Genomic DNA, 144,179 nt, shown 5'->3' on the forward strand with positions numbered 1-144,179 from the left:
ATATAATACTTTACCAGTCTCTCGTGGATACACTACGAGCATCTGACTAAATGTCTCAATATTTGTTTTCAGGGATAACGAAGATTAAAACTTGACTAATCTCTATATTTTATTCTATTCTATGGACAAAAACCTGATCCAGCAAATGTCAGAAAAAGACCACCATACAATTGCAGATACATTAGAACTCCTACTGTAGCATGGTTAATGGTCATGGGGAAGTCAGAAAACTATTTCTTGACCATCATTTTTAGACACGGGCTCAAATCACACTATTTGTGTGAAAGCGCACAACCTGCTAAATGTAAATTCTGCCAGCCAGGGGCTTTTTACAATAAAGGCTACTCTCTTGCATGTTGTTATGCAATGAATGATGATGAGTATTTAAATAACAGGAGAAGGGATCCTCTAAGCTTCATCCCCTAACCTACATCTCGCAAAACCTACAAGGTTGGCAACATATCATAACATTATTATAACATTAACATATTTAAAGTACTATATTGTGTAATATACCGTGCGTTTCCTCAACTTACACACGATACAACATAATGAAAAAACAAAAACAGTTTGAAATATCACATTTACAAGTAAGTATTCAGACCCTTTACACAGTACTTTGTTGAAGCACCTTTGGCAGCAATTGCAGCCTCAAGTCTTCTTGGGTATGACGCTACAAGCTTGGCACACCTGTCATTGGAGAGTTTCTCCCATTCTTCTCTGCAGATTGTCTCAAGCTCTGTCAGGTTGGATGGGGAGCGTCGCTGTACAGGTATTTTCAGGTCTCTCTAGAGATGTTCGATTGGGTTCAAGTCTGGGCTCTGGCTGGGCCACTCAAGGACATTCAGAGACTTCCTGCACTGTCTTGGCTGTGTTCTTAGGGTCGTTGTCCTGTTGGAAGGTGAACCGTCGCCCCCGTCTGAGGTCCAGAGCGCTCTGGAGCAGGTTTTCATCAAAGATTTCTCTGTATTTTGCTCCGTTAATCTTTCCCTTGATCCTGACTAGTCTCCCATCACTGCCACTGAAAAACATACCCACAACATGATGCTGCTACCACCATGCTTCACCGTAGGGATGGTGCCATGTTTCTTCCAGACCTGACACTTAGCATTCAGGCCAAACAGTTCAATCTTGGCTTCATCAGAGCAGAGAATCTTGTTTCTCATGGTCTGAGAGCCCTTTAGGTGCTTTTTGGAAAAATCCAACCAGGCTGTCATGTGCATTTTACTGAAGAGTGGCTTCCGTCTGGCCACTCTACCATAAAGGCCTGATTGGTGGAGTGCTGCAGAGATGGTGGTCCTTCTCGAAGGTTCTCCCACCTCCACAGAGGAACTCTGGAGCTCTATCAGAGTGACCATCGGGTTCTTGGTCACCTCCCTGACCATTTTCTACATTGTAGAATAATAGTGAAGACATCAAAACGATTAAATAACACATATGGAATCATGTAGTAACCAAACAAAGTGTTGAACAAATCTAAAAATATATATTTTATATTTGAGATTCTTTAAAGTAGCCAACTTTTGCCTTGATGACAGCTTGCACACTCATGGCATTCTCTCAACCAGCTTCATGAGGTAGTCAGTCACCTGGAATGCATTTCAATTAACAGGTGTACCTTGATATAAGTTCATTTGTGGAATTTATTTCCTTCTTAATGCATTTGAGCCAATCAGTTGTGAGGTAGGGGTGGTATACAGAAGATTGCCCTATATGGTAAAAGACCAAGTCCATATTATGGTAAGAACAGGTCAAATAAGCGAAGAGAAATGACAGTCCATCATTACTATAACACATGAAGGTCAGTCAATCCAGAAAATGTCAAGAACTTTGAAAGTTTCTTCAAGTGCAGTCGCAAAAACCATCAAGCGCTATGATGAAACTGGCTCTCATGAGGACCGCCACAGGAAAGGAAGACCCAGAGTTACCTCTGCTGCAGTTTCCAGCCTCAGAAATTGCAGCCCAAATAAATGCTTCACAGAGTTTAAGTAAATCACAGAGGAGACTGTGTAAATCAGGCCTTCATGGTTGAATTTCTGCAAAGAAACCACTACTAAAGGGCACCAATAAGAAGAAGAGACTTGCTTGGGCCAAGAAACATGAACAATGGACATTAGACTGGTGGAAATGTGTTCTTTGGTCTGGAGTCCAAATTGGAAATGTTTGGTTCCAACCGTCGTGTCTTTGTGAGACACGGCGTGGGTGAAGGGATGATCTCTGCATGTGTATTTCCCACCGTAAAGCATGGAGGAGATGGTGTGCTTTGCTGGTGACACTGTCTGTGATTTATTTAGAATTCAAAGTACTCTTAACCAACATGGCTACTGCAGCATTCTGCAGCGATACGCCATCCCATCTAGTTTTGGCTTAGTGGTACTATCACTTAACTAGCGTTCAAGATGCCGTAGCAGTCTGACGTGTGTTTGTCTTGTCCCATGTAAATAGGTGGTTTCATCGTTTTTTTCCGTATATATTTTAATCCCACTTTCCACCTACGATCTAAATATACTTTCCTGCAGCCTGCCTCACTGGTACAGATCTGCTATATACATTATAACTTGAACCTCCACCAGAGACTAGCCAACTAACTAGCTACTTGCTAGTAGTCACTGTTAGCCATGGCTAGCGGTCTTCACCTTTAGCTCAGACACCAGCCCGCTATAGCTCGGTCAATACCTGCCAGTCTGCATAGCGCGATATCAACCCAGAGCATATCGGACTGATTTTCTCCACCACATCATCGGATACCTGTCGCAAGCTCTGGGCCATTACACCGGATCATCGCAGTTAGCTAGCTGCAACCGAGTGGCTACCGCTGGCTAATGTCCCTGTCCCTGTCCCAAAGCAAGCACCAGTTAGCCTTGAGCTAGCCTCGAGCTAGGCCCATATCCCGGCTAGCCGAAGAGGTATACCCGCTAATTTGTGGGCTACAATAACTCTTTTGCCAATTGGCCTAGGCCCTTTATTGCCGACACGGAGCCCCGCCGATCCATCATGACTGGTCTGCCGACGTAATCATCCGATGTGATTTCAAAAGGCTTTTCAGTTGCGATGTCGCCGAAGACCCATCTGCTAGCCCCGGCCCACTAGCTTTCTGAATGCCGTGCCCCCCACTTGCCTAGCATAGTAGCGACTACTGAACGGCTCCCGGACTCACCTATTGCTGCTCATTGGACCCTATGATCACTCGGCTACACGTACCTCTCTCTAATGTCAATATGCCTTGTCTTCTGCTGTTTCGGTTAATTATTGTTTTAGTTCACAGTAGAGCCCCTAGTCCAGCTCAATATGCCTTCGATAGCTCTTTTGGCACAGACCCCGCACATAGAGATCTCACCTGGCTTAGCTGGTGTCTCCAGAGATGCAAGCTCTCTCATCGTCACTCAATGCCTAGGTTTACCCCCACTGTATTCACATCCTACCATACCCTTGTCTGTACATTATGCCCTGAATCTATTCTACCACGCCCAGAAATCTTCCCCTTTAATTATCTGTTCCCAACACACTAGACAACCAGTTCTTACAGCCTTTAGCAGTACCCTTATCATACTCCTCCTCTCTTCCTCTGGTGATGTAGAGGTTAACTCAGGCCCTGTAGTCCCCAGCATCACACCTATTCCCCAGGCACTCTCATTTGTTGAACTCTGTAACCGTAAAAGCCTTGGTTTCATGCATGTTAACATCAGAAGCCTCCTCCCTAAGTTTGCTTTATTCACTGCTTTAGCACACTCCACCAATCCTGATGTTCTAGCCGTGTCTGAATCCTGAAATTTCCATCCCCAACTACAACATTTTTTGTCAAGATAGAACTGCCGAAGGGTGCGGAGCTGCAATCTACTGCAGTGCTATCATACTATCTAGGTCTGTGCCAAAACAGGTCGAGCTTTTTGCCTCTTCGTGTGGTGACGTCGATAGACCAGTCGTGGAGTTAGTAGGGTTTCAAGTAGCTCTAGGTAGTTAGCAGGCCTAGCAGGTTAGCAGAATGGGCCGTCAGTGGGCGTCGCGCCTGAGGGGCCTGTTGAAATCCTCGGGTAGATTATGTAGGTATTCCAGTCGGTAGAAGATTGGTGGGGTTCCGTGCCCTGTACCGGCAGTAGAAGGATATTGTAGCTCCTAGCTCCGGGACGGAAGTAGGAGTAGTCAACCCGGGTTGCTGTTGGCTAGCTGTGATGATCCAGATGAAAAGGTTCAGAGTTTGTGGTAGGAATTCGGGGATATGGAGTGAAAAATAGGTCCGGTATGCTCTGGTTTGAAACACATTGTACGACCGCTAGCAGTGGTTAGCTGATTCAGTTGAGGTACTGCAGTTCGGAGGTAAATAGAAATACTTTAGGAAAAAAAAACAGACGCCATCTTGGATACCAGTGGAAATCTGTCCTTTGGTATGATGAGTCCAAATTTGAGATTTTTGGTTCCTACCGCCGTGTCTTTGTGAGACGCAGAGTAGGTGAACGGAATATCTCCGCATGCGTGGTACCCACCGTGAATTAGGAGGAGGATGTGATGGTGTGGAGGTGCTTTGCTGGTGACACTGTTTGTGATTTATTTAGAATTCAAGGCACACTTAACCAGGATGTCTACCACAGCATTCTGCAGCGATATGCCATCCCATCTGGTTTGCGCTTAGTGGGACTAGCATTTGTTTTTCAACAGGACAATGACACACCTACAGGCTGTGTAAGGGGTGCATCAGATGACGAGGCCACCACAATCACCCGATCTCAACCCAATTGAGATGGTTTGGTATGAGTTGGACCGCAGAGTGAAGGAAAAGCAGCCAGCAAGTTCTCAGCATATGTGGGAAATCCTTCAAGACTGTTGGAAAAGCATTCCAGGTGAAGCTGGTTGAGAGAATGCCAAGAATGTGCAAAGCTGTCATCAACACTTTTGGTTACTATATGTTTCCATGTGTTATTTCATAGTTTTGATGTCTTCACTATTATTCTACAATGTAGAAAATAGTAAAAATCCTTGAGTAGGTGTGTCCAAACTTGACTGTATGTAAATAACGTATTTGTTTCTTATTTTTTATATATTGTGAGGCTACTGACAAAAAGTGAGAACTATTCTTCTGTGACAATATGTCTAAGGTAATCAGTGTGATATTCCATACTTCCATAAGTGTTTGTATCGCACATTAGAAAGCTTTGCACTGCATATTGGCAAATACCATGGTGTGAGCAGCAGTCAAAAACCTTTGATATTATAGCATTTTGTCAATTTCAGCTGCATAGTGTAATTCCAAGGCCTAGCTAATGTCTGTATTATGAACCTCTTAAATGTATTTCACAGATGTCAAGAGGGTGTTCTCTCTTCTCCATGGCAACTCCAACAAGCACCAATGACTTTCTATTGTTCAAATGCAGCTACCTGTCAGATATGTGGGAAGTGCATTCACAGGGCTGCCAGGCAAGCAGAACATCTGGATGGGACACTGCCACCGGACTCAATCATGTTTGGATAAATTGGAAGCCAAGTGCAAGGAAGCTGGGATACACTGCGGGGAGTGTGGTAAATGGAAAACCCATCATAATCCTAGGTCAGGAGCAGGATGCTTATTGTGGAACTTTCAAAAAAAGGGAAGGCATTACTTTCCTAAAGTAATGTTCTCCAATGAATTTAATACAAATGATTTTAAGGCAAGTCCCCAGTCTTTCTAACTGGGTTCAGGAACAGAGGGGATGCAACATGATTGAGAACGGTGTGATTGCTTTTTTAAGTTGGCACCCTGGTAAAGATAAAAAACGTTCTTTGGGAGGGCAAACACACTCAATTTATACACACACACATATATACATATACATACATATATACATATACATATATATATATATATATATATATACATATACATATACATATACATATATATATATATATATATATATACACAAATATACATATATACATATACACATATATACATATATATACATACATATACATATATATACATATACATACACATACATATATAATTGATTTACACGTTGGTCTGTATGAGCTCTGTGATTACCTGGGTTGTCTTCCTACAATATGCAGACACTTAAGATAAAATGGAAACCTAACCATGTTTGCTTAAAATAATTTTGAGTCCAGACATATAAAAACATCTGTAAATGGTAACCTTATCCTGACCATTGAGACATTACAGGAGCGCCAACAGATAGGGTTGCATTAGAGCCATCCAGTGATTGGTGGACAAGGTACACACCAAAGGTCACCTAAAAAACAAAATCACAACACATTTACAGCATACTCACAGAATGGCCAAAACGGTAGTGAGAACAACAAACAACAAGCCTAAAAATGTATCCAAAATGGGGTCCTTCTGGGATAAGGGATACTGTATATCGAATACTCTGCTGTGTGTTTTCCTTGTCAGTTAATGCTCGTTTGTTTTATGTACTCTACCTACCTCTAGTCTAAGGTCAATGACACGGACCGTTGCAAATGCAGTCGACCCAGTAGTAAGTCAGATAACGTGTCATGGGATAGGGACTATCTCAAAACTCAACACACCAACCCTGGAACATATTGTCACACTTTGAAATTAAACGCAACCTCCCCCCACTGACCTTCCCCTTGCGATAGGCAGAGAGAGACAGAAGAGGCTCTTTGGTCTTGGCTCCTGTGTTCTGATCAACCCCAATAATCTGGCATCTGCCACACCGACCTGCCACCTTCACGTCATATCACAAAGAGTTGATGCAGTTAAAGATTTTTGTTGCCATTTCAGTAATACGTGTCACCATATATGAAAGCCAATCTGCTTCCTCACCTGGAAATGGGTGTTTCCAATAATCAAGTGTGACCAATCATCTTCCTCAAATGGCTCCAATCCAGAGATGACTAAATTGGCACGAAACCGACTAACAAGCTCATGGATGTCAAGAGGCTGATGGTCAGAGGACTCCTGTCTGTCCCATAGTTGTTAGATAAACCACAAGGAACAAGAAAAAAGGCTGGCTCACATTAATCAATAACAAAAGGTTTACCTATGATGATCTTTGTACATGTAATTCACTAGGCCTACATACTGTATAATTTAGTATGTCACAAATTTTAAAATGGGCTCCACCAGGAATGTGTGAGGCCCGTAGGCAATATAACATGTTATACTATACCTGCTGGTGATGTGTCTCTGAAGCAAATCAACACTGGCATGGTTGATCATTAAGTACTGGGCTTCATTCACCAAGGAGAGGGCAGTGGACAAGACCCCTGGGGCAATGACAAAAAAGTCTAAATCATTATGAATTAAAGAGACCAAAGAAATCCCATTGGGGTAAAGCAAATTCCAACATTCATGCATACAAAATAGATTTTTGCAGACAATAGGAATTACTGAAGAAACCATTATGATGGACACCCTAGTATGGTATCTGAACTTAAGTTTACCAAGGACATCTCCATTTCACCTTTTTCATGGCCCTTTTTCATGTTGCGAATGAAATCAGGACTTTGCCTTATCAGACGACAAGGCTGTCCAAGGAATTCTGAGAGCCATGATGCAGCTTCATCGCCACAATCTACTGTTTGCACCCTTGGGAAGGAGAGAATACAATAACAACCACTACAACATTTCTGAATCAAGGTGATGGTCAAATACAGTGCCTTGCAAAAGCATTCATCCCCCTTGGCGTTTTTCCTGAAGTCAAAGTGGCAGACTTCTGGTAGACCAATGACTATGAAAAAAAATGGATCATAATAAATACTGTATGTCATTCCCGACACTGATCATACATGTCTTTCAAGCCTAGTATATAGATTTTCTACAAAGACATAGCTAGTTTAATTATTATTAATTATAATATATATATTTTTTTAACTCACCTGTCACCACACAACTTGCTTTGACACACCCCATGACTCTGGTGTGGCTCATTGTGGTTTTCCAAAGGGACAGAAATTGTGTCCATTCCTGAAAGATAAGAGGAACTCCTTTAGAAGAGTTTATTTTTATTTTTATGTATGACTGAAATGTATGTGAGCGGTGCTGCTGAATAAAGACTCCTGGATTGTCACACAAAAAAAAGACTATATATTTATAATGTCTGACCTGAGGCCTGCAGGAGCAGTGTGTTCGAGGGCAGGTAGATCTGCGGATGAATGAGGCATAAGCGTGGTTCTCTCTTTTGGTTCAGACACACTCCATTACCATTCACCACCATCCAGCCCCGGTCATGGAGCAGTCCCAGAGGGCACACTGGCCAGTCAGTCACCTGCATAACCACACATCACAATTAACAACACAGAAGAAGTAAGAAGTCAATTGACACAGTATACTGATAGGCAAACACGCATTGCAATTGTGTTTAGTTGATGAAATAGTCATTCTTTCCACAAATATCCAACAACAGGTAGACTTTATTCCAAACATAACATGGGTATTGGAGAACGATCATAATTTGCATTGTAGATTTAAATGAGAGCAAAACAATACTGAAAGAGAAATGTGCACAAACCTCAAACGCTGCACAGGATTTGATTGGATATATGTAGATATTAGTCAGATACTGGGCCTTCCCTTGGCTCTTTGCTTCCTTGGTGATGGCCTTGCCTCCACATTCGTTCACAACTGGATCTGTAGAGGCATGCTCTCTATTGTCTATGTGTTTAGGTTCCCCATTGGTAAGCACAGTAAGCAGACACTGACTGGAACCTCGAGAAGAGGTGTTCGATTTCAGTCTTTCTAGTTTCACTTGGTCCACTTCGACTGGTTTCTCCACAAAGCAGTCCACGATGAAGTTCAAGAAGTTTTGGCAGTCCCGGAAGGTTGACATGTAGCCGAAGGATACGCGTACAGATCCTGTTGGACGACCATTAACCAGGTCTACGTCGTCTCCACAGACATGACCCGCCTTGAAGAAAACAGGAGAGGACAACAGTATATTAGGATCAATAATTATCTACATTGTCTTTTATCGTCTTTTGCACAAACACATGCGCAATGCCACCTCAAATTCACTACGCACCTGTAGGTTGCTCTTCACGTCTTGATTGGTGGTGCCAAGGAAGAGCTGACAGGCACCGGTGTTGCAGAAGCAACCTGTCCGCACATGGATATTGAAAAGACTAGCCAGTTTGTCCACCTGAGAAGAGGAAAAGGAAAATGGTTAGAAATGTTTATCAATCAGCAGAAATATGAGACTTTTTTTTATTGCATTCATAATACCCAGGCTATGTTCATTATGAATCGACTTAAAAGTCCTCTTTAACATATATTTGGATGTGCGAAAATACTAAATGCAAACACTGTAGGGTGCAGTGCATCAAATAGGCTCATTTGAGTGAACCTGAGAGTATCCAACTATTTGTCCGTGACAGTCCGTCAAATTGAAGTTGAGGATGGCTCCCTGCGTGCTCGGGTTCTCAAACTCGCTGTCGGAGTATATCTGAGCAACTGGTTGTCCGTTGCCATGGCAAAGGCTAGACAGCAACATGTAAGTATAGCGTGCTAAACCAAATGTATGCAGCTGGACCTTGTCCATGCCTCCTGAAGGCGAAAACAAGGAAACAAGGTTACAATACAATAGTTTAAAAAGGTTTTATTGACTCAATTCAATCTCTGTAGAATATTGGTCCATTCCTTACTGATGTTCAAAAGATTTGTCATATTGATGTAATGAACAACCACTCGACCAATGGAATTATTTTTGAATGCATAGGTCTTACTTTGACACTTAGTGTAATGGCAGATGATACTGATGCAATATATGAGCAACTTCGCTTTGTTCCATCCGTGCCTTTAAATTATTCATATGTACATACCTGTGAGTGTGTGTAGAGCGTCAAAACTATGATTTAGAGCAATGATGTCCAGGAAAGAGACGGTGCCATCTTCAAACCTTAAAATCAGACGACAAACAAGGTTTATCACCAAAAAAATGTATCAAACAATACAATATTATCCTCTCTAAGCCAGGCTCATTCAACTTCATAAAGAATGCGTGTGCATTCACATCCATAATGTAATTTCAAGGCTCATGGAACAGTTTACCGGTTAGCCATATTTGGCGTTGGCACGTAATAGTTCTCCCCCGCTAGGTAGGCCGCTGCTGTCCCCCCACCAAAGTATGCTTTTCTTAGGAGGGCAGCTGTGTCATTCCGGACCAGAAGAGCCCCTAAACCTGTGGGGAAGCCAAACATCTTATAGAAGGAGAAGGGAACAAAGTCCGCTGGGTGCTCCTGCAAATCCAGCGGAGAGCAGCTAGCAAAAGAGGCAGCATCCAACACGACAAACCACCGGCCCTGGCTGTCACACGCTGGGTAGAGCTTCCTCGCCTGGATGCCCCTCACGTAACCCAGGGAGTACTTTCTGCCAGAGAAATTGCTCTGTGCTGGATAACAGAAGAGGTGTGGTGTCTGGCAACTGCTGCATTCACTCTGGGCTACATCTCTGGCTCTGGCCTCTATCTCCTCGGGGGAGACAGGTAGAGAAACCACTCCCAGTGCTGAAGTAACTCCTCTGATGCCGACCACCGAGGTATGGTTATCAGTCAGATAGCAGAACTGACTGGCTGGCTCCGTAGCAGTGGGAGGCCTCCAGGGAAAGCTCTCAGCGACTAATTTGAGAGCTGCCGTACAGCCAGAGGTGAAAATCACAGAGTATTTGTCAGGAGTGGTGTTAAAATGCTGCAATATCCTGCAAGAAAATAAATTTCTGTTCAGGACATATCCTCAATAGCAGGGCACAAATAAGGGTTCACACAGTCACATTCATTCGGGTGGAATAATGATGAGAACTTCTTTCTGCGAAAGGAGAGGCTTTAGCTACCTGTATCTGACATGCTCTACTGTGTCATGCGTCAGTCTGCTGCTGGGGTTATGGCTGTGAGGGTTGCCTAAAGACAAAAATATTAAAATAATATTAAAATCAGGATACAGGAGTATTCATATATACAGCTGAAGTTAGAAGTTTACATACACCTTAGCCAAATACATTTAAACTCAGTTTTTCACAATTCCTGACATTTAATCATAGTAAAAATCCCCTGTCTTAGGTCAGTTAGGATCACCACTTTATTTTAAGAATGTGAAATCTCAGAATAATAGTAGAGAGAATTATTTATTTCAGCTTTTATTTCTTTCATCACATTCCCAGTGGGTCAGAAGTTTACATGCACTCAATTAGTAGTTTAACTTTAATGTTTTGGATAGCCTTCCACAAGCTTCCCACAATAAGTTGGGTTAATTTTGGCCCATTCCTCCTGACAGAGCTGGTGTAACTGAGGCAGGTTTGTAGGCCTCCTTGCTCACACAAGCTTTTTCAGTTCTGCCCAAAAATCTTCTATTGGATTGAGGTCAGGGCTTTGTGATGATCACTCCAATACCTTGACTTTGTTGTCCTTAAGCCATTTAGCCACAACTTTGGACGTATGCTTGGGGTCATTGTACATTTAGAAGACCCATTTGCGACCCAAGTTTTAACTTCCTGACTGATGTCTTGAGATGTTGCTTCAATATATCCACAGAATTTTCCGTCCTCATGACGCCATCTATTTTGTGAAGTGCACCAGTCCCTCCTGCAGCAAAGCACCACCACAACATGATGCTGCCACAGCCGTACTTCACGGTTGGGATAGTGTTCTTCGGCATGCTAACCTACACCTTTATCCTCCAAATATAACGATGGTCATTAATGCCAAACAGTTATATTTGTTTCATCAGACCAGATGTGTCCCCATGTGCAGTTGCAAACCGTAGTCTGGCTTTTTTATGGCAGTTTTGGAGCAGTGGCTTCTTCCTTGCTGAGCGGCCTTTCAGGTTATGTCGAAATAGGACTCCCTTTACTGTTGATATAGATACTTTTGTACCTGTTTCCTAAAGCATCTTCACAAGGTCCTTTGCTGTTGTTCTGGGATTGATTTGCACTTTTCGCACCAAAGTACGTTCAACTCTAGGAGACAGAACGTGTCTCCTTCCTGAACGGTATGACGGCTGCGTGGTCCCATGGTGTTTATACTTGCGTACTATTGTTTGTACAGATGTCTGTGGTACCTTCAGGCGTTTGGAAATTGCTCCCAATGAACAATCAAACTTGTGCAAAAACAATTGTGAAATAATCTGTCTGTAAACAAATGTTGGAAAAATGACTTGTGTCATGCGCAAAGTAGATGTCCTAACCGACTATAGTTTGTTAACAAATACATTTGTGGAGTGGTTGAAAAACAAGTTTTAATGACTCCAACCTAAGTGTATGTAAACTTCCAACTTTAACTGTGTGTGTGTGTGTGTATATAGATATAAATAAACAAACAAACAGAAAACACAAAGGCAAGTACGATGGAATACCAGCCTTTGAAAGGAGGTCAATAGAGGACCCGGCAGCCTATTTAATTGATGTGGCGCAACAACAGTCTCAGAGTAGGTTCACGTGCAAAAATAGGAGGCATTTATTTACAGTGCAGGAAGTGCTGAAGAAGACTGGATACAAAGTTGAGTATTTAAAAAGTGTATTAGGAAAAATAGTTGACAAAAATACTTTAAAAAATAAATATATTAAACACAGGGCAAAACGCCCATAAACTCACACATCTGAGTTTGGAAGAGGTAAAGAGCGTAGGGCCTAGCGGTTAAGAGCGTAGGACCAGTAATTGACAGGTCGCTGGTTTGAATCTCTGAGATGACGAGGTGAAGAATCTGTCGATGTGCCCTTGTGCAAGGCACGTAACCATAATTGCTCCTGCAAGTTGCTATGGATAACAGCATCTGCTAAATGACTCAAATGTTACCTCAACAAACAGCTCTCCATGAACACAGAGAACAGGGATCCTAAAAGGACCTGCCCTAAACCTGGCATACAACTTTAAACAGGTCAATTCTCAATAGACAGTGTTAATTATATGCTTGAATGGTAATACAATTGACATGCAATGGCCAATACTTAACTCGTTAATGAAAACAAGGGCATCGTTTACATAAACAGTCCAAAAATGATTGTAGCAATTACAGATTGCCCCTTTAATAGAATTATGTCTTCTTTTTTACACTTTTAACAAATCAGCACATTATATCAGTTGAACCTAATTATATTTGGTATGTGAGGAAAGACTCACCATATACATTCCTGGAGATATCCTGATAGAATTCTCTCACCAGTGACTCAGGGTATAGCGTTGTTCCAGCATGGTCCAGGTATGTAATACCTGTCAAAAAAGTTGGTTTTGAAATTTGAGAAATCTTAGGAATGAGTTTCTTTGTGGCTAATCACTTATGTGCATCGAATAACAACACTTGCACCACTTAGTGGTAAGTAGACGTATTGCCATAAGCACACAACAACAAAAACAGTAGTCCTGTGTTACAATGTGTCGCACCGGTTTGCGTTGAATCAGCATAAGTTGATTTGCTAACTTTAAAACACGCTTGGCGCTGTGATTGAAGCCCCAGGCAAAAGTACTGTACCTTTAGTCCTTGAGAACTCCCGTTCTATTACGTCTTTGAAGTCACTTTTATAACCGTAATGACTCCAAACTTCCTCGAAGCTCTCAAACGTGCACAGTTGATTAAAATTCAACGACTCCTTCTCCGTGGCCTCTTGCAGTGGCATTTTCGCGTCTACCTACCTAAAATGTGACTTTGAAGTTCGGTCTACAACGTAACTTGCACATGACAGTAGTGGTAGCTAAGAGACAAACACTTACTCATTGACAAAGTTCTAAGTCCACACTGCATCTCTGACGGACAGTAACAGTCATTTGTATCTTAACGAGTTACCTCGCGTTCAACAGATCTAGCTAGATAAGGGGACTGAGATCTAGGTCTATGACAGAGATAGCAGGAAATGGAATAAAACTTCAACTACAGTACGTATGGAAGTGGACTGAGACTGTCAATAGGGGGCAATAAGTGAGCAAAACACATTACTGGCTAATGAAAATGAAATACTGTTGCTGTTATCAATGATTTACCTAAGAATAGTAAAGTGGTCTTTACTGGTTCTAAAAGCTGACCTATCAGCTTGCTGCCAGCTCTTAGCAAACTGTTGGAAAATAAATGTGTTTGACCAAATACAATGCTATTTCTCTGTGAACAAATTAACAACAGACTTTCAGCATGCTTATAGAGAAGGGCACTCAACATGTACTGCACTGACACAAATGTCAGATGAGAAGATTGTGGGAGCTGTACTGTTAGATTTCAGTGCAGCCTTTGATATTATTGACCATGTTTTTGAAAAAAAGTTATGTGTTATGGCCTTTCAACCTCTGCCATGTCATGGATTCAGAGCTATCAATCAAATACAACACGGAGTGTTTTCTTTAATGGAAGCTTCTCTGATGTTAAACATGTGAATTATGGTGTATCACAGGACAGCTCTCTTGGCCCTCTACTCTTTTCTATTTTTACCAATGACCTGCCACTGGCATTAAGCGAATCCTGTGTGTCCATGCCAATGATTCAACCCTATATGTGTCAGACACCACAGCTAGTGAAATCACTGCAACACTAAGCAAAGAGTTGCAGTCAGTTTTAGAATGGGCGGCCAGTAATAAACTGGTCCTGAACATCTCTAAAACTAAGAGCATTATATTTTGTACAAATCATTCCCTAAGTTCTGGACCTCAGCTGAATCTGGTGGTGAATGGTCTGGCTGTTGAGCAAGTTGAGGAGACTAAATTACTTGGTGTTACCTTAAATTGTAAACTGTCATGATTAAAACACCACACTCCACAAAGCAGATCCTGCAGGCTCTAGTTTTAGCTTATCTTGATTGTTGGCCAGTCATATGGTCAAGTGCTGCAAAGAAGGACCTACTTAAGCTGCAGCTGGCCCAGAACAGAGCGGCACGTTTTGCTCTTTATTGTAATCACGGGGCTAATATCAATATGCATGCCAGTCTCTCTTGGCTAAGTGTTCAGGAAACACTGACTGCATTGCTTCTTGTTTCAATAACAAACATTAATATTGTTTGTACAGTGAACTTAAACACAAATACCCCACCAGGCATACCACCAGGGGTCTTTTCACAGTCCCCAGGTCCAGAACAAATTCAAGGAAACATACTCTATTATACAGAGCCATGATTGCATGGAACTCCCTTCAATCCCATATAGCGCAAGTGAACAGCAAACCTGATAAAATAAACAATTAATAAAGAAATACCTCACGGCACAACGCCTCTTCCCCATGTGACCTACTTTTTTTTGTGTTTATACTGACGTACACTACCGGTCAAAAGTTTTAGAACACCTACTAATTCCAGGGTTTTTATTTATTTGTACTATTTTCTACATTGTAGATTAATAGTGAAGACATAACTATGAAATAACACATATGGAATCATGTAGTAACCAGAAAAGTGTTAAACAAATCTAAATATATTTTATATTTGAGATTCTTCAAATAGCCACCCTTTATCTTGATGACATCTTTGCACACTATTGGCATTCTCTCAACCAGTATTACCTGGAATGCTTTTCCAACAGTCTTGAAGGAGTTCCCACATATGCTGAGCACTTGTTGGCTGCTTTTCATTCACTCTGCGGTCAGACTCATCCCAAACCATCTCAATTGGGTTGAGGTCAGGAGATTGTGGAGGCCAGGTCATCTGATGCAGCACTCCATCACTCTCATTCTTGGTCAAATAGCCCTTGCACAGCCTAGATATGTGTTTGGTCATTGTCCTGTTGAAAAACCAGATGGGATGGCGTATCGCTGCAGAATGCTGTGGTAGCCATGTTGGTTAAGTGTGCCTTGAATTCTAAATAAATCACATACAGTGTCACCAGCAAAGCAGCCCCACACCATAACACCTCCTCCTCCATGCTTTACATGCAGAGATCATCCCTTCACACACACCGCGTCTTACAAAGACACAGCGGTTGGAGCAAAACATCTCAAATTTGGACTCCAGATTATTGGTGTCCCTTAGTAGTGGTTTCTTTGCAGCAATTCGACCATGAAGGCCTGATTCACACAGTCTCCTCTGAACAGTTGATGTTGAGATGTGTATGTTACTTGAACTCTGTGAAGCATTTATTTGGGCTTCAATTTCCGAGGCTGGTAACTCTAATGAACGTATCCTCTGCAGCAGAGGTAACTCAGGGTCTTCCATTCCTGTGGCAGTCCTCATGAGAGCCAGTTTCATCATAGCACTTGATGGTTTTTGCGACTGCACTTGAAGAAACTTTCAAAGGTCTTGAAATGTTCCGTATTGACTGACCTTTATGTCTTAAAGTAATGATGGACATTTCTCTTTGTTCTTGCCATAATATGGACTTGGTCTTTTACCAAATAGGGCTATCTTTGATATACCCCCCTACCTTGTCACAACACAACTATTTGGCTCAAACGCATTAATAAGGAAAGAAATTCCACAAATTAACTTTTAAGAAGGCACACCTGCTAATTGAAATGCATTCCAGGTGACTACCTCATGAAGCTGGTTGAGAGAATGTCATGAGTGTGCAAAGCTGTCATCAAGGCAAAGGGTAGCTATTGGAAGAATCTCAAATATAAAATATATTTAGATTTGTTTAACACTTTTCTGGTTACTATATTATACCATATGTGCTACGTAATAGTTTTGATGTCGTCACTATTATTCTACAATGTAAATTGTAAAAAATAAAGAAAAACTCTTGAATGAGTAGGTGTTCTAAAACTGTTAGTGGTAGTGTATGTGTATGTGTTCTAAAACTGTTAGTGGTAGTGTATGTGTAACTGATAGATGCAAACACACACGTACACTACATGCTAATGTTTTTAAATGGATGTATATTGTCTTGTCTTTGGTAATGTCTTTTTTGTTATTTGTTATTTTATTAGGATCCCCATTAGCTGTTGCAAAAGCATCAGCTACTCTTCCTGGGGTCCACACGAAACATGAAACATGACATAATACAGAACATCAACAGACAAGAACAGCTCAAGGACAGAACTACATACAGTACATTTGAGCCCAATAAGTCTGAGCCCAGTAAGACTAGCTGTTGCCATTGACGTCGGCTAATGGGGATCATAATAAAATACAAGGAGTGAATTTAAATGCAAGTCAAGAATGTGCATAAACATAATAGAATATAATAGGCAATTTGCAATTCTATTTCTTGAAAGCTCCATAAATAAAACATGTTTGGCTATTTTGAACAGTCAGTGGTCTTTCACTAGGCAATGCCATCAAAATAGGTCATAACTGGATAAACGTGAAGAAGCTTGGTGCTTATATCTGCAAGATTAAATTGTTTTTTTTGTTGGAAGGGTCAGAGGTGAGGGTCTTGAAGATGCAGGCTTTATTCTGTTTTGTCATACATTCATAACATCACAACTATTTATGGGTCAATATGTCTTCACCATGCTGCCTCTGTAGCAGCTCCTTAGCACCTCCTTGCCTTCAGTTTCATTCACATATGATTACTAAAGAACGGACACACACACGCATGCACACGCACGCACACACACACACACACACACACACACACACACACACACACACACACACACACACACACACACACATTCATGTTGTCATGTCTATACACAGAAATGCAATATTGTTAATTGTCACTCATGTTACTCATGCTTGAAAGCAGTTTTTTTTTAATCACCTGGGTGCAATTTTCACATTTTTACACTAAGCAAAACAATCTGTAACACTTTGCTATAGGTGTCCTTATGCATGCATTCATAAAGCTTTTATAACAGCTATATAACACATTATAACATTTGTCATAAGCTATCATAAGCAGTTTTAAATAGTTGAGTCACTGGATATAATGGGTGTTAAATCTTTATCCTGTTGTTATATGCACTAAAGCCAACTGTTAATAGCAACTGCTGTTATACAGTCTGCATGACAACTGATGTCATATGTTATTAGGTGCTACATAAGTCTACATAACAGATGTTATGTAATTTACCAACCTCTGTGTCACCTTATTACATGGAATGGAATGATGGGCATCATAACCATGTCATATGCCCTTATAGAGTGTGCACAGACACCTTAAGTAAAGTGACATAAATTTGAGGTGTTATAAAACAGTTATGAATGTGCTTATACCACAGGATGAGTTGAGAGTATCACAAAACTGTACCATTCAAAGGAACTCCAAGAATTATGGGCAAATTGGAACGCAGATGTACTTACAATGTTTTTTTTATTTAAAAAAGGACAAATAATACCGACAACTTGCCAAAAATAACACAAAAATGTTGAAACGAAACGGAAGCAAATAGAATTGTACAAAAAAATCAACGTTGCCGGGGCACAACAGGATTTGTGACAGCTGTGAAAAAAGGTAAGATGTGCAGGCTACAATAACAATGACAGTTTATTTAAAAAAGGGTAGGTATAACAGACTAGATACGCCTGCTACGTTAGGTTACTGACTAGGTAACTAGGAACAGTGTCTGAGAGCCCTGCTCTACACAGTCCAAACAATGTTTGGTGTTTTGTTAGATAGTATTGCCACTAGCTAGCCATTCACACCCGTAGTGGCACGACATGAGCACGAGCTGCCCCACTGTGCCCCCAACTATACATAGCTAGGATGCCGGATTCTACAGAGCGTGGCTAGCTACTATCCAAAATAAACAACAACAAAATCTAACGTTAGTGGTAGAAGATGCTGCGCAGAAAGCCCATCCGTCTGGAGCTGAAGTTGGATGACACGGAGGAGTTTGAGAGTGTCAAGAAAGAGCTTGAGAGTCGGAAGAAACAGCGAGATGAGGTGGATGTTGTTGGCGTGGCGATGTCGAGTGACATGGTGGGAGCCGGTAGTGGAACAGGGGATGGGAAGACACGGGAACAGATGATCAATGAGAGAATAGGCTACAAGCCCCATCCTAAACCCAACACCTTGCCATCACTCTTGGGAAACCTGCAATGTTGGGTTCCTAATGGACACATTACAGACAGCTAAAATGGTTGGCACCTCCTGCATTGGTGTGTGGTTGGCACCGTGACTGTGCTCTTGACATGGTCAGGGGTATTTGTTTACCTGAGAAGTATATCTCTACAAAGAAATGTGTACTTTGAGGATCATATTGCATTCATAAGTCTAAAGTAATGTTGCTGCATTTACCTGAAAAGTTATGACTTGCGATGCAAAGTGTGGCCTTTTGTACAATGTAATGTTTGATGGCAGGGGTCGTGTACAATGGTTTCCCTCCTTTATTACAAACATCCAGACTTGGTAGCATCTGTGGAAAGATGGATTAACTGAATGGACTTTAACTAAATCAGTCATTACTTACAATGGTATGATTGTACTTTTATTTGCCTTCAAGGCCACATTATGTCAAGGACAGGAGACTGCAACAGAATCAAACAAATACTGTTCTTGAATGATAAAAAAAAACAAAAAAACAATGCATAGCTAGCAAGCAAGAGATAGTGGTGCTAGCTAACTTAGATAATTGTCGCCCAACTTCGGACACCCCCAAACTTCGGATGCCCTCTAGCGATTGGAGGGCTAAATCACCTCGAGCTCCAAATTGAATGTGTTTGGAAAATAACAATAATGTATATCTGCAGACTGTGGTTACTACATGCCGCACCCACTAGATGCTGCGCCCACTATGCACCACTTACTACATGCCGCGCCCACAGCCATTGAGGCAGCTAGCGCTGTCTCTGGCCAACACTCCAGCACAGTAGGTGGCGGTAATGCACCAACGGTGGATGCCAACCGCTGAAAAACCCCACCACGAAGAAGGAGGCTGCTAGTTAGCTAGGGGACAAGGTACACAGTGTCCTTCGCCCTCACCTGAAAGCACCTGGCTGTGAATGATTACCACTGCTACACCTGACTATCAGCGGAGCCTTTTCTGGCAGCGAAACAGTTAATTCAGCCTCATTTACTGCCTTTCAAAAAAACATAGCTGATATGGCTGACTTGCTTAAACAAATTTTGTTTTTACTGACAATTGAGATGTACACACTATGGCATACGGTGATGACGAGCGGATAAAAGACCATCCTTAATTTCGATTAAGACATTATTGAGCGAACTAAGATGATGTAGTCAATATAACTATTTGTTCAGCACTTTTGAAATGTACAGCACCAGAATTCAGAACAAGGGCCGTTCTTACAGTATTCTCCCTGTACACAAAGTCAGAACTGCAGGATAAATAAAGGGGGCATATAAGCAGCTCTTACAATATTTGATGATTACATTTCTTTAAAACAGGCTATAGGCTACATGTGCACCAGCAAGTCAGAATCAGGTGGAAAGGGGCCAAATTATTAGGGTGAGGCACATTGGTTACTAACAACTTACTAGACAACATACACTTGATATGTATTTATTAGCTACAGTATACATATCACCATAGCATATTACATAATTTTTGCAGAAGCACACAAGACATTTTTGGACTCACCTTGTTGTGCTGTGCTCACTTGAACAGGAAGTTGGCGCGGCGATCCTTGTCATCCAACTTTGTCATCAAAGTCTGCCATTCTTTGGATTTATGGTGCTTTCAAGACAACTGGGAACTCTCAGGTTGAATCATGACGCAAGTGATCTTATGGTCGGAGCTCTAGAAAGAGCCCCGAGTTCCCGACTTGGAATTCAGAGTTGGATGACTGTTCAAAACGTATTTTCCCAGTCGGAGCTAGTTTTTTCCCGGGTTCCCAGTTGTCTTGAACTCACTGATGTCTGAGATTTCCCAGTTCCAAGTTTCCAGTTGTTTTGAACCTGGCAGAAGTCATGCTGGTTTGACAGCATGGCCAATGTATTAAACCTTTTCTGGCCCATGTTGTTGAATGTTTATCCTTTTAAGCATGGAAAAGAGACCCTTAAACCCAGACTTGGACCACATACCTACTCCACTGAATTGCAGTTAGCTACTGATTCATTCCAAACTACTCATTGTTGAATTTGCAATTTCCAACTTCTGTAATTTTTATGTCCAATGGCCAATGAGCACTCGGGCTCCCAAGTGGCACAATGGTCTAAGGCACTACCCTTGGGGCGGCAGTAGCCTAGTGGTTAGAGCGTTGGACTAGTAACCGAAAGTTTGCAAGTTCAAATCCCTGAGCTGACAAGGTACAAATCTATCGTTCTGCCCCTGAACAAGGCCGTTAACCCACTGTTCCTAGGCCGTCATTGAAAATAAGAATTTGGTCTTAACTGACTTGCCTAGTTAAATAAAAGTTAAATAAACTGGTTAGAATCCAGAGTGTGTCACATCCAGCCGTGATTAGGAGTCCCATAGGGCGGCACACAATTGGCCCAGCATCATCTGGGTTTGGCTGGGGTAGGCCATCATTGTAAATGAGAATTTGTTCGGAACTGACTTGCCTAGATAAATAAAGGTTAAATTAAACAAAAAATTATGTAGCATGTAATAACACACAACATAAGTTGTCAAGCAGACTGTGTTATAGCAGTTATTAATAACAGTTGGCATTATAACATATGGGCAGAGTGTGGGGTGCATGGGGACAGTCAGATGGGCTGAAGCCATGAGCTGGAGGTGATCGATATCGCTTATGTGAGGGGGAGAGCTAGACTATGCGGCGCCAGCCAGGCATAAACAACAACACACACGCTGGAAATTAGTCCCACTGCGCCCACATCTGGTGGATTCTATAACACTAGAGACTGCTTGTTCCCTCGACTGCTGCTATCAGCCAATCGTCCAGATAGGTCAACACCCTAAACCCCTGAGCCACCACCACCACCAAAAACTATCGCCTCGTAATGGACCTCAGAAACTTCCTGACTGAGGTACACATCCTTTAGTTCAATGGTGGTGAACCAATCGCCGGGATGCACGGACTGCAACTGACGCTGGTTTGTGAGCATTTTGAACGGGCGAACTCTGAGATGCTTGCTGAAGACACAAGTCTAGAACGGGCGTAAAATTCCGACCCCTTTCCGGAAACAGGAAATACCATCTGTACCAGCCGCCCTGTATCCAACATAGAAACCACTCGGATTGCCCATGTCTGGAGATGGGAGGATATTCCCTCCCTCAGAATGGGCATGAGGCCTCGTGAACAGTCAATGTGATGATGCTGCAGGAGCGTGGGGGACACGCAACACATTTTAGCAAGTACCAGAGGAAGAGGCAAATCGAGACGGATAACTGGGCTCAAAATCTGTCTTCTCCAGCAGGTGGCGTTTTTAATTCATTTTTTTCGCTCACCAAGCGAGGAGTTTTTGTTTGTAGTGTGGGTCAATGAGGGAGTGCTGAACTGTAACAAAAAATTGAATGGCTAATTTGCGCCATGTGGATTATTTGATCGATTAGAAGTTTGGTAATGATTATATTGTCACGAGTGAAATGATATAAGTATGATATAACCATTTCTCCAAGATGGTGTAGCAGTAAGACGTTTGCTTGTTCCGTGTAAATATTCCGTTTTTTTGTATACATTTCAATATATTTCAATCTCTTTTTTTCCATTTTCAAATTAAATATGCCTTCCTGCAACCCGCCTCACCCAAAGTGGTACGGATCTGCTATTTTTTTTTACCTTATAACTGGAACTTCCATCAGAAGCTAGCCATCAGCAGCTAGCAAGCTAATCAGGTACTAGCTATTTAGTCATTGTTAGCCACTGCTAGCTGTCTTTACCTTTAGGTCAGACACTAGCCGCTTTAGCCCGGATAATACCTGCCAGTCTGCACAGTGCTATATCAGCCCTGAGCATATCGGACTGCTTTTTTCCCACTACATCACCAGATTCCTGCTGCAAGCCCCAGACCATTACACAGGATTCATCGCAGCTAGCTAGCTGCTACCGAGTGACTATTATGGCTAACGCCTTGTCCAGAAGCAAGCACCAGTTAGCCTCGAGCTAGCCTCGAGCTAGGCCCATCTCCCGGCTAGCAAACGAAGTACACCAACTACAATACCTCTCTTGCCAATTGGCTTGGACCCTTTGTGAACACGGAGCCCCGCCGATCCATCACAACTGGTCTGCTGGTTTGCTGACGTAATTCGGCCGATGTGCTCTCAACCGGCCTCTGCGTTGTGGATGTCGGTGAAGACCCTTCTGCTAGCCCCGGCCCGCTAGCTTCCTGAACGCAGTGTCTCCCGCACGCGTAGTAACGACGACCAAACTGCTCCCTGTTTCATCTATTACTGCTCATTGGACCCTATGATCACTCGGCTACACAGCTGATGCCTGCTGGAGTGTTCATTAACACGGTACTTAATTTTGTTTATCTGTCGGCCCCAGCCTCGAACTCAGGCCCTGTGTGTAGCTAACTGACCCTCTCTGCCCATTCATCGCCATTTACCATTTGTTGTTGTCTTAGCTGTTTACCGTTGTTGTCTTAGCTCTCCCAATCAACACCTGTGATTGCTTTATGCCTCTCTCTAATTTCAATATGCCTTGTATACTGTTGTTTAGGGTAGCTCTCATTGTTTTATTTTACTGCGGAGCCTCTAGTCCAGCTCAACATGCCTCAGATAGCTCCTTTGCACCACCCCCCACACATGCGGAGACCGCACCTAGCTTAACTGGCACCTCCAGAGATATAACCGCTCTCATCGTCACTCAATGCCTAGGTTTATCTCCACAGTACTAATACCCTACCATACCCTTGTCTGTACCACCTACCACTCCCAGAAATCTGCTCCTTTTTTCTCTGTTCCCAACGCACTAGAAGACCCGTTCTTTTAGCCTTTAGCCGTACCCTCATCCTACTCCTCCTCTGTTCCTCTGGTGATGTAGAAGTTAACCCAGGTCCTGTGTGTCCCCAGGCGCTCCCATTTGTTGACTTCTGTAACCGTAAAAGCCTTGGGTTCATGCGTGTTAACATCAGAAGCCTCCTCCCTAAGTTTGCTGTATTCACAGCTTTAGCACACTCTGCCAACCATGATGTCCTTGCCGTGTCTGAATTCTGGCTTAGGAAGGCCACCAAAAATTCAGAAATTTCAATTACAATTACAACATTTTCGTTAAGATAGAACTGCTAAAGGGGGCGGAGTTGCAATCTACTGCAGAGAAAGCCTGCAGAGTTCTGTCATACTATCCAGGTCTATGCCCAAACAGTTTGAGCTTCTACTTTTAAAAATCCATCTCTCCAGAAATAAGTCCCTCACTGTTGCCGCTTGCTATAGACACCCCTCAGCTCTCAGCCTTGCCCTGGACACTATATGTGATTGCCCCCATCTATCGTCAGAGTTCGTACTGTTAGGTGACCTAAACTGGAATATGCTTAACACCCGGGTTGTCCTACAATCTAAACTAGATGCCCTCAATCTCACACAAATTACCAAGGAACCTACCAGGTACAACCCCAAATCCGTAAACATGGGCACCCTCATAGATATTCCTGACCAACTTGCCCTCTAAATACACCTCTGCTGTTTTAAACCAGGATCTCATCGATCACCTCCTCATTGCCTGCATCCGTTATGGGTCCGCGGTCAAACGACCACTTGTCATCACTGTCAAACGCCCCCTAAAATACTTCTACCAGCAGGCCTTTCTAATCAACCTGGGCCGGGTATCCTGGGAGGATATTGACCTCATCCCGTCAGTAGAGGATGCCTGGTTGTTCTTTAAAAGTGCTTTCCTCACCATCTTAAATAAGCATGCCCCTTTCAAGAAATGTAGAGCTAAAAACAGATATAGCCCTTGGTTCACTCCAGACTTGACTGCCCTTGACCAGCACAAAAACATCCTGTGGTGTACTGCACTAGCTTCGAATAGTCCCCGCCATATACAACTTTTCAGGGAAGTCAGGAACCAATATACACAGTCAGTCAGGAAAGTAAAAGCTAGCTTTTTCAAACAGAAATGTTCATCCTGCAGCAATAATTCCCACAGTTTTGGGACTGTAAAGTCCATGGAGAATAAGAGCACCTCCTCCCAGCTGCCCACTGCACTGAGGCTAGGAAACACTGTCACCACCAATAAATCCACGATAATCGAGAACAACTGGCCATGCTTTCCACTTGGCTACCCCAGCCCCGGCCAACAGCTCTGCAAACCCCGCAGCAACTGGCCCAAGCCCCCACCCCACTTCTCCTTCACCCAAATCCAGACAGCTGATGTTCTGATAGAGCTGCAAAATCTGGATCCCTACAAATCAGCTGGACTAGACAATCTGGACCCTCTCTTCCTAAAAATATCTGCCATTGTTGCAATCCCTATCTCTAATCTGTGCAATCCCTATCTCTGTTTCTTATTGTCTGAGATCCCTAAAGATTGGAAAGCGGCCGCGGTCATCCCACTCTTCAAAGAGGGAGACGCTCTAGACCCAAACTGTTACAGTCCTATATCCTGCCCTGCCCTGCCCTGCCCATCCTTTCTAAAGTCTTCGAAAGCCAAGTGAACAAACAGATCACCCACCATATTGAATCCCACCATACCTTCTCCGCTATGCAATCCGGTTTCCGAGCTGGTCAAGGGTGTACCTTAGCCACGCTGCAGCCATCTTCATCGACCTGGCCAAGGCTTTCGACTCTTTCAATCACAGTATTCTTATCAGCAGACTCAACAGCCTTGGTTTCTCAAATGACTGCCTCGTCTGGTTCACTAACTACTTCTCAGATAGAGTTCAGTGTGTCAAATCGGAGGGCCTGTTGTCCGAACATCTGGCAGTCTCTATGTGAACAACTACAAATACCCAGGTGTCTGGCTAGACTGCAAACTCTCCTTCCAGACTCACATCTTCAATCCAAAATTAAATCTAGAATTGGATTCCTATTTCTCAAAAAAAACTCCATCAATCCCGCTGCCAAACATACCCTTGTAAAACTGACTATCCTGCTGATCTTTGACTTTGGCGATGTAATTTACAAAATAGCCTCCAACACTATTTAGCAAATTGGATGCAGTTTATCACAGTGCCATCCGTTTTGTCACCAAAGCCACATATACTACCCACCACTGCGACCTGTATGCTCTCATTGGCTGGTTCTCGCTACATATTCGTTGCCAAACCCACTGGCTCCAGGTCTTCTATAAGTCTTTACTAGGTAAAGTTCCGCCTTACCTCAGCTCACTGGTCACCTTAACAACACCCACCCGTAGCAATGCAGTTTGCACTGTGATGCACTGTCTTAGGCTGCTGCGCCACTCGGGAGGCCACATCCAAAGTTTTTAATGGTTATCAATTGCCTTGCACAAAGTATAAAAATAGTAAAATACTACTTAAACAGGACTCTTAAAGAATTTAATTTAAATGTAAATGTTATTTTTTGATCACAAAAACATTGAGAAAATATGGAAAAATAAATAAATAATGAAATGTTAATTATTTAAAGAGGGCCTGATATATGCCAGAGAGTAGCCTCAAGTTATACATTTGGGCCAGATACCTCACACTGGAATTGTCCCGAGCTCAATCCCTGCATCCTAGCCATACGTAATACTGCCGAAGGTGGCCCAGACTCAGACCACATGAAGTCTGCCGAGTCTGACTCTCAGCCGAGTTCCCCGACTGTCAGATCCACTGTGCTAGCTGGGACTTTTCATGTGGGAGACGCAACCCTTTTGACACCCGTGAACACTGTGGAACTTTGGGTTGACACAATTGTGTTTATGTGCCAAAGTTCAGCGACGTACCTCGATTGGCAGTTCCCCTTGGGGGTACTTCTGTCACAACAGGCTCGTTTTACACAAGTGTGTGTGTGTGTGTGTGGGGGGGGGGGGGGGGGGGGGGGGTCCCCTTGTGGACAGAGAGCAAATCGGCCAACTTATTACTCACCCTTGGAAGATGGCTTAGTTTGGAAAAGCTTCCAAACTAAGTTGTGCGTCCGTGAGACGGTATAGCCTGGGTGAACCCCAGCCCCTCATGGACACAGAGGCCTCTGGCAAAGGCTGACATAGCACCCCTTTTGGCCGTAACCACTGATGTCCCAGTAATGTTTTTGTGGAGTGGCTCACCGGTCACTCGGCCCTCGCTCCAGGTGTTAACCGAGCCAAGTACCCGGAGGCTTCTTCCTTATTGGAGGTGCCCGCAAGCCCCACTTCCTCCACCTTCTGGAATTGGCAATAGGAATGTGGTTACCATAATGCCGAGGGAAAGCTAGTAAGCTTCATTAGACGGAAATTATGCATGCTAGAATAACCAAGCAACTCAACGCTAGCTAGCCATGTACAGTATACTAAACATAAGAGCTACCCAAGCAATTCCACCATTAGGATTCTGGAATAGCTAGCAGTAGCTAGCTTGCAGCGCTTGTTAGCTAGCCTGATTTCGAAAGTCCACGTAGGATCGGATCACCGAGGAGGGACTCGAACTCTTCTGGGAAGAGAGGAAATTGGTGCTTAACCAAGGCAGACACAGGCTGCGGGGAATACCCACAGAACCTGGTTCCCCTTTCTCTTTGAGTACAGAACCTGGTTCCCCTTTCTCTTTGAGTAATCTCCCGTAACCGACGACAGAGCACACAGGAGTTGGGGTGACATTCGACCCAAACCAACGACCAAATCCAGCTTCGTGTCCTGCAACTCAGACCCAGCCGTGGAATGGGTGATTGATTCGGTGCAGTGAACAAGTGACTTTGTGAATTTGTTTGTTGTACTCCGTCAATTGAAAATGGAATTAGAGTTTTGAAACATTTGCCATTTTGATGATCTGTTTTGAGTTTTGGGTACTGTAACACTTTACTGTAGGTGTCCTTATGCATGCATTTATAAAGCCTTTATAACGGCTACATAACACATAGCAAATAGTTTTAAATAGTTATGACTCACGGCATGAGATTATAATGGATGTTAAGAATTACTGTTCATCCTGCCCTTACCAAAACGTCTGACAGGAATCCTGCAGGAATTCAACCTTTTTTGAAGAAATAGTGTAGGTGTCCTGCAGGTGTATTATTGACAAAATCCTGCAAGAGTATGATTTTTCCTGCAGAAATTTTGAAAATCCTGCACAAACATGACAATTCCTGCAGGAATCCTGCAAGACCTAAATATGCAGGATTTTGATATTCCTGCAGGACATAACAATTTCTGTGGAACCAGGAAATTCCTACAGGACTAGGTAAATCCCAGCATGAATCCTGCAGAACCGAATCATGCAGGATTTTGAAATTCCTGCAGGATATGGCAATTCCTGTAGGACCAGTTTCAGGATGAATCGTCCAGGGTTTTGATATTCCTAGGGCCATATCAGATAGTCAAACTGCTAGAGGAGATAAAGTGTGTGGGAGGGGGTGCACATTATTTTGTATATAGCTAACTAGTTTTTGATTCCAAAAAATCTTTTAAACTCTTGTTCACAATTTACAATAAGAATACAAATGGTAATGTGACATCTTGGTCACCATAGCAACAGTTGAGGAAATGGCTGCCAGGCAGTTTAGCTAGCTAGATCATTACACATTTTTTTTTACAGGTAAGAAGTCAGAAAAACATACATAACATTACAACAAATGTTTATATGAACATGATAAGGGGTAGCATAGTAATTGTTTTATGTGTTGTGTTTTCAGAATATTAGTTATGAGTACGTTAGCTAGCTTAGCTAGCATGTTCTCTACCACTGTACTGGCTGCTAGCTAACTAGCTTTGAAATAAACTTTTGCTTCCATGGAAGTGACAAATAAGGTTTAATATCCCTCTTGCTCTGTTTCTTTGGCACTGTTGTCACAAGTTAGGCTATACTTTTGAAGTGTTTTCAAACAGATGGTGATAGATTATATTTTTTTAATGACTAGGCTATTTAAAAAAATTATATCACTTCACATGTATTTTCTCTGAAGAAACATAAAATAACATTAGAGTGAAATAATAAAACCACTACACATGAATTAAGTTTCAAAATGTAGGTCAGGGGTTACAAATGTTCAAACCTATGATAGAGTTCTAAGAATGTTTTTTTGTTATTGATTAATTCTAGAGATTTGATAAATATTGGATTTCAAGTCAAATGTATTGCATTTGGGGACAGATTTCAAATATTTGTTTTTGTGTATAAAATTTATCAGAGAATTGTAACGGTCTTCTAGGTGTGAAGGAGAGTCGGACCAAAATGCGGCGTGTAGATTGCGATCCATGTTTATTGTGACTATAGCAACATGAATCCAAATACAAACAGTGCAAAATAATAAACGTAATGAAAACCGAAACAGCCTAAACTGGTGCAAACTAACACTAAGGACAATCACCCACCAACACACAGTGAAACCCAGGCTACCTAAATATGGTTCCCAATCAGAGACAATGACTAACACCTGCCTCTGATTGAGAACCATATCAGGCCGGACATAGAAATAGACAAACAAGACATCCAACATAGAATGCCCACCCAGTTCACGTCCTGACCAACACTAAAACAAGGAAAACACACACGAACGATGGTCAGAACGTGACAGTACCCCCCCTCCAAGGTGCGGACTCCGGACGCACAACTTAAACCTATGGGGGAGGGTGTGGGTGGGCATCTGTCCGCGGTGGCGGCTCTGGCGCTGGACGTGGACCCCACTCCATAACAGTTTTAGTCCACCTCCTTAGCGTCCCTAGATAGGTGACCCTTCTTAATGACAGCTCGGGACAGAGGGTCAGCTCGAGACAGAGGGGCAGCTCGGGACAGAAGTAGCTCGGGACTGATGGGTAGCACAGCACTGAGAGGAAGCTCAGGCAGGTAGTTAGATCCGGCAGATCCTGGCCGGCTGGCGGTTCTGGCAGATCCTGGCCGACTGGCAGATCTGGAAGAGTCTGGCCGACTGGCAGATCTGGAAGAGTCTGGCCGACTGGCAGATCTGGAAGAGTCTGGCCGACTGGCAGATCTGGAAGAGTCTGGTCGACTGGCAGATCTGGAAGAGTCTGGTCGACTGGCAGATCTGGAAGAGTCTGGTCGACTGGCAGATCTGGAAGAGTCTGGTCGACTGGCAGATCTGGAAGAGTCTGGTCGACTGGCAGATCTGGAAGAGTCTGGTCGACTGGCAGATCTGGAAGAGTCTGGTCGACTGGCAGATCTGGAAGAGTCTGGTCGACTGGCAGATCTGGCTGCTCCATGCTGACTGGCGGCCCTGGCTGCTCCATGCTGACTGGCGGCCCTGGCTGCTCCATGCTGACTGGCGGCCCTGGCTGCTCCATGCTGACTGGCGGCCCTGGCTGCTCCATGCTGACTGGCGGCCCTGGCTGCTCCATGCTAACTGGCAGCTCTGGCGGCTCCTTGCAGACTAGCAGCTCTGGCGGCTCCTTGCAGACTAGCAGCTTTGGCGGCATCCTGCAGACAGGCAGCTCTGGCGGCATCCTGCAGACTGGTAGCTCCTTGCAGACTGGCAGCTCTGGCGGCCCCTGGTTGACTGGCGGCGCTGGCGCTGGGCTGACTGACGGCACTGGCGGCCCCTGGCTGACTGGCGGCACTGGCGGCCCCTGGCTGACTGGCGGCACTGGCGGCCCCTGGCTGACTGGCGGCACTGGCGGCCCCTGGCTGACTGGCGGCCCCTGGCTGACTGGCGGCCCCTGGCTGACTGGCGGCCCCTGGCTGACTGGCGGCCCCTGGCTGACTGGCGGCACTGGCGGCCCCTGGCAGACGGGCGGCACTGGCGGCTCCTGGCAGACGGGCGGCGCTGGGCAGACGGGCGGCGCTGGCGGCGCTGGGCAGACGGGCGGCACTGGCGGCGCTGGGCAGACGGGCGGCACTGGCGGCGCTGGGCAGACGGGCGGCACTGGCGGCGCTGGGCAGACGGGCGGCGCTGGCGGCGCTGGGCAGACGGGCGGCGCTGGCGGCGCTGGGCAGACGGGCGGCACTGGCGGCTCCTGGCAGACGGGCGGCGCTGGGCAGACGGGCGGCGCTGGCGGCGCTGGGCAGACGGGCGGCACTGGCGGCGCTGGGCAGACGGGCGGCACTGGCGGCGCTGGGCAGACGGGCGGCACTGGCGGCGCTGGGCAGACGGGCGGCGCTGGCGGCGCTGGGCAGACGGGCGGCGCTGGCGGCGCTGGGCAGACGGGCGGCGCTGGCGGCGCTGGGCAGACGGGCGGCGCTGGCGGCTCCTGGCAGACGGGCGGCGCTGGGCAGACGGGCGGCGCTGGCGGCGCTGGGCAGACGGGCGGCACTGGCGGCGCTGGGCAGACGGGCGGCACTGGCGGCGCTGGGCAGACGGGCGGCACTGGCGGCGCTGGGCAGACGGGCGGCGCTGGCGGCGCTGGGCAGACGGGCGGCGCTGGCGGCGCTGGGCAGACGGGCGGCGCTGGCGGCGCTGGGCAGACGGGCGGCGCTGGCGGCGCTGGGCAGACGGGCGGCACTGGCGGCGTTGGGCAGACGGGAAGCTCCGATGGCGCCGGGCAGACGGGAAGCTCCGATGGCGCCGGGCAGACGGGAAGCTCCGGCAGAGGCTCCGGGCAGACGGGAAGCTCCGGCAGAGGCGCCGGACAGGCGGGAGGCTCCGGCAGAGGCGCCGGACAGGCGGGAGGCTCCGGCAGAGGCGCCGGACAGGCGGGAGGCTCCGGCAGAGGCGCCGGACAGGCGGGAGGCTCCGGCAGAGGCGCCGGACAGGCGGGAGGCTCCGGCAGAGGCGCCGGACAGGCGGGAGGCTCCGGCAGAGGCGCCGGACAGGCGGGAGGCTCCGGCAGAGGCGCCGGACAGGCGGGAGGCTCCGGCAGAGGCGCCGGACAGGCGGGAGGCTCCGGCAGAGGCGCCGGACAGGCGGGAGGCTCCGGCAGAGGCGCCGGACAGGCGGGAGGCTCCGGCAGAGGCGCCGGACAGGCGGGAGGCTCCGGCAGAGGCGCCGGACAGGCGGGAGGCTCCGGCAGAGGCGCCGGACAGGCGGGAGGCTCCGGCAGAGGCGCCGGACAGGCGGGAGGCTCCGGCAGAGGCGCCGGACAGGCGGGAGGCTCCGGCAGAGGCGCCGGACAGGCGGGAGGCTCCGGCAGAGGCGCCGGACAGGCGGGAGGCTCCGGCAGAGGCGCCGGACAGACGGGAGGCTCCGGCAGCGCTGGAGAGGAGGAAGGCTCTGGTAGCGCCGGAGAGGCGGGAGACTCCGGCAGCGCTGGAGAGGAGGAAGGCTCTGGACGGATGGGCCGGAGAGACAGCCTGGTACGGGGAGCTGCCACCGGAGGGCTGGGGTGTGGAGGTGGTGACGGATAGACCGGGCCGTGCAGGCGCACTGGAGCTCTTGAGCACCGAGCCTGCCCAACCTTACCCGGTTGAATGGTCCCGGTCGCCCTGCCAGTGCGGCGAGGTGGAATAGCCCGCACTGGGCTATGCAGGCGAACCGGGGACACCGTGCGCAAGGCTGGTGCCATGTAAGCCGGCCCAAGGAGACGCACTGGAGACCAGATGCGTAGAGCCGGCTTCATGGCACTTGGCTCGATGCCCACTCTAGCCCGGCCGATACGCGGAGCTGGAATGTACCGCACCGGGCTGTGCACCCGCACTGGGGACACCGTGCGCTCCACAGCATAACACGGTGCCTGCCCGGTCTCTCTAGCCCACCGGTAACCACAGGAAGTTGGCTCAGGTCTCCTACCTGGCGTAGCCATACTCCCTGTTAGCCCCCCCCCAAGAAATTTTTGGGGCTGACTCCCGGGCTTCCATCCACGACGCCGCGCTGCCTCCTCATACCAGCGCCTCTCCGCTTTCGCCGCCTCCCGTTCTTCCTTGGGGCGGCGATACTCTCCTGGCTGAGCCCAAGGTCCTTTACCGTCTAATTCGTCCTCCCATGTCCATACCTCCTCGCGCTGCTCCTGCTGCTGCTTTTTCCTTTGCCCATTACCACACCGCTTGGTCCTGTTGTGGTGGGTGATTCTGTAACGGTCTTCTAGGTGTGAAGGAGAGTCGGACCAAAATGCGGCGTGTAGATTGCGATCCATGTTTATTGTGACTATAGCAACATGAATCCAAATACAAACAGTGCAAAATAATAAACGTAATGAAAACCGAAACAGCCTAAACTGGTGCAAACTAACACTAAGGACAATCACCCACCAACACACAGTGAAACCCAGGCTACCTAAATATGGTTCCCAATCAGAGACAATGACTAACACCTGCCTCTGATTGAGAACCATATCAGGCCGGACATAGAAATAGACAAACAAGACATCCAACATAGAATGCCCACCCAGTTCACGTCCTGACCAACACTAAAACAAGGAAAACACACACGAACGATGGTCAGAACGTGACAAGAATTAAGAAATGAATGACTAATTCAGTAGTTTTGTTTTCATTTGAGTAATAACATATTACATCTTTCATTGTAAATACATGGGTCTTATTAATAAAATAGAAAATGTAGATACTTAACTCGCTCCAAAATAACTTCACAGAGTCACACTCACAAAAAAATGTGTATAATAGTTTCCCCTTCTTTATCACAGAAAATGCATATCAATCAATCAATCAAATGTATTCATAAAGCCCTTTTTACATCAGCCGATGTCACAAAGTGCTGTACAGAAACCCAGCCTAAAACCCCAAACAGCGAGCAATGCAGATGTAGAAGTACGGTGGCTAGGAAAAACTCCCTAGGAAGGCCGGAAGCTAGGAAGAAACCTAGAGAGGAACCAGGATGTGAGGGGTGGCCAGTCCTCTTCTGGCTGTGCAGGGTGGAGATTATAACAGAACATGGCCAAGATGTTCAAAAGTTCATAGATGACCAGCAGAATCAGATAATAACAATCACAGTGGTTGTAGAGGGTGCAACAAGTCAGCACTTCAGGAGTAAATGTCAGTTGCTTTTTCATAGCCGATCATTCCGAGTTAGAGACATTAGGTGCGGTAGAGAGAGAATCCAAAACAGCAGGTCCAGGACAATGTCCTCTAAGTCCATAAATTTAGACAACAAGTTATTGCAAGGGTATATTTTGTGCAAGATTTAAAAGTGAATTTATTTGACTTTATTTGATATACAAAATTTGCGAGGGAGCAACCAAACTTTCTTCCATTCAATTTCAGTAATGTATGCATTCCAGCAGAATTTCCCTCTAGGAGAGATCTTGTTCTTGGAGTTAAAGAGTTATCTTAAGAATGTATTATTACATTTCTTATCCAGCAGGGGAAAACCTTCTAACATAAGTTGTGCATCTATATTGACATGTTGTCCAAAACACAAATGAGCTTTAATTAATTGATTAAGTCCTGAAGGTATTGCTTTGCATATAGAATGACATTCTTTATAATGTATTGGGAAGTTATATGTTTGTAAGAACTTTCTATAAGAGAGTATATTTCCTTCTTTATCAAATAAATCAAGCACAAATATCATATTTTTAATCAAACTACTCAGGGAAGAACAAATACTTGTTTTTAACAACAATGTATGTGTGCCTTGTGTGGAGAGAAGTTGTGGACATAACATAGTTTCCAGGCTAAAAAGGCTTGTTCATGAAATTTTGACAGTTTGATGGGTAATTTTGCTGGAGAATAGTTGCACTTCCACAAAAATTGAAGATCACACAATTTCATAAAAATATGACAGGGAATTAAGTATCGTATAGATTCAGAGCTAAGCATACATATTTTGTATCCAGTTTACTTTAAAGGCATTGGTGATATCAATGACATCTAGTACTTCAAGCTCACCATCAGCTCTTTGGTTTGATATTACAGACTTCTTAAGTTTGTGATGTTTATTTTTCCATATAAAGTCAAGGAAAGTTTTGTTGATATCCTTGCTGGTTTGATCAGCTACATATGGGGATAGAGCAGTGTAGACAAAATGTGACTTGTGCTTTGGACAATAAAACCCTTCCAATAATAGAGAGGTCACACTGGAGCCAGTTATTAAAGCTGGATTTTGTTTTCTTTAATCACTGAGAGAAATTGAGATGTTGACGGACAATATGTTTTTTTTTGCCATGTGCACCCCTAGATATTTCACATGATCTTTCACTGGAATATTCTCAACAGATTGGTAATTTGAGTTATATATGGACAATATTTAGCATTTATTTAAGTTAAGTTCCAGACCAGAAGCAGATTAGTGATTTGATCATATTAAGTGCAATAGCAACTTGATCATGGTCTTTTAGAAACAGAGCTATATCGTCTCATAATTGAGATATTTTTTTTAATGTATTTTCTACACATTTAAATACCTTTTAATTCAAGGTTGTTTAAAATGCTAATAGATAGTATTTCTACAACTTAAAGGAAAAGGTTAGCTGAAATAGGGCAACCCTGGCGTACACTACGGTGAATGTGAAATATTTTTAGATGTGTTACGATTAATCATAATAGAACTATTAATATCTTTCTAAGAAATATTGATAACAGAGACGAAGGTAGTCCCGAAACCAAAAGTGTACAACGAATGTATTAGGAATTTGTGTTTAATTGTATCAAATGCTTTACAAAAGTCGAGGACTAAAATAATAGCCTCTAAGTCAACTGAATCAGCGTAATCAATCAAGTCTAAAACTAACCTAATGTTACAGCTGATTTAGCAACCTTCCGTGAAACCAGTTTGGGTTTCAGTAATAAGGTGGTTTAGGCCCATTTTAAATCTATTAGCATAAGCTAAAGCAGAGTCTACATCACTTTCTGAGTCAAAATGCATGCCGAGATCTACCGCTCGGATTTCATGACTTACATCATGTATGCCTATGCAACATTAACCAATTAAAAACAGTACTGTAGCAATGAGGTTTGTGCAGTAAGCTATAGGCCATTATCTCCGCATGCTGGCTTTGCTTTAATTTACCTGCCAATGCATTGTTGTTCAGGACATTTAAAAATATATATATTTCAAAATTTGAGGTAGGCTATATAATCACACCGGTAATAGATCCATTGTTGTATTACTTGTGAGGCACAGCTGAGTGAGCATACATTTAAATAATTTTAATTTTATTTTACTGGGTTGATGGTGCCTGCATCTGATGGTCAGTCTCAGTGGAGGGAGAGAGCAGCAGACTGAGGGTCCGTCTCTCAACATCCCTCCGCTCTCCCTTTCCTCCACTGACACTGACCAAAAAGGGACTTCCCAGCTGATGTCGAAACTCGTTACTCCTATGAACAGAGAAAGTGAAATTTCCCTTGATATTAAAAAAGACCCAAGCCGCTAATAATAACAACAACGCCTATAGATACACTTTCCTTTCCATTCATTACTGCTGCACTTCTTGTTGTAGCACTGAGTGAAAATAGGAAGAACGCGCATTTTATGGCTTATAAAAGTGTTGAATACAAACTGTTGACAGTGCTGAGTAAGAACTTAAACAGCAGTTCTTTGCTGTATTCGTTGAGCCTCTCTGTAGTCATGGTTTTAAACGTTTTGAAATCTCACAGTATCAATTTTTCTCGTAGCTTTCTTCTATGACTGCTCCGTTACTGCAGACTCGGTCATCTGAGCAATCTGATTGGCCAGCGGTAGCATAATGCACTTGATTTCCTCTCCAGACCTACCGGGAAGGCAGAGTTTGTACCTTCAGACACATGACATGGCAACAGTTTGCCTACCCGGCGCGCAGGGCAGCTGAATTGGCTGCACCTACCAACAACAGCCCGAGACTAATACAAAAAAATAGGAACACAAGGCTTTATCGTTGTTGTTTTTTTACATAAATGTTTGGCGATTGGCTAGAAATGCCTTGGAGATCGACAAGTCGATCGCGATCGAGCGGTTGGTGACCACTGTGCTAAAGTTATCAATGTATAATCTGTATTTAATAATGTAATATGTTTCCAATTATTTATAAAAAGGGGATCTTTATCAGGTTTTGGTATTAAGGAAATCACACATTGTTTCATGGTAGCAATCATCTCACCCTTAAATAGGCATTCTTGGAACATGATGAATACTGGTCCCTCTAAATGTTCCCAAAAGTGTAAATACAATTCCACAGAAAGCCTATCTGTTCCAGGTGATTTGCCCTTCTTCATAGATTTAATCACATCTCTAATCTCTACGATAGAAAACTCACCTTCACATATCGACTTGAACTCATCAGAAATAATTGGAACATGACCATGGACATGTTTCATAAAGATTTCTACACATTTTCATAGAAAGAATACACAAAGCTAGAGATGATCTTAGGGTCTTTACACTGGGTATTGTCATTATTTAAGGCAGAAAGAGATTTTCACTTATAGTTTCTTTTTTTAAGAGCAAAAACAATTGCTTGTGTTTTTCTCACCCTCCTCAACCCAAGAAATAAAACATATTACGAACATAAAGTAAATGTCTCAAAAGAATATAACATGTTTTAGTTCCAAAGTGAAGAACATCAAGGAGATTCACATTCAAAAGCTTGTTCAGTACACTTCACTCAACTCATTGTGGTCTAAATTGTAGACAATGAATAGTTGAACATGGTGTTTGCTGGGCAGGAATAAAACTTGCACACAGTGCAGTACCCTGGGGCAGAAATCACCCACGTCTGTATTTTAGAATGAGTGTCATATGTTACAATGAGCTGACAATTCTGCATGATAGAGAATAACATGTGTGGATCTACTTCTAACATAGTGATGTTGCACACTGCTGAATAAACTCCATACTAAACTCCTGGGATAATGTGATTTTCCTGGTGGATGGGAGGTTTACATCTGTCTGGGTGATGGGGTGGGATGTGCTTCAACCTGAGGTGAACAGAGCAGAAACATGAAGCCAAGGGAGGAGAAATTAACCTCCCTGCTCAAATTTCAGTGCTGAGACCCACAACTACCTTTGTTAATGTGCAATGGTTTTGTAAACAGTTTTGTAAACAGTTTTTCATATTCATAGGCTTGATTAAGTTTATTTGATCATTTCATTATTTAAAATATTTTCTTTGTATGCAATGGTGAAACAAGACTGGAGGGTGTCACGTATACTCCCCCCTCTGGCCTCTAGGTCACTAGACTGCTGATTATTACGCACACCTGTCACCATCGTCACGTGCACCAGCGCTTATTGACACTCACCTGGATTCCATCACCTCCTTGATTGCCTGCTCTATTTATGTCACTCCCTTTGGTTCCTTCCCCAGGTGTTATTGTTTCATGTCGGTGTGCTGTTCATGTTTGTTTACTAAATGTATTCACTCCCTGAACTTGCTTCCCGACTCTCAGCCTACATCGTTACAGAGGGGAAGTGACAAGAAGAAAGTTAGGTAAACAGACACTGCATGATTGTATTTACTAATCATGTAAAAATGCACAAATAACTTGGCATCCCTAAACAGCTGATAACCAGGATGAGATCACCTGCTAGCTAGCCATTGTGTCCGACGAGCTAACGTAGCTTGGCCTAACATTTACATTTCAAAATTCATATGAAAGTAATTTGTTGAACATTTTAACATAATTTGCTGAATAAATAAACATATTTGCATTTTACTAAGTTATTCCTTATTCCACTGGAACATTTCCTGCAAAGCAGGGACTAGGGTTGCCAACTGTCCCGTATTAGCCGGGATGTCCATTAAATTGGGCTAAATTGGTTTGTCCCATACGGGACCTCCCTTGTCCCATATATTCATCCAATCACAGTATAGCATAAACGTGCCAATTCCTGCAAAGTTATATCTGTTATTGGTCGGTCGTTTTGGCATATCAAGGAAATATGGATAAACATGCAAAAAAGACTGCAGCTACAACAAACAATGTGAAGCAAAAAAGACGTGGCTTAAGCCCGTCAGTGGTGACTCGACGAAAGCTTTCTGTACTTTATGCATCGGGAATTCTCAATTGGCCATGAAGAGAGGGAGAATGCCCTAACTCAGCATGCATCCACAGAAATGCACAAGGCCACGCTAGCTAAAGTTGCTTGCAATATCGATGCATTCTTCGTGACGTCTACTGCGGAAACTGACAAAATTGGAAAACACCTCTCCGTTTACCAGTTATTGAGCAGTGCCAACAATCGCATTCTGAAAGCTAATTGCCCAGCTCACATAGCTAGCTCATAATGCCTGCAAGCAAGCCTGCGATCAGCTGTCAGTGGATATTGAAACAATTATTTTACAGATCTACGGCCACTTATCAGTATCTGCTTTCCAAAGAGAGGGACTGCGTGCATTTTTTTGCCTTTGTTGACATTGACTGGCGTGAAATTCTGCGACATGTTTGCACACGATGGCGCTCTCTTCATCCAGCTGTGGATTGTCTCCTGCAAAGTTGGCCAGCTCTTACATCATACTTCAGGTCCCTTGGGGAGACCTGTCCTGTGACACTGAAGAGTATTTTTGAGTATGAAGAAAAAACGGAAGCTGCTGAGATTTATCTGTGCTTTTCCCACAAAGTGGGTGTGTTTTTGACCAACTCGTAAAAAAGCTGGAGGAAACAACGCTCTGCATCACAGATGTTTACGAGGAAGTCCAAAAGTTCAAAATTAAGATGCTTCAGCTGAAACAGGAGAAGAAAAAAAATCTGATACCAGACCAAGCAGCTGATGGACAAACAATTGTCAGCAGAAAGGTCCAAGCAGCAACAGGATTTGAAGTTCTATGACACTGTCATTACATTCATTGACAAGTGGTTTGATTTCTCACCTCTATGAGGAGCTCTCCTTGCTCTCCTGGAGCAGGTGGTGGTTGCCCTCAAAATGACAGAGACGGTCAGTATGGACCAATTCTATGAAGAGTTTTGTGCTAGCCGGGAGGAAATACAGAAAGTCAGACAGGATACCACAAAATCCACCAGTGAGAAGTGGATGGCAGTTTTCCAAAACCTAGGGAAAGCCAACTTGATAAACATGTTCAGGATTGTCTCATTTGTCCTCAGTGTGCCAGGCTCAAATGCCTTTGTAGAGAGGATTTTCTGTCTGATGACCATTAACACCTCTCTAGGGCATGTGGGACGCTAGTGTCCCATCTGGCCAACATCCAGTGAGATTGCAGAGCGCCAAATTCAAATACAGAAATACTCATTGTAAAAATTCAGAAAACAAAACTTATTTTACATAGGTTTAAAGATTAACTTCTTGTGAATCCAACCACGGTGTCAGATTTAAAAATGCTTTACCGCGAAAGCATACCTTACGATTATTTGAGAAAATAGCCCAGTTGACAAATTATTACAAACAGTAACCAGCCAAGCAGAAGCGTTACAAACTCAGAAAGAGAGAGAAAATTATCCCATACCTTTGATGATCTTCATATGGTTGCACTCAGAAGACATTCGTTTACTTAATAAATGTTCCTTTTGTTCGATAAAGTCTCTTTATATCCAAAAACCTCACGCGTTTTCTTCAGTAATCCACAAGCTCAAACGCAGTCAAAACAGGTAGACAAAAAATCCAAATTGTATCCGTAAAGTTCATAGAAACATGTCAAACGATGTTTATATTCAATCCTCAGGGTGTTTTTTTGCCTAAATGTTCTATAATATTTTAACCGGACAATAATGTTGTCAATATAAAATGTAAACAAGAAATGCACTCTCTCGGGATTGCGCATGAAAAAACTATGTGACACGTCAGGGTCCACTCATTCAGACTGGTCTTACTCCCTCATTTATGAGAATACAAGCCTGAAACAATTTATAAAGACTGTTGACATCTAGTGGAAGGTATAGGAACTGCAAATTGAGTCCTAAGTCAATGGATACTGTAATGGCATTGAATAGAAAACTACAAACCCCCCCCAAAAATACTTCCTGAATGGATTTGTCTCAGGTTTTCGCCTGCCAAATTAGTTCTGTTCTACTCACAGACACTATTTTAACAGGTTTGGAAACTTTAGAGTGTTTTCTATCCAAATCTACCAGTTATATGCATATCATATCTTCTGGGCCCGAGTAGCAGGCGGTTTAATTTGGGCATGCTTTTCATCCAAAATTCCGAATGCTGCCCCCTACCCTAGAGAGGTATTAAATGGTCAGAGTCAAGAAACAGATGTAGCAGAGAGCTGATCAAAAAAGAACATCAAATATCTGTGAACTGTGACTTGTCATGTAATGACTTCTCCCTGGCTATGCAAGATGAGAAAGGACTGCTTGAATCAGTCAATAGCAGCAAAAAATAAGTAGACTTGGTGAGTGACTCATGCCCCTTTTTTCCTCTTTTGCATTTGGAAAGTTTTTTTTTGTTGCTGTAAAGGTCCAAATTGTGATTTCTTTGATAATTTATTTTAAGGTTTATTCACAAGTTTACATAATGATACAGTTTTAGTAAAGCTATAAACTAAATGGAATATACAAATGTTTTGCCTTTCCAATTGAATAAGAGTATGAATATACACTGTGTATTCATTCACACAACACCATACCCATACCGCCGTGGCACCGTGCACTGGCACGTGACCTTTTGTCCCTTATATGGTAGTGAGAAAGTTGGCAACCCTACTTCAGTCTGCCATTAATTCAGCAGTTGGGGGAATATTCGTTGTGTTGCAAGGGGTTATGGGATAGCGTCCCTGGCGAAGGGAACGGAAATGTATGGTCATATGCAGGCTTTATTTTCCAGACCTCCCAAGTATGCTTATAGAACTTCCGGCAAACCTTGTACATACTTGCCATTTCGCATTCTTAGGTTTGCAATCGCAGTTGAAAAATGACAGTTGACTTTAGTACTAGCTATACGCTCTAGATAGAACAACTATGCAATGTGGAACAGAGACAATGTTTATGAAGTATCACATTATTTTCAATGAAATATATTAAGTCAATTGAATATACAAATAGTTTGATTTAAATAGGAATGGATCATTTTAACATGACTTTCTCTTTCTTTCTTTTTGCTTGAACAGTTTCACCACCACCATGTGAGTTCTCTTCTTTTCGCTTACAACTTATAATACAGAGAGCACAGAAAACACACACACACACACACACACACACACACACACACACACACACACACACACACACCTAGTATTTCACTGTAATTCTTTACCTTGTATTTCTAACAGTTTAGCAGAAGGCCACCACAGAACATTAGAGTTGCTACGTGCATAAGAAAATAGTACATTTACGAAGTCATCTGTTTCCAATTGTCTAATTTGGAGATAAATTAGTCCAGTAGTCTACTAGATAAAGGTGTGTAGGTTGTGTTTTACAATATATCATGTACACTATTTTGTTGCTGTTTTTCATGTAACACACAAGATGTTCTGCAGTTATATTCTGAACTCTGCCTCATCTCTCTCCTGTTCTTCCCAGTTAAGACAGAGCCGGTAAACAGTGAGACTGCAGGCAAAAGTAACAACACACACAGTTTAAGCCTCTCATTTCTCCCTTAAAAAACATAGCTAAACACACATGGATACTCACAATGTTGTTGGTGTACCAGCCACATTAAAACTAACTACCACCAAGTTTACCATTGCAGTCATCTGTTTCCCTTCACACTAATACACATAAGCTGTTCATGTGATGTCACCATTACTCTCACTCTTGTTACAAAATATGCTTTTACCATATTTATTCCAAATAATATTTTATGCAGTGCGGGTGAAATGGACAATCAAACACATCAGCTGTTGGCTTCATTGGATAATATAATTGCCATGCAATCTTATCTTGTGCAATCTGTCCATTCTGTTGAAAGAATGATTGTCCGACATGAAATTCTCTGAAGGATGAGAAAGGAATCCAGCAGGTTTTCCGACAGGAAAATTACCCTGGAAACCTTGTAGAATTACCTGCAGGATTTTGGGTCCCTTTTGGTGTAGGACAATTCCTGCATGTCAGACAATCATTCTTCAGGAAACAAACCTGCAGGATTTATTTGAGAAATTTCTGCAGGACTCCTGCAGGATTGTTTTCCTGAAAGACTACCTGCATGATTCCTACAGGATCCTAAAGGATTCTTGCATGAATTTTCCTATAGGAAAGTGGCCCTGAAAATCCTGTGGGATATCCTGCAGGACTTCCTATTCCTGCAGGATATATATTCTGGAGGATTCCTGTAGGATTGTTTTCCTGAAATACTACCTGCATGATTCCTAAAGGATCCTGCAGGATTCTTGCAGGAATTGTCCTACAGGAAGTCGCCCTGAAAACAGTTTGGGATATCCTGCAGGACTTCCTATTTTTGTGCAGGAATGCTGTGACTTTTTGGTAAGGGATCATGCATCCTGTGATTGGTCAGATGCTCCTAACTAGCCCATCGCTGGCCAGTTCGGTCCGTTGCATACTCTCTCAAGTGTATAAGTATTAGCCAGGCCTGATCTGTGTTTTTTCCAGTGTCAGAGCGTGGGTGGACATACAGTACATAAAGGAAAATATTCAGACCCTTTGACTTTTTCCACATTTTGTTTCGTTACAGCTTCATTCTAAAATTTATTAAATATTTTTTCCCCTCAATCTATACACAATACCCAATAATGACAAAGCAAAAACAGATTGCAAATATATAAATAAAAAAAATAAAAAACAGATCACATTTACATAAGAATTTAGACCCTTTACTAAGTACTTTGTTGAAGCACCTTTGACAGAGATTACAGCCTCATGTCTTCGTAGATATGGCGCTACACATATCTGGGGAGTTTCTCCCATTCTTTTCTGCAGATCCTCAAGCTCTGTCAGGTTGGATGGGGAGTGTCTTTGCACAGCTATTTTCAGGTCTCTCCAGAGATGTTCGGTTGGGTTCCAGTCCAAGCTCTGGCTGGGCAACTCGAGGACATTCAGAGACTTGTCCCGAAGACACTCTTGCGTTGTTTTGGGGTCTTTGTCCTGTTGGAAGGCGAACCTTCGCACCAGTCTGAGGTCCTGAGCGGTCTGGAGCAGGTGTCCATCAAGGATCTCTCTGTACTTTGTTCTGTTCATCTTTGCCTCACAACTGACTTGTCTCCCCGTCCTTGCTACTGAAAAACATCCCCACACCATGATGCTGCCACCACCATGCTTCACTGTAGGGATGGTGCCAGGTTTCCTCCAGATGTGACGCTTGGCATTCAGGCCAAAGAGTTCAATCTTGGTTTCATCAGACCAGTTTCTCATTTTACTGAGGAGTGGCTTCCGTCTGGCCAATATCATAAAGGCCTGATTCTTTGGGACCTTCTCTGCTGCAAAATTATTTTGGTACCCTTTCCCAGATCTGTGCCTCGATACAATCCCTTCGACCTCAGGGCTTGGTTTTTGCTCTGAAATGCACTGTCAATTGTTGGACCTTATATAGACAGGTGTGTGCCTTTCCTAATCATGTCCAATTCATTTTACCACAGGTGGACTCCAAGTTGTAGAAACATCTCAAGAATGATCAATGGAAACAGGATGCACCAGAGCTCAATTTTGAGTCTCATGGCAAAGGGTCTGAATACTTATGTAAATAGGGTATTTTTTAGACATTTGCTAGCATTTCGAAAAACCTGTTTCACTTTGTAATTGTGGTATTGTGTGTAGATTGCTGAGAAATAAATACTTTTTTATCCATTTTAGAATAAGTCTGTAAGGTAACAAAATGTGGAAAAAGTCAAGGGGTCTGAATACTATATGTACAACAGCAAGCAATATTTGTACCACAATGCAGTTGTGAACATCCTAGGCATTCTATATTATACTACAACATCAGTCTAACTGAATATGGATGTTGTGTTGTTTGAATGCTCCAGGCAGGTTCCAGAATGTTCTTCAGCTGGTGAACCTCTTGTGTTGGGGAAAGGCGATGTTGGCAGGGATGTTGGGTTTGAGGGGTTGTGACTCTGGCTCCTTGTAGACAACCGTTTTGGTCCTTTCTGCACTGCACAGCCAGGTGGACATGCCTCACGTACATCAGTCTTCATGTCTTTCCAGGGGACTTGCAGCACACTCATCCAAAGTACTATATCCACCAACCCCCCTCATGCTAATAGATCAACACACACACTACCCACTCTCAAAAGACACCAGTCAGTCACCCACACCATCCCCTCTTTACTAATACCTACTTTTCTTCAATTGGAACAATCTTCTAAGCCTCCATAATACAGAGGGGACTACAGTAGAAGTTACACACCAATAAGACACGGACCATGTTCAAATAAAATACATTTTTATTGGTCACATACAAGGTCTTCAGCAGATGTTATTGCGGGTCTAGCGAAATGCTTGCGTTTCTAGCTCCGACAGTGCAGTAATATCTAACAAGTAATATCTAACAATTTCACAACATATACCCACTACACACAAATCCAGAGGAATGGAATTAAGAATATATAAATATATGGATGAGCAATGTCAGAGCGGCATAGACTAAGATACAGTAGAATAGTATAGAATACAGTGTATACATATGAGATGAGTAATGCAAGATATGCAAACATTATTAAAGTGAATAGTGTTCCATTTGTTAAAGTGGCCAGTGATTTCAAGTCTATGTATATAGGTAACAGCCTCTAATGTGTTAGTGATGGCTATTTAACAGTCTGATGGCTATTTAACAGTCTGATAGAAGCTGTTTTCCAGTCTCTCGGTCCCAGCTTTGATGCACCTGTACTTTCCTCGCCTTCTGGATAATAGCGGGGTGAACAGGTTGGTTCGGGTGGTTGTTGTCCTTGATGATATTTTGGGCCTCCTGTGACATCGGGTGCTGTAGGTGTCCTGAAGGGCAGGTAGTTTGCCCCCGGTGATGCATTGGGCAGACCGCAACACCCTCTGGAGAGCCCTGCAGTTGTCGGTGGTGCAGTTACCGTACCAGGCGGTGATACAGCCCGACAAGATGCTCTCAATTGTCAATTTTGTGAATGTTTGTGGGTTTTCGGTGCCAAGATACATTTCTTCAGCCTCCTGAGGTTGAAGAGGCGCTATTGCACCTTCTTCACCACACTGTCTGTGTGGGTGGACCATTCCAGTTTGTCAGTGATGTGTACGCCGAGGAACTTGAAGCTTTCCACCATCTCAACTGCGGTCCCGTTGATGTGCATAGAGGGTGCTCCCTCTGCTGTTTCCTGAAGTCCATGAAAGTTCCTTTGTTTTGTTGATTTTGAGTGAGAAATTATTTTCCTGGCACCACACTCCCAGAGCCCTCTCCTCCTCCCTGTAGGCTGTCTCTGTCACACCCTGATCTGTTTTACCTGTCTTTGTGCTTGTCTCCACCCCCCTCCAGCTGTCACCCATCTTCCTCATTATCCACAGTGTATTACCTGTGTTCTCGGTTTGTCGTTTGCCAGTTCGTCTGGTCTTTTCCGGTCTTACCAGCGTGTTTTCCCATCTCCCTGCTTTCTCATATTATTTTTCCTAGATTTCTCAGACCAGCTCCACAATGCTGTCTCTCTGCAAGGCGTCACCATTGGATGACATGAGGAGTTACTGCAATGTCTTATGGAGGGACTCCATAACCTGGCAGAGCGCCATGACCAGGCGTTCGATACCCTACTGGAGCAATTCCGCAGATTCCCCACTGGGCAGCGGGTCACACCTGTCATCTCCCAGCCTACCCCAGTGTCCCGAGAACCCCGCTTACCTCGTCTAGAGTGCAACACAGGAGATTGCAGAACCTGCCGGGTTTTAATCTCCCAGTGCTCCCTCATTTTCGAGCTGCAGCCTTCTTCGCTCCCCTCGGACCGCTTAAGGATAGCGTAATCATAAATCTGATGTCCGGGAGGGCACTTGCCTGGGCCACGGCGGTGTGGGAGCAACAGTCCGCGGTCTGCCTCAGTCTGGAGGAGTATGTGGCGGAATTTCGGAAGGTGTTTGATTCTCCGTTGTTTGGGAGAGGGGCTGCTCGTAAGCTGCTCCAGCTATTTCAAGACTCCCGTAATGTGGCATACTACGTGGTGGATTTTCGCACATTGGCAGCTGAGAGTGCCTGGAACCCGTAAGCATTGTTCGACATGTTCCTTCACAGATTATTGGAGGTGATCAAAGAGGAGCTCGCAGCCCGGGAGCTGCCAATGGACCCTGACTCCCTCATAGCCTTGACTATCTGGATCGATGTGCGGCTTTGAGAATGTAGGAGGGATAATCTGTGCCCTGTTGCCCTCATTCGGCATCGGTTCCCAACTCGCCCCCGAAGAATGCCGGAGAACCCGACGTCACCCGAGTTCTCTAGGGAATCACAGAGGGCTGCCGACTTGTCTCCTTCGGAGTCCATGCACCTGGGCGGGGCTAGATTGACTCTGGCTGAGCGCTTACGCAGACTCCACACAAAGAGCTATCTACAGTTGAAGCCGGAAGTTTACATCAACTTAGGTTGGAGTCATTAAAACAAGTTTTTCAACCACTCCACAAATGTCTTATTAACAAACTATAGCTTTGGCAAGTCGGTTAGGACATCCACTTTGTGCATGATGCAAGTAATCTTTCCAACAATTGTTTACAGACAGATCATTTCACTTATAATTCACTGTATCACAATTCCAGTGGGTCAGAAGTTTACATACACTAAGTTGACTGTGCCTTTAAACAGCTTGTAAAATTCCAGAAAATGATGTCATGGCTTTAGAAGCTTCTGGTAGGATAATTTACATTTGAGTCAATTGTAGGTGTACCTGTGGATGTATTTCAAGGCCTACTTTCAAACTCAGTGCCTCTTTGCTTGACATCATGGAAAAATCTAAAGAAATCAGCCAGGACCTCTGAAAAAAAATTGTAGACCTCAACAAGTCTGGTTCATTCTTGGGAGCAATTTCCAAACGCCTGAAGGTACCACGTTCATCTGTATAAACAATAGTATGCGAGTATGAACAGCATGGGACCATGCAGCCTTCATACCGCTCAGGAAGGAGACGCGTTCTCTCTCCTAGAGATGAATGTACTTTGGTGCGAAAAGTGCAAATCAATCCCAGGACAACAGCAAAGGACCTTATGAAGATGCTGGTGGAAACAGGTACAAACATATCTAAATCCACAGTAAAATGAGTCCTATATCGACATAACCTGAAAGGCCGCTCAGCAAGGAAGATGCCACTGCTCCAAAACCGACATAAAAAAGCCAGACTACGGTTTGCAACTGCACATGGGGACAAAGATGGTACTTTTTGGAGAAATGTCTTCTGGTCTGATGAAACAACAATAGAACTGTTTAAACAATTTAAAGGCAATGCTTCCAAATACTAATTGAGTGTATGTAAACTTCTGACCCACTGGAAATGTGATGAAAGAAATAAAAGCTGAACGAAATAATTCTCTCTACTATTATTCTGAGATTTCACATTCTTAAAATAAAGTGGTGATCCTAACTGACCCAAGACAGGGAATATTTATTAGGATTAAATGTCAGGAACGGTGAAAAACTTGAAATGTAAATGTATTTGGCTAAGATGTACAGTATGTAAACTTCCGACTTCAACTGTATATTGTGGAGCTACTGGACATTTCGTAGCTACATGCCCATTAACAACCCAGGCTTATCAAGAAGGTGCGAGTACTCTGGTGGGCCATATGGATAACGTTTCCTCTCCCCTTATTCACACCCCTTTCCATGCCATCCTGCTGTGGTGGAACCAGTAGCAATCTCTCTGGGTACTCATCGACTCTGGGGCCGATGAGAGCTTTTTTGGATGCTACCCTGGCGTCCAAGCTGGGCATCCCCACTCAGCCCCTCTCCATTCCCATGGACGTTAGAACGCTGGGCGGGTGCTCTTTAGGCCTGGTCACTCACAATACCACTCCCATCAACCTACGAGTGTGAGGGAACCACAGTGAGGCAATCCAACTTATGCTGATTAAGTCTCCTCAGGTTCCCGTGGTATTGGGATTCTCTTGGCTCCAGAGACACAATCCCATCATAGACTGGACTGCTGATGTCATTATGGGCTGGAGCCCGTTCTGCCATGCCCATTTTCTGAAGTCAGCGCAACCTGCCCCGGGAAATCTTCCTGTGGGCTCGGAAGTTGCCCCGGACCACTCCACCATTCCTGCAGAGTACCAGGACCTATGGGAGATTTTCAGCAAGGCGCGGGCCCCTTCACTTCCTCTACACCTACCCTATTACTGCTGGATTGACCTTCTCCCAGGCACCACACTGCCCGGGGATGACTGTACACTCTGTCGGGTCCGGAGTACAAGGCTATGGAGACTTACATTGAGGACTCCCTAGCTGCAGGGTGTATCCGTCCTTCTGCCTCCCCAGCCAGCTCAGGGAGTCTTCTTTGGGGAGAAGGACAAAACCCTACGCCCGTGCATCGACTACCGTAGCCATAATGACATCATAGTGAAGAACTGCTACCCGCTACCACTCATAAGCTCTGCCTTTGTGCCAACCCAGGGAGCCACCGTTTTCTCCAAGTTGTACCTGCGGAACGCCTACCATCTGGTGCGGATACGGGAGGGAACGAGTGGAAGACTGCCTTCAACACGGCCATCGGCCACTAAGAATACCTGGTCATGCCATTTTGGACTTACCAACGCTCCTGCTGTGTTCCAGGCCGTGGTTAACTTCTTGCGGATCATTGGGGCGCTACCGTCCCACCTGGCCAACATACGGTGAAATTGCAGAGCGTGAAATTCAAATGACAAAAATCGTAACATTAAACATTCATGAAAATGCAAGTGTTATACATCAGTTAAAAGCTTAACTTCTTGTTATTCCAGACGCTTTGTCAGATTTCAAAAAGGTTTTACGGCAAAAGCACACCATGCGATTATCTGAGGACAGCACCCCGCACACAAAAGCATTACATTTCCAACCAAGCAGAGGCATCACGAAAGTCAGAAATAGCGATGAAATAAATCACTTACCTTTGAAGATCTTCATCCGGTTGCAATCACAAGGGTCCCAGATACATAACAAATTGTCCTTTTGTTCGATAAAGTCCTTTTATATCCCAAAAAAGTCAGTTTCATTGGCGCACTTTACTCAGTAATCCACCGGTTTCCCTCGTTCAAAATGCATACAAATGAATCCCGTAAATTACCAATAAACTTCTTCCAAACATATCAAACAACGTTACTAATCAATCCTCAGGTACCCTAATATGTAAATAAACGCTAAGATTTAAGACGGAGAATACCGGATACCATTACTGGAGATAAATGACGAAGTGTGCGCCCTCACCGGAACGCGCAACAAACACACAGCCAAAATGCGAGCCACTTAGAAAAACTACAAATTTTAGCAAATTTTTCAAAAAACAAGCATGAAACTCTTTCTAAAGACTGCTGACATCTAGTGGAAGCCCTAGTAACTGCAATCTGGGAGGTATTCCTTTTATATTCCCATTCCCAGCCATTGTAATCAGTGATGAGCTTTAAAAAAAATAATTCTGGATGGACTGTCCTCTGGTTTTTGCCTGCCATATCAGTTCTGTTATACTCACAGACATTATTTTAACAGTTTTGGAAACTCTAGAGTGTTTTCTATTGTATGCATTTCTATTGTATGCTTCTCGGCCTGAGTAACAGGCAGTTTTCTTTGGGCACCTCATTCATCCAAACTTCCAAATACTGCACCTTAGCCTGAAGAAGTTAATGAGGTTCTCCGCGACATGTTGAACCAGTTCGTTTTCTCCCACTCAGCCAAAGAACATGTGCTCCTCGTCCGACAGGTCCTCCAGCGCCTCCTGGAAAACCAGCCTTTTGTGAAAGCAAATTCCATCGCTCCAACATCCCCTTCCTTGGTTACATCATCGCTGCAGGGAATGTACAGATGGATCCCAGGAAGGTGAGAGTGGTGGTGGATAGGCCCCAGCCTACATCCAGAGTGCAACTGCAACATTTCCTGGGGTTTGCCAATTTCTATCACTGCTTTTTTCCGGGGTTACAGCACCCTGGCTTCACCCCTGTCTGCACTCACCTCTCCCAAGGTTCCGTTCACATGGTCCCCAGCTGCTGACTGTGCGTTCTGGGACCTCAAGCACCGCTTCACCACTGCTCCCATATTGGTTCATCCTATCCCTTCCCATCAGTTCGTGATGGAGGCCAATGCTTCTGATGTCGGAGTGAGAGCTGTCCTGTCCCAGTGTTCTGCCCTGGACCTCAAGTTACATCCCTGCGCCTTCTTCTCCCATCGCCTCAATGCCACAGAGAGGAACACAGAGAGGAACTAGCTTCTCGATGTGAAGATGGCATTGGAGGAGTGGAGACACTAGTTAGAGGGGGTGGAACATCCTTCATTGTGTGGATGGACCACAAGAACCTGGAATGGTCTTCTTCTGGCTGGTCTACCACTGCCTGTCCCTCACCATTTTTGCTCTCACATATCCATGGACTTCATCACAGGTCTTGCTCCATCTGATTGCAACACCGCCATCCTGACAGTAGTGGACCGGTTTTCCAAAGCCGCCCACTTCATTCCTCTCCCCAAGCTACTCTCTGCATAAGAGATGGTCCAGCTCATGATGCATCATGCCGATCTGCACACTCATTGGGTCGTCGGCCAGCCTGTCCTCCAGGTTTCACCCGCAGTCCAAAGGCCAGTCGGAGCAAGCCAATCAAGATCTGGAGACAACTCTTCGCTGCCTTGTCTCTGCCAACCCCACCACCTGGAGCCAGCAACTTGAGTGGGCTGAATACACACGCAACACCCTCCCCTGCTCTGCCACTGGGCTTTCGCCTTTCAAGTGTTCCCTGAGGTATTAGCCCCCGCTGTTCCTAGAGCAAGAGGAAGAGGTCGGCAGCTCTTGCTGTACCTGGATAGGAGCCCGGCCGGCTCTTCTCAAGACCACCTCCAGGTATTGACAACAAGCGGACCACCACCAGACACCGACTCCCCGGTATCGTCTCCGGTAACAGCTGCCTAATTACTGTACATTGATATGCTTTGGAATGTCTAGCCAGCGTATTATGAAAGCTAGCTTGCTAGATTTAGCTTTAGGTAAACAATTGTTGTTCGCTAACTAGCTAGTTAGCTACATTACCTCCGCTTGACTTATTTTCTGCTGCTCTGCTGATGTTGATTGATCGGACAGCTCCCTCTTTGAAGTGAAGGGGAAAATCAATAGAATAGCATCACTTTTCAATGTCCGACAACATAGTTAAGTTAACATAGTTAAGACTTCCGTTCCTTTTCAAAATCCTCTGGCTGAAAGTTCTGGCTACAAACACAGACATTTTGATATTTGTCACACCTCCACAAGGGGCGGTCCTTAACGTCTTGAACAATCTACATGAATTCTGGATATTGTGGTTTGCTTACAACCAGGCGACGGTGAGATGCAGAAACTCTCATATTTGCATGTAGTGAGGAAATTCTACATTTTTATGACACGTAAATAACATTAATGGACATACACAGTGAAAGAGTAGAAATGTCCCTTTAATGACTAGATTACTAATCTACTCCTTCCCTGAAAATCCCACCCCCAATAATGAATTGACAGGTCTGAAACCCAAACCAACTCCGTGGCTCTAAAATATCCTACTCCTCCCCTGACAGTCCCACCCACAGTGATAGATTGACAGGTGAAATTGTTAAGAATAACGTATTGAATAACGTATTGACAATGAGGAAATAAAATGGGAGGAATAATGTTTTACCCATTAAGAATTACAATTTTGTACTTGGTAAATTAATTAAGATTTTTTTTTTTGTTACATTTTATTTTTGTCACAAATGATACTCATGTAGTACAATTACAAATTAGAGTTTTGATTGATCATTTTTTATTGAATTCTCAGGGAGAAAAAGGTGTAGATTCACGCGCAGAGCAAGGCAGGTGTTGATTTCGCCTTCGCAGAAGGCAGGAATCGTAGTCACAGGCAGGTAATTGTCATACGCAGGTAGGCAAACAGGCAAGTGAATCAAAACCAGGACTGAAGGGTATAACTGGTTCTCACAAACGAGCTAGGAAAAAGCTTCACAGAGGCTCACGGAGGCACAAACAGAATGAACTGAACTAAATAAGGAGCTGATGAGACCAGGTGAGTAACTAACACTGGTGAAATCAATGAACAAAAATGAAAGACAGGGCTACGTTCAAGAACACAAAAAAAACAGGGCTACGTTCAAGAACACAACGAAACAGAACACAAGGTTCACTAAGCAAATAAATACAGAACTTTTAACACTTTTAACAATTTACTTTCTCAGTATTGCAGTGTTATCTGATAGGGCGTTGAACAAGAACTGTCAACTTGAAAATGCAAACTGGAGTTTTGCATTTAAGTTTGGTAATTGATTATGTTCACATAAAAACAATATTGCATACTTATTAATTAATAATTAGCATTATCCAATGTGATTTTTTTGGGGACGCTATATACAGTATATCCTGAAATTGCCCCTCTGCTATAAAAATAATAAAATGTATCTCCTTTAATATGGGTCAAATTTGAACTGTTTGGGCAAGACGAGCAGGGGTCTCCAACCTTTTCTCTCATAAGAACATAGAACAGCACTGTCTGCATACATAATGTAATTGCGTTTTGGTTCGTAAAACTTCTTATGGCTAGGGGCAGTATTGAGTAGCTTGGATTAATAAGGTGCCCAGAGTAAACTGCCTGCTCCTCAGTCCCAGTTGCTAATATATTCATTAGGATATTTGGATAGAAAACACTCTGAAGTTTCTAAAACTGTTTGAATGATGTCTGTGAGTATAACAGAACTCATATGGCAGGCAAAAACCTGAGAAAAAATGCAACCAGGAAGTGGAAATTCTGAGGTTGGTCGATTTTCAACTCAGCCCCTATTGAAGATACAGTGGGATATTGGTAATCTTGCACTTCCTAAGGCTTCCACTAGATGTCAACCGTCTATAGAAACTTGTTTGAGGCTTCTACTGTGAAGGGGGGCTGAATGAGAGGGGAATGAGTCAGAGGTCTGCCAGCAGCCACGAGCTGGTCACGCGCATTCACATGAGAGGTAGCTCCCGTCACATTTGCTTTTCTGAAGACAAAGAAATTCTCCGGTTGGAACATTATTGAAGTTTTATGTTAAAAACATCCTAAAGATTGATTCTATACATCGTTTGACATGTTTCTACGGACTGTAACGGAACTTTTTGACATTTCGTCTGCAACTAGTGAACACGCTTCGTGAGTTTTGTTTACCAAACGCGCTAACAAAAGTAGCTATTTGGACATAAATGATGGACATTATCGAACAAATCAACCATTTATTGTGGAACTGGGATTCCTGGGAGTGTATTCTGATGAAGATCATCAAAGGTAAGTGAATATAATGTTATTTCTGACTTCTGTTGACTGCACAATATGGCGGATATCTTTTTGGCTTGTTGGGTTTCTGAGCGCCGTACTCAGATTATTGCATGGTTTGCTTTTACCCTAAAGCTTTTTTGAAATCTGACACAGCAGTTGCACTAAGGAGAAGTTTATCTGTATTTCCATGTATAACACTTGTATTTTCATCAACATGTTATAATGGGTATTTCTGTAAATTGATGTGGCTCTCTGCAAAATCACTGGATGTTTTTGGAACTACTGAACATAACGCACCAATGTATACTGACATTTTTTTATATAAATATGAATTTTATCAAACAAAACATACATGTATTGTGTAACATGAAGTCCTATGAGTGTCATCTGATGAAGATCATCAAAGGTTAGTGATTAATTCTATCTCTATTTTTACTCTTTTACTCTTTGGCTGGAAAAATGGCTGTGTTTTTCTGTGATATGGCTCTGACCTAACATAATTGTTTGTGGTGCTTTCGCTGTAAAGCCTATTTGAAATTGGACACTGGTGCGATTAACAACAAGATTACCTTTAAAATGGTATAAGGTATTTGTATGTTTGAGGAATTTTAATTATGAGATTTCTGTTGTTTTGAATTTGGCGCCCTGCACTTTCACTGGCTGTTGTCATATCTATCCCGTTAACGGGATCTCAGCCCTAAGAAGTTTTTTAAAACCACACATTTTGAACAAAAATAATTTTCCCTTGAGATGATTTTACGTTTTATCAAATCTGTAGTTTTCAATTACAGGACTAAGCTACTATAAATGATTTTCCAGTTATTTTTTAAATTGTCATTCTGTTTAGTAGTGGCCTTTTAACCCGTGTTTGGGTTTGTGGGAATCATTTTCAATGTTTACTAAAAGAAAAATGATACCTGAGACTCATTGGCCTTTGCTCATTTTCTTTTAAGAACATGTAAAATAACACATTTTCATTACATATGTGGTGTTCGGGTCCACTGGAAAAGTGTGTGTGTGTGTGTGTGTGTGTGTGTGTGTTTAGGTGAAAACAAGTAAAAATGTGCAAAAAGGTTTGCTGTGTGCCTTCACTCTGTCTTCCACTTCCCTTGGCGTGCTGTTTCAACATAGCACCAATAACCTGTCTGTCTCCCACATTTCTATCACTCTTTGCCCTTTGTAGTATGTGAAACTACACAATGTCTTGCGGGAACTTGCACAATGTTATTACAATACGTTATTTCGATACATTGTAAAAAATTCAGTATTTTCCCACACTACCACAGCCAGGTGCAAATTGTGGGAGGGGCACAACAAATAAATAGCTTTGCATGTGTGGCTCCTTACCACAACCAATCAGTATGGCAAAAATAATGTCTGCAAAGAGGGCCTTACAAATTATTTTTGCAGAGTGAGAAGCTAGTGTGGAAGGAGCGTCTTCCACTTTGGAAAATGAAGAATTTTCAGAATATGAGGATCTTGTCTCTGACAATTCTGAGTCTGACAGTGAGTTGGAAGAAGAGGATGAGATTGACCCTCAGCCAGCCCTAGGACCAGTCCGTCAGCAACCAGCCCCAGGACCATCCCTTCAGCAACCAGCTCATCAGCAGCCTGCAGGAGGTGAAATATGGATGTAAAAAAAATTGTGGAATTGAATGGTCTTCTTGCCCAAGGGATGAGCCACCCCGCATGGCTGCCTATGTGATAAGGATGCAACCAGGGCCGACTTGGATGGCGGTTACTCATGTGCAGGACATACATTTTGAACTGTTCATCCCAGACACCATCCACAAAATCATCCTGGACTGCACTAATTTGGAGGGAAGGTATGTTTTTGGAGAGAGATGGAAGGAGATGGACTAAACTCATTTACATTCATACTTTGGGGTTCTTATCCTTGCTGGTGTTTTCAGATTTTCAGATGCAATGGGGAATCCACAGAATCCCTGTGGGATGCAGAAACAGGAAGATAACTTTTCCTCGCAACAATGTCTCTGGAAAACTTTCACATTATTTCCAGGATTATCCGCTTCGATAATCGAGACACCAGACCAGCTCGGCGGCAGAAGGACAAGCTACCTGCAATCAGGTCCGTGTGGGATAAGTGGGTGGACCGCCTTCCCCTGTTTTACAACCCTGGGCCCAACGTTACTGTTTATGAGCAGATTATGCCATCGTCTAAACCCGCAAAATCTGGAATCAAGATCTGGGCTGCCTGTGATGCTGCTGCTTCATATGTGTGGAACTTGCAAGTGTATACGGGGAAGCCAGATGGAGGAGCCCCTGAGAAGAACCAAGGGATGCGGGTTGTCCTGGACGTGACACAGGGACTCCGTGGCCACAACATCACATGATAACTTATTTTACTTCGCACAAGCTGGGACAGGAGCTCCTCAAGAGGAAGCTGACGATGTCAGGAACAGTACAAAAAAACAAGCCAGAACTCCCACCTATTAATTCCTCTAAGTTTGTGTTCACGGCCAACTCATCACTAGTGTCCTACGTGCCAAAGAAAGGCAAAAATGTGGTACTCATGAGTACGCTGCATAGGGATGAGAGAATCTGTGAACAGGAACATCAAAAACCATAAATCATAATGAATTACAAAGCCACAAAAGAAGGGGTGAACAATTTAGACTAGCTGGTGACTGGCTACAGCTGCAAAAGAAGAACCCTACGCTGATATTCTTCAACATCTTGGACATCTCAGTGTACAACGCGTTTGTCATCTGGATGGCGTTCAACCCAGACTGGAACAGAGGGAAGCTCCAGAGGAGATGGCTCTTTCTTGAGGAGCTGGGCAAGGCATTGGTAAGACCTCAAATCCAGAGGAGGCAACATATCCCAAGGACCTCAGCTTCTGAAGCCACCGTGAGGAGGATGTTGGTGCCCCATCCGCCTGACCCACAGAACCAAGAACTTAGTGATGTTGCATGTGTGTGTGTTTGTCTGAATCTCCTACCTTGGCCTGCTGTAACTATATATGTGTGTGAGTGAGATGTTAGTGAAATTCCCGAACTAAGGATTTTCATCATTCTAGCCGGTAACGTAACGAAGAAGGGCTGCGATGTGTGTGGACCCAAGAAGGACAGGAAAACACAGTACACATGCATCAAGTGCAAGAAATACATTTGCAACACACACACACAGTAAAACTCTGTCCCTCATGTGGTGTGTAGACCGGCCTTCTTTTGTGTTCGGTGGGACTCATTTATCATTTCCATAAAATACTGTATCTAAAATGTGTCCTTCCAATTTGTTCAGTTCTAGATAAACATGTTCAAGATAAACATGATTTTCTTTCTACCCATGTCTTGATAATTGCGCTTTTATTGATTTAAATGTGATCTGGCAGAGGTAAATGGCAAATATTAACCATGTATGCTGTCTATACTGCTTGTAATTGATTTAAGTCAACATCTAAGTATTTTTACGTAAATTGTTATGGCTGTATCGTTTTAAAAACCCAATAATGTGGGTCCATCAGACCCGCGAACATTTGGTGAATAACCAAAACATGAACACCACACAAGGGTTAAACAACACACCACATTGAATAGGCGACATATCTTAGGCTACAGATTTATCTATTTGAATACAGACGTGCTCAAAACATTACTAATGATTGAAAATGACAAATTACCCAATGGATCATGAGTTTGCTCCGCTGCTTTGAAAGTGCGGGTGCAGCTGCTCTGTTTGTTCCATTGCTCAGGTGCCTATGAATAGAGGCGTTACGTTTCTGTAAGCTAAGCACTCGGACAGTAGGGCAAGTTCACGTGCGTCGTACTTGATCCCCATGTCCATAACTGTTTTGGTGACAGTCGTTTTTAGCAACCACTCGTCGAGTTTTCTGTCTGTGGCTTGTTACGTCAGATTTGGCCCACCCGAATGTAGGGCAGGCCAGCCCCTTACGACGATCCGCCCATAACGCCAGCTCTGTATTGTTGCATATTACATTCAAAGGCCAATTTTGAAACATGTACAGCATGTTGCATTTTATTCTATTGAATTAACTGGCTGTTAAAATAACTAAATTGATGTTCATTATGTTGTGTTTTGGTGATTAAATCAATGTTCCCCCGGTATTTTGGATGATCAATGGTGGTGAAAGATGTCTTCAAATAAAATGAATGCACAATAAAACGTTTTGAATATGACACTTGCTGCGTCACATGTGTTAACTGTTTGGAGTTTTGTACGAAGAGAATTGAAAATTCCAGGTGATAAAAAAAACAAAACTGTAATGTGTATAGTTTAACTGCTGAAAAAGTTCTATATTTTAATGTATCAATTTGACATCAATTTATCTTAGAAGGTAAAACCAAATCCTATAAGGATGTGAATGTAAATACTACATCACCATTCCCATCAGCCAGTGTGCTTCAAAAGGACAAAGTGTAGTCACTGTACAGTATGGGCTACCATTTGGAATTATTGTGTAGTGTACAATGCACTGCTGAAGTACCTGGGTTGTATAACCTGGTGTATAACAATATTACATTTTTTACACTGTAAGCTGATGAATTTCAAGCAGAGATACAGGCGATGCTGTATCAGTTGACAAGTTATGTAGAAAAGGTGATCTTGTACAATGGTGCATGTGGCAGAAATGACATACTATTTTCTACATTGTGGAATAATAGTGGATACATCAAAACTATGAAATAACAGATATGGAATCATGTAGTAACCAAAAAGGGTTAAACAAATCAAAATATACTTCAGAATCTTCGAAGTAGCCACCCTTTGCCTTGATGACAGCTTTGCACATGCTTGGCATTCTCTCAACCAGCTTCACCTGGAATGCTTTTCCAACACTCTTGAAGGAGTTCCCACATATGCTGAGCACTTGTTGGCTGCTTTTCCTTCACTCTGTGGTCCAACTCATCCCAAACCATCTCAATTGGGTTGAGGTCAGGTGACTTTGGAGGCCAGGTCATCTGATGCAGCACTCCATGACTCTCCTTCTAGGTCAAATAGCCCTTACAAAGGCTGGAGGTGTGTTCTGGGTCATGGTCCTGCATGTACTGTATCAGTATAATGAAACTGTAAGACTGACATATTTCTCAACATGCTCACAACCTGCCATTGGATACAAATTATTTAAAAAATGGTACACGTCAAGTGTTATCAGTTTAAAGATTTGTACTTAGAGTTGTGAAGATATACCACTAACATTGAAAAAAACTGTAATACACACATTTACACCAACTCATGGGACATTGTTGGAGACAAATTGTGTTTTTTTAAAGTAGGGAGACCAAAGCACATGGTCTGGAAGCATGTGATGTGAGAAGTTCACAGAGGCCATTATTGTCTTCCTATCATGCAGCGATGCAGCAGTAATTAAATATGCCACTTATGCTTCACTGATTAATTTCCCTTCACAATTTGGTGGCTCAGCTGAATGCAGCTTTATGGGCAGAAGGGCTATATTGTAGCCATTATTGCCTCATTACTGGTTGTAAGGGCTTGGCGTGGGGGAGGGGCAGAGTGAGGGTAAAGCACCCCATGAAGACATTATGGTTGTCTCTCCAAACATAACTACACTCTCCATTGTCAGTTCTGTCTTCATTTTTCTGATGTGATGTGTTTAACTTTATTGAAGTAGGGAGCAGCTTGCTAATCTGTCAGAGAATCTAAACAACCAACAATTTAATGATGTAGTTTACAAAGAGTTTCTACGGGATTTTCTCGTTAATTCTTTGGTTGACCGTAAATTGTTAGACTTCTACAATGTCCTCCATACAGTCACTGTAATTATACCTCTCTCAGGACAGTGTCCTGCAGAAGAGCCACTTTGCTCTGCCCTCACTCCACAGAGCGATGCCTCCCTTGTGTCACTGACATGGAGAGATGCAGGTTCACTTGCCCTGCGTAGGGGCTTATCTAGGGCTAAGCTAGGGGGACGGACAAATAGCAAAGCCAGCCTCAATCCAGCCAGCCGGGCTAAGGGCACAGAAAGCCATCTGTCCCTTCTCTGTGCAATAACTGACAACAAAGGGGGTCAAACATTTAACGAGGACTGTAAAACTAGGGGACTATTCATTCTGGAGTGACAAAGAAGAGAGGAAGAGGAACAAATATTTATACTAAAACAGCAGGTTAGTGTTTTATACTAATAGTTATTTTTTTACATTACAGGCTCCTCAACCAATGTAGCTAATAGAGGATTAGGCTTTGCAGCTATTCATGTTTCCCTTGGTAATAATATTGCAAATAAGAAAACTACAGAAGTCTTATTCAACCGTAGACCTTAATCCCCTGTTCTTTTAACAACTTACAAATAAATTGCCCAATAGCCGGTTGCCCTGAGTTGACACAGACTTAGCTACCCATGTCATTGAATTTCTAAACCCTTATTGTTAGATGCAATGCAATTCCATTGAATCTACAGTACTGAATTTAATTGATGAAACTCAAGCAAGGCTTTTGGTCAAATATTGTGGGTTTGAGTATACATATATTTGCCAATGTTCTATGCCCTTGTATACGAGGAGGAACTTTTATCCACTCATTAAGATGGGCCTAATCTCATTTCATGATGTGAGAGGAATGTTTTAAAATGCTCCGATGTAATACAATGCTATGTAGGCCCTATCACACACAATTATGGGGTGGAGAGTTTTAAAGCGCACAACATAGCCTCTGAGCAAAGTCACTTGTCTCATGATAAGCTTTCAATTTCAGTATTAATATCGTTCCATTTCTTCGACAAGATCAAATTCAAAATCCTCATATTGTCCTGAGAATCAGTTAGTCAAGAGTACCTGTGTTCCCTGAAGTGTAATTCCAGTTTGGTTACAAAGATTAGATTTTTATCAACACATTTTTGTCACTGTACATGTTCAATTGTTAAATCATGCTCATGGCTGCTCCTGTGGAGCGTTTTGTTCTGTCGTCTTGAGTGGGTGCTGACATGCTAGAGGTGACTGAAATGGGTCAAAAGGGTCTTAAGCATTAACCAAACAAATCCGGGCCTATGGGATTAGGCTGGGATGTTGCTGTTTGTTGGATGCATTTAGTGTAATTATAATGACACAGAGAAGGGAATCACTCTTGTTAGGCTATATATACCCTGCTGCTCAACAACTCTTTGAATTCCTAATATTATTGTCTGCAGAAATATTATATTATTTTCTATATGGAGTGAAGATGTTTGCATTGCTTGCTGGGAATTGACCCAGGCTTGACTTAGCAATGAATGTTGAAGCAATTATAATTAAAGAATCATATACAGTACTGTTTGAATGTAAATGACATGTTATTGTCAAACTCAAACATTATTTTACCCATCACCATTGTGTGTAATCCTTGTTGCTTCCATGTCTTTCTTAGGTGTGGCATGCCGGCAAAGCGTTGTCTTCATCTATTGGTGTAGGTAAGTATCTTTGGGGCAAAGGGTGGAATTGGACCAGAAATCGGCCCTGTCATTTCTAACAAACCAGACCATTTATTTTCCTCGAGACCCCACACCGGCCCATTTATTTTCTTGAGGCCCACATTATTAGCCAGATAATGATCATTTTGTGCGAAAAACCCAAGTTAGACAGGTCCACTGGGCTAAAAATTGACCAGCCCATTTGGCATTTGCCCGAAATGCCAGATGGCCAGTCCGCTCCTGGTCAAAGGTCATGCATGACACACTTGATAAGATACAAAAAAGACAAATACAGTTATGTTTAAAGCGTTGGCGTTGTAATGGATTGTAGTTAATGAGGGGGGAGGGGGGGGGGGGGGGGGTGTAGGGATTGATACATTTATCATTAGGGTAAAACAAATCTGATTTTTTTTAAATCGAAATTAAAAACTTTAGAAGCCTTTTTAAACCTCAAGTACACTACAAGTTAAAATTCTCAGCAACAAAATAGTGATCAAAAATTATCCTACATCTGATTAGATTAGGGCAAGTTCTGATAGAATTTTGGATTGTGGAAAGAAGGATTCTGTCCCTTCACACTCACCGACAGAGTAAAGTAGTATGTTCATATTTGAGTGTCCCACTCCTGTCTGTCTTACATTCAGAGACATTCCTCTGTGGTTCTGGGTGTAGGATGAAGGGTACATGGGAACAGTGGGACATTGTGTTCCCACAGTGTGATATTACTAGGGTATTATTAGAGACGGTCACACAGACATCACTTGATCTCCAGCCCTGTAGGACACAAACAGCTCCTTTTGTATTTCTATCTAATCAAAGAACAGTCTCACAAGTTCTGTTTAGCTGGAACTAATGAGGGAGTCCAATGTGAACATCACACCAGCGGCAAAGCAAATTTGACCCAGTCACAGATATCAACCACTAAAACAGGATCATAATGATAAGCCTTGCATCATAGGGATAATGATAAAGAAATATGTAACTATGTATGCTTACCGGTACATGGGCACAATTAACTCTGGAGGTTTCGATTTCACTTTTAAGTGATGTGGCAAAAACCTGAGGTCAAAATCAAAGACAATTGCATTCACTGTAGGGACAACTCTCTAATCGTAAAATGACAAATTCATTGTCTCATTCATTCTGGGAAAGCCTCCACATATAGTTGTATTGATTGCATGTTACACTGGATGCATTTCAAGGGTCGTGAAGGGCTTTCTAATTTAATTTTATGACTGACTGAACAAAAATCAATTGACTATGCCAGTTTCATGTGAATTGGGTCCCTCTTTATGTCTACAGAGTGTTGTATGAAGCTGAGTGTCTAGACCGTTGATAAGTGTGAATATGTCTGACAAGGAAGGTGGGGCCTCAGAGGGGGGGCTGAATGTTACCCTCACGTTACGGCTTCTGATGCATGGGAAGGTAAACACGTCTCGTCATTGCAACATATCTCTATTCTTTTACATGATTCCGATCGTCGGATCACGTTAAAAATGTTTGAATGTCATCATTTTATTGATTTATATATTTGTTTGGTGTCTCATTGTTAACAGGAAGTGGGCAGCATAATTGGAAAGAAAGGGGAAACCGTCAAAAAGATGAGAGAGGAGGTAAGTCGTGTCCTTACAACTGTATATATATATAAAAAAAAATATTTTCTGACAAAACAAATGAAATAAAATGCTAATTTCAATAGAATTGGAATATGCTTTCGGGAAAATAGGTATTTTTTACATGACTCATGTCATGACCTAAAATGACAACTGTGTTTCTAGAGTGGCGCTCGCATCAACATTTCGGAGGGATCTTCTCCAGAGAGGATTGTTACCATCACAGGACCAACAGAGGGCATCTTCAAAGCTTTCTCTATGATCGCTGAGAAGTTTGAGGAGGTAACAAAAGACTCTGCTACCATGTAATCTGGTGTGTCCTTATGTTAATATCTTACAAGTAAAAATGCACTTAATTCCCTCACTTTGGGCCACATTTCACACAAAACTTCCTTTGACTTCAATGAATGATACAATACAAAATATTTTGTCAGGAACGTGTTAGAATTTCTGAGATTTCACCCCCTATATTTTGATAACCTGAAAACCGTCTTAACCTCTATTTCAGGACATTACAGCTGCAATGACAAACAGCACGGTAACAAGCCATCCTCCAGTGACACTCCGCCTTGTGTTCCCAGGGAGTCAGTGTGGCTCCTTGATAGGCAAAGGAGGCTCCAAGATCAAGGAGATCAGAGAGGTAGAAGAAGCTAGGCCCGAAGCATCTCTCAATTACTTTCTGTCTCTCTTGACAACAATTTTGTCCTAGCGGGAGCTCATTTGATTTAGCCTGGTCCCAGATCTGTTTGTGCTGTATAGCCAACTAATGACTGTAGGAGTTGTTTATACAGCATATATCTGGGATCAGGCTACATTTGATGATCCCATCCTAACCTTTCAATCACCCAATGAAACAGCCTCAAGTAAATGAATTACAATGAAGCACCAGCACCACGCAACACTATTCAGGGAGACTGATAAGCCTGGAGTACCAAACAATGTGGCCAAGCAAACATTCGTATTCATCCATGGAATTGGGTGCTAAATCCTCATAGTAAACATAGTACATTAACTATGAAGGAGGATTGCACTCTCCAAGTAATTGGGTGTCAAATATTTATGTTGACATAATCTCGGAACACAGAAACCAAATCTTGTGTGTGCACTGGCTAGCAATGTCACAAGAGACTAATTTGTACAACATATACATTGTGCATGTCAAAAAAATAAACACAAATTCAGACATTGTACAGTTATATAGGAATAATACATGATCAAAAGGAATCTTTTGACAAATGATGGCCTCTCTTTGTAATTGACTCCCATTGTATGTGATGTTCAGACCACAGGTGCTCAGGTGCAGGTTGCAGGGGACATGCTGCCAGAATCCACTGAGAGAGCTGTCACTATCTCAGGCACTCCTCAGGCCATCACACAGTGTGTCAGACACATCTGCTCTGTCATTCTGGAAGTAAGCCAGCCAATACAATTAACGTACAGTATTATTATAGCATCCAATTGTTCAAATTTATATCCAGACCTGAAACGACTCAAGGATTGATAATTATGGTATCTAACTACACCATAATAATTGTGACTACAGCCATATCAGGGCCTAAGAAACAATGGGATCTAACTAGTTGCAGTTGGTAGTGATGTGTTTGTCTGATCAGTCATTGCTGTTTGTTGGTTGGTTGTGTCTTCAGTCACCGCCCAAAGGAGCAACTATCCCATATCGCCCCAAGACCATGCCAGGAGCCGGCCATCCAGTATTTCAACAACAACAACAACAACAACAACATGCTTCACAAGTGAGTTTTTTGTTGTTGTTGTCTGTACAAAAGTTACACTTGAATACAATACAGTAAGATAAAAATATATATATACACATCAGCCCCTTGGCGCTGATGATTGGCAAGTGATGGCAGGTGATCAAATAGCCTTCTAAGGTTGATGATGTTATGTTCAGGAAATGTACGATAACCTTGTTCAAAAAGCCTGCATGTCCATTAGAATTGTTTATGTGTCTGTATATCCCAATTCATTCCTTGAAAATGATAGACAAGAACCTGTTACATGACGATGGAAGGCTGGAAGGACAGCTACTAGCCACATAATGTTGTTGTTGTATATTCATTACCATACCTGCTTGTAATTAAAGACGTCATTAAAATGAGCTCTGGGAAAAATTCAAACTAGGCACTCATTCCGCTCATTCTAGGAATTTCATGGAAATGAATTGCATTTCCTGTTATTCCAATTAAAATGTAGATTCTGCATCTTCCTGGCCTTTTTTGATTCCGAGTAATCAAGTTAAGAAATGTAATTGGGGTTCAGGCTACAAAAACATTCGGAGATGTCACGCAATGTCACGCAAAAACATCCAGTGCATCTTTTCACCACTAGAGGGAAGCATCCGCATATATTGACGTCTCTCCGCTGTTTGTAGAATGTGAGTGGCCAGATGTGAAATTGCTGCTACAGCCAGTTGACTTTAAACATCTATAGTCTCCGGTCAGAGCTGTCATATAATTACACAGCAGTTAGTAAGCACATCGCCACGTTACAAATGACGGCAATGTACAGATGGGCATCAACGCTAGACAAAATACGGCACTTAAACCTCTCGCTTTGCCATGTGGCATTATCCGTTATGGCTCCCATTTTACATACAGACAAATCCATTATGACCTTTCACAAATGTGTGTATCCGATTGGACATCCTAGGCAAAGCGAAACCAAAAAAAAATGAAATGGGTAACCTTTCGATTAAATTAGGTGGATCGAAACATAGACGTAGTAGTAGCTACAGATTGTGGGAATGTGACCAAAGCAGCATGGGACATACATCAAATCCTCATGTGTTGCAACCATTTAGAAAATAATCATAACGGGACAAGAGGAGAAATGGTCAAACAGTTATAATACCCCACTCCTGTATCCCATTTTTGCAGGCCTTCACAATTCAAGGACAGTATGCGTATCCACATCAAGATGTAAGTGCATTTGTCTGATCCAATAACACCCACCCCAATGACCCACTCCTGCCCACAACCACCACCAACTTCCAAGCCACCACTATGCCCTCAGTGCACTCATTAGCAAGGAGGAAACATTAACACTATCCTGTACTGTGGTGTTTATTAACACTAGCATAGCAGCTTGCTTTGTTTCAGAAGAGTGTGAGAAAAGAAAGGGACCATGACAAAATAAGCTAACGGTAACTTGGCACCTCTTGCTCATAGAAATACCACATCTAATATTGAAGAATCTCATCACTTCCATGACAAGCCAGCATAATTCTGATTCTGATGTCAAACGTCGAATTCTTCACCAAACTAACACACATTCTGAACTCTGTGTTTGAATTTAAGATTGGCTCTGTATTGTAGCTCTAGCTGTCAGCTCCGCTGAAATAATCCAGTTTGATTGGTTAGTTCTAACTTCCTTCCTACCCTGCAGTTGACCAAGCTTCACCAGTTGGCTATGCAGCATATCCCCCTCCCTTCCCTTGGGCAAAGCAACCCTACCTTCCCTGGTACGTACCCAAGGCTCCCTGGGAAAGTCCATCTTATCCCTCTCTCTCTCTCTCTCTCTCTCTCTCTCTCTCTCTGCTCCTCTTTCTTCTTCTGTGCTCATCACACCAATCAAAAACCCTCTTCTGCTTCTGGAAAGACCACGTCTTCTTTTACATGTTTAGGTTTTTACTGTATGTCTGTAAAGATAGAGCCATTTTGACGAGGTGGTAGCCTACATCTTACAGAACCCTCATCTCACAGACCCCTCTCCTTAACCTTGGCAACGATTCTCCTCTGTCTCTAACGTCCTCCCTACCACCCCCTGACCTATACCACCCCATGTATTCTATCCCACAACAAAGAAGCAGCCAACCGAGAAAAAAAAACACAATATTCAAACAGTGAGAATTATTGAATTATTCCAATTGTTTGATAAATAAATAAAAAAGACAGGGTATTGCTGAACATGTATGCATTCCAAAGGATACATTCACAGATTGAAATGCTAAGGTATATTATTAATCTATCATTATGTATAATTGTATGCATTTTATAATCACAGCTGTTAAGTCGCTTTGTGCTTTCATGTTAGATGTACATGCAATGTGATTTGAAGTCTTTAATTAAAGGTGACCAAATAATTGTTGAATGTCATGTCTCAGGGATCATACATATACAGTGACATGCAATGCCACGAATTTCAGTGCATACGGAAACAGTGCTATGTCCTACTCTGCAGGAATGGATGCCTCTGTCGCCACAAGTTCTCAGGAGCTGGCGATACCCAACGACGTAAGTCTTGCTCAGTCTTATCAGCGTCATACAAGGTACAGACTACAGATCGAAGTCATTTAGGCACCGGTTCTGCTGCTCTCAAACAGAGAAGGACAGCTGAAATGGATTGTTGTTGTTGTTGTGATACGGAAGCCAACTGAATGCTGTCTCTTTACATGATGTTCTATTCTTATCTTCAGGACAGATCTCCAATTGTCACATGTCCAAGCTGACGAGAATATTTTTCAGAGTTCCAAATGGTGGAGATAACATTATGGAGGGTGCAGATGTTTTAATTGGACTGATAATCCACGAGAGAAACGTGTGACACATCTTTTGACTTCAATTTGTCACTTTCCTATCTTTTCCTCCTCAGTTTATTGGCAGCATAATTGGCAGACAAGGCAGCAAGATCAATGAGATTCGCCAGGTGTCAGGAGCTCACATCAAGATAGCCAGTGCCACGGACGGATCGCCCATGCGCCAAGTCACAATCATAGGCTCTCCTACCAGCATCAGTGTGGCACACTACCTCATCAATGTCAGGTAAGACTGCCTCACTACCTCTAACAGGTCAGTTGTGAGTTGTGACCCATGAGGCACTACAGTACATGACAGGCAACTGACAAGACCCAACTGAAAATAGAGAACAAAACAGGCAAGATAGTCAAACAACGTAAAACAGTCTAACAACAGACACGACAGTCAAACAACAGACAATATAGTCAATGTAACAGTGTTGACAGGAAGGAAGGATGGAATTGTTTTGTTTTAGGGAAAAGCATTACATATTATCTAAGTGCCTTGGGGTCTACATACAATCTAGTGATCCAAACTCACAAAAGCATGAACACTTTTTTGTCTTACTGCTTTTAACACATAACATTCCTCATTTGATTATTTTTTTCCCTTTCTCTCACTCTCCTCCCATGCTTTACCCATTCTCTTCCTGCCTTTCTTTGGATATGCCTCCCCTTAACTCCTTTGCTGAACCCTACCTTCCCATCTTCTCCCAACCCCATCCTTTCCAAAAATGGCTACCTTCCCTGTATCTGTTTACAGCTTAGAGATGGCTAAATACACCATGCAGGCTGCTTCCTCTGCGTCATCTGTTGACCTCAACAATATGAGCTTCTCTCAGTCTGCTCCCACTGTCTCCACACCCACCTCTATGGCTGTCATGGCCGCCACCACCCAAGTCCCTGGCACCATTAACATGCACTCCCCCTCCACCTTACAGTCCATCCCCACCCAGCACTATGCTGTCCCCGTTTCCAGTCTGCTTGGCATGAAAACGCTCCCTATGCTGGCTATGCACCCAGCAGCTGCCTCAGGGCTCCTGCAAGGTCTATCCCCTTACACCACTAAGATTCCTACTGCTGGCATGAAAAAACCTGAGCGCCAGAAGTTTGCCCCATATTGACATATGGGATAAGAATTGAATTCCCCTTCCAAAAACACGCTTGGGGTCAGTACTGCATAACACTTGTTCCCTGTTGCAAAGCTTGATTAAGATATATTGACTGTATGCAGAGGCCTCATGCCCGTAGGGGGGACAGGGGCGTGTTCCCCCTCAGATTTGTCTCGTTGAAAAATATGTTGTTGTTTCTCTGTGATACTACTAGCCACCTAGCAATTTTATGAAGTTGGCTTTAGGTAGCACAGATAGGTTCCCAATCTCCTACCCTCATTACTAGCTACCAAGAAGCCATTTCAGGATATAAATAAAGTTAGAGTAGCTCGTGTGCAAGGTTTCCTGCTGGCAAGATTGCTACACCTTAGAAAAGCAAGCAGTTGCTAAATGTACTGAATAAAACTCACATGAATTTAAATATTTTACCCAGACTTTAGCAGAGCAGCAGAAAAGCATATAAGAGGTATGCTGAGATGTGCTGAAAAAAATAAACATATTTTTGGCATATAATTAAGCATAATGATTATTCTCTAGTTTGCAGGATAAACCTTTCAGCTGTTTCACACACACACACACACACACACACACACACACACACACACACACACACACACACACACACACACACACACACACACACACACACACACACACACACACACACAGTAGTGTCACAGTAGTGTAACAGTATTGTTTGCAACTGTAACTAAAGCGAAATACCTACTTGTGTATCAGAACATACGCAACAATAAACAGGCATTTCTCAAGCTTACAGTATGTGATGCACAGAAACAGCTGATCCTTCCAGCAGAACAGTTTTTTTGAATCGCTGTAAACAGTTTGCCAATGATGTGGTTAGGAAAAAGCCAGTTCCAAACCAGAATTGACGTTGTACCAGCTGCATTCTATCGGTAGGGTAACTGTTAGGTAACACTTTACTTGACACCGAAGTGTCAAGTATTATGACATGGCCATAACCATGCCATAATATGTCATAACAGCTGACATAATGTGTCATAACCTGTTATAATATGGTCATAACACTGTCATGACCCATATATTTACACCTCTTGTGACATATATTGCGTTATTTTATGGCTGGTTATGACACCTACATCAGAGTGTCAAAACCCACATTTATTCAAATGAGTTTTTTCACTGCCAAGATGTTTCCTTTTGTTTGAATGTTTCCTTCTTAAATCCTTTGTTGTTGTGGTAATATATTTTTGTTACAGTCATGCTTATTTTTTATCGTCATTTTTCAAAAACGATCTCGTAGAAAATGAAGTTTATTGCACTGCCGTGAAGCATGATGACCTCCCTGTGACACTTTACGTGGACTAAGAAAATACAATTTATGAAACTGTCACGAAGCATCACGACCATCATAATCATACAAGCCAGATCGGCCTATCACGTACATGCCCTTATATCAGTCATCAATCAAAAAGAGGGTGTCTTGTCCTGCTCCTGCAATCGGATCGTGCATTCATCCCAGTCATCAGCAACAGAGCATTGGGGTAGGTGCACGTCCGACATCAATGTGTGCGCAATTCAAATTCTAATTGAACATGGTCCATTTTGTATATTTTTTATATCACATACATAAACATACTGTTGACACGTAGGCCAGGATGTAATGGAATGTTTTGCCTTGTGTGGTAGCTTTTGAGTGTTTTGACAGGTGTCATAACCAGCCATAAAATAACACAATATATGTCACAACAGGTCTAAATCTATTTATTATAACAGGTTGTGACAAGTTATGTCAGCTGTTATGACATATTATGACATGTTTATGACCGCGAACGTGAACATTTATGTCGCTGGTTGTCAAGTAAAGTTATTACAGTGAAGTTTACTGTAACAATGGTTTTTCCGCTTGGTCATGTTTTTTCCTCCTCCTCCAATAGGCTCTCGTCAGTGGTTACAGACTTGGGTGCTCTGTAGTATTGTTGCACATGCAGTGCTGATGGGATTACTCTAAAGCCGCGTTGGATTCTTGTGGCTTTGAATCTACACAAAAATCCTGTAGAGTGGGACTGGCCTAACTAATTCCTATAGTTCTGTTTTTTTGCCGCTTGGTTTTCTCCAGAACTGAAGTCAAAATGAACAAACCTCTACAGTCCAATTCATATTCCACTCTGCTCTCAATATCTGTGGTTGATGCAGCACACTATTGTAACCACGTTATGTTTATGCTCGTGTTTTTAATTAGGTTCTACTCTTAGTTTTGTTGATGAGCTCTTATGATTTGTTATATTTGTCCCAGACATGAAATTACTTTTAAATAAATCAAGCTTTTTACGAATACAAATTAGTCATTTCTCCTTTTTTATTGCACAGCAAAATCAAACACGTTACACACTTGAGATTAGACTACCCCTCAGTATTAGTAATTACTGTTTTCATCTACAGTATCTTTCTCCTTCACATGAAGAGTGAGCCATAATTCAGATATGGCAGGGCTGTGCACAGACCTTTCAGGGGACAGGTGCTCAAAATGAAAAAGCCCAGGTGTTAATCAACTGTTCTGCTGCTGTGACAGTACTGTTGATATTTAAACGAGGTAGCTAGCTACCTACACGCACTCGACATGTCTCAAGCCATGCATGTTTGAATACTGGGCACCCGCAATCTCCTGCAGGGCAGACTGGGAAACAGGCACAACCGGGCGCACTCGAGCTCTGTACAGGGCAGATCAACAGGAGCAACCAACAGACTGGGTGGGGCAGGGCAAACATGATGACATCACGACAACTTGCGAACGGTGGGTTCTGAACAACAACGTTAAAAAATCTATACGTAACATTTTTGTTTGGGGGAAATATACCACTATCCAAAAGGGCGCTTTGGAGACTGGAAGGCCTAAGGGGCATGTGCTCTGCACAGGTAGAGCCCTATCTGTGCACATGCCTGTCTGCCTGAGATATGGTATGGTAATTTAGTCGACATGCCTTTCCACTTTGCTAGACTATTTTTCAATAATTCATTGTATATTAACGTCTGGGTTATTTTTGTCAAAATAACCTTTCTCTAGGAACTAAGCCACATTTATATATACCGTAGCATTCCTATGGGGGAAAATTGTATAGAGTTGCATGACACAGTATTCAAGATATGGAGTTTCAAGACTGTTATATCTTGGCTAGAGTTTGTCATAAGACTTTCTGAACATACTGTTGGGTTCTGGGAATATGAAATGTTACTTATTAATTGCACTGATGGAGTGATAAGGTTGAGGGTCTGAAACAGAAGTCAAGGGTTATAGGAGGAAGGCATATAGTGTGTGCTAACTAAGCTTGGAATGTGTTGAGTGCAGGGAAGCGATTACATGTGGCAGGCATGGGGAGACGGGTGGCGATCTTAGAAATGAACAAATGGCACTGGGGGTGAGAGGGTAATGTATAACGTTTACATTATGTCAGGATATGTTATTGTTAGCCACCAGGGATCATCTGGGAGGAGGAGAGACACAGTCTGGTATCAATAACCATGACAGGCTTGAGTTGGGGAGGAGTGAGCACTTTGGGGTAGAGGTCAGGACAGATGAAGTGAGGAAGAACAGATATCACTAAGGTTCTGTCTAGCAGCAGGGATGCATTGGCTGTTCAGTTGTGGAGGAGGAGACTCAGCCTAGGAGAAAGGGTTAAATATCAGTGCTTGTGTGAAATGTTTTTTTTTTGTCTGAATTACAGCTGTAACGACCCTTTGGGATGAATTAAACCTTGTTAAGCTTCTCTAGTGTCCGTGAGTTATTTACTCTGAAAAATAAGAACCTAACAATACCATACAAAGTCTAATATATACAGCTAACTGCCAAAATAATGGAAACATCTGAGTAAATCAGGGATGGAAACTATATTGAAAGCAGGTGCTTCCACACATGTTGGGTCCTGAGTTAATTAAGCAATTAACATCCCATCATGCTTAGGGTCATGTACTGTATAAAATGATGGGCAGGCCATTATTTTGGCTACCATGGCTATGTCCCCATAGGATGACAATGCCCCCATCCAGAGGGCACGACTGGTCACTGAATAGTTTGATGAGCATGAAAACGATGTAAACCATATGCCTTGGCCGTCTCAGTCACCACATGTGAAGTAAACACTTATGGAAGATTCTGGAGCAGGGGCTGAGACAGCGTTTTCCACCACCATCAACAACCAAATGATGCCATTCCTCCAGACACTTGTAGAATCTATGCCAAGGTGCATTGAAGCTGTTTTGTCTCATGGTGCCCCTGTTAAAACCCTTTATGTTGGTGTTTGCTTTATTTTGTCAGTTACTTTCTACAGCTCGGCATTCAACACCATAGTACCCTCCAAGCTCGTCATCAAGCTCGAGACCCTGGGTCTCGACCCCGCCCTGTGCAACTGGGTACTGGACTTCCTGACGGGCCGCCCCCAGGTGGTGAGGGTAGGCAACAACATCTCCTCCCCGCTGATCCTCAACACTGGGGCCCCACAAGGGTGCGTTCTGAGCCCTCTCCTGTACTCCCTGTTCACCCACGACTGCGTGGCCACGCACGCCTCCAACTCAATCATCAAGTTTGCGGACGACACAACAGTGGTAGGCTTGATTACCAACAACGACGAGACGGCCTACAGGGAGGAGGTGAGGGCCCTCAGAGTGTGGTGTCAGGAAAATAACCTCACACTCAACGTCAACAAAACTAAGGAGATGATTGTGGACTTCAGGAAACAGCAGAGGGAACACCCCCCTATCCACATCGATGGAACAGTAGTGGAGAGGGTAGCAAGTTTTAAGTTCCTCGGCATACACATCACAGACAAACTGAATTGGTCCACTCACACAGACAGCATTGTGAAGAAGGCGCAGCAGCGCCTCTTCAACCTCAGGAGGCTGAAGAAATTCAGCTTGTCACCAAAAGCACTCACAAACTTCTACAGATGCACAATCGAGAGCATCCTGGCGGGCTGTATCAACGCCTGGTACGGCAACTGCTCCGCCCTCAACCGTAAGGCTCTCCAGAGGGTAGTGAGGTCTGCACAACGCATCACCGGGGGCAAACTACCTGCCCTCCAGGACACCTATACCACCCGATGTCACAGGAAGGCCATAAAGATCATCAAGGACATCAACCACCCGAGCCACTGCCTGTTCACCCCGCTATCATCCAGAAGGCGAGGTCAGTACAGGTGCATCAAAGCTGGGACCGAGAGACTGAAAAACAGCTTCTATCTCAAGGCCATCAGACTGTTAAACAGCCACCACTAACATTGAGTGGCTGCTGCCAACACACTGACACTGACTCAACTCCAGCCACTTTAATAATGGGAATTGATGGGAAATGATGTAAATATATCACTAGCCACTTTAAACAATGCTACCTTATATAATGTTACTTACCCTACATTATTCATCTCATATGCATACGTATATACTGTACTCTATATCATTGACTGTATCCTTATGTAATACATGTATCACTAGCCACTTTAACTATGCCACTTTGTTTACATACTCATCTCATATGTATATACTGTACTCGATACCATCTACTGTATCTTGCCTATGCTGCTCTGTACCATCACTCATTCATATATCCTTATGTACATATTCTTTATCCCCTTACACTGTGTACAAGACAGTAGTTTTGGAATTGTTAGTTAGATTACTTGTTATTACTGCATTGTCGGAACTAGAAGCACAAGCATTTCGCTACACTCGCATTAACATCTGCTAACCATGTGTATGTGACAAATAAAATTTGATTTGATTTGATTTACTTGTAGTTCAGGTTGGCGCATGATTGGATACGCAAACCTTTTAAAGATACTATACACATTGTTTTGCTAATAGAGTACCCTGGAGTCTCACTGGTGAAATCTCTGTTTAGACACACCTACAGTACTAATTTCAAGTTTTTTTTTTTTTTTTTTTTTACAGACCTACTCATTGAAGGGTTCTTCTTTCTTTTTTACTATTTTCTACATTGTAGAATAATAGTGAAGTCATCAAAATTATTAAATAACACACCTGGAATCATGTGGTAACCAAAAAAAAGTGTTAAACAAATCAAAATATATTTTATATTTGAGATTCTTCAAAGTAGCCACCCTTTGCCCTGATGACAGCTTTGCACACAATGTAGAAAATAGTCAAATTAAATAAAAACCCTTGATTGAGTAGCTGTGTCCAAACTTTTGACTGGTACTGTTTATCTCTGGCTGACTCTTGTGTACTATGTATTTGCATTTTTGGTTGGTCACAAATAGCGTATCTGTCAACACCCTAATCAAAAGGTGTTGGGATCATTAAACATGTATCATTTAATAATATGGCTTACTGTCAAAGTATATGTGCTGTACCTGTAAGCTACAAACAGTAGGCAAACTTTTTTCAATACTATATTTGTTTTGATGATCTGGGCTTAACCCAAAACATCAAATGAATATTCAACACATAAAAATGTCCTCTCGAGTGCTACAGGAACAGCTTTCTCTTGTCTGGCCTATTCAAGCATGCTGCTTTCAATGGCCAGGTATACTGTAGTCCTCACTGTTTCTCTGCCCTCTTCCTTTCAAGAATGAACCCTTGTGCCACTGCATACAGTGTACTAAGAAAATATTCAGACTCCTTGACTTTTTACACATTTTGTTACGTTACAGCCTTATTCTAAAATTGATTAAATAGTTTTTATCCCCCTCATTAATTTACACACAATACCCCATGACGACAAAGCAAAAACAGTTTATGTTTTCTAATTTATATTAAAAAATACATTTAAAAAAATCAAATTTACATAAGTGTTCAGACCCTTTACTCAGTACTTTTGCACCTTTGGCAGCGATTACAGCCTTGAGGCTTCTTGGGTTTGACGCTACAAGCTTGGCACACCTGTATTTGGGTAGTTTCTCCCATTCTTCTCTGCAGATCCTCTCAAGCTCTATCAGGTTGGATGGGGAGTGCCACTTGCATAGCTATTTTCAGTTCTCTCCAGAGATGTTAGATTGGGTTCAAGTCTGGCTCTGGCTGAGCCACTCAAGGACATTCAGAGACTTGTACCGAAGCCACTCCCGCATTGAGTTGGCTGTGTGCTTAGGGTCTGTGTACTTTGCTCCGTTCATCTTTGCCTCGTTCCTGACTAGTCTCCCAGTCCCTGCTGCTGAAAAGTATCCGCACAGCATGAAGATGCCACCACCATGCTTCACAATAGAGATGGTATTGGCCAGGTGATGAGCAGTGTCAGGTTTCCTCCAGGCCAAATAGTTCAATTTTGGTTTCATCAGACAAGAGAATCTTGTTTCTCATGGTCTGAGAGTATTTTAGATGCCTTTTGGCAAACTCCAAGCGGGCTGTCATGTGCATTTTACTGAGGAGTAGCTTCCGTCTGGCCACTCTACCATAAAGGTGGTGGTGCAGAGTTGGTTGTCCTTCAGGAAGTTTCTCCCATCTCTACAGACGAACTCTGGAGCTCTGTCAGAGTGACCATTGGGTTCTTGGTCAACTCTCTGACCAAGGCTTTTCTCCCCCGATTGCTCAGATTGGCTGGGCGGCCAGCTCTAGGAAGTGTCTTGGTTGTTCCAAACTTCTTCCATTTTAGAAGGATGGAGGCCACTGTGTTCTATTGGACCTTCAATGCTGAGGAATGTTTTTGGTACCCTTCCCCAGATCTGTGCCTCGACACAATCCCTTCGACCTCACGCCTTGTTTTTTTCTCTGACATGCACTGTCAACTGTGGGACCAGATGTGTGCCTTTCCAAATCACGTCCAATCAGTTTAATTTATCATAGATGGACTCTAATCAAGTTGTAGAAACATCTCAAGGATGATCAATGGAAACAAGGTGCACCTGAACTCAATTTCGAGTCTTATAGCAAAGTGTCTGAATGATTAAAGTTGAAGTCGGAAGTTTACATGCACTTAGGTTGGAGTCATTAAAACTTGTTTTTCAACCACTCTACAAATTTCTTGTTAACAAACTATAGTTTTGGCAAGTTGGTTAGGACATCTACTTTGTGCATTAGACAACTCATTTTTCCAACAATTCTTTACAGACAGATTATTTCACCTATGATTCACTGTATCACAATTCCAGTGGGTCAGAAGTTTACAAACACTAAGTTGACTGTGCCTTTAGAAGCTTCTGATAGGCTAATTGACATCATTTGAGTCAATTGGAGGTGTACCTGTGGATGTATTTCAAGTCCTACCTTCAAACTCAGTGCCTCTTTGCTTGACATCATGGGAAAATCAAAAGAAATCTGCCAAGACCTCATCCTTGGGAGCAATTTCCAAACTCCTGAAGGTACCACCTTCATCTATACAAACAATAGTATGCAAGTATAAACACCATAGGACCACGCAGCTATCATACCGCTCAGGAAGGAGACTTATTTTGTCTCCTAGAGATGAACGTACTTTGGTGTGAAAAGTGCAAATCAATCCCAGAACAACAGCAAAGGACCTTGTAAAGATGCTGGAGGAAACAGGTACAAAAGTATCTATATCCACAGTAAAACAAGTGCTATATCGACATAACCTGAAAGGCCGCTCAGCAAGGAAGAAGCCACTGCTCCAAAACCCCCATAAAAAAAGCCGGAAAACAGTTTGCAAATGCACATGAGGACAAAGATTATACTTTTTGGAGAAATGTCCTCTGGTGGTCTGATGAAACAAAAATAGGACTGTTCGGCCATACTGGCTGTTTGGAGGAAAAAGGAGGAGGCTTGCCAGCAGAAACACACCATCCCAACCGTGAAGCACGGTGGTGCCAGCATTATGTTGTGAGGGTGCTTTGCTGCAGGAGGGACTGGTGCACTTCACAAAATAGATGGAAATTTGAGGATGGAAAAATACGTGGATATATTGAAGCAACATCCCAAGACATCAGTCAGGAAGTGAAAGCTTGGTCGCAAATGGGTCTTCCAAATGGACAATGACCCCACGCACACTTCCAAAGTTATGGCAAAATGGCTTAAGGACAACAAAGTCAAGGTATTGGAGTGGCCATCACAAAGCTCTGACCTCAATCCCATAGAAAATGTGTGGACAGAACTGAATAATCGTGTGTGCGAGCAAGGAGGCCTACAAACCTGACGCCATTACACCAGCTCTGTCAGGAGGAATGGCAAAAAATTCACCCAAATTATTGTGGGAAGCTTGTGGAAGGCTACCCGAAACGTTTGACCCAAGTTAAACAATTTAAAGGCAATGCTACCAAATACTATTTGAGTGTATGAAAACTTCTGACACACTGGGAATGTGATGAAAGAAATGAAAGCTGAAATAAATCATTCTCTCTCTACTATTATTCTAAGATTTCACATTCTTAAAATAAAGTGGTGATCCTAACTGACCTAAGACAGGGAATTTTTACTCTGATTAAATGTCAGGAATTGTGAAAAACTGAGTTGAAATGTATTTGGCTAAGGTATATGTTAACTTCCGACTTCAACTGTATGTAAATAAGGTATTTCTGTTTTTTTATTTTTAATACATTTGCAAAAACTTTTGCTTTGTCATTCTGAGGTATTGTGCGTGTACATTTTCTTTATTTGATCCATTTTAGGATAAGGCTGTAATGTAACAAAATGTGGAAAAAGTGAAGGGGTCTGAATACTTTCCGAATGCACTGGACACACTGACTTCAGAAAGTATTCACACCCCTTGACTTGTTTCACATTTTGTTGTGATAAAGAATGAATTTAAAAAATATATTAAATTGAATAATTTGTCAGTGGCCTACACACAATAGCCCATAATGTCAAAGTGGGGTTATTTTAAAAATTTTTACAAATCATACCAAGTATAAAGGTTACATTTCTTCATTCAACATGCATTCAATCCCTTTTTTTAATGGCAAGCCTAAATAAGTTCAGGAGTGAAAATGTGCTTAGCAAGTCACAAAATAAGTTACATTGGCTCACTCTGTGTGCAATAATAGGGTTTAAAATGATTTTTGAATTACTGCCTCATCTCTGTACCCCATCTGTACCTCATCTGTAAGGTCCCTCAGTCGAGCAGCGAATTTATTTCAAACACAGATTCAACCACAAAGACCAGAGAGGTTTTCCAAAGTCTCGCAAACAAAAAAGCAGACGTTGAATATCCCTTTAAGCATGGTGAGATTATTAATTACACTTTGGATGGTGTATCGATACACTCAGTCACTGCAAATATACAAGCATTCTTCCTAACCCGGAGGGGAAGGAATCCGCTCAAAGATTTCACCAATGGTGATTTTAAAATGGAATGGAGCTCAGTGACCTGTATTCATGGATACCAAGGGAAACTAGGCTTCACCAAAAATGTTACCAATAAAAGAAGATAAATTATAAAATAAGTTCTCTTTCGTCTCTCTCTGTGTTTCCATAATATTCCGTCATTTCGCAAGGGGCTGAATCTCACCTGAGAAATCACCAGAGCGAGCGAACAGTGCCCCCATCTGTCTCAGTATGTATAGCTGTTGTTATGATTGCTGTCTGAACCAAAGCGTATAACATTTTGGTGCTGTAGCATTTGATTGATTGATGCCAGCAATCATTTGGCCTTTATTTGCCAAGCTGAGCTCAACTGTGGGTTGTCCTGGTGCAACAAAACATCCCCCAAGGGAGTGCAGTTTGGATTGGGCTTCAGACCAATCAGATCACTTCCTAAGGAAAATGTAATTTTCAGAAAAACATGTCTGTTTCTGGTCTGCTTGTGTTGATGTCCTTCAGTAGCTAGCCTGCTAAATCAGCCCTTTTCTAAGCCATGGATGGAGATGGGGATTTGAACTTGTGGTTTTGACTTAATTCTGTTTACAGGCCAATGATTTACTGCAATTCTAATCGAACCATAAATCCATATTTAGTACCACTGGCCTGAGATGCTTAAAGTTCAATATGTAGCCTAGATGTAGCCCAGTAGGCTCCCGCTAACTAGCTAGCTAATTTATCTGGTTCTGTAGTTCATTGTTGTCCATGCGAGGAAGTTAGGCTAGCAAGCATTTTAGCTAGGTAGCCTATGACAACAAAAACTAAAAGTGTACTGTATGACAGAGCCATACACCGTGTTGCCAACATGAAAGAGAGGAGGATGACACTGGTGTTCAACTAGTCTACAAGTAGGGAGAGTCAACATTCTTTGTTTTACTTGCTTGTGCATGCATACACGCACGCACACACGCACGCACACACGCACACACACACGCACACACACACACACACACACACACACACACACACACACACACACACACACACACACACACACACACACACACACACACACACACACAGACATAATCTAGTACCATGGACAGCCACATGATATTTAGTAAAGTTAATTGGACTAAATTGTGTTGGTATCTTTATGTTTGTTTTCAGTGTATTAAACTAAGCATATACAGCCTTGTTGATTTGATGATGTTTAAGTTGAAATGGTGCTGGAATAGCGGAGGCCGTGCTCCTGTTGTCTTTGTGCTGACTTGCGGCTAACGCCGTGGTTCTAAATCAGTAGTTGTTTAGTAAACTGACGGGGGAAAAACTTGCTTGACCATGCTGCAGATTATAGAACTGTTGGTCACATGCAATGTTTGCTTTGTGGACTTCACCAGACAGACATTGCTCTCCGGTTTTGTGATGAACAAATGTATGTGTAGTTGAATTTGTTCTGCCACTGTGTGACTGTTGTCTTTTTGTTGTCACAGCTTTATTGTATATCACGGCGGTGTATAAACGAATGGGTTATAGCGCAAACAACACCCTTATCACAACATAGGTTGCAAAATTGCTTTTTTTTACTGGCTTGGCTTCCTCAGTTATTTTACCCACGCACCACTACTGGTGGAGGTAAGCACAGGTACAATCCTAGAGGAAACCTGGTTCAGTCAGCTGTACACCAGACACTGGGAAGGGAATTCACCTTTCAGCAGGACAATAACCGAAAACACAAGACCGAATCTACACTGCAGTTGCTTACCAAAAAGACAGTGAATGTTCCTGAGTGGCCAAGTTACAGTTTTGACTTAAGTCTGCTTGAAAATCTATGGCACGACTTGAAAATGGTTGCCTTGCAATGATCAACAACCAACTTGACAGAGCTTGAAGAATTTTGAAAAGAATAAAGGGCAAATATTGTACAATCCAGGTGTGGAAAGCTCTTAGAGATGTACCCAGAAGACTCACAGCTGTAATGACTGCCAAAGGTGAATCTAACATGTATTGACTCAGGGGGTGTTAGTACTTAGGTAAATTAGATCATTCTATATTTAATTTTCAATAAATTTGCAAACATTTAGAAATATGTTTTTACTTTGTCATTATGGGTTATTGTGTGTAGATGGGTGAGAGAAAAAATATACCGTACCAGTTAAAAGTTTGGACACACCTACTCATTCAAGGGTTTTTCTTTATTTTTACTATTTTCTACATTGTTGAATAATAGTGAAGACATCAAAACTATGAAATAACACATATGGAATCATGTACAGTAGTAACCAAAAAAGTGTTAAACAAATAAAAAAATATGTATATTTTAGATTCTTCAAAGTAGCCACCCTTTGCCATGATGACAGCTTTGCACACTCTTGGCATTCTCTCACCTCTTCACTTGGAGTGCTTTTCTAACACTCTTGAAGGATTTCCTTACATATGCTGAGCACTTGTTGGCTGCTTTTCCTTCACTCTGCAGGCCAACTCATCCCAAACCATCTCATTTGGGTTGAGGTCAGGTGATTGTGGAGGCCAGGTCACCTGACACGTGGAGATAATCATTTCACCTACTCTGCGTCTCACAAAGACACGGCGGTTGGAACCAAAAATCTCAAATTTGGACTCATCAGTCCAAGGGACAGATTTCCAACTGTCTAATGTCCATTGATTGTGTTTCTTGGCCCAAGCAAGTCTCTTCTTATTATTGGTGTCCTTTAGTAGTGGTTTCTTTGCAGCAATTTGACCATGAAGGCCTGATTCATGCAGTCTCCTCTGAACAGTTGAGATGTGTCTGTTACTTGAACTCTGTGAAGCATTTATTTGGGCTGTAATTTTTGAGGCTGGTAAATCTAATAAACGTATCCTCTGTAGCAGAAGTAACTCTGGGTCTTCCTTTCCTGTGGCAGTCTTCATGAGAGACAGTTTCATCATAGCGCTTGATGGTTTTTGCGACTGCTCTTGAAGAAACTTTCAAAGTTGTTGAAATTTTCCAGATTGACTGACCTTCATGTATTAAAGTACTGATGGACTGTTATTTCTCTTTGCTTATTTGATTTGTTCTTGCCATAATATGGACTTGGTCTTTTACCAAATAGGCCTATCTTCTGTATGCCAACCCTACCTTGTCACAACACAACTGATTGGCTCAAACGAAGGAAAGAAATTCCATAAATTTACTTTTAACAAGGCACACCTGTTAATTGAAATGCATTCCAGGTGACCACCTCATGAAGCTGGTTGAGAGAATACTACTTTGAAGAATCTATAATGTAGAAAATTGTAAAAAAAATAAAGAAAGAAAGACCCTTGAATGAGTCGGTGTGGCAAAACGTTTGACGGGTACTGTATATTTATCCATTTTGAATTCAGGGTGTAACACAACACAATGTAGAATAAGTCAAGGGGTATAAATACTTTCTGAAGGCACTGTATTAAACTTTTTTTTATATATAAATTGAAAGATTCATAATTTCCCTGTGCTCACAATCCAACCCCCTAAGAACCCAAGAAATACATAACATGGTCTTACATTTCCAAATAGTGGATTATTCCATTCAGGTCTAAAATGCTGTTGAATATAATCAATAGTTAGGGAATGGAAATGTAATGACAGCAAGTAAAGACATTTCAACCTTAGGTGAAGGGTAACTGCAGCAACAGCCAACAGTGGTGCTGGGCTGTGTGCCCTGGGCAGTTAGGAGTTCACAGACTTTTGTTTAATGTAAGAGTAATGATTTCCCTTCTGGCCCTTTCACAGGGGAAAGTAAAAGGGGCATGGAATTTCTCGAAATAATCAATTATATTAATGTAGTACCCACAGTGTTGGGAATGAAAAAGATTTGAGCTTAATCACTCTGCAGTGCTACTCTATGACATGTACAGTATGCATGTTGTCATACTCTGATAAATGCCTAGATTTTCCCGAGAGTGAGCATTGAGTAAGACATTGACCAAATAGCTTAATTATGGTACTGGAATGTGTTATGAATTATATAATTTTTTATTGTGGTAAAAAAGGTAAGGTGTGTGTGTGTGTGTGTGTGTGTGTGTGTGTGTGTGTGTTCTTTGACTTGAGCATTTAGTTGTCTGGGCACAGTCTCAGTTCACAATGGTTTTCTCATATCAGCCAAATGAAATTACTGTAGTGAAACATTACATCAAGGACCCTCAAAGAACAGGATAACCTACTAAAAACAATATATTGGTTGGTTCGTTAACCCGAGGGTCTTCACAGACTCACTCATGCTTTATTGTTGAATTCTCCATAAAGAAGCCATACGCAACCCTTCTAGTGGTCAAGTCCACGCTCCTATTTCATTGACCCCATGAATATGTGACGCAAGGACCCTAATGTTTTTTTGGTCACCCATACCAAAAAAAGTGCCAATGTAGACCAGGGAGAGAGCGCATTGGCGTCACACTCGTCTCACAGTGTATCGAACGAACGACAGAACAGTTGTTATACTGCACGTAGAATGGAAGACCGTAAGTTGTGCAAGACACGTCTAGACAATCAAGCATCCTTATTGGGAACTACGCTACTAGATCAGTGTTTGCAATAGTGTTTGTATTATTGGTTTGTTGTAGGCTATATACGACCGTTTATCTGTCTCGATAGTGATATGTTGTTACCGTGGGCAGTTTATAGCCTGTAATAAGAAAGCTTCGACTTCTTCCTCAACCCAACCGTCAGCCAACGGATAAAGGACACATGCAGAAGCTTACAGGTAACATGCATTTATATTATCTGCCACTTTCAATTGGTTCGCAATTTATGCAGGTGTATACCCCACCAATTAATCCAATATGAAATAATGTGGCTTCATTCATACCAATTGACTTTGTTCAATAGGAGATAGTTGTGTAAATATCTGATGATTCATAGCATCACGCCCCTGACATCTATAGTATACAGAATGGATTTAAAGGTAGTAAATGCATAATACAATGTGCATGCATATCTGGACAGATTGGAAACCGGTGAGGTAGTAATAACATAATAAAACCATTCGAAGACGGTCTACCTGCGTATGACTGTTGCGCTCTAATCTGACGACCAATCTAATAAACTAAATGTGTATGTCGCTATAATCAGAATAATGAAAGGTTTTATTTTATGTTGAATTGGACAACAATGTGAATTCGCTGCGAAATAACATTCGTACCTCCTGTTTTGAGATGTCTGGCAATGTCTAAAGTCAATTTAATAACCGAGGCTATAGCGCTGTAACAGGTGCTGGAAACTGAATAAACATGTTGAGGTGGGGATGTCAAGACCAAGCACAATCTATTTGATCATACTGCAAATGAACTTCTTGAAATAAGCAATTGCAATATAAAACATTGTATTCTCCTATCACATGCATCATTTGTCATCATGTCATGTTGAAAGGTTTGAACCATAGAAACCTCATATAATCATTTAACAACCAATAGGTCAGTGTGCTTAGTAAACATCTCTCAAACAATCCGTTCTGAAAATGGTGTGTCTGTGTTATAGTAGTAGTAGAGCTTAGTATAAGCCTTAAGAGAACACTGCCTTTCCCTTTAATAACTGCAGCTTAGCTTTAATTGGGGGATTTTGGTTGTCGACTACACGATGGCCCACTGGGCATAGTCATCAATTCAAAGTCTATTCCACATTGGTTCAACGTCATTAAATGACGTGGCAACAACGTTGATTCAACCAGTGTAAGCCCAGTGTGGGAGTTGAACTGGTCTTGAGGTTAATCGTGTGAATGGGGTATCATTGCTGATGTGATAGGTGACCTCCAGCACACAGTTGCTACCTTATTTAAGAGTCAATGGCCCTGTACACGCTCAAATTGTACCACTGATACGACTGTGATACAGTTGACAGTTTTTCTGCACAAAAATAAATTCACAAGCATTGTGGATATATATATATATATATATATATATATATATATATTTTTTTTTTTTTTTCAGTCAAGCTCTCTGTTGTATCACAACAATATCAATAGCATCACAACCATTGAGGCAAATGTGTTGTTGTACATCAGTTGTACAACATGACTGTGTAAAGAGCCATAAAATAGGAAATGCTTCAGCCAGTTATTCTCTTCCCAGCTTACTCTGCTACGGTCTGTTATAAACTGCTGATGCTATCCAACCTCGGAGTTAAGGGCAGACTCCACTACATTCCCATTTGCATAAGACTACATTTGATAATTTAGTAGACCCACCCTAACAAAGGAGGCCGAGCAGCATAGCGTAGAGATGATAATCATGAATAAACAATGATGGCCGTTATTCGCTCGCTTCCCCCAGAAGATTTTGGCATGAAGGGAGAACTCCACTCAAGAATAAGAGATGGACCCTTCATAGATGTGTGTTGGACCAACAAGAGCATTTAGAGCAGTCAGCCATGGAACAACTCTAGGCTCTCAACAAAGAAGGAAGGAAGGATGAGGAAGATCAGGTCCCCAAAAGTGCTCATCTAAATCATTTGTATTGGCCAGCCCTTGCCAAACCAGTCCAATTCAAATATTATACATGAGTCTATAAGCAACAACTATACAGTCTTCACTCAATGTAAAACTGGCATTTTATTAGACACCGTCGGTCAAAAGTTTTAGAACACCTACTCATTCAAGGGTTTTCTTTTTTAAAAAACATTTTCCACATTGTAGAATAATAGTGAATACATCAAAACTATGAAATATCACATATGGAATCATGTAAAAAAATATATATATATATATTTACATCAAAATATATTTTATATTTGAAATTCTTCAAATAACCACCCTTTGCCGCCTTGATGACAGCTTTGCACACTCTTGACATTCTCTCAACCAGCTTCACCTGGAATGCTTTTCCAACAGTCTTGAAGGAGATCCCACATATGCTGAGCACTTGTTGGCTGATTTCCTTCACTCTGCGGTCCAACCCATCCCAAACCATCTTAATTTGGTTTTCGGCCGGGGGATTGTGGAGGCCAGGTCATCTGATGCAGCACTCCATCACTCTCCATGGTAAAATAGCCCTTACACAGCCTGGATGTGTGTTGTGTCATTGTCCTGTTGAAAAACAATTGATAGTCCCGCTAAGCCCAAACTAGATAGGGTGACGTATTGCTGCAGAATGCTGTGGTAACCATGCTGGTTAAAGTGTGCCTTGAATTCTAAATAAATCACAGACTGTGTTACCAGCGAAGCACCCCCACATTATTGCACCTCCTCCTTCATGCTTTACGGTGGGAAATACACATGCGGAGATCATCCGTTCACCCACACCGGGTCTCACAAAAACACGGCGGTTGGAACCAAAAATCTCCAATTTGGACTCCAGACCAAGTTACAGATTTCCACTGGTCTAATGTCCATTGCTCTTGTTTCTTGGCCCAAGCAAGTCTCTTATTATTATTGGTGTCCTTTAGTAGTGGTTTCTTTGCAGCAATTCGACCATGAAGGCCTGATTCACATAGTCTCCTCTGGACAGTTGATGTTGAGATGTGTCTGTTACTTGAACTATGTGAAGCATTTATTTGGGCTGTAATTTTTGAGGCTGGTAAGTATAATGAACTTATCCTCTGCAGCAGAGGTAACTCTGCGTATCCCATTCCTGTGGCAGTCCTCATGAGAGCCAGTTTCATCATAGCGCTTGATGGTTTTTGCAACTGCTCTTGAAGAAACTTGAAACTTTCTTGAAATGTTCCGTATTGACTGACCTTCATGTGTTAAAATAATGATGGACTATCGTTTCTTTTTTGCTTATTTGAGCTGTTCTTGCCATAATATGGACTTGGTATTTTGCCAAATAGGGCTATCATCTGTATACCACCCCCACTACCTTGTCACAACACAACTGACTGGCTCAAACAAATAAAGAAGGAAAGAAATCCCACAAATTAATTTTTAAGAAGGCACACCTGTTAATTGAAATGCATTCCAGGTGACTACCTCATGAAGCTGGTTGAGAGAATGCCAAGAGTGTGCAAAGCTGTCATTAAGGCAAAGGGTGGCTGTTTGTAGAATCTCAAGTATAAAATATTTTTTGATTTGTTTAACACTGTTGGTTACTACATGATTCCATATGTGTTATTTCATAGTTTTGATGTCTTCACTATTATTCTACAATGTAGAAAATAGTAAAAATAAAGAAAAACCCTTCAATGAGTAGGTCTGTCCAAACTTTTGACCGGTAGTTAAGTTTTGATGTAGCCTTCCTTGCCTGGCTGGCTGATGAATAAGACTATAATATAACATATGTCACAATTTCAGTGTCTCGTTAAATGTTATTGAACCTGGCAGTTTCACACTCTTAAATAGCATAGCCAGATGAAATTTTGCCGAGCCCGATTAAATGTTGCTGAGACATTGCATTGTTCAGTCACATAGGCATTTTGAGATGTGAAGACAACTTCGACTGAACCTCGACTGAATCACAACTGTGTCAACAGTAACGACTAGCCTAAACCTGCTCTCATCAAAAGACAAAACCTGTTCATTCATTCTAAACCAGTAGAGCAGTACACCTTTAAATGTCACTTGAAACATTGATAGTCTTCTGTCAGCCAGACAGGCATCAATAAACCTTTCATTCTGTGCTCATACAACCACTATTGTTGTACTGAATTATACAGAAATAACTCATTACCACTGTTAGATAATCATTGGGATTATTTCCACATATGCAATTGACTTCCACATGAACTAACAGATCAAAGGCAATAAGAGAAAAACAATATGAGAAAAAGAAAGACGAACACACAGTTGACGAGAGCCACTATGAACCAAGATTCTGGTTGATGGTTAGCCTGAGGACAATACAGAGTCCAGTAGGAGGGAAAGAGGACAGCTAGCATGCAACAGTAGTAGCAGCGGGACTGTCGCAGCCAGGCACTAGCAGCTTTTAGGTTACGGCAAATAGAGCCAAATGATGTCCTTTTACTAATGAACCACTGGCTCTGTCTGCTGCGGCACTATCGGTATGCACCTTGTTCTGCCACCTCTCAGAGCCCAGTCTCAGCCTTGCTTCTTTGATTTTGCCTCTTGGCTCATACACAACAATTTAACAGAACAGAATCACCTCACAAATAACAAACGCCACTGGCATCCCACACCACTCATTTTCAATTCAAGTCTGTTCTGTGAATGGATTGGAATTGTTTTCGGGTATTGCAAAATTATCATTGTCTTAAATGCAGATGTTGAAGTAACCTCGTCCCCGGGCTGGAAGTCTAGGGCCGTGGTGTTGAGACTACACATGAAGTGACTTCCAATTTATGTTTGGAATTGAGTTTGAATTCACCGCAGCCCTTATCTCAATATATACTTCCCCGAGGTTCCAGGACAGGCCCATCCATTTATTAGTGTGGCATATCCTAAGAAATTACATTTTTTTTTTAACGTTGTTACTGATAACATATGTTTCTTGTTCCCTTTATATTACTATATAGCATTTTTTTTTTAAAGACTGACTTGCTCAGAGAAAGCTTAAAATATTTATACAGCTTCTATTCTTTCAAGAGAATCCTAATTAGGAAACGGTAGTTGCAGCTACTCTGTTGAAAGCTAATTCAGTGCCAGTGGAGTTGACATTTGAATCAATACTGCATGGACTCTTTTTAAATGGGTCCCGATACATGTCTACAGCTCATTGTTAGGTCAAAGTCAATACAGAGAAATCTTACCTTTTTACACAGAGATAGACACATCTATTCCGCTGCAGTGTCAAAACAAAACACAGAAAGGCATTAAATCACAAAAATAAATGACATGTTATGATAGTTTAGTGACTCAAATAGATTGATTAGTAATGAAAGAAAACGTGTCTTCGTCTCTGTCACAAGACATTGCATACGGGTGTCATCAACATGACCTCGCCAACTCAATGCAGTAATTGACGTCCGTCCTACTTACCTAGGACCAACTCTGTGGCATTGTGGATAGTGTGTTCACCCTGATATTGGAAGGTTGGGAGTTAGATCCCTGGATGAGTCATACCAAGGACTATAAAAATGGGACCCGATGGCGGTGAGGACCTGTGACAGACTAACAGTCCTGTCTAGGAGGTGCACTTGAAACCTGCAGAAACAGGAGATAGGCGCCTGCTTCTATGGGCTGTTCCATCTCGCACAAGCTGATAGTATTCACACGCCTTGACTTTTTTTCCAATACCCCATAATGTCAAAGTGGAATTATGTTTTTGAAAATGTTTACAAATGAATTAAAAACGAAATGCTGAAATGTTTAAAGTCAATAACTATTCAACCCCTTTGTTATGGCAAGCCTAAATACATTCAGGAGTAAAAAATGGCCTAATAAGTTGCATGGACTCACTCTGTGTGCAATAATATTGATTCACATGATTTTAGAAGGACTACTTCCGCTCTTTACCCCACATATATAATTATCTGTTAGGTCCCTCAGTCGAGCAGTGAATTACAAACACAGATTCAACTACGAAGACCATGGTTTTCCAATGCCTCGCAAAGGGCACTTATTGGTAGATGGATACAAATGGAAAAAAAACAGACATTGAATATCCATTTGAGCATGGTGAAGTTATTAATTACACGTTGGATGGTGTATCAATACACCCAGTCACTACAAAGATACAGACATCCTTCCTAACTCAGTAAGAAACCACTCAGAACTTTCACCATGAGGCCAATGGTGAGTTTAAAACAGTTGCAGAGTTAAATGGCTGTGATAGGAGAAAACTGAGGATGGATCAACAACATTTTAGTTGCTCCACAATACTAACCTAACTGACAGAGGGAAAAGAAGGAAGCCTGTACAGAATAAAAAATATTCAGAAACATGCATCCTGTTTGCGACAAGGCAATAAAGTAATACTGCAAAAAAATGTGGCAAAGCAATGAACTTTTTGTCCTGAAAACAAAGGGTTATGTTTGGGGCAAATCCAATACAACACATTAATGAGTAGCACTCTCCATATTTTCAAGCTTAGTGATGGCTGCATCATGTTATGAGTATGCTTGTAATTGTTATGTACTGGGGAGTATTTGAGGATAAAAAATAAATGTAATGGTGCTCAGCACAGGCAAAATCCTAGAGAAAAACTTGGTTCAGTCTGATTTCCACCAGACACTGGGAGATGATTTCACCTTTCAGCAGGACAATAACCTAAAACAAAAGGCCAAATCTACAGTGCCTTGCGAAAGTATTCGGCCCCCTTGAACTTTTCGTCCTTTTGCCACATTTCAGGCTTCAAACATAAAGATATAAAACTGTATTTTTTTGTGAAGAATCAACAACAAGTGGGACACAATCATGAAGTGGAACGACATTTATTGGATATTTCAAACTTTTTTAACAAATCAAAAACTGAAAAATTGGGCGTGCAAAATTATTCAGCCCCTTTACTTTCAGTGCAGCAAACTCTCTCAAGAAGTTCAGTGAGGATCTCTGAATGATCCAATGTTGACCTAAATGACTAATGATGATAAATACAATCCACCTGTGTGTAATCAAGTCTCCGTATAAATGCACCTGCACTGTGATAGTCTCAGAGGTCCGTTAAAAGCGCAGAGAGCATCATGAAGAACAAGGAACACACCAGGCAGGTCCGAGATACTGTTGTGAAGAAGTTTAAAGCCGGATTTGGATACAAAAATATTTCCCAAGCTTTAAACATCCCAAGGAGCACTGTGCAAGCGATAATATTGAAATGGAAGGAGTATCAGACCACTGCAAATCTACCAAGACCTGGCCGTCCCTCTAAACTTTCAGCTCATACAAGGAGAAGACTGATCAGAGATGCAGCCAAGAGGCCCATGATCACTCTGGATGAACTGCAGAGATCTACAGCTGAGGTGGGAGACTCTGTCCATAGGACAACAATCAGTCGTATATTGCACAAATCTGGCCTTTATGGAAGAGTGGCAAGAAGAAAGCCATTTCTTAAAGATATCCATAAAAAGTGTTGTTTAAAGTTTGCCACAAGCCACCTGGGAGACACACCAAACATGTGGAAGAAGGTGCTCTGGTCAGATGAAACCAAAATTGAACTTTTTGGCAACAATGCAAAACGTTATGTTTGGCGTAAAAGCAACACAGCTCATCACCCTGAACACACCATGCCCACTGTCAAACATGGTGGTGGCAGCATCATGGTTTGGGCCTGCTTTTCTTCAGCAGGGACAGGGAAGATGGTTAAAATTGATGGGAAGATGGATGGAGCCAAATACAGGACCATTCTGGAAGAAAACCTGATGGAGTCTGCAAAAGACCTGAGACTGGGACGGAGATTTGTCTTCCAACAAGACAATGATCCAAAACATAAAGCAAAATCTACAATGGAATGGTTCAAAAATAAACATATCCAGGTGTTAGAATGGCCAAGTCAAAGTCCAGACCTGAATCCAATCGAGAATCTGTGGAAAGAACTGAAAACTGCTGTTCACAAGTGCTCTCCATCCAACCTCACTGAGCTCGAGCTGTTTTGCAAGGAGGAATGGGAAAAAATGTCAGTCTCTCGATGTGCAAAACTGATAGAGGCATACCCCAAGTGACTTACAGCTGTAATCGCAGCAAAAGGTGGCGCTACAAAGTATTAACTTAAGGGGGCTGAATAATTTTGCACGCCCAATTTTTCAGTTTTTGATTTGTTAAAAAAGTTTGAAATATCCAATAAATTTCGTTCCACTTCATGATTGTGTCCCACTTGTTGTTTATTCTTCACAAAAAAATACAGTTTTATATCTTTATGTTTGAAGCCTGAAATGTGGCAAAAGGTCGCAAAGTTCAAGGGGGCCGAATACTTTCGCAAGGCACTGTACACTGGAGTTGCTTACCGAGAAGATAGTGAATCTTCCTGAGTGGCTGAGTTACAGTTTTGACTTCAATCTATTTGAAAATCTATGGCAAGACCTGGAAATGGTTGTCTAGCAATGATAAACTACTAATTTATAGGGCTTGAAGAATTTAGAAAAGAATAATGTGCAAATGTTGCACAGTCCAGGGGTGGAAAGCTCTTAGAGTCTTACCTAGAAAGACTCACAGCTGTAATCACTGCCAAAGGTGCTTCTACAAAATATTGACTCAGGAGTGTGAATATTTATGTAAATAATATATTCAATACATTTGCGAACATTTCTGATTATTTCACTTTGTCATTATGGGATATTGTGTGTAGATGAGTGAATTTCAAAAAATATTTAATCCATTTTGAATTCAGGCTGTAACATAACAAAATAATAAGTCAAAGGGTATGAATACTTTCTGAAGGCACTGTACTTACCTAGGGTGGTGGTGTCATGAGACTGTCATAGAAAATGTAATACAGCAAATAGTCATGACAGTTGGTGTCTGTTATGACAACCAAACACTGTCATGACACAACCATTGTTTGATTACTGAATTTGGTAGATTATGATTACTGAATTTGGTAGATATGGCCATTGTTTGACAAATATAAATAATGAATCCAAAGGCGTAATTTTTATTCCCTTTTCATTAGTGGTCTCAAACTCCTGGCCAGCGGGGCACATCAGATCCGTAAGCCGCAGTTTGGTGGCCCTGTCTGGAGTTTGAGACCACTGCACAAAACAGGAGCCAAAGTTATAGAATAGACTGTATAAGGACACACTTAATTTTATTGCTCTTAATAACACTGTTCACTGATCTAAGTTGGTCTGGTCATTTCTTCAAGCTACAGTAAAATCATTCTTCCTGATGAGAATCATGATCTCTTTTCTAATCAATTTCTCCCTGCATACAGTTCTCTGATTTATTTGAACTGGTATCCATTGATTATTTTTCCTTTGTTCTGAGTTGGGAGTGAGAGGGTTAGATTCAAGTTATTTTTTAGCCATTTTCTCCTCAGTCTATCTCTGCTGGAAGTATTTGATGCAAGGAAGCGTTCATGTAAGAAAGCCTATTGATTTCCTGACAGGCCAAATCAATATTGTCCCAGTAAATAGGCTTTTCTTCATGTCATGTGAGGTGTTTCTTTGATAGGATCAGACATTGCAATCAAAAAACGGAATTCTTACCGTTATTGGGGCTAACATGGAGACAATTAGTCATATCTGTTTATGCTGTATAGCCAGCTAGATGCATAAAGAGGTCAATGGAACTCGACCAAACAATGTAAATGCCATGGATACGCGTGGGGGAAAGTTCTTGAATCTTCTTATTGCCCCCCTGCAAAATTAGCCTACATTTAGGCTGGGTTCGAATACCCATACTTACATACCGTATGCTACATACTTAATGAGTATATACTACATACTATATACCATTAGTAGTTAGTTAGATAGCTTATAGTTAATATACTGGAAAGTTTGATGTATAAGTAGCCAATTAACTTTAGGTAGCTAGCTAAAATACCGGTACATACTGCTGTAATGTTATACTATGTGGTTCGTAAGGACAGCTAGCAAAGCAAATTGTCAGCCAACAGAATGTGTAAGGTAACTTATTTGAAAAGTCGTTACTTTATTACATTGATCAACATTTTCTTAACATTTGTCATAATAGGTTAAAGCAATTCATTTGTATCCACTCTCGTACTTCGGGCTGTATATTTTTCGACATTTTCTTCAAATCTGAAAACGATGTGAAGCCACGCCCATTTCCTGAAGAATTGCATTATGGGCCCTAAAGTACAGAAATAGTGTCCTCTGTGTGTATACTTTATATTTTGGAGAATTTAGTACGACATATGGGAACTTTTGGCAGCATACTGACTGTATCCATACTATGACCAATAAGCATACTATGTACTTCATTCACGTCACAAATAGTACGGTTAGTGCGGTTAGTATGAGTATTCGGACACAGCTTTAGTCTATTATTTGTATATGTATTTCACACTATGTTAAGGTAAACATCAGAGTATAATGCTGTATGGATGTCAACCCCAATACATGTTCATGTCATCGTCAGCAATAAACTGTATTACAGTTAAAAACGACTTTGACTACCACCTCTAATTTATTTTATGCTAGCTATGCTATATACAAAACAGGAGTTAGCATATACAAAACAGGAGTTAGCGTTTAGCAGTCACTTTTTCTATACCTGAAAAGGGGCAACTTCTAAATGTTGTGCTGCGAAATCTGCCAAATACCCTGTATATCCAAATCGGACTTTGGTAACCACACTGTGGGCCTGTCCTAATACATTTATCATGATGCATTTGAAGAATATTCACTTTGTTAGATCAGATTTGTTGAAATGTGCATCATCTGGCATCCTTCTTCTATCCCCCACGGTCTGCGTTCCATTGACCTCTTCACCGCATCTATCCAACTGATTCTGGACCACGCTAGGAGACAATATAAATGTCTATACTAAATGTGACAATCCTGTCAAATAATTATAACGGTTTCATTTTCTTTTTCCAGATGGACTGGCTCACACCGGAGATGTGAAGTGTGTTATGTGAAGCCAAGGTGTCATCCCACCTTATAGGTGGTGGGGAGAGATGCTGCACTCTGTTGCCATGACAGCGGAAGTCCTGTTTGTTATGTGGTTTCTCATGACCAGTAGTCAGTGTAATCCCGTGGCAGACTTGTTGGTGAGCCGGGAACGCTTTGAGCGTGTCCTGACCCAGGCCAGAGAGGACAAGTATGACAAGCAGCAGGCCTCGGAGGGGGCGCTCAGTTACAGCACCCAACAACAGCTGAAGGAGATCAGCTTCATGGGCCTGGAGGCCAACAGAGGGGTCAGCAATAGAACTTCTGTCAACAGATCCAGGACGAACTCCAGCTCCCAGAAACGTGGTGGATCCAAGGGTGGGAAGGCATCACAGGAGTTGTGGGAAGAGCAAGAGGGGGGCCTGAGTCGAGTAGACGAGGGCCCTACAAGTGAAACAAACCTCTCTCTCGACGCTATCGACGAGTACGCATATCCAGATTACAGGGGGAAGGGCTGCATTGATGAGAGTGGCTTTGTGTTTGCCATCGGGGAGAAATTTACTCCGGGGCCCTCCACGTGCCCTTGCCTCTGCACCGACGAGGGACCCCTGTGTGCCAAGCCTGAATGTCCCAAAGTTCACCCTCGCTGCATCCGGGTGGACACCAGCCAGTGCTGTCCAGAGTGCAAGGAGAAGAAGAACTACTGTGAGTTCAGGGGGAAAGTCTACGCAACGCTACAAGAGTTTAAGGTGAGTCTGGAAATGAGGTCTTTAAAGATTTACAGGGTCGTATTCTCTAGGAACCAAACAAAAGCCAACAAGCCAAAAAGGGAAGGGATTGCGTCAACATGTCCAATAAGAAACATTTGTGTTTGTTATCCGTTGCAAAACGTTTGGCTACATGAATGTCTCTTCGACAGTCTGTGCTTCACGAGATCAACCTCTTGAGTTGAAAAGAAACTCCAGCACACTGGTGATCTACATGCGCCACAGATTGAATGCATCTTGTTACCAACGTTTCAGTCTCAGTAGACCTTCATCAGGGAAACTGTTGATGGCCTGCCAGTTGTATGCTGGGTTAATCGTGAGCACTATACCAAGACAACGATCGTTTTCAGTGCAGCAAGCAAAAAAGCAGCCAAGCACATTTCAAAGTTTGCATTCATTTTATTCACACAAAGCTTGAATTTTACTTTGCGCTGCTGAATTGAATAGTACGGTTTAAGCTTAAGAGTATTTTTCCCCTTGATATTCCTATCTTGATGCACTTGCTAGTTTTTGTGGAGTTTATTTTAAGCCAAGCTCAGGAGACCTCAAAAGGCCTTATCTCTTGATTTACTATACCATCAACTTTCTATTCTATATTTGATCAAAAATGTATTATATGTGGCTGTATAATGCTTCCCTTTGTGCTAGCACTGGAGGGTCACACCAAGAGGTTAGGTCTAATATGGGATTTATTTCTGCTAACGCAGAGTGATACAAGCAGCTCTGTATGGAGAGGCACAGCTTGTTGCTCTCCTGGGAGAAGTCTGCAGAGAGAGAGAGAGAGAGAGAGAGACAGTCAGAGAGATCAGAGAAAGAGAAGAGAAAGAGAGAGAGATACCGACTTCCACTGAAGTAAATAGCACTATCCTCTGTGGGTGCCTGCCTATGGGATTTGAAACAAAGCAACAGGCAGAGCCTTCTGGTTGATTGCTGTGTTCTGCGGTGGTACAGTAAGTGGCGTCTCTCTTGCCGTTTTTCACAGTGGAGTGCCAGGCCGAAGCTCGAGACGCTCTGCAATCAACTTGATCCATGCTGTTAGGATTAACCTATGGTCCCTGATTAAAAGGAAAGCCTCACATGGCCACGAGTGCCTTCAGACTAAAACTTACAGCGGTAACATCTCCAGTCGAGGGGGGTGACTTGGTTGAAGGCGTATCGTCGGCACAAGCTGCATCAGACAGTCTTTCGGACCTGTTTTTCTCCAATACTTTCAGAAATGGAAAGCTCCATTAAACAAACAAACTGTTCTCTCTTGTTCACAAAGCAATACACTTGGAAGCTTCTATCTGTTACCCACTGAGCACACAATCAGCACATTGATTTCCCCATTTTCGGTTGATTGCGCACTGAAGTTCATTTCTCCTCTCCTTCAAATAAAGTATTTATTTCCAATAACGTTCTGTAAGATCGGAACTTCCTGTGTTCTAAGCTTTGCGGCTGAATGTTCGATGTTCAATTCCATTGTGTTGGCTGGTGGGACGGACATGTGTGTGTGCCTGTGTGTGTGTGTGTGTGTGTGTGTGTGTGTGTGTGTGTGTGTGTGTGTGTGTGTGTGTGTGTGTGTGTGTGTGTGTGTGTGTGCGTGCGTGCGTGCGTGTGTGTGTGTGTGTGTGTGCGTGTGTGTGTGTGTGTCTGTGTGTGTCTGTGTGCGAGTGAGTGCTTACATGAAAGAGATTTACAAATAGTCTTTCTCCCTCTGCCCCCAGGTGTCTCCGTGTGAGACGTGTCGCTGTGAGGGGAGTGGAGAGGTGTTGTGCTCTGTGTCAGCATGCCCTCAAACAGAGTGTGTCGATCCAGAGTATGAGCCTGATCAGTGCTGCCCCATCTGTAAGACCGGTGAGTGATCATGCTTGTCTCAAAACACTTACGTTACCTTAATACGGAACACACAGCATGCGCACATGCAGCACTGAGCCATTTCATTTACCATTTGAATTGGAGTGTTTTGTCTTTGGGAAATCATACATGATTGGCCAGAAAAATCATGCCTTATCATAGTTTGTTGCCGTGCTATTAATTAATATGATAGTGTGTAAGTGTGAATGCCTCTTTTATTACCCAGCCCTATTTTTTTCCCAACGTGAACAGATGCTCCTGGTAAGTTGCCACAATATGCTGGTGTAAATAAAAGGTGAATCAAGATTTGGGAATCCTGGGTTAGGGTGAGAACCTTCTGATTTGAAAGCATTGCACTTGCATCTTATAGGATTGCCTCTCTGGCTCACTGTGGATTATCTGAAATAGTTTCAGATGATTTTAGACAGCATGTCCTAGATTGTGTCCCCTTGTTTTTCATGGCGTGACTCTAATGCAACATGGCAATGTCAGCAACGTTGCCTCCTTCAGCAAAAAATAATGATGACTGGTGATATGCAACTTATCTCGGCCACTTAAAGCGATGCCGTACCACAAACAAGGGAAATGCAGTCAACGTGAAATGAAATATCTTCATATTTGCTCTATTGCTGCAAACACACAAAAACTGATACCAACAAACAGTAATACCTTTGTCATCTTCACTTGTGAAAAACCACCATTTAATATTAGTGCTGTAATTGTTTTCTGAAACACATTTCATTGATAGTGATATTTTTTCAATAGCTATTTTTTGCATACATGTGCATCCTGTCTCTTCAGCAGTAGTGCTCTCTCTTTCTCTAGAGATGTCTTGGAATGATAAAGTTAGTACAAGTTCCTTGGTGCTGAGATTTGAACAACTCAATGTTTGCCCCAAAGTCATGTTTTGGTGGGTTCCATTTTCAGTTAAGAATCTGCAGAGAAGAGGCACAAGGACCTGCACTAGGAGAAATATGGCATACTGTATTTGGTAACCATGTATATCAAAGATCCAAACAAATCTATGCGCTCATTCAGGCAATAAGAGCTTTGTAGTGTTGTGGTTTTAAAATGAATCAAGGCCAGCTTCAGTCCCTCTATTACCATAAGATTACCACATTTCAATTCCCCCCCCGTTTTAGAGTAGCACTGTAAAAATGTAAAGTGGTACTTGACTGTACATTTGAAACACATTTTGTCATGGCTCCATTTATCACGTTGGAGGTAAGACCCAGATGCAGACAGCGTTGAAGAAACAAAAGTTTATTCCTGACAACAGGGGCAGGCAATCAACAGGTCAAGGCAGGCAGGGGTCAATAATCCAGAGAAGGTATAAATGGTCCAGAACGGCAGGCAGTCTCAGGGTCAGGGCAGGCAGAACGGTCAAAACCCGGGAAGGACTAGAAAACAGGAGCAGGAAAACAGGCAGGAGCAGGGAAAAATGCTGGTAGGTATTAAAGAACAAAACGAACTGGCAACAGACAAACAGAGAATACAGGTATAAATACACAAGGGATAATAGGGAAGATGGGCGACACCTGGAGAGGGGTGGAGTCAAGCACACAGATGAAACAGATCAGGGTGTGACACCATTGAGAAGTGCTTGGGTCGGTAGATTTTTTCATGGGCCTCAACATGGGTTTAGGTGTCTTCATTGTTTCATTGTGTTTCATAGTCTAGGCTACATTTACACGGTCTTGTAACAAAAATAAATGTTACTCATTTTCTGGCGTCTGTAAGAGGGCAATTGTCAGCCCTTGTAAAGGCCACTTATATCTGAATCAAGCTGAGAAGTTAACCTTTTTCTCATACGTCTCTATTAATGTTGCGCATCCAGCTGCTTTAAGGGACTATGCAAAAAAAAACATTGGTGCGTCCCAATAATGATCTCCTTTCTTCTAAAGTGTACACTCATTCACACACTCATTCACTACTTCCCACAGAGCTCAAAGCATTGAGCTCTGAGGGAGTTTGCACCCTATTTCTTATAGCAATTATTTCCTTTAAAATCTGTGAAGTCAAGTGAACAAGGAGGAGAGAGACATAATTGGGACGCAGGAAGAGTGTTGATGCAGGAAGTTGTCTTACTGGGCCAGTAGGCAGCATCTTCATTCTGATCTCAGTGTCCTAGTGTTGCACCATTATGGACACTAGGTTGTTCTGGTTCTCATGTGTTTGATACCCTGTCAAAGAGATGGAAGTACATACTCATTTGCTTCCCTTGACGGTCCCTTCCCACTGGGCACAGACATCAATTCAATGTCCATTCCACATTGGTTCAACATGATTTAATTGAAATGGCATGAAAACAACTTCCGTTAAACAGTGTGTGCCCAGTGGGTTGCCACCTCATTCACATTTCTTACATTACGTGTCCTTGTATGTTAACGTGTAGGTAGACAACACAACTTTTGCTGTAATTTTTGATTAGAGTAAGTGATCTTTATGTCCCTGTGCACTTAAATGTTGATTACAGATCTACCAAACTTAAGCAGCTTAACCACTCTCCAATACGTTTGACTCAGGTAGTCTCTTAAGTTTTTCACTGTATCGTAGGAGTGCCAGGCTCACATACAGATGTTGTCTAAGGGGGAAACAGCTGCTGCGACCTCCTGAGCGCTCCATGCATCTGAAGTATGACATCAAAGCACCTCTCATTGCTAATGGCCATCGTGTCGCAGACAGGATGGAAGACACACAAAAAAAGATTGTCTAGTTGTGAAAAATAACTTGTACTTGGGTCAGTAGATTACAGTAGATGTCCTTACTGACATGTTCAATATAAATTATGTTTTTAGAAGAACATCTGAGAAATCGAAGTTGGTCAATTAAGTCATAGCCTACTTGGCATTAATGCTGTCATTCTTTTATCTCATTTTTACATGCATTACATTACTATAATGAATTATGATAGTAGGCATTCTATTAACATTGTAAAAAGCCTACGTGTTGGGAAGTTTGATAACTTCATCTATTATCTAATCATTCGCGATCGTCAGTGAGAGCAACATGTCTCAGATGTGTTGTTCACGCTGTACGCAAAGAGACACTTGAGGAAGACCCACGGGGGACAGATGAAAGTGAGAGATATCGCTAGCATCCAACCCAGGCAGTTGTTCATGAATATCAAAGAACATCTGTGGCATTGCAACTTTGTGAAATTAAAACAGGTTCACATTAGGTTTTTACCTGCTCATTGAACCAGGGTAATCTATCATGAAGATACAATCATCACATCATATTTGGTATTACGTAACAACTAAAATACAGATGGCAGAATGCATTTACAGTCAATTGAAGTGTGGAAGAAAGACAAAAACAACTTTTCTCATCCTCTTAATACTTCTAAAGAGTCCATGCACGTGTTTTGTGCCCAAATTCAATTATACCTGTCGACACAATGGACTAAAAGTATACTAAGGAAATGTAGCATCACTTCTGTAAGTTTCCTGCTGCTTCCAAGAATCCAGTAGTTGACTTTACTGACTCTAACTCCCTCTGTCCTCAATGCCTCAGTGGTGGTACTGGTAGCCCCTCCGTCTCGAGTTTTGCTCGTGCAGACCATCGCCTTGGCAACACTTAAGGAAACAAGTGGTGCTCTCAAAGGCTCAGACATTGGGGTCGACACTCATCCCAGGAGGTTGTAATAAACAGTCGAGACCGTAGACAAAACCCTTTCAAATGGCAAAACACAAGAGGAAGAAGCCTGGTCGCTAGGGGGAATAGCAACTCTCTCGTTTAAAATGAGGGAGGTATTGGTAAAAAAATATTAATTGAAGAAGTTTAGAGATGCCGTGAAAATATATTTAAGAGCTCTTTCAAAATGGCAGGCGTAGGAGACATACATGGTGGTGGGGATATTAGACTGCATTGATTTCCCACTTCGAAGCAGCTCTCGACCACCCTTGATTATGAAGGAAAGCAATGGCTTCCATTCTCGATGGCTTCCATTCTCGATACTATTACTCCTACTCATTAAATGCAAAAGCTCAGCTGTCCATAACCATTCAACTGTGCAACATTTTGCTCTTTTTATTTCAATAATGCTCCCCGCAGACTCTATTAGACAACTTGCAAGACTATTACGATGGAAATATTTGTAGGCTTATTTCAGGCACCTTTGCTTTAGCTTATTTGTTTTACATGGAAACACAGACAATGACAGCTTGTGAGATTAACATGAATGGAAAATGCTCTACTACTAGATAAACACTAAAGCCTAACATAGAAGGTGTGCTGATTCACAGAAGGTAAAACCTGGCACTGTCTTACACCATTGACTGTTCCAGAATAATGTGGCAGCACATATTCAAGACGGCACACTCATTCTAGTGCAACAGGTTGGGAAGTAAATGATTCATAGCATAGAAAATCACTGCTCCAAAGGCTTCTCACACCCAAACAATTTCTATGACCATTTTCACAAAGCCAAGGCATTTTGCTGCATTCATAATGCATTTGTACTAAAGAACTACATTACGGGAAGGGATTTCTCACTATTCTGCTATTTCCCTTACCTCAACTCTCAGAGCCAGTAAATTGGAGCATTAAGGTTGTGTACATTATAAGGATGTGTCCCTGATTTATTTCTATCTCTCGTCTACCGCCAGTAGCGTTGAGCCACAGGTGCTAATGGCTGCTTCTTTCACATTCAGCCCGCCGGCTCAGTTTTCAGTACCTATTACACAATCACATTTTGGACTGTCCATTTGTGTTTTCTGATGTAGTCTGATGCTTGAGGTTATTAATGGTGGATAATGCTCTTTTGAGGCCCATTAAATGTTTTCGGATAAAAAACACTTTCTACTGTCAGAGAGAAGAGAGATGTTGTGTTAATGAAGCCATGGTGGCTAAAAGATGGGTATTCGTGTGATAAGCAGAAAGAAAGGGTGGCAGCATAGAGTAAGCACAGCAGAGAGGCACATAATGGGTGCATACATTAATAGGATTGAGTGTCATGCTAATCATTCTGTCCACAAATGGATGACGGGGCTGTCTGTCGCTCAAGTCTTAGCTACATAGCAACATTTCTCCTGGTTTGTATTGGGGTGAAGTATACCTCTTTATAGCATCACACATTGTTTACCAGTTTGTCTCAATCATTTTGATGGACTATCCTTGAGGAAATATTTTGCTTAATGTTATTAATGACTCAATTGCGACAGAAGACGGGACATGTGGTGAGTTGTTATTCAGGGAGGGTTTCTTCAGTCTTCATCTAGAGTTATAAATCTGTGAGTGCTCGCATTTTGACAGCCCCAGCAAACTGTTCACTATAGATTGATGCGCCAGCATGCCTCTCCTCAGTGCTTCTGTCCAGTGAAGATTCCTATTGCTTCAGCTGAAAGACTCACAACTTATCAGTGGGAGCAGCATCTTAATACCAGAATAGTGTTGCTCAAGCTCATGTTTTTTTTTAAGGAGAAACCATTGCCTGCAGCTGTATGTCATGTTGTGGCCTCAGCTCCAGGAATGGGTATTTGGGTCCATGCTGCTTGAACGATAAGGGATGATTTATGTGAATATATTTTTAGCCAGTTGTGGAAGACAAATGGAGCTTTTTGAGACAATGGCCACCGTTTCACACTGGGAACCAGAGCTAAGTAGGTTATAATGTAGGTTACATGTAAACTAAAAATTGATGAACAGAGATTTTACATTTCAGTGCAACTGCATTTATTAATAGAATATTGATGTTTTGCAAAGTTGTATGTCTGATTTAAGCATGATGTTGAAGTGGTTTTGATCATATGTGCATTAGTAACATTATTTTTCATCAGAGAGACAATCCAATGAAGGGTAACAAATTTGGGCATGTCTTCCTTTTTACCACCTGTTCAGGGGTTCGGCACCATGAAAAACAGCTCAGTGGGACTGTTGTTGGAGTGCGTGGAATCTCAACTGTCCAGTGTTCTTCCCGATTTGTATTGGCGTGATTGATAAACAGTAGCGATTATTTCATAGTTTTGATGTCTTCAATATTATTCTACTATGTATAAAATAGTAAAAATAAAGAAAAACCCTTGAATGAGTAGGTGTGTCCAAACTGTTGACTGGTACTGTGTATTATGACGACATTTGGTGACGTTTTTGTTCGTTTTGGTCTTCAGCAAGTTTGTTTTTGGTTGTTCATACATTTTTTTACAGTCAGGCAAGCCAAATTCGGCAGCCAAAGTCTACTTCTCTTCATTGGTGATTGGTAAACAGTAGCGATTCTTCAATTAAGTGTTTGTTGTCATTCAACAAGAGACAATTTGTTTTCATTAATTTTTTTTCACCTGAGAAATACAGCACCAAACAGCTTAGTTATATGTAAAATTGCGCAACTAAGATCTGATCAGCAAAAAACGTTAAAATTAATGAAATATTTATTGAGTTATCTATTACTATTTTGAGGACGCGTATACTGTCTACGGAATCTCAAGATGGACAAACAGTACTACTGAAGCTTTTTTCTCATTTTTCAACAAAGGTATTTTTAAGGGAGTATGCGAGCACACTTATTCGGTTTGCCCAGCCGAGTTTGGCTAGGCGCCAGCCGAACCAAAGCATGCTGACGGCTTTAGCCAGCCCATCCACTCCATTCACAATCCCACTAAGCTATTTTTCAGGGTAGATCAGCTCTTTGATTGACTGTATACAAAATCATTGAGATTGTCTGAGATCACTTTAACAGTTACCTTGATTCTTCTTTTGCCAGGGCCAAACTGTTATGCAGACACACAAGTGATCCCAGCTGGGCGCGAGGTGAAGATTGATGAGTGTACAATCTGCTACTGCACGTATGAAGTGGGCACGTGGCAGATCGAACATCAGGCTACCTGCAGCAAGAATGATTGCCAGGTGAGCTAGAGACTGGCCCTGACAGTGGGTATGGGGGCAGGGGCTATGGATCCATAGGTGCCCTCGCCGTGTCCATGTCAGCCAGCACGCAACTCAACGCTAGCCTGATTAAACCAGACTGAACGCTGGTGAGCGCAAAAAATGTTGAATGCAGCATTCAGTCTAGTTTAACCTGGCTAACTCAATGCAGCCTTCACCCAGTCTATACCAGACATCAAGGTCACCCCCAGACCGTATGATTTCTGCATTTACAATCACAAGTATTATTAAATCAAGCTTTATATGAAGAGTTTGAATCCATATACAGAATATCTATTTATCTATGTACTGAATTATTTATGGAGAAAAACTATCCAAAACATATTTTTTTATAGCCACTGCATTTTATTAAACTGCAATGAATTGGGTTAGAGGTCAAATAAACATCATGGAATGTATAGAATCCTTACTGTCTGTGTTTCATAGAGGTAGAAACCATAGCCTACTGACAGGTGGTGTCATTCTTATACGATGCACCACCTGAAGTAAAACAATGGGTAAAACTTGTAAGGTTTCAATATGAAAATTGTATGTAATTTTGAAAATAACTTAGTGAAGAAATGTAAGAAATTACATGACTGTTTTGTGATTTACTTATATGTATTTTGCAATTTCAATGTGTTTTGATTTCATGCGCTTTTTGTAAGCAGTTCTCTTTGTATTATGTATTCACGTTTAAAATAAACAGCAACCTGTGCGCTGTAGGTGCTTGTATGATAATATCAATCAATTTCTTGAACCAAATACATTAAAAAAAAGTATAATATATTTTTTTTTTCAATTGTATATTTTTTTTTATCCAACTCCAGATACAAACTTACACATACGAACAACAACTTACAGACACACACAAATGATGACTACCTCTCATCTGCCCAGACCCACATGCTCACGCCCCCATCCATAGTGCCTGCATTATCGTTTGCCACTTGACCTTAAATTGTACCAATTTATTTTTCTTGGTCGCCCATGCTATTTCAATATTTCAATATTTCAATAGTAAATATTTGGATTTTTGCCATTATGTTAATTTGGCACGTTTTTAGTTTGTTTTTTCAAGATGAGCGATGAGAAGAGAATCATCCAGTCCATTGGGTATCTCACTACACCATGTCTTGAAATATGCATGCAAATGGATTAAAAGTAAGTTTACATTGTAATTTTTCTGACAACCAACTTTCTAGTTCCGCCCACAACTTCTGAACTTAATAGCATTCCCAGAAAGCATGGATTATTGAGTCGTTATTAGTTTTACACTTAAGACATGAATCTGCCATTGTGTTGTAGCATTTTTGAATTTATCTTGTATAATAAATTCTATATATTATTTTATACTGGATTAAGCACACATTTTTGTTAACTGTAATTCTGTTAGTGATGCTCCAACTTCCCTCCTTCTTATGCCAACATCAGTTCTTTTTAAGTATTAATTCCAATAGTTTAAATTTTTTTTCTAGGATATTGTCAGTTGGATAGGCTCTCTGCAAGGTTTTGTATATCTTCCCTATCATATGAACATCCTTTTCCGACTGAAATAGGATTCCCTCAAGGTTGCTCTGATGTCCAAAATATATTTTGTGATATGTAACTTTTAAGTATGTATTCGAAACTGTCTGCAATTGGTTAGTCCAAAATCACTTTTTTAATCTGTCATGGAAATAATGTATTTTCTGTTACCAAGTAATTTTCAGTTTCTGTGCCTTTATATTTATGTTTTCCATGTGGACCAATTTATCTGTGAATTCTGAAAAGCTATCCAAGGATTGTTCCAGAAGGTTGTGTTTTTAGGGCGTGATATTGGTTCTTGTAGAACACGTTTCATTTTCTGCCAAATTGTTATAGTGTTCTTAACTATGAAGTTGTTTATGTTCTTAGCTTTATCCTTTGAAAATAGACACGTAGAAAGACTCTGGGGATGAGCATGTGCAGCTTAAGTATGTACCCATTGTTCCTCTTTAGTGCATTTAACCATATGTCGTAAGTAAAAGCCTTGTGTAGCGAGTTGATACAATTCCAGGTCTGGAAGGGTAAAACCACCCTCAGACATAGGACGATGTAAAACTTTCCTTTTTATTCTATTAATTTTATATGCCCATATAAAGTCTGTTATGACCGGGTATACTTTTTAAAAGAATGTCTTTGGTGTTAGCGAAAATATATACAAAAACTTTAGGCAGCCATGCCATTCTAAAGAGGTTTATTCTACCTGTAAGATTTATGAGAAGATTATTCAATTCAATTAGATCTGCTTTCATATTGTTGAGTAATGGAATAAAATGATCTTTACACATTTGTTGTTTGTTGGCACTTATTAAGCATCCTAAGTATTTCATTTTTTTTGTGGTCCACTTAAAGGATTACTGTAGATCGTAAGTTATTATTTTTCTTTTTCCTATTGCCATTCATTTTGTATCCTGAGATTTCTGAGTATTCAGAAAATATTTTTATCAAAGGGGGCATTGAGTTTTCAAAATTGGTCTGGTATATCAGGAGATCATCAGCAAATACGTTTTGTTCTTTATTGATGTTTACCAATGCTAATACCTGTTACGTTTGTGTTCTGTCTAATTCTTTCTGCAAGCGGTTCAATTGCCGGTGCGAACAGAAGGGGGGAGAGGGGACATCCATGTCTTGTGCCCCTTTCTAAAGTCATTTCATCAGAAAATGTCATATTTGTGTATAAGTTTGCTTTAGAACATTTATATAATTATTTTATTAAATGTATTATTTTAGCTGGAAAGTTGAAATCTTCCAAAGTTTTGAATAGAAAAGGCCTGTCAATATGGTCGAAAGTCTTTTTTTGGCATCAACAGACACTTGATAAATCTTTATCTTATTTTTTTTGTGTATTGTAATAAACTGAAACATGTTCTTGTATTTGTTTGTAAGTGTCATTTTTTAATGAACCTTGTTTGATTGATTTGTATGAAGTCTGGTAAGACATTTGGCATTCTATTTCTTATATGTTTTGTTTTTATTTTATTGTCACAATTTATTAAACTTATGTGTCAATAATCTGCAGGGGACTCTCCATATTTTCCTGGTTTTAAAATAACTGAAATAACTGTTTGATACATTTGATACTGTTTGGACTGAATTAAGTGACATGTGTAAATAGGGGGGCTACTTAGTGCCAAAATGTTGAATAGAATTCTATGGTTGGCCATCGATTCCTGGTGCTTTTCTCAGTGTGAATGTCTTAACAGTATCTAATATTTATTCTTAGTTGATCTCTGTTTTTAGTGATTATTTTTTTGTCTAATGATAATTGCTTCAGATTTATGGAATATAAGAAGGCTATAGGACAACTAAATGTTGTTTAGTTCTAATTTATATACATTTCATAGAAGCTTTTAAAATTGTCATTAATCACATTGTTTCTAATTACCGCTTTTTTAAAATCTTTATCTTCTTAAATTACAACTGGTTTAGCATGTACTCATTTTATGAGAGCTGCAAGATATTTACCAGATTTATTTGCCACTACACTGAACAAAAATATGAACCCAACATGCAAAGTGGAGGAGTATTTCTGTCTGTAATACAGGAATTTTGTGTGGAAAAACTAATTCTGATTGGCTGGGCCTGGCTCCCCAGTGGGCCCACCCATGGCTGCACCTCTGCCCAGTCACGTGAAGTCCATAGATGGGAGACATCGATCTGCATATGAAGTTGTGTCTTGGCTCAGATTAGGAGCCAATCTGTAAATAGCACACCCAACTACCTCATCCCCATATTGTTATTTATCCTCTTGCTCTTTTGCACCACAGTATCTCTACTTGCACGTCATCATCTGCACAACTATCACTCCAGTGTTAAGGCTAAATTGTAATTATTTCGCCTCTATGGCCTATTTATGGCCTTACCTCCCTACTCTTCTACGTTTGCGCACACTGTACATAGATTTTTCTATTGTCTTATCGACTGTACGTTTGTTTATGTGTAACTCTGTGTTGTTGTTTATGTCTCAATGCTTTGCTTTATCTTGACCAGGTCACAGTAAGTGAGAACTTGTTCTCAACTGACCTACCTGGTTAAATAAAGGTGAAATAAAAAATAAATAAAATAAAAGGAGGACAACAACTATCTCCTGGAGTTCATAAATTGCTGACAGCCTGTAAGCTGCTAGCATTTCTTAATTAACATGTGTAGGAGCTGAAATCAAGGTCTATGTCGAGCTCTTTATGGCGAGAAGTTTGACATTTTGAAAACTAAACTAAATGCAAAACTCGTTTTTCAACCACTCCACAAATTTCTTGTTAACAAACTATAGTTTTGGCAAGTTAGTTAGGACATCTACTTTGTGCATTACACAAGTAATTTTTCCAATAATTGTTTACAGACAGATTATTTCACTTATAATTCACTGTATCACAATTCCAGTGGGTCAGAAGTTTACATACACTAAGTTGACTGTGCCTTTAAACAGCTTGGAAAATTCCATAAAATGATGTCATGCTTTAGAAGCTTCTGGTACACTAATTTACATAATTTGAGTCAATTGGAGGTGTACCTTTGGATGTATTTCAAGGCCTACCTTCAAACTCAGTGCCTCTTTGCTTGACATCATGGGAAAATCAAAAGAAATCAGCCAGGACCTCAGAAAAGAAAGTGTAGACCTCCACACGTCTGGTTCATCCTTGGGAGCAATTTCCAAACGTCTGAAGGTACCACGTTCATCTATACAAATAATAGTCTCCAAGTATAAACACCATGGGACCAGAGCCGTCATACCGCTCAGGAAGGAGACGCGTTCTGTCTCCTAGAGATGAACAAACTTTGGTGCGAAAAGTGCAAATCAATCCCAAGACAACAGCAAAGGACCTTGTGAAGATGCTGGAGGAAACAGGTACACAAGTATCTACATCCACAGTCCTATGTCGACATAACCTGAAAGGCCGCTCAGCAAGGAAGAAGCCCCCGCTCCAAAACCTCCATAAAACAGCCAGACTACAATTTGAAAGTGCACATGGAGACAAAGATCGTACTTTTTGGAGAAATGTCCTCTGGTCTGATGAAACAAAAATGGAACTGTTTGGCCATAATGGCCATTGTTTCGTTTGGAGGAAAAGGGAGCAGGCTTGCCAGCAGAAACACACCAATCCAACCGTGAAGCACGGGGGGTGGCAGCATCATGTTGTGGGGGTGCTTTGCTGCAGGAGGGACTGGTGCACTTCACAAAATAGATGGCATCATGAGGATGGAAAACTATGTGGATATATTGAAGAAACATTTCAAGACATCAGTCAGGAAGTTAAAGCTTGGTCGCAAATGGGTCTTCCAAATGGACAATGACCCCAAGCATCCTTCCAAAGTTGTGGCAAAATGGCTTAAAGACAACAAAGTCAAGGTATTGGAGTGGCCATCACAAAGCTCTGACCTCAACCCTACAGAACATTTGTGGGCAGAACTGAAAAATTGTGTGTGAGTAAGAAGGCCTACAAACCTGACTCAGTTACACCAGCTAGGTCAGGAGGAATGGACCAAAATTCACCCAACGTATTGTGGAAAGCTTGTGGAAGGCTGCCCGAAACATTTGACCCAAGTTAAACAATTTAAAGGCAATGCTACCGAATACTAATTGAATGCATGTAAACTTCTGACCCACTGGGAATGTGATGAAAGAAATAAAAGCTGAATTAAATCATTCTCTCTACTATTATTTTGACCTTTCATATTCTTAAAATAAAGTGGTGATCCTAAATGACCTAAGACAGGGATTTTTTACTTGGATTAAATGTCAGTAATTGTGAAAAACTGAGTTTAAATGTATTTGGCTAAAGTGTATTTAAACTTCCGACTTCAACTGTATCGTGGTGATTTTTGTCTAAAAATACTTTTTTACAACCTATGTGTTTGCATTGCTGATTGTATCAGTGTTTACTGTTGGAGTCCGGAACATAAGTCCAGTCAATGCATTACTCCAAATTCATCTAGCCAACAAGTTATTTATTCATATTTTCAAAACAACGGCCAAACCATCGCACTGACCAAATGTACAAGCACAGCGGGACGAGCGAGGCCAGCCCGGCCCTACAGACATCTACTCACCTACCTGATGAATCCAGACCTCACAGACGGACGCTCCTCCCTGGGCGTTCTCACGCCAGTCAAGTTAATCATCTACTGTCAACGGTGGCGGAGTTACCCCAGCATAATATCCAGAGGTGGGACCAAGTCATTGTTTTACAAGTCACAAATAAGTCTCAATTCTTAGCACTCAAGTCCCAAGTCAAGTCCCATATCAAGACAGGCAAGTCCGAGTCAAGTATCAAGTCCTAAACTTTGAGTTTCGAGTCCTAAACAAGTCATAATGTGCTCTTCACCAAATGTAATACCATTTCATATTTTTAACAAGAGTAATAGTTAGTATATTACATTTATGCAAATCATGAATGCTTTAATATATATATATATATTTATTTATTTCCACATAAACATATTTACATGGAAATACATGGGTAGCCATGAGAAAGACCCCCCATAGCGATCGACTATCGAGGATCGCTATGGGGTGCAATCGGGCGATGTAGGCTTGTACATAATCCCCCCCCCCCCCCCCACACACACACACAGACCCTCTCTGTGTGTGGTTACAGTAGGCTAACGTATGTCAATGGTTTTAGGAACAGCAGTAACATCAGGCAGGATTTAGGCTACCAACTGCCTAGCCAGTTGTAGCTCAATCTTGGGTGCAATGATCACGTTCCTACACTGACTGACTGTGTGGAGGCTCATTGATTTAACGTTACGTTAACCTACATGCTACAGCAGCAAAGTTATATATAGCTGTTGGCTATATTAGCCATGACTTACCATTCTTTGTGCAGCTTCAAAAGTCAAACAAAGTTGGAAGTTGTTGCGCCTCCGTCTGTAATTTTCTTCCAGCATGTTTTGCAAGTTGCAATCCATTTTGTGTTGACTACAGTGTAGTCTTTATATCCAAAAATAATAATTTTGGATATCATCTTTCCAAGGGCTCAGACTGAATTCACCCACCAACATTCCTCTGCATTGCCACGCACAACTTTTTCTCAGCTGGCTGCTGTCCGATTCAAACTGTAATCTGTTAAACCTGTTGAGTGTAGGGGGCAGTATTTAGATTTTCGGATGAAAAACGTACCCAAATTTAACTGTCTATTTCTCAGGCCCAGAATCTAGAATATGCATACAATTGTCAGATTTGGATAGAAAACACTCTAAAGTTTCCAAAACTGTCAAAATATTGTCTGTGAGTATTACAGAACTGATATTGCATGCGAAAACCTGAGGAAAATTCAACCAGGAAGTGGCCTCTATTTTGAAAGCTCCATGTTCCATTGAATTCCTTCCCTCCATTTAAAGGGATATCAACCTGATTCCTTTTCCTATGGCTTCCCCATGTTGTGAACAGTCTTTAGACGTAGTTTCAGGCTTTTATTTTGAAAAATGAGCGAGAAAGATCACATTGTGTCAGTGTATAGCTGGGTGTCCCCAGAGTTTTGCTTGTTCAACAGTTTGGAGCAGCCATTGTGTCTCTCTCTCCTATTGATGAAGCTAAAGTCCCGGTTGATATATTATCGATTACATATTGAAAAAACAACCTGAGGATTGATTATAAAAAACGTTTGACATGTTTCTGTGAACATTACGGATACAATTTGGAATTTTCGTCTGCGATGTCGTGACCGCTCGAGTCTGTGGATTTCTGAACATAACGCGCCAAACAAATGGAGGTATTTTGGATATAAAAATAATCTTTATGGAACAAAAGGAACATTTATTGTGCAACTGGGAGTCTCGTGAGTGCAAACATCCAAATATCATCAAAGGCAAGTGATTTATTTTATTGCTTTTCTTACTTTCGTGACCAATCCACTTGGCGGCTAGCTGTTTGTAATATTTTGTCTACTGAGACAGATGTTCTTACATAAACGCTTGGATAGCATTCGCCGAAAAGCTTTATTGAAATCTGACATGTCAGGTGGATTAACAAATACATTTTGGGCTGTCCTATGGGCTGTCTTTGTGGCCGCGAACCCCGGCGTCGTCGCTGTTGCTCCTTCGCTGCCTCCGCCTGCTTCCATGGCAGGCTTCTGTCTCCTGCCATGATTTCGTCCCACGTCCAGGATGTCCTCCACTCCTCCTGGTCACGCTGCTTGGTCCGTGGGTGATGGGATCTTCGGTTACGTTCGTTGAAATGAGCGGACCAAGGCGCAGCGTGCATAGAGTTCCATATGTTTATTAAAATGAAACTCACCAACAACAACAATAAACAGCAAACGAGACGTAACGACCGGAGTGCTCACAGGCACTACACGAAAACAAGATCCCACAAACTAAAGGTAGGAAAAAGGCTGCCTAAGTATGAACCCCAATCAGAGACAACGATAGACAGCTACCTCTGATTGGGAACCATACCCGGGCCAAAAAAGAAATAGAAAAACTAGAATAGCCACCCAAATCACACCCCGACCTAACCAAATAGAGAAATATAAAGGCTCTCTAGCCTAGGTCAGGGCGTGACAGAGGTACAGTGTTTGCAGAAAAAAATACAAATGAGTGGGGCGGGGGGCTGTATTAAATGTACCCAACTTGAATTCACCCTCCCAATGGAAATCGAATGTATTCCAGTAACAATAACACTGTTACTACATATGTAATTTACTGTTGTTGGCATATACCGCCAACCATTATCAAACAACATCTTCTATGAATATTTTTAAAGCAATACTAAAACTTATTGACACCAGTGGAAAATATATAATTGTATTTGGTGATTTTAACTTGAACCTTTTGTAACTAGGGGGCAATATTTTCATTTTTGGATAAAAAACATTCCTGTTTTAAACGGGATATTTTGTCACGACAAGATGCTCGACTATCCATATAATTGACAGCTTTGGATAGAAAACACTCTGACGTTTCCAAAACTGCAAAGATATTGTCTGTGAGTGCAACAGAACTGATGTAACATCAGATAAAACCCAGATAAAAATCCAACCAGGAAGTGCCCCATATTTTGAAAGCCCTGCATGCCAATGACTCCTTATATGGCTGTGAATGGGCTACGAATGAGCTTACGCTTTCTACGTATTCCCCAAGTTGTCTACAGCATTGTGACGTCTTTTTACGCATTTATGTTGAAGAATAGCCGTAAGGGACCACATTGAGCAAGTGGTCACATGATGGCTCCCGCAAAAAATCTTGCGTAAAGTACTGAGGTAGCCATTATTCCAATCGCTTCTAATGAGAAACCAATTGTCCCGACGGATATATTATCGAATAGATATGTGAAAAACACCTTGAGGATTGATTCTAAACAACGTTTGTCATATTTCTGTCGATATTATGGAGCTAATTTTGAAAAAAGTTTGGCGTTGTAGTGACCGCATTTTCTGGTCGATTTCTCAGCCAAACGTGAAGAACAAACAGGAGCTATTTCGCCTACAAAAATAATATTTTTGGAAAAAAGGAACATTTGCTATCTAACTGGGAGTCTCCTGACTGAAAACATCCGAAGTTCTTCAAAGGTAAATGATTTAATTTGATTGCTTTTCTTATTTTCGTGAAAATGTTGCCTGCTGCTAGCAGAGCCTAGCATAGCATTATGCCACGATAAACTTACACAAATGCTTGTCTAGCGTTGGCTGTAAAGCATATTTTGAAAATCTGGGATGACAGTGTGATTAACAAAAGGCTAAGCTGTGTCTCAATATATTTCATTTGTGATTTTCATGAATAGGAAAATTTTCTAGGGATATTTATGTCCGCTGCGTTATGCTAATTAGTTTGAGGCGATGATTACGCTCCCGCATGCGGGATGGGTAGTATCAAGAATTAACTGGGCTGATAAATGAATTACAAAAAAGCTCAAGGAAATCACTAGTCAATATGACTTGATGAAAGTCAAGATGAAAAATGGACAAACTGGAATCACACATTCTTCAAAAACTGGCCTCTGTGACTTGCTGGCCTCTGAAGATTTAGATTAATAGTTTAATCTTTATTGTTACAATTACTGGTGTAGAGGACAAATTCATTAAGAAAACTGAATGACTGCAAAAAAAAGTAACTTAGCTTGGTTCTCTGAGCAGTTATGGAGTCTCATGAAGCATAGATTCTTTGTCCTCAAAACTGCTCTGAAAACAGATCTAAGTACTGCCATGAGGATTTTTAAGGATCTGTGCAATAAAGTTCTAAACAAGTTTAGAAAGGCCAAAGCCAACTTTTTCATTGGTCTTATCAACCAAGCTAAAATAGCCTCAACATTTAACAATTTCTTAAATGACTCAGTTGAGAACCTGGGAGTAACAATTGGCCATAGAAATAAAGTGATAATTTCACCTGACTATACCGCTCTTGTTTATTAAAAAGCAGGTACAAATACACCTTATGGAACAGCGGGGACTGTGAAGTAACACAAACACAGGCACAGGCACATGCATACACAAACATGATAATATACGCGCGAAACATACACTTACACATGGTTTTGCGTTGTAGATATGTGGTAGTGGAGTAAGGGCCCGAGGGCACACACTTAATGTGTTGAGAAATCTGTTGTGAATGTATTGTAATGTTTTTTAAATTGTATAACTGCCTTCATTTTGCTGGACCCCCGCTGATGGGGATCCATAATAAATACAAATACAAATACAAACCAAATACAGTTTTAACATTTCATCGGACATATCATATTGATTCATGCAGATGTTTTTTTTTTTATGCCTCACGAGACCATTTCCATATGCTTGGTGCAAGAGCTAATGGTTAATATTCCATAGACAGTCAGAAGGACATAGATGAAATCATGAAACTGTTGTGCCAATTAATATGCAACAGCTGTCTGCTTTACAATATATGTACAATGGTAACTGAGAATCCTGAATTTCCATCAAATCTGCCAAAGGACAAAAGCTGGAGTCATGTTATTTTCAGCTGAATTAATAAGGAGGAGACTTGGCTCCAATTACATTGATCCCCATTTTCTGCTCGTTTCCCAGCCGTGAAAGGGCAGCTGACTGGGAATATGTCAGTCGGAAGTAATATTTAGGAAAGAGAGAAAAGGTTGTCTTTAATCATACAGGTAGGCTAAGGATGAAGGGAGAGTGCAATGGTTATTATACTCAAACCAGCTCCAGGGGTGCTTGGAGACACAATCTGTAATGGTGGATTTTGTGTTCAGCTGTATTCTTGTACTAAGCCGTTCTCACTCACAGTGTTATCTGTTATAGATGTCTACATACTACCACTGATGTTCTGGACTTCATAAAAATTACCCCTCTTCAATACTGGTGAAAGAATAATAACCGAATCCCATTATGGTTTTACAGAGTAACAGTACAGAACAGTGCATGATAAAAAGGAAGCACGGGGACAGATGTGGCGTTGTTTCTTTGGAGAGGGTCTCTGTCGGCTCTGCAGCTTGGTTCTCAGGGGCCCGGTCCCTAATGTGCGAGCCACACAGCAGTACTCTTTGATCCAGGGTTGCCAGACAACAGTAGTGTGCCTCCAGCAGTGAGATGTGCCTGTGAGCCAGCCTGAAGGATTGAGGTAAATAACCCCAAATATGTGCATATACATGACGAGCACCGCTCAAGCAGCAGGGGAACAATGCCACACATCAGCTTCTGTCTCTACTCATGTTCCTTTATTCCTATACACTTCCGCTCCCTTCCAATCAATTCTCAGTTCACTCCAGATGAATTGGGAACGTGCTTGTGTGAAATGAATGATTATTTGGTCGTATACAGTAGGTTACACTTACTGGTGTGCACTGTGCATACTCCAGTCCACATTTGATTTACATCTCTCTCTCTCTCTCTCTCTCTCTCTCTCTCTCCATCTTTTCAATGGGTTGAGAGTTCCGCTCACTTTCAGTCTCCATATCAATTTCCTCAAGATATATGGATTTGCAACATGCTCTTGTAAAAGGCTCCTTTTTCCCCCCTTTTTCTTTTCCCTTATGCAATACACTTACTGGTGTGCACTGGGCATACTCCAGTCTACATTTACATCCCTGCAACTGGGAGTATTGGTGTCTTTCAGGTAGTTCAGAGTGTTGATTGAGGAATGCGATTGTTTTTCATGAGTGTGTTCTGTATGTTTGCATTCTCTTTGTACAGTATGTTCATTTAATATGTTGGATATGGTGCATTTACTACTCTCTAAAAATTAGGGCTTCAACAAGGGTTCTTCTAAGATCCTCAAAGTTCTTTGAAGAACCTTAGGGTTCTTGGCACTGAAAATGGCCCAAAAAGGTTCTTCCACGAACCTCATGGGAGGTGGGGTTCATCGAGGAACCTCCTTAGTTTGTGGGGGTTCTTGCAGGAGCCTAACTGCCCAACAGAAACATTTGGATTTGAATTAGAAAGGACAGCAGGTGAAGGCACTTAACTGAAAAATGTAAAATGACGCACTGTGCATGGTGCGGTACGACGGTATGAAAGAGCCCCAGTAAGCCAGTGACTCAGCCCCTGTAATAGGGTTAGAGGCAGAGAATCCCAGTGGAAAGAGGGGAACTGGCCAGGCAGAGACAGCATGGGCGGTTCGTTGCTCCAGAGCCTTTCCGTTCACCCTCCCACTCCTGGGCCAGACTACACTCAATCATATGACCCACTGAAGAGATGAGTCTTCAGTAAAGACTTAAAGGTTGAGACCGAGTTTGCGTCTCTTACATGGGTAGGCAGACCATTCCATAAAAATGGAGCTCTATAGGAGAAAGCCCTGCCTCCAGATGTTTGCTTAGAAATTCTAGGGACAATTAGGAGGCCTGCGTCTTGTGACCGTAGCATACGTGTACGGCAGGACCAAATCAGAGAGATAGGTAGGAGCAAGCCCATGTAATGCTTTGTAGGTTAGCAGTAAAACCTTGAAATCAGCCCTTGCCTTGACAGGAAGCCAGTGTAGGGAGGCTAGCACTGGAGTAATTCAGGATTCTAGCAGCCGTATTTAGCACTAACTGAAGTTTATTTAGTGCTTTATCCGGGTAGCCGGAAAGTAGAGCATTGCAGTAGTCTAACGTAGAAGTGACAAAAGCATGGATTAATTTTTCTGCATCATTTTTGGACAGAAAGTTTCTGATTTTTGCAATGTTACGTAGATGGAAAAAAGCTGTCCTTGAAATTGTCTTGATATGTTCTTCCTAAAGAGAGATCAGGGTCCAGAGTAACGCCGAGGTCCTTCACAGTTTTATTTGAGACGACTGTACAACCATTAAGATTAATTGTCAGATTCAACAGAAGATCTCTTTGTTTATTGGGACCTAGAACAAGCATCTCTGTTTTGTCCGAGTTTAAAAGTAGACATTTTGCAGCCATCCACTTCCTTATGTCTTATGTTTTGGGGCTTCACCATGTTTCATTGAAATGTACAGCTGTGTGTCATCCGCATAGCAGTGAAAGTTAACATTATGTTTTCGAATGACATCCCCAAGAGGTAAAATATATAGTGAAAACAATAGTGGTCCTAAAACAGAACCTTGTGGAACACCGAAATTTACAGTTGATTTGTCAGAGGACAAACCATTCACAGAGACAAACTGATATCTTTCCGACAGATAAGATCTAAACCAGGCCAGAACTTGTCCGTGTAGACCAATTTGGGTTTCCAATCTCTCCAAAAGAATGTGGTGATCAATGGTATCTAAAGCAGCACTAAGGTCTAGGAGCACGTGGACAGATGCAGAGCCTCGGTCTGATGCCATTAAAAGGTCATTTACCACCTTCACAAGTGCAGTCTCAGTGCTATGATGGGGTCTAAAACCAGACTGAAGCATTTCGTATACATTGTTTGTCTTCAGAAAGGCAGTGAGTTGCTGCGCAACAGCCTTTTCAAAAATGTATGAGAGGAATGGAAGATTCGATATAGGCCGATAGTTTTTTATATTTTCTGGGTCAAGGTTTGGCTTTTTCAAGAGAGGCTTTATTACTGCCACTTTTAGTGAGTTTGGTACACATCCGGTGGATAGAGAGCCGTTTATTATGTTCAACATAGGAGGGCCAAGCACAGGAAGGAGCTCTTTCAGTATTTTAGTTGGAATAGGGTCCAGTATGCAGCTTGAAGGTTTAGAGGCCATGATTATTTTCATCATTGTGTCAAGAGATATAGTACTAAAACACTTGAGCGTCTCTCTTGATCCTAGGTCCTGGCAGAGTTGTGCAGACTTAGGACAACTGAGCTTTGAAGGAATATGCAGATTTAAAGAGGAGTCCGTAATTTGCTTTCTAATAATCATGATCTTTTCCTCAAAGAAATTCATGAATTTATCACTGCTAAAGTGAAAGCCATCCTCTCCTGGGGAATGCTGCTTTTTAGTTAGCTTTGCGACAGTATCAAAAAGGAATTTCGGATTGTTCTTATTTTCCTCAATTAAGTTAGAAAAATAGGATGATCGAGCAGCAGTAAGGGCTCTTCGGTACTGCACGGTACTGTCTTTCCAAGCTAGTCGGAAGACTTCCAGTTTGGTGTGGCGCCATTTCCGTTCCGGGTATTTTCTGTGTACCAGGGAGCTAGTTTCTTATGAGAAATGTTTTTAGTTTTTAGGGGTGCAACTGCATCTAGGGTATTGCGCAAGGTTAAATTGAGTTCCTCAGTTAGGTGGTTAACTGATTTTTGTCCTCTGGCGTCCTTGGGTAGACAGAGGGAATCTGGAAGGACATCAAGGAATCTTTGTGTTGTCTGTGAATTTATAGCATGACTTTTGATGTTCCTTGGTTGGGGTCTGAGCAGATTATTTGTTGCAATTGCAAACGTAATAAAATGGTGGTCTGATAGTCCAGGATTATGAGGAAAAACATTAAGATCCACATTTATTCCATGGGACAAAACTAGGTCCAGAGTATGACTGTGACAGTGAGTGGGTCCAGAGACATGTTGGACAAAACCCACTGAGTCGATGATGGCTCCGAAAGCCTTTTGGAGTGGGTCTGTGGACTTTTCCATGTGAATATTAAAGCCACCAAAGATTACAATATTATCTGCTATGACTACAAGGTCCGATAGGAATTCAGGGAACTCAATGAAGAACGCTGTATATGGCCCAGGAGGCCTGTAAACAGAGTGTATGCGTGATTTGTTGTGTAACAGTAAGATGCAGGACTCCCTTGCAAAAGAGAACTTGGTCTCAAAGGGACTCTTGCTATCTTCCCGTCTCTCTCTCTCTCAATCTCTCAGTTAGCAATGGAGAAAAATACAAGATTCGCTCCAAAAAAGACGTAATTCCCAAAACAGAGGAGAAGCCTGTTGTGTGTTGTAATGAATGTGTGCAGAGACGTTATATTCCATCTCTGATGATGGTGGAAAGATTATTAGTGAAATATTGCTTTTTAGATACCGTCATTTTTTTCACCCAGTCATCTATTCAAAATGTCAAAGTTGTGGTCTGGCATGAAGTTTTAAATTGAAAAATAAGATTTAGAACCATCTCGAACTTCTACATACTTCAAGAGAGACTAAATGAGTCCTTCTACTTTGAAAGGAAATTCCCAAAGTAATGTGCTTACAGACTGCCGCGCCTGCCTTCAAAAAGAGTACATTAATTGGAGACATATGTCTGGGAAAAACACAAGAGATTATCCTGGTCCTCTCGGCAATTAATCCCTATAGTTCCGGACAATGTTCATATCAGTGAGCCTGCCTTTGTTCCTATTAAGTGATGCAATTCATTATTAATTTATGGCAATCAACCATGGACTTGAAAAGAGTGCCTGCAAGGGTCGAAGGACCATTTGTGTAGTCAAGTGTTCATATTACCAGTATCTGAGACACTATACCCATTCTCTTATGTCAGATAGAGCAAATAATCGCCAGCGGGACGAGAGGCGCCTAGGAGTGACACCACCTAAGACAATGACAGTATACCATCTGAGATTAGCATCTGGCATTATTTCCATTTTATTAGAAGGACATTGCTAGGCTATCTCCGGGGAATAATAATGTGTTAAAAATGTCTACCTACAGATGTAGGATCTTAATCCTGTAGGATAATGTAGGATAATAATCCTGCAGGAACAGGAAATGTCAATCGTTATGTGGGTTATAATGACCATTGTAGGGGTTGAAATTCTGAAATTTCAAAGTGGAAATGACAAGCTTTTTTAAACCTCAAATACATTACAAGTTTCAAATGTCCTGCCTTGCAGGAATTTGCTCCTGCGACGGGGTGATCAAATTAAGATCCTACACCTGTAAATGAATTACAATATCCATACCGGTGTGGAATATACAAGTCGTGATAAATACCATTTACATGTGGGTGCCAATGTGGCTAATCTATATAAAAGGTACAAGTCAGCATTCATACTGGCTGCCCAATTTTGATAATTTTTTTACTTGGTCTTTTAACCAATCAAATCAGCTCTTTTGCCAATAATTGATAAGAATTGGGCCTGTGAGCTCCTCAAAAATTCAAGAGATGTTAGGCTGCGTTTGCACAGGCAGCCCAATTCAGATATTTTGTCAATTATTTGCACATCAGAAACTTATCTGATCTTTTCCCTAATGTGTAAACAGCAACAACAACAACAAAAACACATGGAATCTGTTCTTTTGACTTCTGATGTATACCACCTCCATATGTGTATCTCATTCCTGATACAAACCCGATCCTCCATATGTGACCTCTGGCTAGACACAGATCAGATTTGTTTTGCTCTGAAATAAAATTGTTTGCGCATGACGTGCCTTTTTAAGGAACAATAGCAGGAAATGAGCATTGCATGTGTGTATTACTTCAGAGGCTACATCAGTGTGCATGCACAAATTCTGATATGGGTCACATGTACAACCGCACAACCTATGTGCAGCATAAATATGGCAATGTGTGTTTGAATTAGGTATGATATCATAGGTCTAGCTAGATATGATTTGTTTTTGCAGACACATTCTCCCTGGTCCTGTAATTCATAATATCTGCAAAACATGTGTACGCGACCAATACAATTGTATTATATTTTATTCATCATTGTCCCCAGTGGATAAATCAGGGAAGAAATGCAGAGTTAAGCTTACTACTGTACTGGAGATTTGAAAACCGCCCAGGCGTAGGCTAGTGCATGTCCTTGCTGCTGCCTGCGTGTGCCAAGAAGAGTTTAAGTATTTTGTTGGCTAATATGTTAGGAGTGCGTCTCATGCAGCTTGTCAGTTCTCAGAGAATAGGATGTAACGTTGCTGCATTCTGAATGTGCTCACAGCAGATATTTGTAACCAATGTTTGTGTTGAAATACTTTTTTATTTATTTTTATAATTCTACGAGTCTCCTTTCTTTCTACATATGACATTGAAAGCAATATTGTTGACCATTTCCCATCTTCATTCATGTTGACCTGTACCTTGCATGGGAGCTGGAGGGCATGCTTTCATGTTGTCCTGTATAGGCCAGCCATTTGATAGGATTTCTGCTTCTGGCTGAGTTCACTTCCACATACAAATCTACCTTTATACCATTTCAGTCTGAATCAAAGGAATGTGGGTTGTTTGTGAGTCCATTTTGGTGTGCTGTTTTCTGTCATTTGTGACTGTCATTATCAATATCAATACTGATTCATTAAGCGATAAACACAGACTTCAAGCCTAAAGTTGCAGTGATTCAGTCAGTTCAGCTTTATGTAAAGAGAGAACAACTATTATGTATTTGCGTTTGTCAGTCGTGTTCTTCACTTTATTTTCGAAGGAATTCTGCAATATAGCCCACTGTACATTCATTTCACCAGACAGACAACCAGATCCGTTCAAATCCATTAAATCCAGCTCTAGAAATTCCACACGGGTCCTGCAGCAACACAATCACAGAACTTGTACAGTAACACTCCCTTGTGATTATGGCCCTCCTTGATCAATTTAAGTGAATCATTTCATGATTGAATGCTGAGCTCAAGAGAGGCTGACTGGCCTGAAAGGGTCCTTTATAGATTCGGGTTTTATATCTCGTCTTCTGACATCAGCCGCACTTTCAATGTCACATTTGTGGCTGAGGTTACCTTAAAGATGAGGTGGACACAGTCAAAGGGGTGAATTGTTTTTTTAAAGCCAACATCTCAGTAACATACCCTACCTACCATAGCTGAGATAAGAGTTAGATAAGTTATTTCTTATATTATGGAGTCACAGTCATCATGTTTGGTTGAAAAGGGTCCATTTGTAAGCTGTGGTATCAGAAACAGGCAATGCTTTACCTCACCCATATCAACATCAATCGCTAATGAGCACGCTGTCTCCCCTTCTCCCAAAAGTACCTGCCTAATGGATATTGGGGATTCAATCTAACTCTATCCATCATGGCTTGTTTTCAGTCCAGATGGGTGAATGATAAGATAGGGACTAAACATCTACTAAAGACAACACCACAACACAATCTCCTCCAGAGAGAGGTAGCTAACTCCGGTGTGACCTGATTACTGGATGCGTTCCAGGGGGTTGAATTGTGGAGAGCATTGTTTTGATAGGCACGTATGCATAACTAGCTGTCAGACAGTCAGACGGTAAGGAAAGCAGCCCTTCTCTTTGCTCGACCGAATACCAAGTGTTTTGCATTTGCAACACACCATTCATCTAGGGGATTTTTCCTTTTATATGGCCCCCGTATTGTAATTCATAATCTAACGCTTGATATGCACTGTCAGTGCACACAGTGCATATATTACTTGGCCTACAGTGTAATCAATGGCCCATATTCTGTAGTATCCTCCCACGGGTTCCCAGGTTGTGAACAACACGGGTGTGTCAGAATGAAATACAAACAACTCTTGACACATTTTTAGTCCATTTTTAGTCTATCCTAAAGCATTATCAAGCATCCAGATACCTGACAGCAATTATGGGTTCAGAGAGTGCCCTCACAAAAAAAAACACATAGCATTTTCACATGTTGAGCTTAAATTTCACATGAAGCCATGTTTTCACAATTATTAAATTGTGTGTTCACCACCTTTTCACATGTGAGATTAAAAACATGCTTTCACTTCACATTGCAAATTCACATGTGAATGTTGGATATGCAGTTTCACATGTGAAAAAGTTTCTCATGTGAAAATCTCACGTTCACATGTGTAATTGCAAGTTCACATGTGAAAATCGACCACGTGAAAATCAAGTTTGCAGTTCACATTTAAGAATAGTTCACATGTGAATATCTAACTTTTGTGTGAAAACCATTCAAATGTGAAAATGTAATTGCAGTTTCACATGTAAGAAAACTCCACATGTGAAAATGTTTCGTAGCAATGTTTCCACATATGGAATTGCAACGTCTCTAATGGCATTTTGTAAAAAGGCAACTTAGCCTATCTGAGTATCACCGGAGGCTGCTGAGGGGAGGATGGCTCATATTAATGTCTGGAACGGCGTAAATGGGATGGCATCAAACACCTGGAAACCATGTGTTTGATGTATTTCATACCATTCCTCTTATTCCACTTCAGCCATTCACATGAGCCCATTCTCCCCCAATTAAGGTGGCACTAACCTCCTGTTGTCACGACTTCCGCCGAAGTTGGCTCTCCTGCCTGTTCGGGCGATGCTCGGCGGTCGTCGTCACCGTCCTACTAGCCACCATCGATCCCTTTTTCGTTTGTCTGTTGGTTTTGTCTTATTAGTTTCACCTGTGTGTATTTTAGTTTATTGACGTCCTTATATGTAGTAGGTTGTCCCGCCCTTGTTTCGTGCGGGATTGTTTTGGTTTCATGTGTTTTCGTGAATACGTATTTGGTTATTTGCTCCGATATATTTAATCCTGTGTTGGATTATTTCACCCTGTATTTTGGGTTGACCGTGTTTGGTTCCGGAGAATAAACTATCGACTCACTGCACCTGCTCTCTGCGCCTGATTCCACCCACCTTGTTAATACGTGACAGAATCCCGCACCTGACGATGGAATCAGCAGGAGCAGCCGCGTCTCCTCTCCCATCGATGGAGGAGAGAGTCCTCCACCACACCAGCGTGCTCCCTCGGATTGGTTCTGCCATGGACCAAATGATGGAGAGGATGGATCGATGGGAGAGGAGTGGTCTTCCCACATCATCGCTAGCACCCCCTTCTCCAGCACCTCCTGTTCCTGCGACCACATCTGGCTCCGGGGCTCTGCGGTTGACACTCCCACGGGAGTATGACGGAACGGCGGCTGGGTGCCAGGGTTTCCTCCTTCAACTGGAACTATACCTGGCTACCGTGCGTCCTGCTCCCTCTGGAGAGGAGAGCGTGAGCGCCATCGTCTCCTGCTTGACTGGGCGAGCCCTCGAGTGGGCCAACGCAGTATGGAATGGTCCGGACTCGGCGAGGGATAATTACCCAGAGTTCACCCGCCGATTCCGAGCTGTTTTTGACCATCCACCAGAGGGTCGGGCGGCGGGTGAACGGCTGTTCCACCTGCGGCAGGAGACGAGGAGCGCACAGGACTTTGCTCTGGAGTTCAGGACCTTGGCCGCAGGAGCAGGATGGAACGACAGGGCCTTGGTCGACCATTTCAGATGCAGTCTCAGGGAGGACGTCCGCAGGGAGCTGGCATGTCGGGACACCACATGCACACTGGATGAGCTCATTGACTTGGCTATCCGTCTCGACAATCTGCTGGCTGCCCGCGGGCGTTCGGATCAGGCCCTGTCGTTTCCACTTCCCAGCCCTCCTGCCCCTATCCCTATGGAATTAGGAGGGGCAGCTTCGAGGGAGACCGGAGGAGGAGTGTCCTCCTGCACCAGTTGTGGTCGACGAGGGCACACGTCAGACCGGTGCTGGAGGAACTCGTCTGGGAGTCGGGAGGGCAGGCGGAGCACTGCTCGATCACCCCAGGTGAGTAAGCACCAGACTCACCCAGAGCCTCCTGTCGGTCATGTGTATGTTTTGATTTCTTTCCCTGGGTTTTTTCCCTCTCTACAGCATAAGGCGCTAGTCGATTCAGGCGCAGCTGGGAATTTCATGGATCGTGGGCTTGCGTTAAGGCTAGGGATTCCCCTGGTGTCGGTAGACCAACCTTTCCCCGTGCACTCCTTAGATAGCCGACCATTAGGGTCAGGAGTGATTAGGGAGGCTACGGTGCCACTGGACATGGTAACGCAGGGGGATCATAAGGAGCAGATTAGTCTGTTCCTTATAGATTCACCTGCGTTTCCGGTGGTGTTGGGGGTTCCCTGGTTAGCTCAACACAACCCGGTGATTTCCTGGCGACAGGGGGCTCTTAAGGGGTGGTCAGAGGAGTGTTCAGGTAGGTGTAGAGGAGTTGCCGTTGGTGCGACTACGGTGGAGAGTCCAGACCAAGTTTCCACCGTGCGCATTCCCTCTGAATATGCCGATTTGGCTATCGCCTTCAGTAAAAAGAAGGCGACCCAATTACCACCTCATCGTCGAGAGGACAGTGCGGAGTCTGAGAGTGAGATACTGGTGGCCCACGCTAGCTAAAGACGTGAGATTTTATGTCTCCTCCTGCTCCGTGTGTGCTCAGAGCAAGGCTCCTCGGCACCTGCCTAGAGGGAAATTACAACCCCTCCCCGTTCCACAACGGCCGTGGACACACTTATCGGTGGACTTTCTTACCGACCTTCCCCCGTCCCAGGGAAGTACTACGATCCTGGTCGTTGTGGATTGGTTTTCTAAGTCCTGTCGTCTCATCCCGTTGCCCGGTCTCCCTACGGCCCTGCAGACTGCTGAGGCCTTGTTTACCCATGTCTTCCGGCACTATGGGGTGCCTGAGGACATTGTTTCTGATCGGGGTCCCCAATTCACGTCCAGAGTATGGAGGGCGTTTATGGAGAGACTGGGGGTCTCGGTCAGCTTAACCTCAGGTTTTCACCCCGAGAGTAATGGGCAGGTGGAGCGCGTAAACCAAGAGGTGGGCAGGTTTCTGCGGTCCTATTGCCGGGACCGGCCTGGTGAGTGGGCAAGGTATGTTCCCTGGGCTGAACTAGCTCAGAACTCCCTACGCCACTCCTCAACTAACTTGTCTCCTTTTGAGTGTGTGTTAGGTTACCAGCCGGTCCTGGCCCCATGGCATCAGAGCCAGACCGAGGCTCCTGCGGTGGAGGAATGGGTACAGCGCTCCAAGGACACATGGAAAGCCGTTCAGGACTCACTACGGTTAGCGGGCGAACGGCAGAAGAGGAGCGCTGACCAGCACCGCAGTGAGGCCCCCGTATTTGCACCGGGGGACAGGGTCTGGCTCTCGACCCGGAACCTGCCCCTCCGCCTGCCCTGTCGGAAGCTGGGGCCGCAGTGTGTGGGGCCGTTCAAAGTCCTGAGGAGAATAAACGAGGTGTGTTACAGGTTACAACTTCCTAGGTATTACCGTATTAACCCCCGTTTCATGTGTCTCTCCTCAGGCCGGTGGTGGCTGGTCCCCTGCAAGAAGGTGAGGTGCCTGAGGTCCCTCCGCCCCCCCTGGACATCGAGGGGTCCCCGGCGTACACAGTTCGGGGCATTCTGGATTCGAGACGCCGGGTGGGGGGCCTACAGTACCTCGTGGACTGGGAGGGGTACGGTCCGGAGGAGAGATGCTGGGTTCTGGTGAGGGACATTTTGGACCCTTCTCTCCTGAGAGATTTCCACCGCCTCCACCCAGATCGCCCAGCACCTCGTCCTCCGGGTCGTCCTCGAGGACGGTGGCGGCGCGCTGCGGGGGCCGCGCGTCAGGGGGGGGGTACTGTCACGACTTCCGCCGAAGTTGGCTCCCCTGCCTGTTCGGGCGGCGCTCGGCGGTCGTCGTCACCGTCCTACTAGCCACCATCGATCCCTTTTTCGTTTGTCTGTTGGTTTTGTCTTATTAGTTTCACCTGTGTGTATTTTAGTTTATTGACGTCCTTATATGTAGTAGGTTGTCCCGCCCTTGTTTCGTGCGGGATTGTTTTGGTTTCATGTGTTTTCGTGAATACGTATTTGGTTATTTGCTCCGATATATTTAATCCTGTGTTGGATTATTTCACCCTGTATTTTGGGTTGACCGTGTTTGGTTCCGGAGAATAAACTATCGACTCACTGCACCTGCTCTCTGCGCCTGATTCCACCCACCTTGTTAATACGTGACACCTGTGCTGAGTATAATAATTCAAGTGCCTACATTTTTTATTATTTCTTATTCCTTATTATTTGATTATTTCTGAGCCATCCGTTCAGAGTGTTACTAATGCAGGAATTACCCCGCTCTTCTTCTTCCATTGTTGAGTGACCGTTGGACGAAGCCCAGCGAAAAGAACAGAGAAGCGAGTTATCCGTGTCTCCTTGTTTCTCCTGTTTAAACTCTCAGTCAATTTGTTTTGACATCGCATGGTTGTTTTTAGCTGCATAGATTATGTATTTCTGTGTGTGTTTTGAACACTTTCAGACAATGCCATTTTTTGGGGGACTTGGATTAACTGATGAACTCTTACAGGGCTAATATTAACCTGTTGAAGAAAGTGTGTTTATCAATTTACCTGAGTTCGCTAACCATTAATATTCTTAAATTGCAGCTCCATTTGAGCAAATTTGTTTGACAGCCCTAGCTGACCTTAAAATGTGAAAATGCACATATGACAGTGTGGTGGACATGACTCGGCGATGAAGTAGCCCCGCCTGCGACTTAAAAAGTAATATTGGCACTCTTGGTCAAAATTGTGAAGATGTTGGCTTCTCCCATGGGAGACCCAGGTTCGAATCCCAGCAGTTACAAAAGCACACGGGAAATGTATAATTTTGGGAAACGACTATGTGTCTGAGTTGTTTGAAAAATCCATGTGAGACTTTGTTCACATGTGGAAAATGGATGTGAAACGTCACATGTATCTGAAAACCACGTGTCTGACCTTGGATTTTGTATAACATTTTTGACGTGATTTTTTTTCAAGAGTGTCTTTTCACATGTGTTCTTTTCACGTGTTCTTTTCACGTGTTCTTTTCACGTGTTCTTTTCACACGTGTTCTTTTCACGTGTTCTTTTCACATATGAGTAACTGTCACAACTTCTGCCGAAGTCGTTGCCTCTCCTTGTTCAGGCGGTGCTCGGCAGTCGACGTCACCGGTCTTCTAGCCATTATTGATCCATCTTTAATTTTCCATTGGTTTTGTCTTGTCTTCCCACACACCTGTTTTCAATACCTGTTGTGTATTTAACCCTCTGTTTCCCCTCATGTCTTTGTCAGAGATTGTTTTATTGTCAGTGTAGTTTTATGTTGTATAGGTGCGCGTCTGGTCCTCGTACCCATGTTGGTTTATGTCTGTACATTTTAGTGTTATGGAGCATGTTACGTGGTCAATTATTAAAAGACTCCATTGACACTCCATTTTGACTCTCCTGCGCCTGACTTCCCTGCCACCTATACACACGACGCTGACACACACGACGCTGACAGAATCTCTGACCAAATTATGAAGTCAGTAGGAGACGACACATCGCTCATGGAGGTGGAGGTACGGGTCATGGAACAAGCGGAGGCGATTGACTGTCTGAGCGCCGCCTTGGATCGCATTGTCCAGAACATGGACTGCTGGGAGAGACAGGGAGTTGAACGATTTGAACGATTTTCCCCTCCTGAACCTAAGAAGATCCATTTATCCCTACCCACGGGATACAACGGAGATACTGCCGGCTGCCAGGGTTTCCTTCTTAAGCTGAACTTGTATCTGGCCACGGTCTCCCCAGTACCATCGGACCGTGAGAAGTGTTGCGCACTCGTCTCATGCCTCACCAGGAAATCCCTGGAGTGGGCCAGCGCTGTGTGTAGAGAGGAGGATGACGCGTTGGACCATTTTGAGGAGTTCACCCGCCATTTCAGGACAGTATTCGACCACCCACCCGAAGGCAGAGCGGCGGGTGAGCGCCTCTATCATCTGAGGCAGGAGACGAGGAGTGCACATGAGTTTGCTCTGGAGTTTAGGACCCTGGCTGCCGGCGCTGGATGGAGCGACAAGGCCCTGATCGACCATTACCGTTGTAGTCTACGCGAGGACGTCCGTCAGGAGCTGGCCTGTAGAGACACCACCCTCACCTTTGACCAGCTGGTGGACATGTCCATTAGGCTGGACAACATGCTGGCTACTCGTGGACGTCTAGATCGGGGTCTGGTTGTTCCATCCTCCCGCACCCTCTCTCCCGAACCTATGGAATTGGGAGGGATGGTGCGCAGGGAGACCGGAGGGGGTTCCTGCTGGAGCCTCATTCATGGTTGCAGAGGGCACACTGCTGGTCGGTGCCGTGTTGGTTCCTCTGGGAATAGAGAAGGCAGGCAGGGCACTCTGGCATCACCCCAGGTGAGTAGGCACCATTCTCATCCAGAGCCCTCTGTTGCACTAATGTTTGTCTCTGTCTATTTTCCTGATTTTTCCCTGCCGTCCCAGTATAAGGCGCTAGTAGATTCAGGCGCGGCTGGAAATTTCATTAATAAAAGTTTAGTTCATAGTTTAGGGATCCCTATTGTTTCTGTGGATATGCCTTTCCCTATTCATGCATTAGATAGTCGACCATTAGGGTCAGGGTTTATCAGGGAGGTCACCGCACCTTTGTGTATGATAACGCAGGAGGGTCACAAGGAGAAGATTAGTCTTTTCCTAATTGATTCTCCTGCGTATTCTGTGGTGCTAGGCCTACCCTGGTTAGCTTGTCATAACCCCACTGTTTCTTGGCCACAGAGGGCTCTCACGGGGTGGTCGTGAGAGTGCTCAGGTAGGTGTTTAGGGGGTTCCGTTGGTGCTACTACGGTGGAAAGTCCATATGGTGGAAAGTCCAGACCAGGTCACCACCGTGTGCATTCCCCCCGAATATGCTGATTTGGCTCTCGCCTTCTGTAAAAAGAAGGCGACTCAATTACCACCCCATCGACGGGGGGGATTGTGCAATAGATCTCCTGGTAGACGCTGCATATCCCAGGAGTCACGTGTATCCCCTGTCGCAAGCGGAGACGGTGGCTATGGAGACATATGTCTCTGAATCCCTGCGTCAGGGGTTCCAGTCAGACATCCATTTCACCCGTCTCTCCAAGTTTCTTTTTTGTGAAAAATGATGGCGGTTTACGCCCGTGCATTGATTATCGAGATCTAAATAAAATCACAGTGAAATATAGTTACCCGCTACCTCTGATTAATACGGTTAATGCACGGGCACGCTTCTTTACAAAAATGGATCTCAGGAGTGCGTACAATCTGGTGCGTATTCGGAAGGGTGATGAGTGGAAGACGACATTTAGCACCACCTCAGGTCATTATGAGTACCTTGTCATGCCATATGGGTTGATGAATGTTCCATCAGTCTTCCAACAATTTGTTGATGAGATCTTCAGGGACCTGCACGGGCAGGGTGTAGTGGTGTATATCGATGATATTCTGATATACTCCGCTACACGCGCCGATATACATGTGAAGTCTCACATCTATATGATGATATTCTGATATACTCCGCTACACGCGCCTGGTGCGCAGGGTGCTTGGTCGCCTGTTGGAGCATGATCTATATGTCAAGGCTGAGAAATGCTTGTTCTTCCAACAATCCATCTCCTTCCTAGGGCATCGGATTTCCACTTCAGGAGTGGAGATGGAGAGCGACCGCATTGCAGCCGTGCGTAATTGGCCGACTCCAACCACGGTAAAGGAGGTGCAGCGTTTTTTAGGGTTTGCCAATTACTACCGGAGGTTTATCCAGGGTTTTGGTCAGGTGGCAGCTCCCATTACCTCACTGCTAAAGGGGGGCCCGGTGCGCTTGCAGTGGTCGGCTGAGGTGAACAGGAATTTTGGACACCTGAAGACTCTGTTTACCTCGGTGCCTGTGTTGGCTCATCCGGATCCCTCTTTACCATTCATAGTGGAGGTGGACGCATCCGAAACTGGGATAGGAGCAGTGCTCTCTCAGCGTTCGGGTACGCCACTGAAGCTTCGCCCCTGTGCTTTCTTTTCGAAGAAGCTCAGCCCGGCGGAGCGAAACTATGATATGGGGGACCGGGAGCTGTTAGCTGTCGTAAAAGCCTTGAAGGCGTGGAGGCATTGTCTTGAGGGGGCTAAACACCCTTTTCTCATCTGGACTGACCACCGCAATCTGGAGTACATCCGGCAGGCAAAGAGACTGAATCCTCACCAGGCAAGTTGGGCCATGTTTTTCACTCGTTTTGTGTTTACTCTTTTTCTTACAGACCAGGCTCCCAGAACGTTAAGGCAGACGCATTGTCTCGGCTATATGACACAGAGGAGCGGTCCATGGATCCCACTCCCATACTCCCAGCTTCGTGTTTGGTGGCGCCAGTAGTGTGGGAGCTGGATGCGGACATTGAGCGGGCGTCACGTGCAGAGCACTCTCCCCCTGAGTGTCCAGCTGGTCGTCTGTATGTTCCATCTGCTGTCCGCGACCGAGTGATCTATTGGGCTCACACGTCACCCTCCTCTGGTCATCCTGGGATAGGTCGGACGATGCACTGTCTTGATGGGAGGTACTGGTGGCCCACTTTAGCTAAGGGCGTGAGGATTTATGTTTCCTCCTGCTCGGTGTGCGCCCAGTGCAAGGCTCCTAGACACCTGCCCAGAGGTAAGCTACAACCTCTACCCGTTCCTCAACGACCGTGGTCGCACCTGTCGGTGGATTTTTTGACTGATCTTCCACCTTCACAGGGTTACACCACGATCCTGGTCGTTGTGGATCGGTTTTCGAAGTCCTGTCGTCTCCTTCCCTTGCCCGGTCTCCCTACGACCTTACAAACTGCAGAGGCCCTGTTTACACACGTTTTCTGGGACTATGGGGTGCCTGAGGATATAGTGTCTGATCGGGGTCCCCAGTTCACATTAAGGGTCTGGAAGGCGTTCATGGAACGTCTGGGGATCTCGGTTAGTCTTACCTCAGGTTTTCACCCCAAGAGTAATGGGCAGGTGGAGAGAGTTAACCAGGATGTGGGTAGGTTTCTGCTGTCTTATTGCCAGGATCGGCCGGGGGAGTGGGCGAAGTTCGTGCCCTGGGCAGAGATTGCCCAGAACTCGCTACGTCACTCCTCCACTAACCTTACTCCTTTTCAATGTGTATTAGGGTATCAGCCGGTTCTGGCTCCGTGGCATGAGAGCCAGACCGAGGCTCCTGCGGTGGACAATTGGCTCACTGCGGCGACGGTCTGCACCAATTTTCTGGCGCCTTATGGCACGCTGAAGGTGGACGTGGGCTGCCTCCCAGGTTTCCTCAGTGCGCCATAAGGCGCCAGAAAATTGGTGCAGACCGTCGCCGCAGTGAGGCCCCGGTGTTCGCACCAGGGGACAGGGTCTGGCTCTCGACCCGAAACCTGCAGCCTCCACCTGCTCTGCCGGAAGCTGGGTCCGCGGTTTGTGGGGCCGTTTAAAGTCCTGAGGAGAGTGAACGAGGTATGTTATAGGTTACAACTGTCCACTAATTACCGTATTAACCCCTCGTTCCATGTGTCTCTCCTCAGGCCGGTATTGGCTGGCCCGCTCCAGGAGGCGGAAGTGCGTGATGTTCCTCCACCTCCTCTAGACATCGAGGGGGTCCCGGCGTACTCTGTTCGATCCATTCTGGATTTGAGATGTCGGGCGAGGGGCCTTCAGTACCTCGTGGACTGGGAGGGGTACGGGCCGGAGGAGAGCTGCTGGGTACCGGTGGAGGACGTGTTAGATCCTTCCATGTTATCAGAATTCCACCGTCTCCATCCGGATCGCCCTGCACCTCGCCCTCCGGGTTGTCCCCGAGGCCGGTGTCAACGCCCGGCTGGAGCCCTGCGTCCGTCCCGAAGTCATTGCCTCTCCTTGTTCGGGCGGTGCTCGGCGCTCGACGTCACCGGTCTTCTAGCCATCTTTGATCCATTTTTCATTTTCCATTGGTTTTGTCTTGTCTTCCCACACACCTGTTTTCAATCCCACTCATTACCTGTTGTGTATTTAACCCTCTGTTTCCCCTCATGTCTTTGTCAGAGATTGTTTTATTGTCAGTGTAGATTTATGTTGTATAGGTGCGCGTCGGGTCCTCGTACCCATGTTTGTTTATGTCTGTACATTTTAGTGTTATGGAGCATGTTACGTGGTCAATTATTAAAAGACTCCATTGACACTCCATTTTGACTCTCCTGCGCCTGACTTCCCTGCCACCTACACGACGCTGACAGTAACACACAAAGTAACATATAGCAACAGGTCCATGTAGAATAAACAACCCTTTACCTAATACCATAGACACAGTGTTCTGCTAATATTAACAATGTGCACCTTTCACATGTCAACCTTTTCGAACATGTCAGAGAGGTCATACCTTCCTGTGTGGTGTCCCGTATACAACAGGAGTTCCCTGATCCTGGTGCAGAATACACAGGGTTTCTCCCTCCCCAAATTGACTGATACCATTCAATTTAATAAAAAGAAAAAAACCTTATGCCGAGTGCCAGGTCTCTTTAGAGACATTAGTATCAAGCCCATCTGTCAGTCTAGACTTCATCACGTCCAGTGGAGATTTACCATGTAAATCTTGGAGGTGCAAACTACCCGCAAAAAAAATGTATGCATCGCAGCAAAGCCACTACACATCACAACGCTAAACAATACATTAATTGCACTATAATGGTGACAAACGGTGCCCACGAACTGTTGGGGCCTACATAAAGCTGTCCCAACAGCAGTCTCAACACCTTACAACCGCTACACCTGGCTATCAACAGAGCCTTGTCTGGCAGCGAAACAATTAATTCAGCCTCTTTTACTGCCTTTAAAAAAACATAGCTGATATGACTGACGTGCTTAAACAAATGTGGTTTCTACTGACAATTGAGATGTACAAACTATGGCATAAGATAACGATGAGGGGATAGGAGGCAATCTGTAATTTTCGATTAATACATTAATGAGCGAGCTAAGAGAAGTAGTCAATATAACTTTGTGTTCAGGGAAAGTACAGGTAAAAGTACAGTGTCAGAATTCAGAACATGGGCCATCGTTACAGGGTTCTCCCTGTACACCAAGTCAGAACCGTAGGATAAATAAAGGGAACATATAAGCAGACATTGAAAGCTCTTACAATATTCAATGATGACATTTCTCTAAAACAGGCTATAGGCTACATGTGCACCACCAAGTCAGAACAGTAGGCAAGTTATGAGGAGGAAAGGGACTAAATTATTAGGGTGAGGGTCATTGGCTACTAACAGCTTTCTACACAACATACACTTAGCATTACTTTCTAAGCTACAGTATCCATATCTCCCTGGCATATTACATAATTTATGCAGCAGGAAACAATACATTTTTGGGCTCACCTTGTGCTGTTCTCACTTGAACAGGAAGGTGGAGTGGCTGTCTTTCTTGTGGAGCTCCAAGTTGTCTTGAACTCACTGAAGTCTGAGATCTCCCAGTACCTAGTTTTCAGTTGTTTTGAACGCGGCATAAATCATGCTGGATTGACAGCATGGCCAATGTATTTATCCGTTTAAGCTTGGAAAAGAGAGTCTTAAATCCAGACATGGACCACACTCTCTCTCCACTGAATAGCAGGCTGGTGATTGCTTTGCAACTGTTGCATTTTTGAATTTGCGACTTCCAACTTGTTGTGTAATGTTCATGTCCATATGCCGATGAACACCGATGAACACGTTTTACCCACAATTTCTCTTCATATGACAAGGATTGAAAAGGATTTGCCAGTAGATTGTCGACTTCAATCATGACGATGACTGCTTGTCTAGCTTGCTAGCTAAGTTTTTGAAAGTATGATGTTGACATCAGTCCAATCAAATATATGGTATATATGTGATTTGACGTCATTTTATATGTGGCCAATGACCCTGAGCCTTCTTGACTGGGCACTCCTAATGTAAATCTATGGCAGCACCCAAAGGGCTTGAATTTTCGAGTTCTCCCTGTGGATTTTGCGGTGATGTAGTGTCCCCATGAGTTTTATTTATTTTATTTTTTTATTTTACCTTTTTTTAACTAGGCAAGTCAGTTAAGAACAAATTCTTATTTTCAATGACGGCCTAGGAACAGTGGGTTAACTGCCTGTTCAGGGGCAGAACGACAGATTTGTACCTTGTCAGCTCGAGTGACAGAACACTGAGCCTATAACGGCACAACTAGAGAAAATGACCATCATCAAAGATACTAGTTGGTCACACACAAACACACACACACAGAGCACTGATTACATTATCAATGGTGGTTATGATTAACATGGTGGAACCAACCTGATCACTGCGTTCACCTTTCTATTTCACTTCAGATATGGGAACTGAAATGGTAAACGCAGCGATCAGGCTGGTTCTACCAGGCTAGATTATGAATTGGGACAAAACTCAAACCTTTTTTGACCTTTGATTCAAGTGTCCTCCCTGCTCCATTTATAAACTCACAGCGAGGGCATGTCTGTGTGATGCTGAGGTTCCCTTTGCTGGTCTTCTCTATGTTGCATTTTTGGATGCAAACTCGGCATCTCTCGCACAACTGCAGCAGGCAATCCTCGTAAACCATATGCTTCCTAATCTTATGAGGTGGTGTTGACTGTGACATGCTGAGACAATAGACAGCCACGTGGTAAATTGCATTTGTAATAAAGAAAGGACAAAGCTTTTTGAAAATGCACTTCACGACCAAAAGGACTCTACTACTTATTTCTGCTTGGCTGGGTAATTAACCTACTAGTTTATCAAACCGGGGTATTTTTCAATCCAGCTATTCACATAACACAAACACACATTACCGTTGTCGGGTCAAGCTAATTGTAAATCGTCACGAATACTACAGCCACAAAGTCATAAAGGCTGTCTATTTCTACAATTTCACGTTTTCAAATTTGATTTTAAACCTAACCTTAACCACACTACTAACCTTATGCCTAACTCTAATCTTAAATTAAGACCAAAAATCTCATTTTATTTTCATTCATTTTTACACTATAGCTAATTGACACATGGCTGTGGTAACCCTAAATCTATGCTTTACATATGTGGACTGACTGTAGCTCCAGACTTGATTAGGTTAAGGCCAGTGACGCCATTACAAATTGTTGTTCACTGTATTACTCAGACATGAGTTAGCTACCACCATAGCTGCATCCATTAATTCTCTTTGCAATAGACAATACAAAATAATCTTGTATGAGCTACGACCTAACTTGGTTGTAATGAGGTAGCTAGCTTGCTATGCTACTGTTAGCCGAAACTTTAGCTAGCCTGCCTTGCTAGCTAACATTAGCTAGCCAGCCTCGCTTTATCAAAATATGGCGATCTAAGTTATACCAGAAAGGTCCTTATATTGCCAGCAGTTTACCACCCTGCATACCACTGCTGGCTTGCTTCTGAAGCTAAGCAGGGTTGGTCCTGGTCAGTCCCTGGATGGGAGACCAGATCCTGCTGGAAGTGATGTTGGAGGGCCAGTAGGTGGCACACTATTCTCGGGTCAAAAAATATCACAAAGCCCAAGGCATCTTTCGGATGGAACGTTAAAAGGGTGCCTTGACTCTCTGAGATCATTAAAGATCCCATGGCACTTATCGTAAAAGTAGGGGTGTTAACCCTGGTGTCCTGGCTAAATTCCCAATCTGCTCTAAATGAGAACGTGTTTTCAGTCAACTTACCTGGTAAAATAATTGATTAATTAATTAATATTCCAGTATCTATGGTTATCCTCACCACGACTGGTTGTTGCACAAAAGCTAGTGTTACTGGTTGTCACACCCTGGCCAGAGACGCCCACCCAGACCCTCCCCTATGGGTTTAGGTGTGCGGCCGGGAGTCCGCACCTTTGGGGGGGTACTGTCACGCCCTGGCCTTAGTTATCTTTGTTTTCTTTATTATTTTGGTTAGGCCAGGGTGTGACATGGGTGATGTATGGTTTTTGTCTCATCTAGGGTGTTTGTACTGTATAGGGGGTTTTGTTGATTTATTGGGTTGTGTTCATTCTAGGTGTTTGTGTAAGTCTATGGTTGCCTAGATTGGTTCTCAATCAGAGGCAGGTGTTTATCTTTGTCTCTGATTGGGAACCATATTTAGGCAGCCATGTTCTTTGGATATTTTGTGGGTGATTGTTTCCGTGTCTGTGTTTGTTTCACCACACGGTACTGTTTAGGTTTTTGTTTGTTTCCCGTTTATTGTTTTTGTATCAGTTGTGTTCATGTTGAGTATTTCTTATTAAAAGAACCATGGACACTTACCACGCCGCATATTGGTCCTCCGATCCTTCTCGCCTCTCCTCTTCAGATGAAGAGGATGAAAACCGTGACACTGGTGCAGACTTGTGGACCGACAAACTCCAAGCACCTATTTCGACAGCATACGAGGGTCATTTGGCAGGGCATGCAAACCATAGAATGTTGGCTGTGGCAGAATGGTCAATCTGTTTAATGCCTGTGATCATTTGAACGTGTTGTGGGCGATGAAACAAAAGAGCCCCATTTAAGCGAAGTGGGTGGAGGGGCAATTTGCAAGTGGAGCTTGGCACAAGGGGGCATGATTTGTGGACATAAGTGTCCAATTCCAAACCTAACTTGCCAGTTCACTGATGTTCCAAACTCCATTTTAGACTAGACTGACTTTATGACCAAAATTATCCTATTTACACTTTGTAGTCAATAAATGTTTTTTTAGGGGCAGTCGACCCTTTAAGTTTCAAAAGCTGGTAATTCCACTTTGTTCAGTGGGAGTGAAAACAGCTTCGCTATGCAATAGTTGTGGTTTAATAATGGAACCAGAGGACTCTGGAGACAAGCCTGTTTCTCTGAGCAACAGAGAAAGTCCATTACCCTCAGTTCAAACTCTTACTCGCTTAATTCAAAAACAGAGCTGTATTATTGCTCAAAAGACTGAGAGCATAGACACATCCAGAGTTGTTTCTTTCAGCTGCCTCACCTCTGGAAAAGACTACTCTGAAAATAATATAACGGAAAATCTGAAATTCCTTTGGGTAGTGTCTCCTGTTCCTTTGGGTAGATTGTTTCATATTGTGTCTTATTGCTTCCTTTGAGAAACCATCTGAATGCTGTTTGTTTCAGAGGAATCATTTATGCGTAATATGTTCTGAAGCCTTGTAATGCTGGTTCATGGTCTACATATTAAAAACACGTTTTATTTAAGTTCAAATGGGTGTAAATATCAGGCGCTTGCCAAAAAATGTAATTACATTTTTCAGTCATAGACCATTGACCTAAACAGTTATACATATGCAGTCATTACTGTTCTATTATTAAAACAATGCCTCAACATCAACCAATATGTTGGGTTTTCTGCTGATGACTTTGAACAGTGCTTATGTACAGTATATGTGCATTGTTCTTTGGAGCAACATGCTTCAGTTGCATAATCCAGGTTATATTGAACACCCACAACAAGCTTTAATTAGCAGTATGTTTAGTGAAGACTGAATGAGTGATGAGAATGAACGGGAGAAGCTTCATGAGGTTACTCCTCAATTTTCTCCAGCAAGGTTCACCTATGTTTGGGTAGGTAGGTTACTTACTTTTCTAACTGTGTTTGAAAAGGGGGCTGTCATGACTTCTAACTACTCATGAATTCCTCATCTGTATGTGCTATATGTTTTCTAGTCAATGACAGCTTCACTGAGTGTGACATTGCTATATGATGATTTTCAATTATATTCAGCCTTGGGGAATGTGAACATTAACCATCATGCTCATGCAACGTCATCATAGCTCCTTAGAGGGTGGTCTCGGGGAGAGAGTGTGTGTGAAAAGTTCTGAATTTAAAGCATTATAATTTTGAGATTTTTCATCCCCCACCTCCTCCTTAAACAATTTTTCCATGAAGGAGGTAGGGGGATGAAAAATCTACAAATTGTAATGTACAGAGGCATACTCATGACTTCATTGAACTAACTAAGTGTGACAAGTATAGAGCAGGAGCGACTGAGGGCAGGAAATCAGTAGCACAAAAATCCCTTGGCCACTCTCAAAGGACACGACTGCCCCTGGTGCTCATGGGAGTTTTCATCTCAGCATTCTGTTAGGATTTTTCCAAACGGTTAGAGGTACTGTACACAGCATGAGACATAATCTGCTACATCCACGTTAGCCTGAGTTAACGCTAATATCAGATGACCTAGCCTCCACAATCCCCTCACCCCAACTAAATTGAGATGGTTTGGGATGAGTTGGACCGCAGTGTGAAGGAAATCAGCCAAGTGCTCAGCTTATGTGGGAACTCCTTCAAGACTGTTGGAAAAGCATTCCAGGTGAAGCTGGTTGAGAGAATGCCAAGAGTGTGCAATGATGTAATCAAGGAAAACTGCAGCTATTTGAAGAATCTCAAATATTTGTTTAACACTTTTTTGGTAACTACATGATTCCATATGTGTTATTTCATTGTTTTGATGTCTTCATTATTATTCTACAATGTAGAAAATAGTAAAATAAAGAAAAACCCTTGAATGAGTAGGTGTTCTAAAACTTTAGACTGGTAGTGTACATGGCCAGTGATCAATTCACTGCCTCTTTACAGTTTGATGGATAAAGCCCAAGAGCTATGACCTACAGCACAAGCCTATAAATATATGGCCATATACTGTATTTTCATGAGTTTAGAAAGACATGTGGACATACTGTACTCCAAGCAAGCAGTATAAAAAACACCATATATGGACAGTGTCTTTAGTTCTAGCCTAAATTATGGTGCATGTACCTCATGCATAAGAATAAACTTAAGATAAGGATGGCTATATAGTAGATTCGATTTCTCCCTCAGGCCATCAGGAGACCCAAGATCTTCTTCTGGAATTAACTTTTCCTCCACTATTTCCTTTTTTCCTTTCGGTTATCAGCTTTTTAGAATGATCCGGCTAAGTTACCCCTATGTACACTATGTACGTGATCAAAAGTATGTGGACACCTGCTCGCCGAACATCTCAACGGTCCCCCTTCTGGGAAGAATTTCCACTAGATGTTGGAACATTGCTGCGGGAACATGCTTCCATTCAGCCACAAGAGCATTAGTGAGGTCGGGCACTGATTTTGGTCGATTAGGCCTGGCTCTCAGTCGTTCCAATTAATCCCATAGGTGTTTGATGGGGTTGTGGTCAGGGCTTTGTGCAGACCAGGCAAGTTCTTCCAAACTGATCTCGACAAATAATTTCTGTATGGACCTTTCTTTGTGCACAGGGGCATTGTCATGCTGAAACAGGAAAGGGCCTTCCCCAAACTGTTACCACAAAGATGGAAGCACAGAATTGCCTAGAATGTCATTGTATGTTGTAGGGTTAAGATTTCCCTTCCCTGGAACTAAGGGGCCTAGCCCGAACCGTGAAAAACAGCCTCAGAACATTATTCCTCCACCAAACTTTACAGTTGCCACTATGCATTGGGGCAGGTAGCCTTCTCCTGGCTTCCGACAAACCCAAATCCGTCTGTCGGACTGCCAGATGGTGAAGAGTGATTCATCAAACCAGAGGACATATTTTACGAACTGACTTGTTGGTAAGATGGCATCCTACGACGGTGCCACGTTGAAAGTCACTTAGCTTGGGCCTCCTGAGTGGCGCAGCGTTTAAGGCCTGTATCTCAGTGTTGTGGCGTCACTACAGCCCGGAGTTCGATCCCAGACTGTGTCACAACCGGCCATGGCTAGGAGTCCACCCAAGCATCAAGATCAGGATTGCCTGATCTGTAGATGTCATTCTGTGTCAACATCAGTCTTCAGCCAGTTGTCTGCTGGCTGAAAATAATCCCTGCCCAGGAGGAGAATCAACCCCACACACATTGCCTATGACAAAAACACTGAAATCATGACTTTGTTTTAATGACCCTCTGCGTCATAACATCTCCACATTCCAAAGCTGTATTTCCTTCCAGATGAATGCAGCCTGTTCAGAGTAGTCAACGCTGCGTGGTAGTGTTTAGGCCCGGCACCATGAGATAAATGTGAGATTTAAATCATTTGCGAGACTGCAGAGGAGGAGAGAGAGAGGCAGACAAGCTGACTAATAACATAGGACTCTGACTGCTCCAAAGGAAACTATTTCTCACTCCAGAAATACCCATGTCCCTACCAAAAGGACTTTCATCCTGTGGCAGGGGGAGGGTTTCAAATCATTACCAGCTTTTCTTGCTCCAAAACTGGAATAAAAAATACATTCATTGAAATAAATGACGGAGTAACATGTAAGAGAAATGTTGAATGTGAAGTTCTAAATAGGGCTGTGGGTGAAATTAATTATTTGACCTCGGGAGGAATGGACATTGCACTAATCTTCAATATTATTCTATGCCAGGGCAGATATAATGTACCTGACCTTAAAGGGGCACTATGGGATTCAAAAGACACCACCCCGCCATTTTGATTAAACAGCTGAGGAATGAGACTGGAGAATTGTAATCACTCTCAAATTCGTTGACAGATCTATGGATGAAAGGACTGACCATCCATGATATCACAATTATAGTTTTAATCATGTTTTTGGGCTACACAGTGTTTGTTGACATTTACGTCGTTTACAAACAATGGGAGTAAAACAAGCTTACATTTTGGGTTCTGGTGGAGTACGACTGTTGAACTAAGCACATGAGGCACATTAGGCATTTCTAAGTTATATTGTTATATATATGTCATCATACCCATTATACCAACAACAAATAAGAAATTCCTGAAATATATGTAGAAATTCCAGATTTCCCCTTTAAAGACATACTACTATGTATATCGACCTGGGAAAGGGTTTTAGTATTATCAAGGTAGGCCTATTCAGTATTTTTTTAAGTCACACGCGTCATTTGAGACACCCTTGAGTGAACCACACTGTTAGAGACAGGCAGTGTCATTTTCACAGCACCGGTTATCAGAATAACTCTAATGAGGCTATTTTTGACACCCTTGAGTGAACCCCACTGGTAGAGACAGGCAGTGTCATTTTCACAGCACCGGTTATCAGAATCACTCTAATGAGGCTATTTTTTTTTTATCAACAGCACTTTTAACATGTACTGTTCTTGGGGTGTTTACATGAGCTAAATCCAGTCTGAGTAAAAACCATCCATCATCACTATGACAGCCTAGATTACAATGAATTATCTCGCAAGAGCATCAATAGGCCTACATTTGGCCACAATAAACAATAGTGATTGAGATGACCATATAATTTATAAGATACCATTTAATATTGAAGAGTTTCAATTTATTTACACAAACCTGAAATGGTATGTGATGTATCCGATGTATTTTTGCTCCACTGCACACAACGAAACAGCTCTTTGTAGGCAGCACAACAACATTACCAGATCAAGTCCTTCACAAATGAGCTATCCTTGTGCATCCAACTGACATCCATTTTCTTTCTTCAAATTAAAAGTCAGCTATTTCATATATAGTCTCTTGTGTCAGACTGTCAGCACTATCTTTGATTGAATATTCAACATGCAACAACTTCAACTGTATTATATTATTGTCCCCATCCATAGTTGTTTTGTCCAAGGGAAGGGCTTTGGTAGTATCACATGTCCACAAGTCCTAATTGTAGGCCGACGTGTACTGTCAGGCTCCTGACTCCATCTAGTGATCATTTCTAAGTATTGCTGCACAAAGTCAAAGTTAATTCAATAAGAAGGCCCACTGTGCAGTGTGCAGACACACTGATGTGATCACATGTAGTACAGGCCTAGTTTTGAACATATTTTCTTCCAACAAATTACAGGGGAGGTCTTTTCTCCCAATTCCCCTTCCTTGGCATAGATACTTTTTGTTCAATGTCACACACCACTCGAACCAGCCCTGAAGGCCAATACACTGTAGGCCTAAAAACCATACCTATAAATTCACTATAAAGTGTTTTTTAGCTACACTATTATACTATTTAAATAAATTGTATCTTATTGTTATTATCTCTCTCTGATTAACACAGGTAGCCTAGTGGTTAGAGAGTTGGGCCAGTTACCACAAGGTTGCTGGATTGAAACCCTGAGCTGACAAGGTAAAAATCTGTCGTTCTGCCCCTGAACAAGGCAGTTAACCCACTGTTTCCCAGTAGGCAGTCATTGTAAATAAGAATTTGTTCTTAACTGACGTGCCTAGTTAAATAAAGGTTACATTTTATTTTTTATTTTTTATCCTTGACTTCATTAAATACTTGAAAGGCTGCTCATCTTTCCAAGTCGGTAATTTGACCCCAGCAACTAACAATACCAGTCTCCAGGAAACAAGAGAGTCCATACCTGCCTTGACTTTGTCATAGTTAACCAACAAAGGCTCTGTGACTCAAGCGAAAGTGGGACTAATTCATGTTTTCTGTCGATCTGTCACCCGGTGTCTGACTTGAATGATGCCTGGAGTGTGCGTTCTATCTGCGCCATCCTCTGCCGACTGATCAAATGTAAACTAACCTGGTGCGAGATGGATGCGGAGGCAAAGGAACTTGTCCTCGATGGGACGATATGACTTTAACAGCTTACTAGAAAAAACGGGTAGTACATTCCTGAAATTCAACCCACTGGCCCAGACATCTGCCGACAATGCTCTCTTGGCACCTTTACGAGATGAGGTCTTGCTGATTGATTCATGCGATGGGCATCTAAGGCTGCGTTTACCCAGGCAGCCCAACTCTGATCTTTTTTTTCCTCACAAATCTGACCAATCAGATCAGCTCTAAAAAATATCTAATGTGAAAAGATCTGATGTGATTGCTGATCAAAAGACCAATTAGTGGAACAAATTGGGCTGATGTGCAGAGGCTGAGGTGGATTTGGCAACTTAAGGAAGACATCGATTTTTAGATATCCCTTATATTCCATCTCGGTTATGGGTCGCCCCTGGTTCCAGAGAAAGGCCCCAGACACCCCCAGTCAGGCCATCATAGGGACATGCGACCTGTCAGAAAACAACACATGGAACTCAGACGAAGCTCTTCGGGCCAGTCCTGGACATAAAATTTGAATTTAAAGAAATTTAAGGCTAAATGTGAAGTACACTTATAAGGCTGGTAATTACCTACCCATAGGATTTCTCAAATTGATTTATTTTTGTTATTAAGATTTTATTATATGTACATTCAACATTTCACTGTAGCTTATGCCAAATAGGCTTACAGTTTCCCACACTTTAATAGCCTATAATGTCGCTATGCAACCTGGTCTCAAACCATTTCATTTTATCCCGAGACACTCCATGTAGTATGGAATAGCCCATCCGTGACAAGGATTGACGGGTTGTGCATTCCGAGGTGCCGTTCTGCACACCACTGTTGTACTACGCCGTTATTTGTCTGTTTGTGGCCCGCCTGTTAGCTTGCACAATTCTTGCCATTCTCCTTAGACTTCTCTCATCAATAAACTGTTTTCACTCACAGGACTGCCGCTCACTGGATGTTTTTTGTTTGTCAAACCATTCTCAGTGAACCTTGGACACTGTTGTGTGTGAAAAGCCCAGAAGGGTGTCCGTTTCTTCGATACGGGATCCGACGCACAAGACACCGACGATCATGCCGCGCTCAAAGTTGTTTAGGCCTCTCATTTTGACATTCTAACGTTCAATCAAACAGTATCTGAATGCCTCGATGCCTGTCCGCCTGCTTTATGTAGCAAGCCGCGGCTACGTCTGTAGGAGCGATCTATTGTCGTGGAACGGGGTGGTGTACCTAATAAACTGTCTGGTGAGTGTAACTAGGAATTAAATTAAACCGCAACAGGATAGACAATAAACAGTAGCAGCAGAATATGTGATGAAAAAAAAAAGTTAGTGCTAAAAGGGTCAATGCGGGTACTATTTAATGAAGCTGCCTGTTGAGGACTTGTTTCTCAAACTAGACACTCTAATGTTCTTGTCCTCTTGCTCAGTTGTGCACCGGGGCCTCCCACTCCTCATTCTATTCTTGTTAGAGCCAGTTTGAGCTGTTCTGTGAGGGGAGTAGTCCACAGCGTTGTGCGAGATCTTCAGTTTCTTGGCAATTTCTCGCATGGGAATAACCTTCATTTCTCAGAAGAAGAATAGAC

The 144,179-nt window shown here is 42.6% G+C and overlaps 4 protein-coding genes across 10 annotated transcripts; 3 read left to right on the plus strand and 1 right to left on the minus strand.

The window, feature by feature from the left end:
• Positions 1–5,601: 5,601 nt before the first annotated feature.
• Positions 5,602–13,836, minus strand: LOC110526526 (molybdenum cofactor sulfurase). Of its 3 annotated transcripts, none has more exons than XM_021607568.2 (15): positions 13,411–13,836; positions 13,062–13,151; positions 10,781–10,847; positions 10,004–10,648; positions 9,775–9,851; positions 9,300–9,499; positions 8,979–9,095; positions 8,469–8,864; positions 8,063–8,225; positions 7,837–7,924; positions 7,422–7,546; positions 7,128–7,224; positions 6,782–6,920; positions 6,579–6,683; positions 5,602–6,224 (listed from the first exon to the last, which is right to left on the minus strand). In XM_021607568.2, the coding sequence occupies exons 1-15, from the start codon at positions 13,553–13,555 to the stop codon at positions 6,129–6,131; spliced, it is 2,550 nt and encodes an 849-aa protein (XP_021463243.2). In that variant the 5' UTR covers positions 13,556–13,836; the 3' UTR covers positions 5,602–6,128. The 3 variants fall into 3 exon arrangements, with proteins under 3 accessions (XP_021463243.2, XP_036838052.1, XP_036838047.1); XM_036982157.1 differs by lacking the exon at positions 13,411–13,836 and adding an exon at positions 12,537–12,714; XM_036982152.1 differs by lacking the exon at positions 13,411–13,836 and adding an exon at positions 12,537–12,717.
• LOC110526533 (poly(rC)-binding protein 3) lies at positions 13,038–70,667 on the plus strand. 5 transcript variants are annotated; one of them, XM_036982195.1, is made up of 14 exons: positions 37,861–37,924; positions 41,501–41,515; positions 61,053–61,095; positions 62,398–62,520; positions 62,652–62,708; positions 62,874–62,990; positions 63,217–63,348; positions 63,991–64,119; positions 64,355–64,459; positions 65,603–65,644; positions 66,111–66,186; positions 66,906–66,958; positions 67,317–67,486; positions 68,003–70,667. In XM_036982195.1, exons 4-14 carry the CDS (start codon positions 62,443–62,445, stop codon positions 68,361–68,363), a joined length of 1,320 nt encoding a protein of 439 aa, XP_036838090.1. In that variant the 5' UTR covers positions 37,861–37,924; positions 41,501–41,515; positions 61,053–61,095; positions 62,398–62,442; the 3' UTR covers positions 68,364–70,667. The 5 variants fall into 5 exon arrangements, with proteins under 5 accessions (XP_036838081.1, XP_036838074.1, XP_036838090.1 ...); XM_036982186.1 differs by lacking the exons at positions 37,861–37,924; positions 41,501–41,515 and adding an exon at positions 13,038–13,140; XM_036982179.1 differs by lacking the exon at positions 41,501–41,515 and having other exon boundaries at positions 37,816–37,924.
• Positions 18,520–18,887, plus strand: LOC118965226 (anaphase-promoting complex subunit CDC26-like). The gene has a single exon (XM_036982214.1). The coding sequence runs from the start codon at positions 18,576–18,578 to the stop codon at positions 18,870–18,872; it is 297 nt and encodes a 98-aa protein (XP_036838109.1). The 5' UTR covers positions 18,520–18,575; the 3' UTR covers positions 18,873–18,887.
• Positions 70,668–82,926: 12,259 nt separating the features above from the next.
• LOC110526548 (brorin) lies at positions 82,927–104,058 on the plus strand. Its single transcript, XM_021607603.2, has 4 exons — positions 82,927–83,248; positions 93,865–94,625; positions 96,350–96,479; positions 103,180–104,058. Exons 2-4 carry the CDS (start codon positions 93,945–93,947, stop codon positions 103,329–103,331), a joined length of 963 nt encoding a protein of 320 aa, XP_021463278.1. The 5' UTR covers positions 82,927–83,248; positions 93,865–93,944; the 3' UTR covers positions 103,332–104,058.
• Positions 104,059–144,179: the final 40,121 nt, after the last annotated feature.

This window comes from Oncorhynchus mykiss, chromosome 1, assembly GCF_013265735.2.
Source record: "Oncorhynchus mykiss isolate Arlee chromosome 1, USDA_OmykA_1.1, whole genome shotgun sequence".
NCBI lineage: Eukaryota > Metazoa > Chordata > Actinopteri > Salmoniformes > Salmonidae > Oncorhynchus > Oncorhynchus mykiss.

Bases quoted from the DNA above. Each gene is read 5' to 3' on its own strand.
- LOC110526526 (XM_021607568.2), bottom strand. From the start codon at position 13,555: ATGCCACTGCAAGAGGCCACGGAGAAGGAGTCGTTGAATTTTAATCAA. The intron at 10,649-10,780 runs GTAGCTAAAGCC...ATTTTCTTGCAG, and splicing joins GTAGAGCATGTCAGATACAG to GATATTGCAGCATTTTAACA. The intron at 6,225-6,578 runs GTCAGTGGGGGG...TTTGTTTTTTAG, and splicing joins CTGCCTATCGCAAGGGGAAG to GTGACCTTTGGTGTGTACCT.
- LOC118965226 (XM_036982214.1), top strand. From the start codon at position 18,576: ATGCTGCGCAGAAAGCCCATCCGTCTGGAGCTGAAGTTGGATGACACG.
- LOC110526533 (XM_036982186.1), top strand. From the start codon at position 62,443: ATGTCTGACAAGGAAGGTGGGGCCTCAGAGGGGGGGCTGAATGTTACC. The intron at 62,709-62,873 runs GTAAGTCGTGTC...CTGTGTTTCTAG, and splicing joins TCAAAAAGATGAGAGAGGAG to AGTGGCGCTCGCATCAACAT. The intron at 65,645-66,110 runs GTAAGTGCATTT...CCTACCCTGCAG, and splicing joins ATGCGTATCCACATCAAGAT to TTGACCAAGCTTCACCAGTT.
- LOC110526548 (XM_021607603.2), top strand. From the start codon at position 93,945: ATGCTGCACTCTGTTGCCATGACAGCGGAAGTCCTGTTTGTTATGTGG. The intron at 94,626-96,349 runs GTGAGTCTGGAA...CTCTGCCCCCAG, and splicing joins CAACGCTACAAGAGTTTAAG to GTGTCTCCGTGTGAGACGTG. The intron at 96,480-103,179 runs GTGAGTGATCAT...TTCTTTTGCCAG, and splicing joins CTGCCCCATCTGTAAGACCG to GGCCAAACTGTTATGCAGAC.